Below are 101,095 nucleotides of genomic sequence, written 5' to 3' on the forward strand. Positions count from 1 at the left end.
TGAGCTACTCTGCCAGTCTTATTTGTGTGTGTGTGTGTGTGTGTGTGTTGGGTATTTTCGAGATAGGGTCTCTCAAACTGTTTGCCCGGGCTGGGTTTGAACCTCGATCCTCCTGATCTCTGCCTCCTGAGTAGCAAGGATTACAGTTGTGGCCACCAGCATCAGCCTCCCTGGTGTCTTTTACTAGACAGAAGGGTCCTTGGTGTTCCTTTAGTGACAGTGCCAGCGGGAATGGCATGCACCTCAGGCCACAGACCCCTCCCACTGGACACTTGAGTGTCCACAGGTGGAGACCTTGCAGAAGGGATTTATTGTGGTGCTCTCTCTCTCTCTCTCTAAATTCTTGTGAGAACATGGGGTGGCCATTCACCGCCATGCCTTGGCAGCTGGGGCTGGATGCCCAGCTTGGAAAAGGAGATCTGGGTGAGCACCAGCATCACACACTGCTCCATTTGTGGGTCAGCACTGGGGTTGCCTGGAGGGCTCCCCAAAACCTGCAGGTCCCTGGATGTGCCCTGCGTGTCCCTGAAGCAGCAGGAAACACCATGGAGTCCACAAAGCCTCAGCAGCCCCTCTGACAAGCTTGGGTGAATCCAGAAAAGCAACTGGACAGCAGGTGGCTGGCGTCTTGGAAGTCGGCCTTGGCAATGAGTCACCAAGGGAGTGATGTGTGCAGACCTCCCAGCAAGGGTTGGCCTCTTTTCACAGGACTTCTGGGATCCCACAGCTTGGAGGCAGCAGGGACTCTGTCTCCAAGATGACGTACACAGCCACCGAGAAGCAGCAGCCTGTGTGCGCCCCGAGCTCCCTGGGTGGATGTCTACCTGGGAGCTTCCTCCCGGCCCCCATGGTCCAATGGAAGCCCCTCATCCGAATCTGATTTGGTCATTTTCCTCCTGGGCTTTGTGCCCATCCAAACACACTCCAGGCAAGACCCTGCAGGCTCCTTCCATGAGAAGAACGTGGTATTCTTCTTTGGGTTCAGAAAATGCAAATAAAAAGCTTGCTGTATTTGCACAGACCAAGGCTGACCCTCCCTTGGCAGGTGTCGTCCAGCTTCCCCTGCAGGGGTCCTGGGAGGAAAACATGTGTATGGGGGGCGGATTAGGAGGTGGCAGGGAGACTCATAAGGGCTCAGTGTGGGCACAGCTCTTTCTCCAATGGCTAAAATGAATGAACAGACACCTTTTGCCACCTCCAAGATTGACAACACTTATGTTCAAGGAGCCAGAGAAGAAACTGTGAGAACTAGAAATAGAGACCACCACCAGTTGGCTTTCTCTTTATGGAGCTCTCTTTTCTGGATAGTTCCCGTCATGTGGGATCACAGGCCATGGAGTCTTTTGTGGCTTCATGGAATAACTTCCAGGTTCGTTCCCACCTTTTTAATGGCTAAATCATATTCCATTATATGTGTACACCACAATTTGTTTCTCCAGTCATCAGGCAGTGATGTTGTGTTGTTTCAACTGTTGTGAATAGTGTGTTGTAGACAGGTATGGATGGTATTTTACCAACAATGCAGCTAGAGACAGAACTGCAGAGCAATCCTGTGGTTCCCATTCAGTGGAAGAGAGGAGGAAGCCAGGGTGAGTTAGAGTGACATCCCTACTTCCGGCCCTCCTTTTGCCACCATCAGTGCAGAAAGAGGGCAGGGACTGGCCAACAGGGCTGTCACATAGAGGTGTCGTATGGACAGGCAGGGGGTTTGGGTAAAGACTGAAATGCCTCAGGACTTCTAGGCTCTGAACATATAACGTTAAGAATTAAAATCACTCATGAACTGGGTGTAGTGGTGTTCATCTGTAATCCCTGTGCTTGGGAGGCTGAGGCAGGAGGATAACAAGGTTTGAGACCAGCCTGGGCTACATAAAGAGACTCTGTCTCAAAACAGTAATGGAAACATTTGAGAATCACTCGTGAGGACTTGCTGTCCTGAGTATCAGTCTAATTTTTTGCAGGTACAGTGGATCCTTGTCACCCGTGGATACCGTGTTCCAAGGAGACCGTCCTTGAGGACAAACTGCATGCTCAGAATGCACGGATTTTAACTTCTGTTAAAGACATGCCGCCTTTCAGCAAATCTCAAAGTTTCACTTTATCACTTCTATTAAACACATTCACTTTTACTTTGCTTTTTGGTCACCATTTGCTTTCTGGGAGGCATACCGTATTTTCACAAAATTAAGGGAAGGGAAACACTGAGCAGATCAGACAATGATTTAAACACAACTGATGATAACTCGAGACTGACTGACAGCTTCCCTGTATCCACTGAACTGTGGGATGCATGTGTGAGAACTTATAATATTTATCTTTGAAATGTCTTTATTTGTTATAAGTTTTGACCGCACTTGGTCAAAACTGTGCATAATAAATCTGGAGTGAGGTGGGCTTAGTGTATCTGTGGACCCTCGGTTTGCTCATCTGTAAAATGGGCATAACAGTATTATCTCATGAAGTTGTTGTTAAGACTAAATGACTTAGTACCTGAAAAGCAGCGAGGAGAGTAGCTAGCATTCTAAGTGCTTCATAAGTGTGAGCTCTCATTAGGCATGGGATCGTTAATGTATGAATTCAAAGAAGTAAAGACCACAGAGACTTCTTCCCTCCTAATTTATTTCGGGATGTGCTGTAAACAGTTTGAAATGTGCCTTTGATAGCTCTCTGACGTCACCAGTCTTGGATGACGTGACAAATTCTCCTTCACAGAAGGTACAAATGGGACAGAACCAGAGGGGCATCTTGGACCCTTGCCTCTTCAGGAAGGGTGATGGTGTCCCACGCACGTGGCTCAGTAGAAATGGCCCATGTCTCTCGGGAGCGAGGTGTCCAGGCCACTGTTCATCCATATTTCCTGAATGATTTGCTCCCTGCGCTCAATCCTCTCGGCCAGCTCCGCGGCCTCGACGGAGCTGTAGGCTGGATACGAAGTCCTACAAACCTCCAGCGACTCCCTGGGGAGCTCAGCGTCAGAGGAGTCCTCCTCCACGTCCTCCTCGCTGTCCTCCGCGGCCTCCTCACTTCCTGGCACCAGCTGCTCCCTTCCCCGCTGCAGCTCCTGGAAGTCTTTGGTGCAGGACACTCTGATGACCAGGGCACACAGTGTGAGGACCAGGCCAACGCAGACGCTGGACACGAACAGCAGGGCAGCTCTCTCGGGGTGGGCTGAGGGAGCAAGAGAACACGTCAGGAGCTGGGGGACTGTCACTCTCCCCCAGTGCCAGTCCCACAGGACCAGATGTCTGTCCAGTCCTGGACAGCATCATCGGACCATCCACACCTAACTGATCCTATTCCCGTGGTTAACAAAGACAGTTTTTGCAGACAGGTGACACATGTACCTACAGGAGAGGACGCATGGCAAAAGGACTCAGGAGCCAGATCCCCTGGTTTAAATTCAGACCCGCCACTCACTAGTGGTGTGAGCGCCTCAGTTGCTGCATCTGTGCAATGGGGCTAATAGTACCTGCTTATTACAGAGTTGTATAGTGAAATGAAATGAGCTCGTTCCGGTAAACCTCTTTGGATACTCATCGACTCGTAGGAAATGCTCAATAAAGTAAGTTATGAAGAATTAATTTATGTACAAAGTACATACATGAACATAAGTTATACTGTGATACAGGCTATCAGAACTTTTTCTTTAGGTTAAAAAAAAGTTTCAGTAACTTTGCGTGCACCCCCAAGGATTTTTTTTTTTTTTGGCAGGATGGGGTTTTGAACTCAGGACCTCCTGCTTGCTAGGCAGGTACTCTACCACTTAAGCCACTCCACCAGCTCTTTTTTATGTTTGGGCGGGACTGGCTTCAAGCCATGATCCTCCTGATCTCTGCCTCCTGAGTAGCTGGAATTACAGGCATGAGCCACTGGCTCCCGGCCCACAAGGATTTTCTATCTAGTAATAGAAATAAAAAGAATGCCACTATGAACTACGTGCCACAGTCTCACATTTGCTTAGTCTTCACATTAGCCTGGTGGGCAGAGCTATTTTACTTTTTTTAACTCTCATTATCTCTGCTTTATGGCACCACTTGGGATCCTGGCACTTCTGTTCTGGGAAATGACCCAGTAAACTCTCTCATACCATGCATCAGGACCTGGCAAACCCCTCCAGCAAATGACCAGACAGTCAATATTTTAGGCTTTCTGGGCTAGATGGTCTCTGTTACAAACAGCAGGCTGTGCTGGTGAAGAACAAAGGCAGCCATAGAAATGCGTAAGGCACAAGGCATGACTGAGTCTCAATAAAACTTTATTTGTAGATTTGGGCCCCAGGCCTTAGCTTGCCACCCACCCCCATATAGATCCTCAAGCTGAGGACCCCCGGGAGCAGCTGCTGCTGGAGGTTGGCAGCCTCTTCAGGCAGAGCCAGGACTGGAACCCAGATCTTGAGCAGAGAGTGCCTGTGGGGTGCACACGGCACACCTGGTATTTCCTCAGTGCCTCACCCGAGTGGACACCCTCTCTAGGCACATCGGCGCTCCTTTATCCAGGTGAATGATGCAGACTGTTGTCCCAGCACTGTCCTTCCCCAGAGGTCAGACAGACTTTCAAACTCCAGGCCTGCTAAGTTTCACAGACAGTCTGACCAGAGAAGAAACTGGGACGCCTTATCTTCTTGAAACTCTATACCTCCCCAGTCCCCTTCCTTCCGTGTGCTCAGGCCAACTCAGGAGTCGCTGGGCCCTGCTTGTGGCTCTTTGTGGCCACCGGGACCATCTCCTCACGCTCTTAAAGACACAGATGTCAGAATACAACGTTAATTTTGGCCAGGGACAGGACACAGGGTGTGTCAGCAGTGCTATTAGGAAAAATTCCCTTCCAACTTCCCCCCAAGAGTCAAGAAGTGTAGACCTCAAATAGAGCTGTGTGTCCTGTGTGCAAGAAAGGTTTCTTCATTTCTGGGAGTGGTGCCAGACTGGACAAGTGGAGACCCTGTCACGTGGGGCAAAGTCATTGACAGTAATCCAAAAAAGATGTCTGATGGAGAGCCAATCTTTTCTCCTTCTGTCCTGCAGATCAGAGCCTGTCTGTCCCAGTCTCACTCTCACCATCTGCTATGGTTGGATAGAGTTCGAGTCTCCCCACAGTGTCTTCCTTAATCCAGCTATGGTGTTTGGAGGTGGGGCCTTTGGGATGTGATTAGGTTTTGACAAGATCATTGGGGTGAGCCTCACGATTGAATCCTGGTGGCTTTATTAGCAGGAGGAGGGAGACCAGACACACACATGCATGCACAGGCACTCCTGTCTCTCCTTGCTGCCTTGGGACTGTACCAGCAAGAAAGCCATCATCAAATGCAGACCTTTGACCTTGAATCTCTTAGGACCTTGAGCCAAAACAAACCTCTTCCTTTATAACTCTCCCAGTCTGGGGCGTTGGTAATAGGAAATGAACTAAAACTCTCTCCTTCCCTTAGAATCCTCCTGCCTTCCTCTTCTGGCTCCCCACCTCAAACCTTTGAGGCCCTGTCCTCCCCAGTCCCTTCCCTTCTGTGGTGCTTGACACTGGCATTCCATGCAGCCATGGCTCAGCTCCTCCTCCTTGGAAAATGCAACCCATGAGCCCTGACATCAGCAACACTGCTGCTGAGTGGGACGAAGACTGACTCCAGCCACTGGTGTCCTTTTTGAGGCGCCCACGGTTAGGATGTGGCTAGTTCTGGGCAAAGGAAATTCCATCTGGTCTAGCTTTTAGGGAACAGTGAGCATTTGGCTCCCCTACTGTCCAAGGAGTGGCACAGTGAGGGACCAGCTCCTTGGGGCGAAGTCAGGTTCAAGAACTGGCTGTGTCACAAAATGGACTTGCTACTGTACCTCTTTATTTGTTTTTAAGGATTTTTAGATCAATGAATTAAATTAGGCGTAATCCTTAGGACACAATGTATTCTACTTATTGGTCCTCCTTGATATTTATTTACTTAATTACTTTCATTATTTGTGCAATGAATAATTTTCCTGCATGGGACTGATGGGCTCGGTACAACCTATGTCTAACCATGGTACTCTATCTTCCTCTCCTCCTTCTCTCAGTAGGGGATCACAACATGACGGTAGTCGTTACTACTCTTCTTGCCTTTTTATATAATTTGTTTGTACCTTTATATGTTCCTCAAAGCTTTATTATAAGGGCATAATGTTACAGATAGTGTTTGGGGCTTGGTGTTTTCATCTTTTTCCCTTATGGCTGTATTGTATTCCACAGCCTGGAGTGTTGGGGAGTTTGCTCATTCTCCTGATGACAGGCAGCTTGGTTATTGCCAGGTTTTGGCTAGTGTGAACAGTCTTATAGACAACTGCAAGAGTGTACCTGCCCTAGGAGGTAACTGGATGGGCTTAGGGTGTTGGATTTTAATTTTAGGAAATACTGTTTTTCAAAATGGTGATGTGTAAAAAGTCCCACGAGCCCTTGCCTTCTCCAGCCTTGCTCTGGACAGACTTTTTAAATTTTTCCAGTGACATGGTACAGAATTGGATCTTATCGTGGTCCTGATTTGTCCTTCCCTGATTACAAATTATGCATATGTTTCTTCACACGCTTAGACATCTTCTTTTCTCCAAATGCTGGCTCGTGTCTTTGTCCTTTTGTTTTTCTATCGACTTCTTTGCATTTCCCTTCAACGTATGACTAACATGTATGTGTTCTATACATCCTTGATGATAATCCCTTGACAGCATGTATTCTGTGACTGTATCCTGGAGAGTGACCACAACCTCCAAAGCTTGCCACCTTCCCTAAGCTCAGATCCCAGGAGTCTTTCCCTTCACTTTCTGCTCTTTTGCAGTGGCCTTTCCATTCTGCAGATGTGTCAGGTGGCTTCCTAGCTCAGCGTCTTTGGCCTTCCTTCCTTTCCCTTTTTTCCCCTTCCTTCCTTCCTTCTTTCCTTCCTTCCTTCCTTCTTTCTTCCTTCCTCCCTCCTCCCTTTCTCCTTCCCTCCTCATCCTGCACTTGTCTAGGGTAGAGGATAATGGACTGAGCACTAGGCTTGGTGCCTTGTGGATGGGGCTCCATGAAGTCAGCTCCCCTCTCCCTCATCTCCTGAGAGTGGTTTGTGTTCTACTGCCAGGAGAGCTCCCTCAAAAGATCCTAAGTGCCTTTTGGTTCGGGCCCACCTCCTGCCACAGGACCACTCTCTAGGGCAATTCTACTTCAACTCCACTTTGCCACTCCAGTGGCCAAAGAAGGAAAAGGTGAGCAACTCTTGGCAAGGCCATGGGAGTGAGGCTTCCAAGTCAACTGAACTGACCAGCTTAAAGTCATACGATCATTGGGTAACACAGGCGGAACCTTACAGACAAGCTAACCTAATCCCTCCTGTTGTAGCCTGACACACTTGTCCAAGGCTACCATTGGCATGAACATCAGGCTCAGGCTAGGGCTCTCTATGCAGCCCCAGGCTTTATATAAAAAGCACTTCATCTTTCTCCTAGAAGCAATCAGACTACTTTAGGTTTCTGTGGTCCCTTTCCTTTTTATTTTTTCTGCGGTACTGGGGTTTGAACTCAGAGCCTACACACCTTCAGCCACTCCACCAACCCTTCTTTTTTTTTGTGATGGGATCTTTCCAAGATAGGGTCTCATGAACTATTTGCCTAGCTGGCTTCAAACTGTGATCCTCCTGATCTTTGCTTCCTAAGTATCTAGGATTACAGGTGTGAGCCACTGGCACCCAGTCTGTGACCCCTTTTCTATCACATCCTTTGTAAAAATCAAGGCTTTCTTCTTGTTGGGTTGAAAAGTCTTCATACTGTGTTTTTGTTGGTATTGGTCTAAGTTTAGCCTTAGTTCATCACAGGCAAGAGTGAATGACTTTCATTTTACCACCTGTATTGTACTCATGGGAGCCTAAGAATGGTGGCCAATGGCCTTTAAGGACCCATTCACTCTTTAGATTCTGGTCCAGGGCCAATATAAACTCCAGCTCAAATTTATCATGTCTAGATAAGATACCAGGAGCCATGGTGAAGGTCCCATTTCCTGGGGACATGCTGCTTTCAGGAAGAGTCAGGCAACAGACAGAGCCAGGGTCCTCCAGGAGGAAGCTCAAAGTGTCCCAAGCCTGGTCTGACAGCACTTATGCATGTGACAGCAGCTTTCTATCATGGAACTGAAGGTTAGAGACCATGGGAACACATCAGTGCCCATACCTATGTGACAAATCAGTGCTGATTTCTGATTGACCTCCCCGGCAGGGGAGCACAGAACTGTGACTCTGGAATGTGTTATATTAAACTTCCACTTCACATGGGATTGTCTGATATCCTAGGGTCCCTTTCATAGGGAACAATGCCACCTCCTCAGCTCAGGAGAGGCAGTGAGCCTGTCCCTTCTGGCTCGCCTTCCTCTCCTGTGATCCAGTTGCCCCGTGTGCCCCCAAAGTCCACGGCAGGGTCTGCCAGAGGGCTGAAGTCACACACTTGCCGCAGTCCCAAGAGATAAGAGCAGAGACGGAAATATTGGGCCACAAAAAGCATGTCTGCGGACACAGATGAGGTAAGCACCACAACGCCAGATGCCAATAAAACACTAATTAGGCAGACTGAGAGGGGTCATGCTCTGAGGCCAGACTGTCTAAATAAATAAGTCCCTTCAGGCACAATCTGCCAGGGGACAATGGCTCATGCTGAGCCTGCTAGCAAACTGCCTTCCCCCCCCCCCCCCCTCTCTCTCTCTCTCTCTCTCTCTCTCACACACACACACACACACACACACACACACACACACACACACACACACACACACCCTTCCCTGTGTTGGGAAAAACCACCTCACAGGTCTCTCACTCAAATGGCCACAGGAGAAACAGTTTGTTGGGGAACCTGAACCTTCTGCTGCCCTTCCACCAACCTCTATGCTTTCCTAGCCGAGGACAAGTTCCTTGTTTTGGCCTCCTGTTCACTTGTCCCCATGGATACCTGATTGAATAAGGCGTGCACCTGCAGCCCGAACTTCAGGATTCACTCAGTGCACCAACTATTTGGCTGGTTTGGGCAAGAACCTTCCCTGGTTGCTCTTGGTTCCTAGCTACTCCCATGAGTGGCCTCTCCTTCAGGTGGTGTCCAGGGACCTCTGTGCAGCCCTTGGGCCACACCCCCACAGTAGGGCCAGGGATGTACCTGAAAGTTGGCTGATCACCTCTTCCCAGCATCGGTGAGGATGGCACTCAGCTCTGTGTGATGCTTGCTGTTGGCCCATTGTCTGCTTAGGTTCACTTGATCTTAGGTGACTTGATCTGATGTACCACAGGGCATGGTCTATGGGCCAGGACCACTACTGCCCACACCTAGGGTGGCCAGTTGAAGAGTGACATAGGCAAGCACAGTGGCACCTGTCCCACTAGGACCCTCACAAGCCTCTGTGATTTGGGCCATGAGTATCTTGTGATGACTTCATTTGACCAACGTCCAATGCCATGCATTCGTAACTGTTTTTGACTTGGACGTTACAGCTAGGCTTTGCTGGGGTTTGCTGAATGTGCCTCAACGTCCCTCCATAAAGCCAAATAACAGCCCAGCAAGCCCTCCCATTAATAAAGTATCTATAAATAGCAAATCCTGGGTGATATCAAGGCACAGGACAGCCATAAAATCAGCTCAGGGCTCAGAATGTGATCATCTGTGCTCCTATTCTGCATCGGCGTTGTCCTACACACAGGGAAAGCACAGTGAACGTGGTAACAAACGCCTGCCCTTAGGAGTTTAGTCTCCTTGTGCTTAGATCAGCACGGTGCAAATAAACTCATCCAGTGATTTCTGGGAGTGGTGTAAGGACAGACAACTGCCTCCAAATCCCAAACGACAAACTTCTTGCTCACAGAAGCCAGTGACATCCTTGTTGGCAGTGTGAGTCCTGGCCCTGCCACTGTCCATGGTGTCCTTGGCAAATGGCTCCGTTCTTTTATCCCTGAGCATCTTCAAGTACAGATTAGGCATCAGTGTCAGGGCTGGCCTGAACTGTGTGTTTCCAAATTATGCAGTGACGTCCTAACCCACAGTGCGCCTGTATGTGGAGGTGGGCTTTTGGGAGCTGAATAAGGTAGAACAAGGTCAATCTGATAGGATTGTTGGCTTTATGAGAAGAGGTTCTCTCTCTCTCTCTCTCTCCTGTCATCCCTCTTTTTTTTGTCTTTCTCCCTTTCTTTGTCATGTGAGGACACAGCAAGAAGGCAGCTGTCTGCAAGACAGGAAGACAGCCCTCATGGGAAACAGAATCAGCTGGCAGCTTGCTCATGGACTTCCAGCCTCCAGAACCGCGAGAAAATAGATGTTTGTTGTCTGATCCCCAGTCTGCGGTATTTTGTTCAGAAGCCCAAGCCAACCAAGGCGACTGTGGAGAGATTACGATCAGGCCCTGCAGCAGAGCGCACAGCATGGATGCAGCTCAGCAAGTGATGTCACAGCTTCTCTTCCATAGCTACCTTCTGTTTGAAGGAACTTCATGCTGCCCTTTCTCCAAGGGGCTGTCTGGGGACTTTGAGAATATGGGACTCTTTCTGACAATAAAAATCTTTACATTTCTTGACCTTGACAGTTACCAGGAGCAGCAAGGCACAGAAATGGGAGGGTAGTTATAAAATAACCCCCGGCCACATGACAATCCACAGGAGAAATACTGATGTGGTGAGATGAGGCAACCACAGAGTGTCAGGGCCAAGTTCTTGTCACCACAGATGCTTCCTTAGGCCTCTATTTCCCTCGGGGGGATACAGTCCTAGCATCGGCAGGCCTTGAATATATACTCTTATGAATTATATTAATGTATATTTTGTCAAAGGTTTTGGACTCTGCTATAGTTTAGATGAGTGTCCCCTTTGATATGTAAAAGTTTAGTCCTCAGTGTAGCACATTTGGGAGGTGCTGTGAACCTTTAAGAGGTGGGGCCTAGGGGAAGGTCTTTAGGTCATTGGAACATCTCCTTCCAGGGGATTATGGAATCCTAGTCTTTCTTCTTGTCTCGCTGCTCTGCCTCAAGTGACTACTCACTCTGACAGGTGCTCCTGCCACAATTTGCCTCCCTTATCAGAGGCCCAAACTGGTGTGGCCACCCAATCTTAAACTTGACCGTACAGAACCATCCAGAGCCAAACTCACCTCTCCCTATTTCATAAGTAGCCTGTGTCAGATATTGGTGATGGGGATGGAGGGCCAAGGTACACAGCCTTCTTGAACAGGCAGGCCAGAGGGCACTGTGGAAACCTGCAGTCAACCTTCCAAGATAGATAAGCAGAGAAGATGGCAGGGGAGATTGATGGTCCCTCCCCAAAGAGGAGCTGCGACATGGCCAGCTCTGTGAAAGCCTTTGGCCCTGCCAGTTCAGGAAGACTGAGTCTGATCAATCCTTACAGGGAAGATTAACAAGGGAAGGCTTTTGACAACCATGAGAGGTAACAATTGAGACTCCAAAAGCGACTCTGCCTTCTTAGAACATGACTTATTTTATTTACTATGTGACCTGCCTCATTTTCCTTCCAGCCGGGGGTGGAATTCAGTAATACCGGGCCTTTCTCAAATTATTGGGCCTAGGAAATGCATTCCTACTTTTCAAGGGGGTAAAAATACCTGTGGAGCCCAACCCAAATAGTGTGACTTTATGTTTGAGGCTCACTTGTGTGGGTTGCCTGGTTGCTGTTGTACTTGAACTTGAGCTTCTGTGTTTCTGGGTCTTGGAACACCACAGTTGTCAGGCCAAATCAAAAGTCATTTTTCTTTAGTTATCTGAGTGGCATAATTGAACAATGCATTTGTTAATAAGGCTTTATGAATCTGTTAGTTAGCATTCTGGAAACTTCAGTTCATGGACGTACCTCTAATGTAAGCGAATGCTGCCAGAGAGTTGCTAACAATAACCCCGTCTTTCTGCAGAACCCTCGATCCGCTTGGGTCAGAGTTTATACCTGTTTCATAAAATATGCAAAAGCAATTCATCAGAGCTATTGACAGTATGTCTGAACTAAGATACCCCTGCTGGTCCCTGCCCAGGACTGCCACAATAAATAAAAGTCACAGACACCAAACAAATGGGCCTCTGACTAAACTATGGAAGGCTAAGCCAGGAATAGTGCTTAGTAAGCAGTTACTAAATGATAAAAGTTACTAAATGATAAAAGGGATTGAGATTTCAAATTTTAACGTGTTGGTTCCTACATCAGTGTGGCTGCAGAAGGAACAAACTTACTTTCCCATCCCAAAGGCGATGACACTCATCCTGCCTCTTGGAGGCTTCACAAACACCATTGTCATTTTACCCACACAGCTGCTGCCTACTCTGTGGGCCAGAGATAAGACAAACCTTGGAGTATAGAGGGAGGCAGTGCAGGTCTGCTTTTGTGGATGTGACAGAAACATGTGATCTACTTTCTGATGCTGGTGACCTGTTGGATGGAGTGAGTAAGTGATGATGGGGCAGTTTGGGAGCCTGGGACCTCTGGGAATGTCAGATAGGGCAGATGCCTCTGGGAAAGATGGCACAGAACTCTCAGGACCCCACTGCAGGGGGACCAGAATATTCATGGGGTCACATGGGAGCCAGGTCAGAAAGAGAAGTGGGACTGAGATGCAGACTCAGGCAGAAAGCCAGGGGGTAAACTAGAATGATACCAGTAGTTATCTAGCTTGGGACTAGAGGTGATTTAATTTCTTAGTGGTTTCCAAATCAAGCAATAAATACAAAAGTATGGAGTCGTCACTCTGTATCTCTTTATCTCAGGGCTCTACATCCATAGATTCAATCAACCACAGGTCAGAAACACTCAAAAAATATGTCTGTATTGGACACGTATGGAGTTTTTTCTCTGCCATATTCCCTAGGCAATACAGTGATAATACAAGGTGTTGACATTGTATTAGATCTTATAAGCCACCTAGACATGCTCTACCGGGTACAGGAACACGAGTGTGGATTCTATGCATTACTACACCAGTTACTATAAGAGATTTGGGCATCTGTTGATTTTAGTATTTGTGGGGACTCCTGGAACCACTTTCCCACAGATACAGAGGGATACCCACACTTTGCTTTTGTAATTAGCTTCATAAGTACAATAAAAGTAATATAAGACAAAGCTCTTGCTACCAAAAGCCATTTCTATCAGGCTTTCCACGAGGCTGAATTCCATTCCAGATTTGGTAAGAAAATGATCATTCCTGTATTTGAGAAAGTCAAATGAAAGCCAGAGGAAGAAGATGGCACATGTATGGGGGACTGCAGACTCCACTGGCTCTGGTCCAACCAGATTCCTGACGGGACCACCTTTGCAAAAAGCTCATTGTGCAAACCAGGAACTCAATTGATTTCTGAACAGAGCAAACCAATTTTTTTCTCTTAGGAAGTAAAAGAAGAATAGAGGACAATGGAAGGGAAGTTTATTCTACTTAAATTTAGAAAAATCATAACAAAATAAAATGTTGGCTGCCATTTGCAATCAATGGTTAGCTACAGTACTGTCATTACTAGAACAAGTAGCTTACACACCCATCCTGATGTCCCTTTGCCTCTGGGCAGTGTGTGCTTGACCACGCCCATGGGGATAGTTACCTCTACAAGAAAGAGAAATTCTGAAATCAGCCATAAAAATTACCATATTCACCATCTTTCTGCGTCACAGAAGGGTTTAGATTAGCAATGGCTGGATCGATTGCTGTGAGAATGTTCTTGGGAACTGAAAAACAAAAAGAAATATTTTAAATACTTAGTATATTGAAGGTTTTTTACATTTAATTATTTGAAGGTACGATGTAGATAAGATTTAAAAGTCACTTTTCAGATCACTTACTGCATGTCAGATACACACATGAACAAGGACACACATACACACACACACACACACACACCCATGGTACATGCATCACCACCAAATATTCCCAAAAGGTGAGAATTTAGACCTATTTTTGTAATACTAAAAAACATGGAAAAGAAACAAAATATGGTATACCCATCCAATGGAATATGATTTAATAATAAAAAGAATTTTTATTAAAAAAATTTTATTTAAAAAATTTTATTAATTTATTAATTTAATAAATTAAAATTTATTATTTTTTATTAATAAAAATTTATTAATTTTTATTAATAAAAAGTATCTTACATGCAGTAAGGGTGAATCTTAAAACATCACGCTTAGGGCTGGGAATGTAGATCAGTGGTAAAGCACTTCCCTAGGAACTGATCCCCAGTACTGCCCAAAACTTAAAAAACAAAAACCTCATGGTTAGTAGACGTGACCATATATTGCATGAAAAGGTAAAACTAGAGACAGAAGTTAGATTCGTGGCTCACTGGTACCAGGGATGGGAATGGGGAGTGACTGCAAGTGGGTATGAGGACTATTGGATGATCAAGGGAATGTTTTAAAATTACTGCCAAAAATAAGAATAAAATAAAAAATAATGGTATCTTAACATTCACAAAAAAATTGGAGTATGGTGATGGTTACATGTCTCTAATTTTCTAAAAATCATCAAGTTGTGTTCAGTGGGTGAATATTAAGGTATATAAAGAATGCCACAATATAGCTGTTAACTCTGAACAGCTTTCCTCAGACATAGCAAAGCAAAATGACCATGACAACTAAAAACCGGCCTGTGACCCCTCCCCTGCTCCAACTGCTTTTCCCTGAGCTCTCTGCCTCTTCACTTCCATAATAAACCTAGAGAATTCTAGGAATCCGTGCCACCCTGATTTGCTATGATAAGAAAGGACCGACAGATGAAAGGCAGGCATAGTGGAGACTCTGGAAGGTGGTTGAATATTCTGCTGTACTGACCCTAAGAATAAGCCATTGGATGTCAGGATCCCCGGGCAAAGCAGCCGACCGATGACAGCAGCAGCTAAAACAGCAAAGCAAGAATTCTGAAGGCCAAGCACACCGCCTGCTGCAGCTGGGAGAGGGGAGAAGAAACTGAATATTCTTTTTTTTTTTTAACACTTCCAACGGCTTTTATTGATCACCTGTAGTTACATTGTGTATATCAGATACAGCATTAGAAAAAGTTTCTTTTCAGAACTTTATGTTTTCCACAACTTGTCTTTGAAACCTAATGTTCTTGCTGCAGAAAATTGCTTGTTTTTGCTTGCCCTTCAGCCTGGCTGATACCTGGAAGTGGCAACAGGAAGTAGAAGTGAAGCCAACACAAACTGGACAAGTTCACTGCTCTGCTTTCAAAGAGAACTGGTTAGCCTTCCCCAGAAGTGAGCAACTCTCATTTCCTTTCCTGGAGTGCTGAACTAAACTTTTTTGGGGATGTCCCAGGATCAACAACCAGAGAATATTTCTAAATTGTGACTTTGCCTTGTACAGGAGGCCCTGGTACCCATGTGCCCATTGGTAGTGAGGGTCGCTGTCTGGAGATGCACAGTGAAGTTGTGGAAGGAATGCCTTTGGCTGGCCACAGGGCACACTACTGATTCCAGAGGTGTGGCAGCATGCGGACAGCAGAACTATCACAAGATGCTTTTTAATTAAATAACCTCTTACTCATTCCTGAGTTCTGAGAGTGATGTGCCTCACTCCCTGGCAGCAGTAACCCCTGGGCATGTCATCTCTCGCTACCAGGAGTGACACTTCTTACTCACGCCTGTCTCTTGGCTCATTCTCAGAATGAGACCCAAGGATGGCTTTGGCTTTCTGCAAATGGCAGAGACTTTACAGTAGGGACAGATTTGGAATTTGACAGAGGCGCTCAGAGAGGAATTCTAAGATGAGCTTTGCAGAATAGCCGGGAGCTGAAAAGACTGCGCTGTGTGTATAATACAAGTCACAGAGGAAAACTTGCCTATTTACTATGTGGAAATAGCTCTGACATTAGAAGAATCTTTTAGTACATTTAAAATAGCAGGTATCAACACACCTGTCAGATTCTTCAAACTGGTTCAGAACAGGAGTAGAGACCAGGGTGTGATTTGTTATCATCCTCGAACTTGTTCCTCATGAGAACACTAGCACTGCTTGTGGAGCTAGACCCTGTTTCTGGGTAGTCTTGCATTCTCCTCCTATTGGCCTGGCAAAAATGTCTACCATCTGCCTGGGAGGAGGCAGAGTCAACTGGTGTGGTTTGCACTGTCCCTGGCACATTCAGCCTTCAGCAATTGGATCAAAGACTATTTTAAAGGATTACAAAGATGGGAAAGTGATTGCCACGTAGGCAGTCCCTTACTGATCTGTGTAGCAAAAACCAGATGACAATTCCAATGAACTCAAATGACTTGCTAAACTTGTGCACAGCCCTCACCTTGATTGGCTGAACAGATCAACCATTGATTGACCAAATAAATCTTCGTCAAGCCTGGGTCAGTGTAGATTTTAAAGAAGCAAGCTGCCAGTTGGGTGCTGGTGGCTCACACCTGTAATCCCAGCTACTCAGAAGGCAGAGATCAGGAGGATCATGGTTCAAAGCCAGCCCCGCAAATAGTTTGAGAGACCCTATATATAAAAAAAAAAGAATCACAAAAAAAGGGCTGGTGGAGTGGCTTAAGTGGTAAGAGTGTCTGCTAGCAAGCAGCATGAGGCCCTGAGTCAAACCTTAGTGCTGCCACAAAAAAAAAAAAAAAAAAAAAAGAGGTCGACAAAGCTTGAACATAGGGCCCCCAATAAAAATGACCTCTGTGTAACTGTTCCTTCCTCACAGTAGGTACCAGGATGACATGAGCACCTCCAAACCCTGCATCCTATCTAACACCACCCCTCACCTGTCCCCCATGTGCTGACCTCTGGGAAGAGCTGAGGGCCCCAATATGTTGTCAGGCTGGAGATGCTGGCTGTGCTTTGGCCAGGTTCACCTTCAAGGACAGAGGAGCAGGGAGAATTGGGGGCAGTGGGGATAGGGAGCAGCCATCTTTGCAGAGAAGAGGGAGAGGTAGCTGAGTTCTGTAGCTGTGCCTTTCCTTGTTAGGAGAGCCTAAACCCCAACATTTCCAAGATGTCTAGCTAATGGTAAAAACAGAGAGAGTGAAGACCTCATTTTCCAGTACATAACGACAGGACTCGAATGCCGCATCTCCAAATCCAATCAATGACCACTTGCTCTGAGCTCTAAGTTCCCTGACAGTGGCCAGACCTGCTGCCTGCAGATGGAAACGCAGAAAGCCCCAGAGTCCCAAGCTCTCTCCCGAGGGTATACAGTGATGCCCAATCTGCCAGCCAGCCTAAAGCAGTGTGGGAGAAGGAAATACAGAGCCATGATCAAGGGATGTCTTATAAAATGAGGAGTGCTCCTTTAAAATGAAAATTAATTAAGTCCCCTGAGAAAGCTTTTAAAAGGCTCCCTACTTTCCTGAAGTCCTCCTGGTCCCTAGAGTCTCCCCAAGTCCCCTTTATGGCATCATAACATGGAATTTCCTGCATTCTATCCAATAGCCTGCAAGAGCAGGGGCCATATGGTTTTTGCCACAATTTCCCTAGCCTCACCTCTGTGCCTGGCCTGCAACTCATGCAATAAATATATGAAGCATGAATTAAGGCAAGAACAAAACAGCAATCCTGTGTCCCATTATGGTAAAAAAAAAAATAGTCTGAAGGTTCAGCCACAGAGCAGCGGTTCATGCCTGAGGAAGGCCAGCAAACTCTGACCTAGGTGCTCATTCCTGGCTCCCCTCTGGAGTATCCTCGTTGGCTATAGAACAAAGGCAAGTCGAGGATGAGGCACCTGCTCCCCAGCCAGCCCAGCCTGGGTCATTTTGGAGATGGGTGGCATGTGTTTCCGGAGAGAAGAAGGCCTCCACAATAGGGCCTTCTTGATGTGGTTCAGCTCTTCAGACATGTCCCCATGGGGTGGAATATCCCCTAGTCAGCAGAGCAAGACTGGTGGTAGAACAGCAGAGCCTGGTTGGATGTCAAGGTCAGAATCATGGTAATAAAATACAAACCTACCAGAGTAGATCTTCCCTGACTTTTTCATTTAAAAACATCTTGACTTGGGTGAGGGTGCTGGGGTGACAGTGACTTGGGTGAAGGTGACTTGGATCTGGTAGCCATGTTTATAAATATATCCCTCAGGATTTTTGGCCAGAGCTGATCAAAACAGGCAGTCACCTGACTCTGTCCCAGTTAATTAATTAATTTATTTATTTTTCTGGTAAAATTTTGGAATTAAGATTATAAATCCTTCTATCAACAGAACTGAACAGCTGTCTGCAGTGGGGTAGTGAGAGGTGAAGAGAGAGACATGGAGGGAGGGATGCAGGGAAGGAAGAGAGATGGGGAAAGAGGAGAAGGAGGGAGGGAGAGAGGGATTGAGGGAGGGCGGGGGAGAGAGAGAAGGAGGAGGAGAGGGAGAGGGAGGGGAAGAAAGAGCTTGAGAGAGAATAAGGAATTTAGGGCACTTGAGATCCTGCTCTAGCCTGGTTGGCTCTGTGATGAGGAACTTCCAACCTACAGAACCACACCACCTGTATCACAGAAACCTCTGAGAATCAAATGAGAGAGTCTTGAGGATCAGTATGGTCCTGCCACTAGCCACAACAGCCTCTTAGAAATTACTGTGCAGTCCTAAGCAGCATGACCACAGAGATAGCCAGCAAACCAGAGTGCAGCACAGCAGTCTCTGACTGGGAATAGAACTGTCTGCCTAGAGAGCAGTCTGTGTGCTGGTGAGTGTGGGGGAGGCCACAGGCCAAGTGGGGAATGTCTGGTGTCTGGGACGCCAGGAACCTGGCTGAGGAAGCTAGCCAAGGAACTTGCAGATTAGAATTTTAAGTCCAGTTTTCAGTGTTCTGCAGGGGCTTTAGCTCAAGGCTCTAAGCAGCACTTTCCTAAATCTCCAAATCAGACAGCTCACAGTTACCTAAATGGTTCAGACTTTAAAAAAACAAGCAAGCAAACAAACAAAAACCAGCTGCTCAGAAGAGCAGCAAAGAAAATATTGACTTTTTTGGTTTTTATCTCTTGGATTTTTTGTTGGGGGTATTTTTGTTCTCTTTCTTGCTTTCTTTTTGTTGTTTCTCCCTTCCTTTTCTTATTTTTGCAGTCAGTATATGTGAGCTGCAATACCCACTTTTTAATATTTAACCATATCTTCTCCCTCCCTCTCCTATTGCCTTCTTGCATTTCCACTCTGTTTTTGTCCATAACTAGAACAGTTCTCTCTCTTATTTTCCTTCTCTTTCTATTCCACTGTTCAAAATTTTTCTTTGTTGTCTTTGTTTTTAGCAAGTAGTTAGATCACCAGATTGGATTTTTTTTCCTTTCTTCTTTCCTTCTCAGTATACCTTTTAGCTGGATTCTTTCTATCTATTACTTTCCTCTTTCTCATTACCCCCTCTATTATCTTTAGCCTCTTCCACTTTCATCCTCATTACACCTTGTACATCTTGTACTATTCACCACTACTATCCTTTCTATCTTCTTTCCATTAATACCCTTATTAACTAATGTCTACCTAGTTCACAAAGCATTATCTTGGCTCCTACATTCCTAAAGATACTGGTCATAGTTCTTAACTAGGGATTGTCGTACTCTCACAGTGGTTGTGCCTGTCAACTGTGATTGCTTCTGCAGCTTCTCTCTCAGTGGTGTAAGGGGTTGAACCTGGTGGCCTGAGCACTGTGGGAAAGTGTTTGATTACTGAGCCACACACCTGGCCCAGTGACAAGAAAGCATATCACAACCTGGCCACTATTCAATTTTGCCTAAACACTGTGGATACTTCAAATGAAAGTACATGGGAAATTAAAACCTACAACCAAAAACTTGCCCTCAGATGCAAAATCCCAGTGAAGAAACATAGGTAATATGAAAAAATGAGGCAACATGACTCCTCCAAAAGTCAACAATTCCATAATAAAGGTCTTCAATGATAGTGAAGTGGATAAAATCCCAAACAATAAACTCACCAGAATGATAAGAATGATAAATGAAATCAAAAGGATATAAATGTATCAACACCTGAATGAATTAAAAGAGAATACAAATAAACAGCTGCAAGAACTCAAAGAGAATAAACAGGTAAATGAAATAAAGGAGAAAATTCAGGATATAAAAAAGGAACTCAATAAAGATAGAAAATCATGAAAAAAATCAAATTGAAATTCTAGAAATGAAATGCTCAAAAACCCAAATAAAGGACTGGAGGTGTGACTCGAGGTGTAGTGTCCTACCAAAAGAAAAAAAAAAGCAAATAAAATTTAAAAACTCAGTTGAAAGCCAGGCTATTAGAATGGAACACTGGGGATTGAAGATAAAGTACCGGAATTAGAAGACCCAGACAAAGACAAAGAAAAATACTATGAAGTATGGATGAAACATGCAAGATCTCTGGAACACTGTTAAAAGACCAAACCTATGAATCATGAGCATAAAAGGAGGAGAGACACAAGCTAAATGCATAGATAACATATTCAATAAAATAGTAGCAGAAAAATGTCCTCAATCTTGACAGGGAGTTATCTAAGTATAGGTGACCTCTAGAACCACCAAATAGATCAAAAAAGAAAGTCCTAAGACATATTATTATTAAGCCATTAAATTTAGTCAGGTTCCAGAGGCTCATGCCTGTGATCCTAGCTACTTAGGAGGCAGAGATCAGGAGGACTGCAGTTTGAAGCCAGTCTGGGCAAACAGTTCTCAAGACCTTATCTCGAAAAGGTCCAACATAGGTCTGGCAGAGTGGCTTAATTGGTAGAGTGCCCGCCTAGCAAGTAGAAGACTTTGAGTTCAAGCCCCAGTACAGTAAAAAAAAATTAAGTTTATATAACAAAGAAAGAATATTGAAAACTGCAAGAGAGCAGTGATAGAATAACAGCAAATTTCTCAACAGAAACTCCAAAAGCAAGGATAATGGAATGATATTTTCCAAACCCTGAAAGAAAATAACTGTCAACCTAGATTACTCTCTCCAGTAAAGGTATCCTTCATAATTGAAGGAGAAATAAAAAACTTGCACAATAAACAAAAACTAAATGAATTCATGACCACTAAACCAACACATCAGAAAATACTTAAAGGACTCCTGTACCAAGAAGAGTAAGATAAATGCAACTAGGAGAGTATGGAAAAGAATAAACTCCACTAGATTAGTCAATTAGCAAATGAGAATTAGGAAAGAAGCAAACATCATAACAACAAAATGTCAGGAAATACTACATACATTTCAATAATAATGCTAAATATTAATTATCACCATTCTCCAACTACAAAAGATAGAATGGTGTGTTGGATTAAAAAGCAAGATCCCACCACTGGTTGCCTATAAGAAACACTCCTAGGGTGAAAGGATAGAAAAAGATTTTCCAAACAGATGGACTCCAAAAGCATGCAAGAGTATCTATACTTATATCTGATAAAAACAGCCTTCAAATCAAAATTAGAAGAAACAAAGAGGGCCACTTTAATAAGGAAAGGAAAAATAAAGGGACACAAATAGGAAAGGAAGAAGTCAAATTGTCCCTATTTGGGAATGATATGAACCTATACTTAAAAAAACTCTAAAGATTTCACCAAAAAACTCCTAGATGTGATAAACTCTTTCAGCAAAGCAGAAGGATACAAAGTCAATATACAAAAACAGTAGCTTTTTTGCATACCACAATGAATAGATTAAGAAAGAAATCAGGAACATAATCTCACAAAAGCGTCAAAAAATGCCTAGGAAAAGACTGCTACAATAAAGACTATAAAATCTTGAAGAAAGAAATTTTTTAAAAAATTTAAATTAAAAGAACGACCTCCTATGTTCATGGATTGGCAAAATGAATATTGTGAAAATGGCCATACCACTGAAAGAAACCTACATATTCCATGCAATTCCCATCAAAATTCCAATGTCATTCATCAAAGAAATAGAAAAATCAACCCTGAAATTCATCTGAAAACATGCGAACAGCAAATCTGAGCAAAAAAGAGCAGGAATCACAATACTAGATTTTCAAATTATACTGCAGAGCCATAGTAAGAAAAAAACACTATAGTACTGGCACGAAAACAGACACAAAAGGAATAGAAGATCCAGAAATAAACTCATACAGCTACAGCCATCTTATTTTTGACAAATGTGCAAAAAATATGTTGGAGAAGCCTCTTCAACATATGGTGCTGAGAAAACTCAGTATCTATGTAAGACTGAACTAGACCACTGTCTCTCGCCCTGTACAAAAATCAATTCAAAATGGATCAAATATCTTAATTGTAAGACTGGAAACTTTGAAACTTCTACAAGAAAACATAGGAAAAATACTTGAAGATAAAGGCATGAGCAATTATTTCATGAACATGACTTTAATCAATCCAGGAAATAGGAGCAAGAATTGACAAATGGGATTGTATCAAATTTAAAAGCTTCTGCACATCAAAGGAATTACCAGAACGAAGAGACAACCCACAGAGTGGAAGAAAATCTTTGCAAGCTATTCATCAGATAAAGGGTTAAAATCCAGAATATATAATGAACACAAAAATTCAACACCAAATGAACAAATAAACCAATTACTAAATAGCCAAATGAATTGAACAGATAGTTCTCAGAAGTACAAATGGCTAATAAATACATTAAAAATGTTCGACTTCCTTAGCCATAAAGGAAATGCAAATCAAAACAACATTGAAATTCTGTCTCACCCTGTCAAAATGTGTATCATCAAAAAAAAAAAAGAATGATGGAAAGGATGCAGGGGTAAAAGAGATCCTTATACATTGTTGTCGGAAATGTTAATTAGTGCAACCACTATGGAAATCAGTATGGAGGTTCATCAAAAACCTAAAAATAGACTATCTTATGACTCTCCTATAACACTCTTGAACATATATCCAAAGGAGAGTAAGTCAATGCACAAGAGAGGCACTTGCACACGCATGTTTAATGGCAGCACTATTCACAATAGCCAAGCTCTGGAATCAGCCTACGTGCCCAACAACCAATGAGTGGATAAAGAAAATGTGGTATCTACACAATGGAGTATTATTCAGCCATAGAGAAGAAGGAAATATTATCATTTGCAGGAAAATGGATGGAACTGGAGATCATAATGTTGAGTGAGATAAATCAGATTCAAAAAGTCAAATATTGCATGTTTTCACTCATATGTGGAATCCAAACATAAAATAATAATAATAACAATAACAACAATAATAATAATGGGACACGTGTGTAAAAGGGGGGCTGTTTGGGGGAATCAGCAGGAGAGGGAGAAAGGAAAAGAGAGAGTACTGAAGGGTGACCATGACCGGAGTATGTTATGTTTCTACATATGAAGATAGCATGAGGAAACCCACTAAATATACTGTTTGAAAAAGCGAGGAGGAGAGAAGGAGTTAAAGGAGTGTAACAGAGGGGGCAAATTTGATCAAAGTACATTGTATGCATCTGTGGAAGTGTCACAATTAAACCATTTTGTACAATTAATGTATGCTAATAAAAAAAAAAGAAAATATGATTGCCATGACCTTGATGTTTCTTGCTTCAGCACCTGCTTTCTCTCCCTGGCCTCTGAAGATGTCCTTCTTGCCATGTGATGTCCCCCTCCCCACACCCACATTTTTGGCGAAAGTCTTGCCATCTCGAAGCCCCTCGTTTTCAGTTCTCTCTTTGTCCAGCTTAGATTCTACTGGTCACCACTATGATCACTTGCTTGGAAACCCTTCAATTCTAGCTCTCTCTCCCTCCTTTGTTGTTGTCTGATGAACTTGAGGAACCTTCTTCACACCTAGTTTAGGCAGCTAAAATCTGCTGGAGGGAACTACACAACTGGGTAGACCAGTTGTCCCTAAGAAATTTGCCTACTAATCTTAACATAGATTTCCAATATATTGTGCCTTGCCCCTGCAGTTTCTCAAGTCACCCTGCTCTCCCACCTCCATGACATCTACTCCAAACCTTCTCTCGTCTCCTCAAACCCTTTTCCTCTCCCCCACTGTCTACAGCTGATGACCTAATCTCACACTTTTTTTTTTTAGATGACAGAGACCAGGTAATGGGAGCTCCACAACCAACCTTCTTCCTTCCTGCTACAAGAGACACACCTCCCCTGGTGTTAATGCCTTGCTCTCATCTGCTACCAGACTCCAACCCTTCCAATACATGAGTCTCTTCAGCTTCTCTATTTCTATTTCTAAATCATTCTCAGATCCATCCAATTATTACTGTGACTAATAGTACAGCTCTAGTCCAAGTTTTTTGCCTGTGGCTTTCCACGCTTCTGCTCTTTTCCAGTCTGTTGTCTACCCCACCAGAGAGACATTTCCATCCATCACAGACATGCAGAGCACACAAAGAGGTCACACATTTTCTCTTATGCTTGCCTAGAAATGATACCATCAGTAACATGTGGTCACACATTCACTCCTAAAATCAAGGAGGTGGAGAAACACAGTCCTCCATGTATCTCCGTACCCCTCCACACACAACTCCACCCTGTAAAACCTTCCACAACATCCTCTACCTGAGGACCTCCCCCTCACCAGCTCTTCGCCTCTCTCCCACTCATGGTTGTTCCCCTACTCACCCATTACCCAGAGCACACCTGAAGGTTCACCTGCAGAGGAAGCTTCTGTTTTGGAAGATTTCACCATCCTCTCTCAGTTCCTGTCTTTTTCCCAAGTAGCATTTGTCACAAGTAGTGACAGTTTATCTGGTTTCTTGCTGACCGCTTACCCCTCCCTGACTGTTAATCTCATGGGTCACGAATTATGTGGCTGTGTTTACAACTAAATCCTTAGCACCCGCCATGGCTCCTGCCACACAGAATGTGCACATGGTGTGTTGAATGACCGAATTAAAGCTTGAACTGGGTCACGTGACACACACCTCCCTCCCCCCAAGAGCCCATAAGACCCAGCCCTAATCATGGCACTTGCTTCATCCTTGAATCACAATGGAAAATTCACCTTATTGTCAGGCTCACGTCCTGCTCCTCATCCAACACTCAGCTGAAGAGGCCTGAATGTAACCTCAGAGTGGCCTATTTTGGCTTCTAGGGCACCTCAACCAGAATGGACTCAGTGTTACCCAGAGCTCTTAGACATGGTAGCAGGAATAAAGACTGAGCAAGCAGAATCAGACTTCCTGTACTCTAAGGGTGGTTCCTATTATTTTAGGAATAATTTATGTAGTCATATCCTTATTCCTATGACAGCATTGATACTGCAGAGAACAAAATTTTTAGTTCAGGATATAAACGTGTGAGGATGTAATGAAGTGTTAGCAGGCCATGAGAAAGGAATAGAGTACTGACATATGCTACAACATCCATGAGCTCTGAGAACATATCGTACTGCCACACTTACAGGAAATGCCCAGAAGAAGCAAGTCTACAGAAACAGAAAGCCTGGAGTGGGGGATGGGGTAGGATGGGTGGACTGGGTGGGGAGTGCTAAAGGATTTCTTTGACAGTGTGATGACAATGTACTTAAGCTGATTGTGGTGATGGCTGCACAATTCCATGAATACACTAAAAGCTATAGCTTTGTATATTTTAGTGGGAAAATTGTACGGCCTGTGAATTATATCTCAGTAACAACAACCAAAGGCTAGAGATATCTGGCATGGAAAAGGGATCGAGTTGTACAGCTCTTGCTTTACCTTTGTTTTTGTGCTCATTAAAAAGACAAAAAGCCCTACTCAACACATTAGAATTACAAACTGGAAATCTATAGTATTCTCCAAAAATAATTAATTGCTGATTGTTTTCTAGGTAGCTTTATGAAATTGAAATCTAAACAAAACAGGCATTTTGTTTTATTATTTAGAGACACTACAAAAACAAGATATTGCTGCCATGTAACATTTTTAATTGTCTTCATGTAAGCATTTGATCTGTTGTCTCATTGCTGTGGGTATGTAGATAAAATAACTGTTGGCAGCACAGCAAGTGAGTCATTTAGGGCCCAAAAATGGTACTGGAAGGTTAAATGGGAGCCAAACAATACTTCTGTGAACTTGCATGACACACCAATAAATTCAAGAGCTTCCTAAAAATCCTGTTCTCAGTGACCTCAACTTTATCCCTGTACGCTTGTTCTGTTCTTACCCTCCCTGTCCACTGCCAATCTGATTGCTAGACGGGCTCTTAAAACAAATTTCGACCAAAGAAAATTCTATTCCTTATCTGATGTGAATGTCATAAACAAGAATAAAGGCTAGAAAAAGGGGATGGAATGCCTGAATGACTCAGCAGTTCAGAAGGATTGCTGCTTGGCTCGGTCCACACATACTCCCAAAGAGTGGGGGTCTGCACAGAGCTGGTTGGGGGTTTATTCTTACCACAAGCGTAGGTAACAGTGAGGTATTTTTTCACTCCTGGCAGACAGGGGCTTCCAAAATGGTAATTGTTGACAATGACCGTGCATCTCTGCTTCCCGTAGCACCTTCTGGACAGGACTTGTAAAGCTGAGTAGGACACACAGTCTGGAAGGGAAACAGAAAGAACAATGTTAGCTACATTCTACCATTGGCCTCCACACAGCTTAGAGAGATGTAGCACCAGCTTCATGGTCATGTCCTAAAAAGCCTCGAGCTTGGCTTAAGGCTCTGTTAGCACCATATTGATTTGTTTTTGGATATTTATAATTTGGATATTTGTTTTGCACTGTGTTCTGAAAATTACATAACTGGGTCTGCATATGGAACAGGTAAAATGTGCAGCACATTGAGCGAGACGGTTTTATGAGCCTTGCCATTTTTCGAAACATTTAAGACTCTACCTTACATGAACACAGCGAGACAGTACGTCCTCTTGGTCATCATCTAATTTCCACTGTCTGGAAACGTAACTGATGCACGAGTGAGTGAATGAATGAATGAAGTGAACTAATAACCATGAGGACCCGGTTGTTAGCACCCTGACACAATGCCCTTGGAATTATCAATTGGAACACCTACTGCCATGCTTTGAATGTAGTCCCCCAAAGTTCTCATACTGGAAACATAACCCTCAAGTCATATGCTAATGATATTGGAAGGTGGAGTTTTGGGGAGACAATTGACATTAGATGAGGTCATAAGGGTGGGACGCCCCCCCCCATGATGGCATTAATAGCTTTAAAGAAAAGAAGAGTGACAAGCTAGCCCCTTGCTCTGTCTTACTATGTGATGCCTCTGCCATGTTAGATGCTTTATAAAGGCTCTTCCTGCCAGATGCTGGCACAATGCTTTTGTATTTCTCAACCTCTAAAACCATGACCCAAATAAACCTCTATTCTTTATGAATCACCCAGTCTCAGCTATTTTGTTATAGCAACAGAAAGTGGACTAAGACACTTGTGGAGAATGAGGCACCATGGTATGTATATCAGAAAAAACAGAAAGAAGACCTTATCTTGTATTGGTAGCCTATGCAGTTGCAAGGGTTGATCTTGACTGCAACTTGACTGGATTGAGAAGGGCCTAGAAGCTTAGTAAAACATACCTCTGGGTGTGTCTGAGCAGGTGTTTCCAGAGAGGATTAACTAAGGGGCAAAGACCAGCTGTGGATATGGGCAGCAGCTTCCATAGGCTGGGGGTCTGGATAGAATAAAAGGGAAAAATGGGGCTGGAGGTGTGGCTCAAGTGGTAGAGCACCTGCCTAGCAAGCGTGAGGCCCTGGGTTCAAATCTCAGTACCCCTATACACACGCACACACACACACACATGGAGAGAGCCTATGAGTGCAGGCATTCTCTCTCCGCTTCCTAGCGGCCATAGTGTGAGCTGCTCTGCTCCACCAGGCCCTCCCCTCCATGACACACTACAACCTTAGCAACCATGAGTCAAAATAAATTCTTCCTTTATTTAAGTTGTTTATGTCAGGTATTCTGTCATAGTCACACACACACACACACACACACACACACACACACACAAACTAATTAACCCAGCAGTGGAGCTAGAGAGACAAACCAATATATGAGACAGGTATGTCATAGTGCTCCACAGTGACTGAGGGTCAGCAAGGAGTGGTCCTGACAACAGGAGTGGTTTTACGCCTGGAATTGTCAAGACTGGCTTTACGGAGGAGAGCCCTGGGTCATGGAAGAAAGAATATGAATTGGAAAGAGGTAGGCAAGAGAGAAATGTATGAACACAAGGCAAGGGGCTCAGGAGAACCTGAGGGGACTGACCATGACCTGAAAAGGGGGCAGCTAGAGTAGCCACAGTGAGCAAGGTGGGAAAACTGGAGCAATACTGAGACTTCCTTTGAGTGCCTAGCTACAGCCTTCTGCAAGCAACAGAGAGCCTAAAGAAATGGTTTCACACTATTGACTTTTGGGGACAGCGGACAGGATACCTTGGAGAAAAATGGAACCCAAGGCAGAGAGAGCAGTTGGAAGCAATTTTAACAAAACACATTGGGGAGAATTAAAGAGTTGAAGAGCAGGGAATGGAGAAAGAGAACTTTTGAGACTGTAAAATTCAATTTACATGTGACAACAGCCAACATTGTGCTAGGCACTGCTCCTTACATTGCATATCAATGGATTTAATGTTCCCAATTGCCCTATTACATAGGGTGTTTGTAACACACCTGCACATATGCATTTGGGGGAAGAAGGGGCAGACCCAGGGAGATTTTGGAACCTCACACAACTGGAGAATTCTGGGATTTGGATGTGAACATAACAGGGGTCTCCAGAGTTTGCAGGTTTGAGCTCTGAGCTCTGCTCCCTAGGTGTCTGGTGGATGGTGGGCAAGGGAGGTGTCCAGGATGGTTTCAGATCTTAGGCCGTGGGACTGAAGAAAGAGTGGTACTATAGACCATGATGGGGGAATCAGTAGGAGTAGGGAGTTGGTAGAACAAGACGATATATTCAAGGAAACTACTGTCCTGCATTTGAGTTGGGGGGGTGTTCAAGAGAGTGTGGAAATGTGCGGAGCCCAAGGGCATGGGCACAGAGATAAGGACCCCAGGCACAGAAGTCTCCTGTGTATCTGTTCGTGTCTTAAAGATGAGAAACTTCTCACCCTCCAGCAACAAAAACTCTGACTCCTGTATCCCAGGACCCATCCCCTGCATGATCTGTTTCCTGAACAACTGGGCTTCTAGAAAGGTTCTCTCCATCCTCCCCCCACCAACACACACACACACACACACACACACACACACACACACACACACACGCAACACAATTCTCAATGTGCTCTTCCCCACATATACCCTGAAACTGATCCCTTTTCAAGATGACAGGGACCTGTCACAGCCCAATCCAAGAGATGGGAACCTGTCCTAATTCTTCCCTTTCTCTGGAACTTCTTGTTTAATCACTCTCACTGAAGGATTCCCCTGGTGCCCTTCACCCTGATTTTTCTGACTCGTATATCCCAGAGTCCTTTGGGATGCTCACCCAAAGTCAGCTCCTGAGTGCCCTGATCTGGGCATCTCCCATCTATACCTCCATATAGGACACAATTCCATCCCCATCTCTGCCAAACCACTGGGATGCTACTTTTAACCTGGGCCAATTTTCAGAACCCTACCCCATGTAACAATTGCTTGAGCAACCTTTCCAGAAACTTCTCCCTCCAGCATCTAGACCAAATTCATCCATTATCTTATCTTATCCCCCCGCAAACATCCAAGTAACACAACCCACCCTTGCCTGCTCTCCTACACTCCCTTCCTAGATTCCTGTTCTCCATCTCCGTGGCTGGTTCTGACATTGTCATAGGAACCAGAAGAAGAGGCCCCAGATCCCCCCTCCTTCCTCCCTCCCATGTGACCAGCTGGCTCTAGGACATGAAGAGCCAGAACAGGGGGGTGAGAGAGAAGTGAAAAATGGAAATTGGGAGAGATAAGTGATTAATTGAAGGTAAGTTTCAGGTGTGAAAGTACAGTCTCAACCAAGTGCCAGCAGCTCACATCTATAATCCTAGCTACTCAGGAGGCAGAGATCAGGAGGATCAAAGTTCAAAGTCAGCCCAGGAAAATAGTTTGTGTGAGACCTTATCTCACAAAAAGCCATTGCAAAGAAGGGCTGGTCAAGTGGCTCAAGATGTAGGCCCTGAGTTCAAACCCCAGAACTGCAAAACAAAACAAAACAAAAAGAACAGTCTCAGCCTCAGAAAGCTCTGGCTGAGCTGGAGGACAACCCAAGGTGGACATTCAGGGCAGTAGAAAGACAACAGCTGGGGAAGAAGTGTGCATCTGATGTGTTTGGTGCTTTCAGAATGGGCCATGGAGAATGTAGAGTGGGTTTTGGAATGTTCTGAAGGGAGAAGGCAGTGCCCATAAGGCTTGTGGAGTGAACAAATTGTGGTTTAGCACTGAGATGAGTGAGACAGTAACAGTCTGGATGGGGAGGGGACATGAGTTCCTCCAGCAGGGAGGAGAGAAGCACATGTATAGGTGGTGGTGAGTCAGGCCGATGTTCTGCGGTCTTACAGAAGCCATTGGTGCCTGCATGGAAGACAGGTCAGGGTTGTGCTATGGTGTGAATGATATTCTCCAAAGTTCATCTGTGAGACACTTGGTCCTCAAAGTCATATGTGGTGGTACTTGGAAGTGGGACATTAGGAAGTGATTAGGAGTAGCTGAAGTCAGTAGGATGGGGTCCCCATGATGAGGACCTTTATAGGAAAAGGAAGACAGACTGAGCTAGGATACCCACTCTGTCTCTGTCTCACCACGTGATGCTCACACACGCTATAATGCACCTTGGGCTTCCCAGGTTCCAGACCTGTGAGCCACAGAGTCTGCTATAGAAGTTTTTACCCGATTCCATGTCGTGGCCATGAGGTGAGCAGCTTTTACTCTACCACCTGCTCCCCACCATGGCATGTTGCCTCATGACAGGCCCAAAAGCAATGGGACAACTCATCAGGGACTAAAACCTATGAAAATTGAGTCAAAATAAAGACGAAACTCTTTATAAGTTGATTGTCTCCAACATTTTGTTACAGTAACAAAAAGCTGACTAACACAGACGGGAAAGCAATGTTTGTGTAAAAGGCCTACAGGGCTTTGACAACTTCTACTGTAAATGATATGCCTTCCTTGGTCCCATAAAGTCAGACAAGCATGAGCAGTTTTTGAGTAGTGAGAGGCTTTGGAGACAAATTTTTTCAGAAATGCAAAATTTTTTCATAAATATTGTATTCAGCCATTCTCGGCAGCTGTGAAAAGTTTGTCTTAAAGATGCACCTTTCAGTGTTCTCCTTGTTTGTTTTCTTATTGCTCTGGGATGCACACGCTTGACTGAGGACATTTTTATTGTCTTCAGGAGCCTCATTTTTATTTAAGGTGTTTAGTTGAGCACACTTACCAGTTGGAGGGAAAAAAGGGTTCTGTTTCTTCTAAACTACAATCCTTAGGTGTAAGTTGGCCTAAACCCAGCCCTTTCTCCTCTAAATTCCTCTCCCTACATAGGATAAACCTCAACTCTGCAGAGAAAATGGATGGGACATGTGACTGCTGCACAAACCGCCTACTTGCCGAAGTAACTGAACCATGAAAGTTAGATCTGATGTTCTAAAACAGGACTCTGGTTGGTTTTTTTCTGTACAAAATAAACACATGTTCACATTTTAAAAGCACAGATAAATCCAAACTGGGAGATAGGGGAGGGATCCCCAGTGAATCTCATTATCAAAAATAGAAAAAACCCTGTAATGCCATCCCATCTACTTCTGAGAGTCGGAAGCAGAAGGATGTCAAGTTGAAGACCAGCATGGATAATACAGTGAGATCCTGTCCCAAGAAGAAAAGAAAAACAACAGGACAGGAGGTGGAGCTCCGTGGTAGCGCGCTTGCCTAGCATGTGTGAGGCCCTGGGTTCACACAAAGCCATATTGATCTTGAAGAACATCCAGCCACCTTTCTGTGTGTAAATGTCCTCGCCCCTCAATGGCTCACAGACAAAGTACTTAGTATGCTATTCTTCCCCATTTGTTAATATTTTGTGAACATTTTAACATAAACATTATTTGAAAGAGCTAGTTTTTCACTTTGTGGATGTGCCATCGCTGTGCACAATATCTTATTGGTGAAGGTTCAGATGATTTGCATTTTTGAATTTTATAGGCATTTTTACGTAGAATATCCTTAGAGCTAGTTATTTACACACAAGCACAATGGAGCGTCTACATAGAAATTCTGGTCATTGATTGTATTGTCAAAGGACAAAGCGTTAAGGCTCGTGACACACTCTGTCATGCTATTATACAGAAAGAGAACGCCCATGCAATTTACTGCCAGAATTGTATGAGTGTCCTAGAATTTTTCTCTTTCTTAGAGATTTTTTTTTTTTTTTTTTGGTGGCACTTGGGTTTGAACTCAGGGCTTCACGCTTGCTTCTCGCTTCTCTACCACTTGAGCTACACCTCCAGCCCTTTTCTCTCTGGTTGTTTTGAAGATAAGATCTCACTCTTTGCTCATACTGGCAGAGGCTATGATCCTCCTCATCTCAGCCTCCCAACTAGCTTGGATTACAGGCACGAACACTGGCACCCAGCCTGACTCTATTTTTTAAGGCTAAAGAGAAGAAGGAAAACCAAAAAGACTTCCAATTATAAGATCACAGGAGGTCCAGGGGCTCGTGGTCACGTACTTGGGACACGATTCTGCACTTTTACATTCCCTTGGGTGTGAAGTAACTCATCTTAGTGAGAGTGGAAGAACCCATGGTACGGTTTCAGGAAATGGCCCAAGGTAATTCCAGTCTGATTCAGGTTCAACCACATCCTTGTTGACACTGAGTACTGAACCACTTGCAGGATTTTGTTGTTGTTTTGTTAAAGTGGTTTTTTTCCCTCCCACACAAATTCTGTTTGCACCTTCTGTTGCTGGCCAACTGCCTGCCACCTCTGATACATGTGATAACAAGATATTCAACCATTTTAATTTTAATTTTTTTGGCATTTGTTTAATGCTGAGACTGAAGTTAATCACTTTTTATAGGCTGTGTTTATTTAGATAATTGGGCTGGCTGTTCTTAAGTGGCTCTGTCTTGGCAGTGGGCACTCCTGGCACCTTGATCTTGGCTGAAAAGTCCAGGCCTGCCCACACTTGGCCCTGGGATAGCCTTAGCCCAGCCTTTGTGGCCCATTGTGTGGTTTTCTCAGTCTCTTATTACGGAAACAGCAGAATCCCTGGAGCCCACCCAGAAAATATGACCATAGCAGGAAATTACGCACTGAAGTGAATGGCCAGCCAGGGGGACTTTTTGAAGCCCATGTCCTTGTGCCCAGCTCTTGGAAAGGCTCCCTCCCTTCTCACTAGCTGCTTTGCTGCTACTCATGGGGACCTGCGATGACCTATCACTTCCATGCCTTCCTTTGTTGCCCTCACTGGGTGAGGTCCAAGCTAATGGGTCTGACTTGCTCTAAGGTCTTTCAGAAATGGTTCTGGGTGAGTCACTTGGATAGTTTGGAGAAAGTCTCACAGCTGGATCTATCCATCTTGCCTCCTCCCTTTCGCTAAGGTGTGGCTATCCACTTCTGTATTAGTTTGCTAGGGCGTTGTAACATATATCACAGACTAGGTAAATTTGTTTCATTATGGTTCTGCAAGCCGGAAGTCCAAGACAAAGATGTCAACAGGGCTGGCTTCCCCTGAGGTCTCTCCCATTGACTTGTGTCCTGATTTCCTTGCCTTAGAAGGACACTAGTCAGATTGGGTTAGGCCCCACCCATGGGACCTCAATTGAACTTAATTATCTCTTTAAAGACTGTATTCCCAAATAAGATCACATGATGCACTGGGGGGTTAAGACGTCAACATGTGAGTTTTGTTAGCCACAAACAGCCTTCAAGTTGGTTCCCAGTGAACATCACCTCCTAGAATTCATGGCACTGTGTTGCCTCTTCTCACAGTGCATAAAAGCTGGCCTGTGTAACCAACAGAGCATGCAGAGGTGAGCATGCATGGCTTCCATTTGTCCTTTTTTCTTGGGAGAAGCCAGTTACCACATCCTACACTTGGGGGAGCCAAGAGGGGAGGAACTGAAGCCTCTACCAACATCCAGTGCCAGCTTCAAGTCCTATGAGTCAGCCACCTTGGAATTCCAGCCCTCAGGTGACAGCAGCCTCAGCCAACCTTGAGCGACTCCATGGGACCCTAACCCAGAACTGCTGGACTAAGCCATTCCTGAGATCCTGTTCCACAGAACTATGAGATTACACATGCTTTTCTTAGACCATCAAATTTTAGAGTATTTTGTTACATAACAATAAAAAACAAATACACATTTTATTACTTGGAAGTGTATGGCTGGGGTAACCGAGTCCTAAAACTCGGAGTGGCTTTGGGACTGGGCAGCGGGCATGAGCTGAGAAGACCTTCAGAGGATTTTGGGGAAAGTCTAGGGTTGTATCCCGAAACTTTATACCCTGAGGTCAAGTGCAACTTCAGGGCAGAGCTTTCCAACCTACCGTGAATGGGAACAGACATGCTGGGATGCTCCTTGGAGATGCACCCCCCCCAATTGTTTTTGGCCTTGAGCAACTGCCTCTTTACTCTTCACCCAGCTGTGCTATCTGCATGTGATTGTCTATGTGTGGATGATAGAGAAAGTTGGGAAGCACTGCCCAAGACAAAGGGCTGACGCATGACCAGTGCTGACCTCTCTAGCGTCTGCCTCACCATGCCCGGCCTGCCCCAGTGCACTTCAAATGGGACCAGCTTAGGATGCTGGGCAGAACACTGGGCATTGGCCTCCTCCCTCTGTCCCAGAATGCAGAAGCTTTGAGGCAGGTGAGTGAGCACACTCACATCTTTGGAAATGCTCAGTAGGTGTGAGTGTCCCACTAGGAGGGGACTGTGGCCAGGCCTTGGGCAGCCCTGGAGGGACTTATTTGGTGACATCACTCTGGTAACTTCTACCTGCATGGTGGCGGGAAGGGGGAGAGGGCTCTCACAGTCACTCCATCCCTTCCTCTTGAACTTACTCCACTTATGACATACCATGTAATCAAAAAAATATTAACCAGGGCTGGTTAATACTGGGGGTGTAGCTCAGTGGTAGACCCTTGCCTACCATGAGGAAGGCCCTGGGTTCAATCCCCAGCACTTCATAAAACAAGAAAAAAAAACATATAAAAAGTTACTCTCTCTACTCTGTCAAGAGCTCATAAAAATGTGTGAAATAATTAAATAAATATCACAAGCAGGGGGAAATAAAGGGAAAAATCTAGAGAGATAATATGTAGACATAAAATACAATAACCACAAAAACATGGGGGAACTGTTTAAGGTCATTCATAATCCAAGAAAGGTAACATTTTATACATCTTAAACTGGACACAGTCAGAAAAATCATACAAAAAAGGCTGCCAGTTCCAGCCACTTTCAGTGTACCTCACTGCTTACACATATTCATTGGTACAAAAAGTTTCTGGAAAAAACCTCTGATGATATTTCTGAAGAATTATAAACATGCCTGTGCCCTGTTTGGGTATGAAATGCCTGGGAATGTTTCCCAAGGAAATAATCCAGAAGAAAGAAAAAGCAACAAGGAAAGTTCATCTTACATTATTCATAGTATCTTGAAAGTCAGAAACAACAATGAAGTATCCAGCCACTGGGGATGGTTAATGATTGCACAGGATCCCTTTCCACCAGATGCAGAAAGTGGCCAACGTTGTTAGGACCTTTTGGTCACATGAAAAAACACCCATGAGATAAAGTTAAAGGAAAAAAAAAAATTGTCATTATGTGAAACTTTTCTGCCAGGACTTGGAAGAAATCCAGAAAAGTAAATGTCTTGTTGTTTGATGGGTAAAATGGTTAGCTAAATTTTTCTCTTATTTCTGTTAAATGTTATTATGGTGTTTGTGCAGAAGAAAGACGACAATGATGGTAATACTTTAGAAAGACATGTAGAATGCTCTCTCTCTCTCTCTCACTTGCATTCTCTCTCTCTCTCTCCTCTCTCTGTCTGAAGTGACACTGAGCCGATGGGTAAAACAGAGTGATCCGGCCACAGGGTGCTTTAGTGAGGCCCAGCCAGTGTTCACTGTGTGCCTCCAATGGAACCCTAGGAGTCTGGAGCTCATTGGAGTTGCCAGACTTTAGCTTCTATGCAAGAGGAAAAGTACACATGGCTCCCTCTCAAACCAGATGTTCTGGGACGCTTTTGCAGAACGTCCTCACAGAGTCCATGATGAGAACCAGCCCTGGCTCCCACACGCTCGTTCTATGGAACTCAAGCCAGTTCCAGGGTGACGCATGAGTGGCCTTTCCCCTTCTTCAAAGCCATGTGGCTGAGCGGCAGTAAGTGCTGGGAACCAAGAGCAGAGATCACACACACACATGGGCCTGTGGCCCGGATGTGGCCTGTAGGCATGTTTTGGTTGGCTCACTCAGTGTTTTAAAAGTTGGAACATGTCACATTTTTTCAAAAGCCCGGATTTCCAGCATCTCACGAGCAGTTGGAAGCTATGACAACACCAGGCCTACATTCCCAGCCTGCAACCAGACAACCAGCTCTCCACAGGAGGCAAGTGTGGGCACCATGACGTGCTTAGAAGGGGCTCTGGTTCACACAGGTTCCCATGCTGTGCCAGATGCTGTTCTAGTTACTGAGCATTGCACAGACACAGCCCTGCTCAGCTTCTGCAGGGCTGGATACATACACACAGCGTGGATTCTTTCCATGCTAGGAAAAAACTCAATCAGAGTACAGCTCGAGAGGAACAGCAGAAAAGAGGCACTGTGCCTGGGAAACCACCCTGAGGTGACATCAAGTGAATTCCCTAATCAGGAGTCAGAGACCACATACACAAAGGTATGAGGTCAGAACAGTCCAGGCCTAAAGAACAGCTTGTGCAAAGGCACAGGGGCTGTGAATAAGCTTGGAATTCTCCAGAGGTAGTGGAGGAAGGGGATAGCTTTAAACCTTCATGCAGTGTTGCCAAGAGCAAACAATACTTAGCACTTAGTTAGATAGATGAAGAGAGCGTGCCAGTGCACAGGTCTGTACAGAAGCACGTGCAGTTCTGCTTGTTAGCACTGACCTGAGTACTAAGAACAGACCTGAAGTTTCCCTGCGGATGGTAAGGATGAGCTGAGCTCCCTCAAGGGCTACCCTTGACTTCTCCTTTGCACTGCAGAGCACAGGGTGGCAGAGGCTCTGGTACTTGGGCTGTGGCTCACAGATGCTCACAGAAGACTTTGGTTGTCATCCTTGCATGCATGCTGGGAGGTGAGGGGCAGGAGGGAGAGGCTCAGCAGCTCATTGTATCAGAGCTCGAGCTGTGTAACCCCAACAGCTCAGCAAGGGGTACAGCCTTCCCTTCACAGACCTTCCTGTATGTACAAGGTTATCCGTGACCTGAGGGTCCCTCCAGCTCTCTGAGGAAACCTGTCTGTGTGCTTGGTGTCTGTCAACATTTTAGTTAGCTGATTATGTTTCTATTCAACTTAAATCCAGCACTCTTGGAATGAAAGGCAGCAGCCTAGCCAGCAGATCTACCAACATGGCCAAATGAAGTTTGCTCAAAAGAACAGTTAGAATAATTGCTTCTTGCTGTTGCCCAGAACACACGCAACCCTGTTAAGATTTAGTGAGTCTGAGAAATGGGCTACTCTTCTCCTATATTAAGAAATGGTACTCAGGAGACAGAGATCAGGAGAAAAAGCGGTTCAAGGCCAGCCTGTGCAGAAAACAAGACCCTACCTCAAAAATATCCAACACTAAAAAGGGCTGGTGGAGCCTGGCACCAGTGGCTTATGCCTATAATCCTAGCTACTTGGGAGGTAGAGATCGGGAGGATCATGGTTCAAGGCTAGTCTAGGCAAATAGTTCATGAGACCCCATCTTCAAAGTAACCAGAGAAAAATGGGCTGGAAGTGTGGCTAAAGCATTAGAGCACCTGCTTTGCAAAGTGTGAAGTCCTGAGTTCAAACCCCAGTCCCAACCAAAAAAAAGGGAGGAGGGTGGGGGGACTGATGAAATGGCTCAAGTAGCAGGGCACCTGCTTAGCAAGTGTGAGGCCCTAAATTCAAACCCCAGTACCGACAAAAGAGAAGAAAAGGAAAGAAAAGCAGCAGTGTAGGGGTTATGGCAGAATGCATAAAGAAGAAACAGAGCTGGTGATCTCCTGCATAATCCCCATGAATGCCTTCTAGAAAAATCTCTTGAATAATAAAAAGGCTGAGTTATTAAAAATGAAGTAATTTTTGTAAAAGGGAGTTAGGTCTCCCTTCTACCAGGAGAGAAGGATGACTCTGGCTTCCCTGGGCATTGGGACGATCCTCCAGTGGCTCAGCCTCCACTCCCTCTACCTAAGGCAGTAGCAGGGAGAAGGCAGGAGGGTGGAGACATTGAAGAGAGAAGCCTACAGCTTCTATCCAACACACTCAGGAGTTATTTGAGAGGGGGATGGAGTTCCAAGAACTCAGATCAATGGAACAGAGCGTAGAACCATTAACAGACAATGGAGCCCCAAGTCAAAAGGGCCTCCCTCTCTCCCTAATCTCTGAAGCATCTGACCCTCTGTGACAGGAGCCCTATCCCCTATCTCCTACTAAAGAGCCACTGGACGCCATGCCAGCCTGCCTTTGGGGTTTGCCAGGGTTGCCCTTTGTAGCTCTCAACATCTACCAAACCTTCTCAACAGAGCAGAACACTAGCTATGGGACTGCATTTGTCTATTTTAGTTGCTATAATGAAATGCCTGAGGCTGGATAACCATATAAAGAAAACATGCTTATGATAATTCTGTACAAGGTCTGGTGATGGCCTAGTTTCTGGCAGAGTCCTGGGACAGCACAGGGCACCATGTGGCAAGAGACAGGGAGCATGCATGTGTGTTTCTCTTCTGGTCTTTCAATGTCTTCTTTAAAAGCCACCAGTGTTCAATCACGGGGACACCCAGGGGATGACTTTATCTAATCCAAATCACCTCCCAAAGGCCCCACCTCTAAAAGCCACAGTCAAATTAAGATTCCACTCTCTTAGTACCTCCTAGTGGGGATTAGAGTTCAGCATGTGAACCTTGGGGACACACTCAAATCATATTCAAACAACAGTATTCTGTCCCTATCCCCAAGGACACTTTTCATCACACAAAAAGGACACTTTCACCTTCTCATAATGTAAAACACAGTCATTCCATCTCCAATAGTCTGACAGTCTGAGCTCGGCCCAGCATTAATTCAAAGGTCCAAAGTCTCAGCTGACTCTCGCAAACTCCTTGCAGTTGTCAGCCTGTAAAAGCAAATCAGGTTATCTATTTCCAAGATACCACGGCAGGGCAGGCACAGGGCAAACATTCCTGATCCGAAAGGAATAGGGAAATAGAAAGGAATAATTAGCCCAAAGCAAGACTGAAACCCAGTAGGGACGATTAAACCCTAATGCTCCAAGTCTGGCATCTTGTCCACACTGCAGTGAAGACTGGGCTCCCCAGGCCTTGGTAAGGCTTTACTGGCCACAGGTCACATGGCGTCTGTCTCCTGCAGCTCTCCTCAGTGGGAACTGCATGTCCACTCCTATGGCTCCACTAGCCATGGCCTCATTGGGGGCTTTCTGCAGGGCTCCCGCCCAGTGGCTAATTCTGCCTGGCCTCCCAGACTTCCTTTGAAATCTCAGTGGAAGCCACCATGCTGCCAGAACTTGCCTTGTACACACCTGCAAATTCAGCACAGCACAGATGCCAAGGTCTAGCACAGGCACAAGCTGCACCCGGACAGGCTTGCTTGACTGGAGGCCTTTTTCCAACTGTCCTGATGTAAAGCAATTGGCTGGCTTTTCGACACACTAATCTCTTTAGCCAGGGTATTTCTCAGCCACACCCTTATGAGTCTTTTCTTAGCTCCTTCCTTGGCCAGGCTGTGAATTTTCCACTCGGCTTCCTTGCTCTTGAGTCTTACTGTAAATCTGTCTAAAAGCATCCAATAATGCCCAGGCTGGACACTTTGTTGGTTTGAAATCTTCGCTACCAAATGAACTGGTATATCACTTTTAAGTTTGGCCTCCCATAAAGTTTTGGGGGCATGGACACAATGCATCCAGGTGATTTGCTCTCAAAATAAGCACAACTTTCTCCTCTATTTCCAGTGGGGCCCTCATTTCCATCCAAGACTAATTCCCTGGTGATTCTTCTGGCATCACCAATAATGCTCCACTTATAGCAATACAGGCCTTTTCCAGCCCAGCCCTCCAAACGCTTCCAACCTCTGTCAGTCACCCAATCCAAAGCCACTTCCACATATGCAGATGTAGTCACAGCAACAACCTCATGTTCCCAGTACCAATTTTCTGTATTAGGTTTTTTAAAAAGCTATAATGAAATGCCTGTGCTGGGTAACATCATAAAGAAAAGAGGTTTATTTTGGCTCATGGTTCTGGTCCAAGGTCAAGAACCCGCATCTAGTGATGGCCTTCTTGCTGGCAGAGTCCCAAGGCATCACATGGCAAGAGACAGAGAGCATGTGTTTGTCTCTTCTGGTCTCCCTTCTTCTGTTAAAGCCGTCATCATTGGGTCTCCACCCCTACGACATCATCTAATTCTAATCACCTCCCAAGGCTTCACCTCCAAACACCACAGTTTGATTAAGTTTCCACCTTCTTAATTCCTCTCAGGGGGGATTAAATTTCATCCTCAGAGGACACTCAACCCACACTGGAACCATCACAAGGCCTTAGGAGGCATGGGCCACAGGCTGTGTTTCTACACAGCCTATAGTTCTGTTTCTTTGGAGCCATCCTACTGGATGTTTTTGATGGGTGGAGCTATCAGGCTTATTTCATGGTGTGGTCTCTTTGCTCCAAACTGCAGACTTCTAAGAATGACTAGCTGAGCTTTTTTTGATGACCACTCAAGATCCAGTCCAGGTTCAAGCCCTCCATCTGCTCTTTGCTCTATGTGGACACTCATTCCCAGGTGTCTGCAGGCCCAGTTCCTCGCCTCCTCCAGGTGTACGCTCAGCAAACCTCTCACTCTATAAGCAAATCCTCGTGGGAGCCCACTCCCTCGTTCCCCTGCTCCCTTCCTGTGCACTTTTCTCTGTAGACTTATCCCCACCTGACATACGGCCTTGACATACAGTCATCCCTTAGTGTCATTGTGGGATGGATTCCAGGCCCCTCTGCTAATACCACAAGCTGTGTGTCCTCAAGTCCCTTACAGAAGATGGTGTAATATTTTCATAGAACCTACACACATCCTCTGATATTCTTTAAATCATCTCCAGATTATTTATAGTACTTAATACTAATAGTGAAAGCTACTAGTGCCTCTCTTATCTGCTCTCTCGTGCCTTCCTGTCCACTGCTGGAGGTCAGATGCATGTTGGTTGTGAATGGCCCAATGACTAGAACAGGGCCCTGCATACAGCAGGCACTCAAATAGCTACTGGCAGATTCAGGAATGTAGAGGAGAAGTAATCCACCATGATGACATGGATCCTCCCTCTAATCCAGGTCTGGCTACTGGAGTGGCTCCCTTCTTTGGGGACTCAAAACTCTAATTTGCTCAGACAGCACCCTAAGTATAGCCAAATAAAGTCACATACCAAAGGGGGGGAGCCGCTCTGCTTCTGAGGTGCAGATGTCTCTTTCCTGGGTCCTCCTGCCATAGGTTGCAGAGTAGATGTTGAGGAACTTGGATTGATGGCAGTGCAGCTTCAGCTGCTGGTCTTCACACACAGTTTTGTTTTTCAATTCATCTGAAGTAGAAACAAAAATCACCGGCACCATCAGCTTCCCTCAGGAGGAATCTGTGAACACCATCCAAACCCTGCCCCCCACATCCCCCTGGAGCTGCGCTGTGTGAAGGGACATCAGGATGGCCCTGCTTGCTCAAGCCATCCCAGGCCTTGAAAAACAAGCCCTGTGCAGGAAGCAGACGGGGATCTGTGCACAGGACAAAGATCCCAGGACTCATGCTAAGGTGCCGATGGAGGAGCGAGCCAGGGGAAAGAGGCCGGGCTGATGAGACCCTGGGAAGAAACTGCTGATGCAGGTTCTTCCCCACTTAAGGTCATAGACTCCTTAACTGTGACCTTCCTTACACGGACAAAGACCAGGAATTACCTGAGAGAAGCACCCAGTGAACCTTGCACCCAGCTCCACAATCAGCTTTCCCTTTTCCGGTTTGAAAAGAGAGGTGATATGAAAGCAGATTATGTTCTTTGCTAGGAAATGGGCAAGAAGAAAGGGCTGTGTCTGTACAAATTCCTCTTTAGGGAAGTATGAAAAGTCTCCCATATCTAGTAATCCAGGAATAATTGCCCCCCCACGGCTGACAGTGCATTCGAGGCTAGGATCTAACCCAGTGTCCCCTGTTCACAAAGAACACAGGGAAAAGTCTTCCTGTTAATCAAACCGTTCTCCACTGTGCCATACAGAACTATTGCATCCTCTTAACATCCAATTAATAGGACTTTTTAATAATGATTTTAGTTTTCAAAGTAATAATTGCACTTCAAGCACAAAACACTACTTATCCCATAATTCCCCACCTTATCTCAGGTTTCAGTTTCCAAATTTTCAGTTACTTGTAGTCAACCATGGTCTGAACATATTACATGGAAAATTCCAGAGATATAGACGACATTCATATAACTTTTATTACAGTGGCTGTAATTTCTGTTCTATTTATTACTATGGTTGCTAATCTCTTACTGTGCCTAATTTATAAATTAAACTTCACCATAGTAAAAATGTCTCCCCCACAGAAAAGGGGAATATTATACAGTCATGTGTGCCTTAACAATGGGGATATGTTCTGAGAAATGTGTCACTAGGGAATGGTGTCATTGTGTGAATGTCACATTGGGTGTACTTACACAGTTAGAGCCGACTTCATACCCATGCTGTAGGGCACAGCCTACCACTCCCAGCTACAACCTGCATAGCATGTTACCATACTGACTGCCACAGCAATCGTAGCACAATATTAAGTACTTCTGTACCTAAACATACCTAAACGCAAACAAGGTACAGAGAAACACTAGGTCACAGGTAGTTTTCAGCTCTGTTCTACTCTATGGGACCACTGTCATACATGTGGCCTGTCGTTGACTGATACGTCATTATGTGGCATGTGACTGCATGGAAAATATCCAGAAAAGGCAAATGCTTAAGAAAGAAAGTGCATTTATGGTTTCCTGAGAGTGGGGGTGAGACCAAGGAGGGACAGGAAATGGTCACTGGAAACTGTATGAGAAGACGAGAATGTTCTTTAGATGGCCAGTGGTCAGGGGTACACGGCTTGAGTAAATTTATAAAGGTCATCAAATTATACAGTTAAAATGGATGAATCTGATGCTATCTAAGTTATACCTCAATTAAGATATTTTAAAAATAAAAATAACTAATACTCATTGAGCATGTCCACTCCTGTTCTAAGAAAGAAGTTTGGTCATATTAATGAATTTAGCACTCAAAACAGCCCTTCTGTGAACAATCTACCTCTTCATACCCCAGGCATATCACATGTTGGAGTGTCAGGAGCTGTTTGAGAAGTGAGGCACATATTCTGGATCCTAACTTATGTCACTTGTGTGTTAAAAAAATATTCTTTCAGCCTGTCACTTACAAACTTTGTGAAACAAAAGCAAAGCAAAACATGTTTATTTGCATATGTGGTTATTTTCTGCATTTTGTGAACAAAGTCAAGAAAAACACTTGCTGTAGTCTATCACCATCCCCTCTGGTTGTTTTCTTTGAAGTGGCAGCCACAGAGCAGACAGGGACAATAGAGTCACAGCCAGCAATAGCTGAGTGACAGGAGCTGCTCTGGTTGTCCTGGGATGGTGGTGGTGGCGGGAGACTACCCAGAGGGAAAGAAAACTAGCCCCCAGCACCTGTCTTTGTCTTTCAGGCATTCCTTCCTCTTTGCTCTTCTGGATTGAGAGCAGACTGGTTCTCGTCCCTGACATACCACAAGTCTGTGTTCTCCAAACTGTGATCTGAGGCTCATGGATGTCTCTTGAAATCAAGTTAGTGTTTTGTGACCAGCAATTAAAACAAAACAAAACAAAACAAAGAATAGTTTAGAAAACATCAAAGGATACCCCACAAAGAAAGGATGAACAGTCTATGGCCACACCACCCTGAACACGCCCGATCTCGTCTGATCTCGGAAGCTAAGCAAGGTCGGGCCTGGTTAGTACTTGGATGGGAGAAAGGATGAACATTGTTTGTAATATTAAAAAATTGTCTTCCAGTTACTTGTATGTGTTATGTTGAGCTAATATATAAAATATTTTTCTAACTTTGAGTTTCAATCAAAATAATTTGAAAGCTCCCACCACACGCCTTCCAGAAATATGTTAGGAGAATGGCATCTGGCTGCTTCATTGTATCCTAGAAATTTGGAGCTGTTTAAGCTTCAAATTTAAAACACAAAAGAAAACAATTTCCAAATATAAACCCACCTTTCCAATTCTTATACATTCCCATGACTTCCTACCAAAAACAGAAAACTAGCAGCGAGCCCAAATTTCTGGACCACAGGAAGGAAAACCTTTTAGGACTTTAAGATGCCCTCTGGCTTTAGTGCTGATAAAAATTTTCCCCCTTATTCACAGTTCTGCTTTCCAAAGTTTTAGCTACCTACAGTCAGCCAGAGTCCAAAATTATTACCTGGAGAATTCTAGAAGTGAAAAAACTCGTAAGTTTTAAGTTGTGCACTGTTCTGAGTAGTGTGATGAAATCCTTTTCCAAGTGGCTGTCCCACACAAGACCTGAATCATTCCTTTGTCCACTGTGTCCACACTTTATACGCTGCCCGCCTGTTAGTCACCCAGCAGCTGTTTTGGTTATCAGATCCATTGCTTTGTTATCACAGTGCTTGTGTTCAAACCACCCTCATTGTACTTCACAAAGGCCCCAGAGCACAAAAGTATTGAGGCTAGCAATTTCATGAAAGTATATTGTCATAATTGTTCTATTTTATCATTCATTATTGTTAATCGCTTGCTGTGCCTAAAAATAAACTAGACTTTATCATGGATGTGTACGTGTAGGAAAAACATTGTATATACAGGGTTTGGTGCTATCTATGCACAGGGGTCTTGGACTGTATTCCTCAAGGATGGGGGGAGCGACTGTACATGAAATGGGAACATTCAAGATTAACCAAAGACCAGGCTGGCAGAGTGGCTCAAGAGGTAGAGCACCTGCCTAGCAAGTGTGAGTCCCTGCGTTCAAACCCCAATACCATCAAAACAAAAGATTAACCAAAGACCCAGAGCAGAAACAGGCTGCCATGCGCTAATCTGACACCAGGAAGTAGGGAAGAGAAAACTGGTGACTTTGTGAATGTTTCTAGGGTCCTGTTCCCACTCTCTGGACACTCAGCACAACTGCTTGAAATTGGAGTCAAGGAAAAGTTTGTTTTCTTTTTCTAAATAAGAACACTAAATCTGACTGTAATTTCAGAGGGTTTGAGTCTTTTTGGTGACTCACGTCTGCAATGGCTGGAGGTTTTAAGTAAGCACTGTTTTTGATTACATGCTAAATCCCACCAACATGGACATCTTGCCTGACTTCAAAGGCCTGGGTGAGCACTGGTGTTTGATACAGAAAAGAGGGCTGGGGGTACTGAAATGGGTAGAGAGGTTTTTTTTAAAGACAGGGTCTCGCTATGTTGCTCAGGCTAGGCTCGAACTTTTGACCTTCCTGCTTCAGCCTCCCCAGTGCTAGGATTACAGGTATGTGCCACTGTTGACTTCTAGAAAGTTTTTTTAACAGGACTAGTTTTTTTTTTCTTTCTTTCTTTTTTAATCAGAAATTTTTAAACTTATAAGAGTTTTGTTTTGTTGCAATATAGGGCCTCATGCTAACTAGACAAGCGCTCTACCACTTGAGCCACCCCACCAGCCTGTTTTGTTGTTTTTTAAGGCACACCATGAAATGAATTTATTAGCCATGTCTTTTGGATTTATTAAAGCTCACTCATTAAGCTTTGATACCTGCAAAGTGCACCCAAGGAATGAGGCCTCCAGAACTTTGTCCCCAGGTTACAAATAAATCACTCTCTGGAGCAGAGGCGTCTGTGTGTGTCACATTCGTCTTAGGGTGACTGTTGTGCTATGTTGAGGGGCTTGGTTCCCAGGAATGTCACCTAGGAGTGACATTTCTGGGCTCTGAAAGACCAGGGACTACAACTGACATAATTGCTATCTCCCAAAAGAACCAAGACCGGGTTTGGTGCTGGGTTCAAGTTCTCATTTGGCCTTAGATTAGAGTTTTGGGCAGCCCTTCAGAAGCAGGTTGCCCATGTTTCTGGGGTTTTAGGTGAAAGAACAACAGGTGGCTGGGGGGGGAGAACCACAATGCTATTGATGAAACTGACAATGGCAATGACATTCTTCCTAGTAATTGTACTTATTAGAGGACTACGCAGGCCATCCCACTTCTCTCTCTCTCTCTCTCTCTCTCTCTCTCTCTCTCTCTCTCTCTGTCTTTCTCTTTTTGGTGGTACTGAGATTTGAACTCAGTGCTCTAAGCTCCCATCCATTTTTTCTTTATTTATTTTTCTGATAGGGTCTCATATTTTTGCCCAGGACCAGCGTCAGACTGTGATCCTCCTACCTGTGGCCTCCCATGTGGCTAGATGACAGGCATATGCCATCATGCCTAGCTTATCGACTGAGATGGGGTCTTGCTAACTTTTCGCTCAGGCTAGTCTTGAATCTCAATCCTCCCAATCTCTGTGTATTGAGTATCTGGGATTACAGGCACACTCCATTGCTTCTGACCACATTTCTTATGAATAACATGCGTACAGAAGCTCCTCCACTTGCAGAGAGGTTATGTCTGGATAATCCCATTTCCAGTTAAAAATATTGGTTAGTCTTTTTTAACAGAAATAGTTCTTTCCAACTGGCCAGGGTGGCTCATGCCTGTAACCTCAGAGCTCAGGAGGCAGGGACAGAAGGTTCACAGTTTGAGCCTGGCCTAGGCAAAAAAAAGTTGGTGAGGGTCCTATTTCGAAAAACAAGTTTGGGGGAGGGGAAGATGATCCAAACATGTGTACACGTGTGAGTAAATGTAAAAACGATAAAACGAAGAAGAAGAAGAATCATGTTATAATACATGGTTATATATAATCTATAATAATATATACTGATTAAAAAGAAAAAAGAAAAACTAGCTGGGCTTGCTTGTCACATCCATACCCCAGCTATTGGGGAGCTGGAGGTAGGATCAGGAGCCAGAGACCAGCCTGGACCACACCGGGAGTTCCAGGCCAACTTAGGCTACATAGCAAAACCCTGTCTCAAAAAAAATCAAAACCAACTTTCTTATTTATCTAAAAGAAATCAGAGTTTTATGCATTTAATACACATAACCTAGTGAACACCCTCCCTTAACAGCACAATGCACATTTGTTCCCCCTCGCGATCGAATGACCGATGGGAGCCGTGGCTCATGGCCACTGTCCAGCATTGGAGAAGGGATCATGCTACACATAGCTAGCTTGGGAAAAATCAAAATTCACAGCACCTAAAGAAAAAAAAAAATCGAAGTGTGGCTTCTACTGAATGTATAGTATATGGCTTTCACCCCTTCATAAAGATGAAAAATCATTAAGTCCAGTCATCGTAAGCCAGGCGCCGTCTGTACACATCTGTGAATCAGCAGTGGCTTTCTGAAGTTGGGCAGCATGACAGGAGGGTGTTATTTCTGGCATTGCTTACAAGTGCAGGTGCATGGCGAAATTATTATTATTTTTTTTTTATTTTACAATTATTTATTTATTTTATTTATTTATTTATTTATTTTTTCTCAAAATGGTGGGGGTTTTTTGTTGTTTTTTTTTCATTTTTCTTTTATTATTCATATGTGCATACAAGGCTTGGTTCATTTCTCCCCCCTGCCCCCACCCCCTCCCTTACCATCCACTCCCCCCCTCCCTCTCCCCCCCCCACTCAATACCCAGCAGAAACTATTTTGCGTGGCAAAATTAAATGCAAACAGACATTTGGTCACTTGTGCTGTGCTTTTAAACTCTGCACAGTGGATGGAGCAGGGCCTTTGCCTGCACCTAGGGCAGACCACACCAGTCCCTGCTCCATCCACACCAGTCCCTGCCCCATTCCACCTTGGAAAAGGGTTCTTTAGCCTGAACCAGCTATGTGAAATCTCAGAAAATGCTTGTGAGTAAAGAAAGTTTAAAAAGTGCCTTGGAGGACATCTTTTGCAGGAATTACTTCCATCCGCTTCTTGGAATCATAGTTACAAGTGACTGAGCTCAACTCCATGGCGGGACCTGAGCTAAGCATTTTACACACCGCATTGCAGATTTTAGGGTCTTCCCCACAGCCCCAAAGACTCCAAAATTGTCCATACACTGCCCAAGATCACACGATTGCCCTAAGAGGAAACAGATAGTGATCCAGAACTGCCTGGATCCAATGCCTCACAGAACCAAAATCCCTTGCAGGGATGAGAAGGACTGGGGGAAGAACATGAGGTGCACTAGGGGACAGAAGGTTGTGATGAGGTTTACTGGTGAAACAGCTCTGCACAAAAACCAACCAAGCGCCCCAGTCTGTAGCCCTTGCCAATTTCTCTGGTGTCAACGCTGCCATCGTGGTGGATTTCACAGCACACAGGCAAAGCCGGGAAGAGTTGTACAGAATGGTTCTGCACATCATAGGACAGGGGGCTGTCCAAGTGTCACACAAGGACTGGAAATAGGGAAAATGGGGAGAAGAGCCTCAGAAGAAAGAGACACAGGAAGATGTGAAGAAGGCTTCCAAAGACGGGGTTACTCTGCCCCAATCTGTTCTCCCTGGGACAGCCAGAGAGGGCTCTATGACCTCGTCACACCCTGTGCAAATGCCAGCTCACAGACATACTCCAAGACCCTTCCTTGGCCATGTGGCCCTGGCTCCTGCCGCAGTGTTCCAACCCATGCTCCTCTCACTCCCTGGGCTCCAGGACTGGACTGGGCTCCAGTCCTCCCATCTCCTGAACTGGCTGTACCTATGTACCTGTGGCCTCCAGCTGTAGGACCAGTATGGTCTCTGCTTCCTGGGCCCTCCACCTCCATCACTGTAGCTCTCAGCTCCATCACACTTGCTCAGAAAAGCCTTTGCTGAATGCTCTGAGGTCATTTCCTCCTGCAAGCTACTTGCACTGTCCCTTGAGCCTCTGTGTGGAAGCCCTGACCTCACTTGGAGTCTTGCACGTATTTCTGTGATTCTGCAAGGGATGTCAGTCCTGTTCCCACTGGATTGTAAGATCTGGTGACCCGGCACAGTACCTGGTTCTATAAGCACATTGAACACCCGCTATTTGGGGGTTTGCAATGGTATATGACAGTCCTTGCTCTGGTGCTCACATTTTGATGGTGTGTGTGTGTGTGTGATTTTAATACGCAAGTCACAGTTGAACAAGGGGAATCCAAATGGTGATATTGCTGTGAAGAAAATAAGATAGTCTGCTGGCAGGGTCTCTCTCTCTCTTGAAGATGGGCTCTCCAATAGATCTATGTGGATCTTGGACATAGAAGATCACCTTGGAAAAGAGTTCTTTAGCCTGAACCAGCTATGTGAAATCTCAGAAAATGCTTGTGAGTAAAAAAAGTTTAAAAAGTGCCCTGGAGGACTGGAGGTGTGGCTCAAGCAGTAGAGTGTCTGCTTTGTAAGTGCAAAGCCCTGAGTTCAAACCCCAGTTCCACCAAAAAAAAAAAAAAAACCCATAAAAAAGTACCCTGGAAGGAGTGTGGGAGGCCCCAAGATACACCCATCACTCAGGAAGCCTCTCAGGGGTGTGAATTTCTTATCCAATACAGTAGGTGCTTAATAAATGTTTGCTGAGTGAAATTATAAACAGACGAAATTGCACATGGTGTAATGGTGGCCTGGCCCTGAAGTACACAAGTGCTATGGTTTGTCCCCTCTGAAATTCACACTGGGATCTAAGCCCCTCTGCAAAAATACTAAGAGGATGAAACCTTAATCCAACTGTGTTGTTGAGAGGTGGGGCCTTTGAGAGGTGGGGTGGGAGAGAGTGAGATGGAGACACACATGCTCCCTATCTCCGTCCATGCAATGCCCTGTGCTACCTCAGGACTTTGCCAACAGGAAGGCCACCACCAGACGTAGACCCTAGATCTGGGACCGGAACTCGGAGCAAAAATAAACCTCTTTTCTCTATAGCTTACCCAGCCTTAGGTATTTCATTATAGTAACAGAAAACAGATTAATACACAATAGTCTGCCAATTTTACAAGGGCCATTTGACTTCTCAAAGAGGTTGGCTTTTCCCAACATTTTACCATAAAAAATTTTTAAATTTCAAATAAGAGAAGGTGAAAGAACATCACAATATACCAAGATATTCCCACCTCCTAGATTTTCTGTTAACATTTTGAACAAGTGCTGCTTTTCAAGTGGTATTTGTTTTCACTGTGGAAAGGAGGGAACTGGGAGAGAAAAAGGAAAAAGAACGCAAAGGTAATGGCAGTCACGACACAGTCAAGGGTGTCACGTTTTTGAGATTCAGCCAGCTGCAGGAGGGCCACAAAGAGCACAGACATCTTGGGGTGATTTTCCTGGGTCTGCCAACTGAGGCAGGAGTTGCAGGGGTACCTGGGAACTCACAAAGGGAGGTTCAGCTGTTCTGAAATGTTCTGGTCCATTCTTGGGTGTTTGTGATTGTGTGAACATGGGATTGTGTATAAGTATGCATGACTATGTGCGTGTGCGTGTGCAAGTGAAGGTGTGTGGTGGCGTGTGTGGGCATTTGTGAGTGTGTGCAATGCGGTACAAGAGTGTGGTGGCATGTGTGTGATGAGGTGTCTGTGAGTGACTGCGTGAGTGTGTTTGCAGGCACGGTACTGGGCCAGCACTTCAGTGGCAGCTCTAAGGTATCTGGGCCCTAGCAGGGGAGGATGGGGAGAGGGGAGAGGTCTGGATATTTGCTGAGAGGATCCAGGACTTCTCCCCAGATGTGCCATAGAGACCAGGGCCCACAGCTGCCCAGTGTCTCTCCACGTCCAGTGCTTAGGCCACCAGTGTATAGAGGAATGCTGGGCTCCCGAGAAGGAACCAACAGAGAACAAAATGTGAAAAGTAGGAAAGGTGGTGTAAAACTACCACTTCTTACATTTTGGTTAAACAGTGTTCATGTCCTTTCTTTTTGGCTATACCGGGGATTGAACACAGGATGTAGGGTCCAGCACACGCTAGGTAAACACTCCACCACCTGAGCCACACTCCCAGCACTTAAGTTTGTATTTTGTTTTGAGATAGGGTCTCGCTAATTTTGCCAGGGCTGGCCTGGAACTCTCAATCCTCCTATCTCTGCTTCTTGTGTAGCTGGAATTACAGGCATGAGTCACCGCACCCAGCCCTGGTTAAATTTCTTACTAGTCCAACCACGGAATGACTTGTTAGATATAATTTATCCAATAACCAACTTCAGTTGCTTTTTGACTACGGTAAGTCCACTTTATTCATGGATTTCTTACATGCAGTTTTGACCAAACACAGCAAATACATAAATAAAAGAAATTTCAAAAATAAAAGTTTTAAATTCCCATGCATACTTCACACAGCTCAGCTGATATGAGGAAGCTCTCAGTCATTTATTATGGCCAGTTGTATTTAAATCATTTGATCTGCTGAGTGTTTCCCTGCCTTTCATTTTGGAAAAATCAGCCTCTCAAAGAGCAAATGGTGCCCCAAAAGCAAGGTAAAATTATGGTAATCCTCCCAAGCCCCAAAAGGCAAGTAATGTGCTTCACTGAAGTGATAAAGTGAAAATGTGAGCTGTGTTGAAAGACAACATGCCTTTGGTGGGAACTGGGCAGCGTTATATGGGACAATGAATCCAACATCTGCAGTGTTGCATTGGACTCTATCCATCCTGAGCACGCGTGCTTTTTCTCAACAGTGGCCTCCTTGGAACCAGATGCCCACAGATACCCGGGGTCTACTGTGCTTTTCGGGGGGAATTGAACCCAGTGCCTCTCACATAGTGCTGTATCACTTGGACCACACCCCAGCTGTGTTGCTATCATTTCAACAAGGTTACTACTGTCTTACACTGTAGTTCCCTTGGGTTTCTCTTGGGCAGACCCTCTATGCCTGGATGTGTGACTCACTCATGGACAAGAGATTACTTTTGGTGAGAGGTCAATCACAAAACCAGGGTGCACTAGACATGGCAAAGGTCACTGGGGAAAATCCAAGGATGAACTTAGGAGAGGTTGCTCCAGCGGCCTCACTCTCCATGGGGTCGAACAAGGCTAATGAGCCCCTCTGAGGCCATGGGTTCTGGTGGCAACTGTGCTGTGGTCCTCAAGGAAAATCAAGCCCCATAAAAAGCAGAATCCATTCCTCGTTTTGAAGAAAGATAATTGCCATTGCTCCCCATCCAGCTGTTTTCAACAACCGTGCAATTGAGTTTTACATGTAGGAAAGATTTTTCAGTTCATGGATTTGTAAAAACATACGTGCACGTGTGTTCTCTATCTCTCTGTCTTCCCATCTGTCTGTCTGTCTCTCTCCAATCACACTCTGATTCCCCACTCCCCCACAATGTTCCTATTTAAAAAGAGATTCAAAGTTGGCTGAACACTATGGAGTGTCAATGAACCCTGGAACCGACCCCAAACACACTGCCCCCCTCAGATGTTACTTACTAGGTTGACATTTAAAGGAGACCAGGAGGTATTTACTGCTTCCTGGACAAAGGTCTGGTCCAAAGACACGGCTATTGACCAGGAGGTGGCAGGCCCGCTGGTTCTGGCATTCGTCCAGCACCTTCTAGAAGGAGAGGTAGAAAAGGGACAGGCTTGTAAACCACACACAGAGTCTGCTAGACCCCGAACGTGGGCTGCTATGGGCTCTGAGGAGCAAGGGAGGTCTCTCCACCTGGCCTGGGCCATATCTGGGATGGAAGCACATGATGGGTGCTTCCCCTGGGTGATGGGTGGCTCCCTGCCTCTCTTGTTCCTTCCCAAAGGGAGAACCTTATCCAGCAGATCAGACCTCACTGGAGAACCAACCAACCCCCAGCCAGCCACAGCTGATGCTGTGGCTGAGTCTTTTGGCAAAGGTGCTGCACTGCAAAGGCTCCAAGGGACAGTGACAAAAGCAGTGCCACCTTTGAGTGTCAACTGGATGGCACTTCAAGGAGGGGCTCTTACCTTTAAAACAGAGAGTCAGGAATTATAGCCATGGCTCCTAACCCTTAGAAATGGCCCCACACAGGCCCCAGGAGAGCCTCTGTCCAGCCTGTGAGCCAGCACACTGGCAAACAAATAAAAATTTAAAAGCTGGTTCCAATTTTCACCAAACTTAAGGGTATGGGGTCCACATCTTCCCTGTGGAAAAATTTCCTTCATGGGATACTCAGACACTCTGTTGAGCATTTGATCTACAAGCTTTCCCTCAAATTCCTCTCTCTCTCTCTCTCCCCTACTGATTTTTTCCCAACTCATTTGTCAACAAATCAGCTCAGTGGAAGCTCATGGAACACCCTACACCATGTCAAGGTAAAGTCCAGCATTTTGTTGTTTTTCCTTCAGGTCCTGGTTTCCAAATAGAGCAAAGCCTGTCTGGGATAAACTCAGAGGTCTTGAACTTGGTTCTGATTAAAGGACTCCAAGTACAGTAGAAAAAGATTCCCAAGAATCTACTTAATATTTCAGGACCGAATCAAGGGCAGATTTATGACACTTGCTACACTGTCCCGTGTCACATTCTCATAGCTGCTCATGGAATATTTCCATGAAGGATGCTGGCCCTTCCAGCTATCCCCTGTCACCTCAGGAGCCCAGCAGATGTGTACCTATCAATCAGAAAGAATGCCTGGGCAATCCCTTTTAGCTCCCAGAATGACACAGTCCTTAGATGTCCCTGGAGGTATTCTCCACTACAACCATGGAGCAGGCTGGGTCTAAACTGGAAAAGGCAGTGAGGGGGACTTCCTGTTGACATCAGTCATGAGCCAGGGTGGTCACCTGTATGGAGTCAGCCAGCCCTCTCTCTACAGTAAGCCACCTGATTCGAGGAATCACATTACCTTGGTTCCATGAAGTTTAAAGTCACAACGGAGGAAAGGTTTGGATGTAAGTGCAAGGGGATGTTTCTGGATAACAAAGCCATGAGCAACACCAGAACTGTGTACACAAACGCTAACTTGTCGGCCTAATGGAACATCCTCTGCCCTCAGGGGTAACTGGCTGAGGTAGGGACTCCTGCGTGCCAGGAGTTCAGACTTTCACAAAGTAGGCATTTCCGTCCTTTGGGCACTGGCCCAAACTCTCTTTTCATTCAACTAAGGGCAGCAGGCAGTCTGGGCCCTTGGGATGGGTGGGCAGGGCAGTTGGGGAAGGGATGGGGACAAGCCAACAGGGCTATGGATCCAGAGGGGGAGAGGGGATTGGGGCACGTAATCCCACAAGAAACATGTCACTCATCAGCGTACGGGAACCATGTCAAGGAAACTCATTCAGACACATTCTTTCTAGCAACTCAGTGGGGTTGTTTTTATCAATCACATGACTATCCAGATACAACCACTCTTTTTTTTTTTTGCTGTACCGGGGCTTGAACTCAGTGACTACACCTTGAGCCATTCCACTGGCCCTTTATGTATTTTTGAGATAGGGTCTCACAAACTATTTGCCCAGGCTGGCTTCAAACCTCAAGCCTCCTGATCGCTGCCTCCTGAATAGCTAGGATTATAGGCGTGAGCCACTGGTACCCGGCTTCTACCATTCTTGAGATGGAAGCAATAAATGGTGTGAGAAATAGAAAAATCTTTATATCAATACATTAGTTTTGATGTCCTCTTTGGACATTAAGAATGACACAGCGCCAGAGCTAATTCTATCTTTCCTTAGTCTTCCTAGTGAATCTACTTTCCTATGGCTGACAAAGTCTAGCCAACTTCTAACTTGCCGCCTCCTCTAAACACCCTGCCTCTAATGTTTACATATGGAACCTGGAGGCATTAAAAAATAAATCCAAGGCCAATGGCTCAGTTATCTTGATCAACTAGTTACCAATGTTGAAAGGTCAGGGATGGTGGAATAGAAGTTGCCTCAATAATTGAAATCCATAAATAGTGTAAAGCCATAGTTGAAATGGTTTGACCCCCACCTGTAACAAATCTTTCTCCAAATAGCCCTCCCCCAAAACAAACAAACAAAAAGAATGACTTAAGATCCCTTCTCTCAATTCCTAGTACTATCTAGAAGGGAAAATTCAGCAGAAGCTGGTCAAAATAGCTCCAAACAAGGAAAATGTGGTGGCCTACAAGTGGGGAAGCAAACCATAAAAAACAAGACCGTTGTCAACATTTCTCTCACTGTGGTCCACTCTCTAAGAAGCTCAAAATGACCATGTCTATTTCCTGGAGATCCACGTGGTTTTCACCAAAGAATCCCTTTCCTCTGGGAGTTTATGGGAGACGTGGGCCTGGGGGCTGAAGCCCAACTTGGCTGTGCTCCACTTCACTGCAGTAAGCAGTGTGTTATGAGTAAATTCACACTGCGAGTGTACTAAGGGAGTTCTCCATTGGGTAGGGATTCTATTTGGACTTCTTTAGTAAAAACAGCTCACCTGTAGCTCTGGTGATGTATATGAATCATGAATTTCATAGATCAGGTTTGCTTTGAGTGAACTATATAACACAAATATATGGGGAGAGAGAGAGAGAGAGATGAAAGCATTTTTATCATCTTAACACATCTACAAAAGGCAATACCTGCAGGGTGGTGGGTGCCACGCAGGTTAAGCTGTCTTCCCTCTGGGAGGCAGGTTGCTGGGAACTACACATTTGGTAATCTTGCCCATAAAATGCCGATTGGACACTTATCGTAGAATGCCGAGGGCACTGGAGATTCAAGTGGTCCCCATCACAGGCATAGGCGGTGTGGTTTTGCAGGAGTTTGGTTAGGTAACCTGGAAAATATTCAGCCAGTTATAGGAGGCCCAGGAACCCACCACTGCTTCCTAGGTTATGGAGCAGGAGAACATTGGTTCTCTTGGGGCCGGGCTGCTGGTCAGGAAGACTTGGATTGCAGCCTTGATAGCAGCTCTGGAGGTGAAGTCACCAAATGAGGCCACATTGGGGCTGCAGGAGCAGATCCCTCTTTCATGCCAGGTCCAGAAACCTTGATCTGGGGTGGCCCACTGTGACTCGAGGAGGGCTCTTTCCCTTCTGGAAGCACTAAAGGATTGGCCAGGAGCCATGGAGTCTGGAAGCACCTCTACAAAGCAGGAAAATATGCTGAGTGGGTGTCCCCAGGCATGTGGCCGCCTGTCCTGAGGGAGCCTTGCGTTCTCTCTTTTCCAGGCCTTCCTGGAGTGTGGAGGATGCAGTTCTACTTTAGAAAACCACTCCTGGCCTGTCTACCATGGAGAGGAAAGGCAGGCAAGGCTCTCTGCTCTGTGTGGGGCCTGCTAGGAAGAAGGTCAGGGGACAGGAGGAAGGTATTTGTGGCCTTTGTTATAGATTGACTAGTGTGTCCACCAGGAACCTTAGAACACAACCTGCTTAGGAAATTGGATCATTGCAGACTAATGAGTTAAAATAAGGTCATACTGGAGTAAGAGGACTTCGTACTATATGCCTGATGTCCCTATAAGAGAAGATACCCAGAAGGAAGACAGCTGGGTAAAGACTAGGGGAATGCAGCAGCAAATCAGAAAAAGCTAAAGATGGCCAGCCACCACCAGAAGCTGGAAGAGGCAAGGAGGATCCCTCCTCAGAGCCTTCAGAGAGAGAACTCAGCCCTGCTGCCACCTTGATTTCAGACTTCTGGCCTCTAGAACCGAGAGAGAATGAACTGATGTGCTCAGTCACCCAAGTTTTTGAAATTGGTTGCAACTGCCACAGGAATCTAGAATAGGTGCCCAATCTTGGCCTCCTTGGTTAGTTCTTAAGGAAGATGGAGGATAGGCCTCAATTCTGACGTGCTCAGAAGATGTCTGGGCAGTCCAGAGGGCCCAGGGTGGTTCTCAGAAAGAAGGAAGGAAGGTTCATGCAAAATGGAGATTCTCTTCCTCTCTCTTATACCTCATGAGGTCAACGACAAGGCTACCGGGAGCACAGCCAGGGACTTTCTGCTGAGGTGTGTGTGGGACGCGCTTGGCAGCCTTGGCCTCTGAGAGGGAGGTGTTAGGAAAGGAAGGGTACTTTCAGAAGTCCCGGATTCCCACACAGATGACCTGTGCCTATGTTACTGACGCTCAGGTTTCAAAATCCTCTCAGAAACATAGTTCTTGGCAAAAGGCACCACTCCCAGGCTTCCCAGAAATTACAGTCAAAGGGACTGAGACATCTTGCCTGCTGTTGCCTTGTTTGCTCATCTAGAATGTTCTAAACAAGGCTTCAAAAACCCACTGGCATGCTTAACCTAGGCCTGGGCTCATTTTCACCCTTGAAAACCACTGGACGCTACCTCACTTGGAGAAGCAGTCTTACATGAGCTGCAAAAGGACGTGGACCATCAGTGTGAGTTCGTCTTGCTCCCACCCAGCCAGGCACAAGAGAGGCCAGACTGAGGCCTCCCAGGTCCTGGGCTTCTGGTCGGTGTCCCCCAGCAGGGACCCCAGGCAAGCTCTGATTGAGTGACAAGTACCTACAGTTCTGGCCTCCTTTATGAGGGCTCAGAACCCAGTGATGAGCCATACTCTGCCTCTAGGTACCCAGAGGCCACTCTCAAGCAGTCCCACCCCAAAGTGTCCCCAGCTGGTCCCTCTACTTAGATCTCTTCAGACCCCTCATTAAAACTTTCCTGACCATCACCCTGTCATCACCCTGTCAGGGTCCCTCAGCAGGGACCAGTTGACTACAACATCAAAGTCATTCTCAGAGTTTGACTTTGGCTTAAAGTTCATAGTTCAACCAAAAATCACCATATCCTTTATCTAGCTTCAGGGAGGATGGAGACATGAGACAGAGGGGGCCTGGGTCCCAGATTCCTGGACTGAAGAGCCCCCCGCTTCACAGACCCTCACATGAGAAAGAAACTTTGTGTTGGATCATTGCTTTTCTTCATTGTGTCACCTAGTCTATCCCCCACTAAATAGAACTGGAACTTTGTGGAACCATTTATAGCAACACAGGGTGCGATGGCCTGAACACCCTGCCTCCACACCTGTTCTGAGAAAGGGACTCTGTAGGCAAAAGCTTATAGCTCAATGCACAGAACTGACTAATGGTAGCTCATTGAGGCCCTCTGCACTCTGAGGGATGGGGAGCCCCCATCTGTGGGTACATCAGTCCTAACGCTATGTTGGTACAAAGAAAATACTTCCTAAGTAAAACTTGTGTTAGATTCAGTCCAATTCCACCTTCCAAAACCTAGGCCTACATCCAGTGCTAAAATTAAATGAGCTATCAAACCACAAAAAGACATGGAAGAACTTTAAATTCTTATTACTAAATGAAAGGAGTCACTCTGGGCTTGGTGGTACACATCTGTAATACCAGCTACTCAGGAGATAAGGAGGATGGAGGTTTGAGGCCATCCTGGGCAAAAAGTTAGCAAGACCCTGTCTGAACAAACAAGCTGTAATCCCAGCTACTTGGGAGATGTAGATAGGAGGACCGTCGGCTGAGGCCAGCCCTCAGGGAAAGTTAGGGTGAGACCCTATGTGAAAAAAGAGAGAGAGAAAAAAAAAGAAGATAAAAGAACTGAGGGTGTGACTCAGGTGTAAAGCCCTTGTCTGGCAATGACTCTGCCAGTCCTTTTGCTTTGGTTATTTTTGAGACAGGGTCTCTCTTTATGCCCTGGCCAGCCTGGACCTTGTGCTCCTCTGCATAACTGAAATGACAGGCACTCACCACAGTGCCCAGCCAAAGGTTGAGATGGAGGCTCACCAATTTTTCATGAGGCTGACTTCAAACCTTGGTCTTCCTGATCGCTGCTTCCCTAGTAGCTAGGATAACAGGCTTGAACCGTTGCACCTGGCTTAAATTATCTTTATTAATGTGTGGTTGTGGTCCCACAAGTTCAGAAGTAGATATGGGTAAGAGAGCGCTTGAAATGATAGCTCGTGTGGGTTCTGATCTAAACACGATCTAAATGGGCACAGAAGAAGGGTGAGGCCCAGGTGAACGGAGGTCCTGCTGAGGGCCAGCATGATCAGGAGGGGAGGGTGTCCCAAAAGTGCTTCGAAGGTAGAGCAGCTGCAGGTGGTGTAAATACCACAGCACAGCCATAGACGACAGCATAGGTGAGGAGGTTGCTGAGAGTGTATACGGCAGGAACAAGAGTGAAGACGCCCAGATCGAGCATCCCAGGAGGAAGTGGGGGAGCTGAACCCGCTGCCAAGGCTTTCCTTGAACAAAGAGCAGATGATAGACAGCTGCTCCCCATCCCACACCCTCTCCAGAGCACATCCGCTTCTCCAGTCTCCGAGCCCACGCTCTCCAGCGTGCCATGCAGTCAACACGGCACTTAGCTCCCCCACACCTTGCATTCTTGGCTGATTCAGAAGAAAAACTTTAAAGAAAAAAAAAAAACAGCTACTAATGCAGCTTTTTTGTTAATAGTTCTCTGTGGATCAAATTCTCCATCATGTCAGATGAGTCGAAAATGTTTTATATCTTAATCGTCTCAGCCAGAAAGTATTTACTATCCTGAAGGAAAATGGAAGTACATACTCTTTAAAAATCAGTCCTTAGAGACCAGAGTAACCCCAAGACACTGTGTTGATCCTGGTTAAACTAGTAGGCAGGGGTTAATTATGAAGACAGAGTCACCTCTCCCCATCAGGTTAGGGACCTGGGAACAGCCTATGATTAAGTCCAAGATTCTCTCATCCCTGGCAAACTGCCCCACTGTAAAGTAACAGAAACTCTTACAGCTATAAAGCCGGGCATGGTGGTACATGCCTATAATCCCAGCTACTCTGTAGGCAAAGGCAGGAGGATCGTGAGTTCAAGGCCAGCCTGGGCAACATTAGGGAGACCAGAACAAAGTAAAAACCAAAGGGCTAAGAATGTAGCTCAAGTGGCATGCTTAGCAAGCCTGAGGCTCTGGGTTCAATTCCCAGTCCAGAAAAATTAATTAATTTAAAGACTGCTACCGCTGCAGCTAGAACCTTCCTGAAATGTTTGGGTGGGACAAATCTTAGTCTTAGAGTAGTTTTATGTTTTCCTTTTTTTTTTTTTTTTTTTTGGTGCTGGTTGGGGTTTGAACTCTGAAAGCCTCGTGCTTGTTGGGAAGGCACACTACCACTTGAGCTGCGCCCTCAGACCTATATTGTCCTTTTTGAAGGAAAGAGTGTTTGGGGTTATCACTCCCATCAAATTGCCAGTGAAAAGTCCTTTGCATATAAACACTCCTGTGGCTAGAGAATGACCAGAAGGATGGAAACGACTGATTTTCAGAGAATCATGGCAAGTGCCCTCAAGTGTTCCGTGAGAGTAACAGGTGCTAAGCAGGGTGGGGGAAGGAGGTTCTATGGCAAAAAATAAGCTTGGGATGTCATGAGTTAAACCAAGATCACTGCAGTTCTCCACAGGACTTGTCAGAGCCAGGCCCACCTACTGAGCAGCCCCCTACTTTTTTTGCATGAAGCAGTTGAGGGTTCCCATTAAACAAATTGTTCTTAAGCAAACATTCATATGAACTTTGTATATTCCAAGATCTAAGATCTACTTCTAAACAAATGACTTCAGAGTCCCCTGTGGCTGCGGAGTCCTCAAGCCATGGAGTGGGGGGTAGCAGTAGATTAACTCTCACACTCAAGAGCAGTAATAGCAACCACTGTCATTGTCAACCCTGTCCCTTGAGAGTCCCTCTCAGATATCTAAGAAACAGGTTCTCTTCACAGTCATCCTCCAGGTTCAACTTAGCCCAAACTGGGTCTAGAGAAAGGTTTAACCTCAGGTCCATCTCTTTTTTTTGAAGGGAGAAGGTAAATGTGGGTCTGGACAAGGTAGAGGCAATTCGTTCTTTCTTCACAGGAGAGTGGGTCAGTAGAAGGCTCTGGAAAGATGGCCGAAACGATGTTTGTCACTTTCAGGTCTGGCCTTTGAGACCTTCAGTGACCATTTAACTTCTCACAGACAGGTTGACACCCCCAGAAGATGGGAGAGGCACAAGATGGAAGGAGCCTGGGCTTTAATGACTATATAGAGAAGAGCACCACCCTTTTCCAATTGCACTGGACAATGGCATAAATAATCCTTTGTTCTGTTATGCCACAAAGGTTGTTTGTTTCAGCAGTTAGTCTACCCTGACTAATATTCCTGCCAACAGATGCTTGTGTTTAGAAAGATTTTGAAGACAGGCATTGGTGGTACACACCTGTAATCCCAGCTAATGGAGAGACAGAGATAGGAGGATCCCAATTTGAGGCCCACCCCAGACCAAAAAAAGTTGGTGAGACTCTCTCAAAAAATCAGCTGGGCATGGTGGTTCTCATCTGTAATCCCAGCTACTAAGGAGGTAGCAGTAGGAAGATCAGGGGTCTAAAACTGACTCTGGGTAAAAGGGCAAGGTCCTAACTAAAAAATAAAAGCAAAAAGGAGTGGAGGCATGGCTCACGTGGTACAGTGCTTGCCTAACAAGTACTCAGGCCCTAAGTTTAAGCACTAGTACTGAAAAAAAAAAAAAAGATGGTAAGACTTTGAGAAGTACCAAAAGCTTTACTAATCCCATTCTGTGTGATGTCCAATCCTCTTTGGTGAACCATTTCTTTGAGTTAAGATCTTGCTACCAAAAAGCTACACTTGAAGTAAGTTAACTTATTGAGAAGACAGAAGGGATTGGAGGTCTCATTAATTAGCCACCAAGTCATATTCTTTACCATACTACCATAGAAAGCAGAAGCCAGTGGTCCCCAGTGGTGTACTCATAGGACACCTACTATGCCGGTAAAGAGGAGGTGGGGACTGAAGATGGGCTCGGGTGGGGCTCTGGTTAGTCCCCGCCCTGGATAAGAAGTGCTAGAGCATGAGGGGGCAGCTGTGAACAACATGGAAGGAGTACAGGCTGTACAGTCTCTCAGATGGGCTCTTATTAGGACACGCTCCTTGTTATCCCTCTGGCTGTCCATTTCCTCCTTTATAAGATGGGAGATTTATGTCTGCTTCAGAACCAATGTGCAGGTGATAAGAAAGCTGAAACAGAGCACCTTATACAGCAGCTGAACGTGTCCATTTCATTCCCTAGAGAGAACATGAGTGCTATGGTTTGCAGATGACTTGAGTGTCTTCCCCAAGGGTTCGCGTGTTGAAATTTCATTCCCATTGTGAGGGATTAACAGGGTAGGGACTTAATGATTCAATATTGGCAGCTTTATAAGAAGAGGGAGAGAGACCAGAGGAAGTAGACACACATGTACACTCTTGCTTCTCGCCATGTGATGACTTGCAATGCCTCAAGACTGTCAGCAAGAAGGTCATTGCCAGATGCCAGCCTTGACCTTGGAATACAACTGTGAGCCATCATAAAGTTCTTTTCTTTATAAGGTTATCCAGGCTGAGGTATTTTGGTTATAGTAGTGAATAACAGATCGATAGAATAAGGATATGACAAGGAAAAGAGTGGGCTCCCAATCTTCATGGAAAAGGGGCCCAAAGGAGGGAAGGGAGAGCAACACCCCAAATTCACTGCTTTCCAGTTTCGCTGAGGTTTGATTTAGAACTAAGAAATCTGGGAAAAGAGTAGATGGATGTTTGTTCTCATAGTTGGAACTACCCCAGGCTGGCAGAGTGGCTCAATTGCTAGAGCTCCTGTCTATCAAGCATGAAGCCCCGAGTTCAAACCCTAGTGCCACAGAAAAGAAAGGAAGGAAGAAACTACCCGAGCAAAGAGGCTGAACTTCAGGAGCGGGGTTACACCCCCAGGTTGAGGATGCTATGGAAACATTTCTTTAAAAATACAAATAAGTGCAATCCTCCCCAAAGAACCTGCGAGGTGATCGTTTGGGTGAATTTCTGGTTTCTACTGTGCTACTTTTGAGCCTGAAATGTCCTAAAATCCATTTTCCAAGCAGTCTTCCTCAACAGAACACAGCTATTTTCTTTTGACAATAAACTGCTTGGATGTCTTAAAGCTAGATCATTCTATTTCCAAAGGCATCAAACAAAATAAAACATGTAGACTTTCCATGCATGCCGTTGACTCAAAAGCATTTAAAGGAACCCCAAAGCATATGGGATTAAAATATTCCGAAATATCAAAGTGGAAAAAATAGCCTTGGAAATTGCTAACATTTGCTAATAAATCTTGGTTCTGTGAAGAAATAGAGTTCTACACTTTTGGGCGTGCCATTTGGTACCCGTCTGCCATTTTCTACCCATGCAGAGCCGTCTTTTCATTTCTCTTGGACTTTCAGTTCTTGCACTTAATGTTGGTTTTTGGTCATCACTTCCCCAATTGTCCCTTATCTTGTTACTTTTTCTCCCATCATGTCCTTCTTTTGTACACTGACCCACTGATTCCTGGAGCTCTGTACTTTTCCTATATAGCCATATACATTTTTTAACATGTACAACCATTCATCACTTAAAAACAGGAATCTGTTCCAAGAATTGTATTTCTAGTTGATTCTGTAGTTGGATGAACATCAGAGAAGGTACACACACAAACCTAGATGGGACAGCCTGTGACACAAGTGGGTAATATAATAATCTTATGCAATATGAAGTCTATTGTGGGCTGAAATGTCACTATGGGTGTGAGACTATATTTACATGTGGAGTTTAGATTCTTGTGGCTGTCATCTACTACCCCAACTTGATGCACTTTCTATGTGGAAACATGTGGTCAGTTTTTTCCTGTGGGATGTATGTAAGACTTTGTTTTACTTATGGCTCTATAGCCAGCTCCCAGAAAGAGTCTGGTGTGTAGAGGGCAATTTGTTTCAAATGGATGACTGAAGGAGAGAGAAAGTAAGGAGCACTACAAAAGTCAGAGCCGGTCAAAGGGGACCGAGAGAGCAGTGGGCCCTGTTTAATCTTCATGTGACCAGCATCACCCAGGACTTAAAGATCTAGCTATATATGCAACCTGTGTGTGCATGTGTGTGTACAGCCATCCCTGGATATCCCCAGGGAATTGGTTCCCACCCAGTACTTACAAATCTCCCAATATAATATACTGGGAGTGTGCACGCACCTGTGTGTACAGTCATCCCTGGGTATTCCCAGGGCATTGGTTACAGGAACCCTGGCAGATACCAAAATCCTCGGATGCACAAGACCCTTATACAAAATGGTACAAACCCAGGTGGACTACCTGTAATCCAAGCACCTGAGAGTTTGAGGTCAGCCTGGGCTATATAGCAAGACACTGTCTCAAAAAGAAAAAAGGGTAATACTTGCATATACTTTCAATTACTCATAATACCTAATACAATATAAATTCTAGGTAAATAATTATTATACTATAGTATTTAGGAAATACTGACAAAAAGTCTATACATGTTCAATGCACATGCAATTTTTTTTCACAATATCTTTAATCTACTGAATCCAAAGATGTAGAAACCATAGATACAGATGGATGATTCTCTTTCTTTCTGGAAACAATTGGATGTGGGTGTAGGACAGGATTGCTAGAGAGAGAGAGAGAGAGAGAGAGAGAGAGAGAGAGAGAGAGAGAGAGAACTCAATCAAAATTTAAATTAGAGTAGTTAAAAATTACTCTAAACATAACATACTGGTCTTGAATTGCAATCTTTAGATTACATTCATTATTTGATTCCAAACAGGTCTGGTGGGAGCTCCCCAGTGCTTTTCCAACCAAATGCTTCAAATCCTATAAAATGAACACCTTGTTCAGTGACCAGTTACTAACCCCAGAAAGTTATTCAACGACACCATCTGGAATAGATTAGCTTAAAAGAAACTGGATCAACCCACAGTTTCCCCAGCATCTAAACAAAACACTTTTTCTTTTCTTTGAGACTCAGAGCAATCCCCAAACTACAGAACTACTCAGCGACGAAGCCCGGTTCACAGTGCATTTGATAACTTAATGCAACTTTCACCTGCACTTAAAACTCGGATATGAAATCTATACTTGATCTTTCCTGCTTGGAACTGGCCAAATTGGTGGCTCTCTCCCTGGGTATAACAAAAAGCTCTCAGAAATGCTAAGGATTGCTGACAACCAGGAGGACCAACAGAGTCCAACACCCAGGCGTGGTGGCAGAAGGTGCGTCTCCCCCTACATCCTTGAAACAACTCTGGATGGTTCATTCCACCTCTGCCCACTTTCAGAATGTGTAGGATGATCAAGGCAGGCAGGCCATGTTCAAGGTAGAAGTTAAAACTTGAGGGCATGTACTTTTGTGCTTTATTCAGTTAATTAGAAAATTATATAGTAATTTCACTGCTCATAATAATGAAACCATTTTTTTAAATTTTACAGATGATGATGTTTAAAAAGTATTATTCTAAACCTCAAAAAAGTATTTTGAAGGTGGATGTGGGTGCAGGGTGGGTTTGGTAGACTCCCAACAGAAACACTTTGTTCTCTAAGGAACCACCGCCTGAAGCTCCTAAGGCTTGAACCAGAGTAAGCAGCACCATGGGGAAGGCTGTGCCAAGAATACAGACAGGTTGGGTAACCAGCTGTATTGGCTGTAACCTCCTTCTAGGTTCTATAGAGATTTGGGCAGGTTGCTTGGCCTTTCCTTCTTTGGTTTCGCCTTCAAATCAGGGATTCCTCCCTTTGCATTTCTCGGAGGTTTTTTGCCTGGTTGACAGTCGGCAACTGTAAAGAAATACGGGCGCCTGCTCTGTAATTAGGCTGGGCTGGCCTCAAACTCTGTTCATCCTTAATTGATTCCCTGGCACACTCACCCCAGGGCTGGTTTTCAACTCCTTCCAACAGGCTCAGCTTTGCTGAATGGCCCTGGGGACCTACACTTTGTTCAGACCCTGGTGAGCTTTCTTCTCTCTTCCTCATCCTTCCTTTGCTGACCCCCGTCCTCCAACTGCCCTCATCTTCTGCCCACTGTGCTCCATCCACTGCCTGCTTTTATGCTCCACCATGTAGAGCTGAGTGTTCCTCTTCTCTGAGCCTCAGGACAGCCACTCTTTTCACCACCATCCAGGAATTTTCTTTGTTTTTTAGTCTTGATTCCTGGCCATTGTCTGGATGATACATTAAAAATCAGACTCCAGTTCACTGACATCTACACAGTCAGTCCTCCCTATTAGGTAGCTTGTACAACCACCTCAGCCATATGTACTTCCAGGGCTTTCCTGACACGCAGAGTGGTGAAATTTTGAGTCTCCTGAGGCACAGGGTCCCAGACGAGATCAACAAGTGTGTGATGTGCCTTATTTCAGCTATCATAAGCAAGTGTGCTTGTCATGGTCTATTTAGTGCCATCTTTTCCGTGTTTTTGCTTTATTGTTGTTGTTGGTGGTGGTGCTAGTGATGATTTTGTGGTTTAAAATGACACCTAAGTATGGTTCTAAAATGCTGTCTGCTGTTCTTAAGCACAAAATAAGAGGAATGTGTCTAACAGAATACGTTTACAGAAGCCATGTTCAGGCAAAAGTTCTAATGAACTCTGACTTCCTTGGACTTCTAGTCCAGCCTCTTCCCAAGTTTAATGAGCTTCTCATAAGCCTGAAGGGTGGGATTTCCCAGTAGGAGGAAGTGCTCACTACCTCTCACTCCCTTTTTACAATTTGTTACAAGATTATCTTGAATGTAACAGAAAGAAACTTAGGGAGAGAGACAGAGAGCAACAGAGAGAGTAGGGACCGGGCATGAATTAGTAAAGTCGAGCTGAAAAGAAACTGCATTTGTAGGAAGTCAAGCCTCTGAGTTTGGCGGCCAGGCAGGGTGGAGGTGAGGGAAGCCGTGGGAAGGAAAGCCAGGCCTTAAAAACTAGCCATTCCTTCTTGATAGACTTGAAGAGGAAACAGGAAAGGCTGAAGGCCACACGTATTATTTCTAGCATTTGAATAGCTTGGCTCTTAGAGTCCTGAGGGCTCCAGACTAGTGATTCGCAAATACCACTGGAGAGCAAGAGTGCTGGCTTGTTCTCTGTTATCACTAAAGACCCGGATGTGACCCTGGTCTTAAGGACGAGACACACTAATAGCTTATTGCACTGTACTAGGTTGTAATAGAGGAAGCACAGAGCACATGGGGGAAGAGGGGCCAAAAACAACAGGTCTCTGACCCTTCTGAGAGGTGAGGGGCCCTCTTTCAGGTGGGAGGTGATGGCCGGAAAGAGCAGAGGGTGACCAGGTAAAAATGACCCTCGGGCAGCTGGGACAGGTAGGCAAAAGCTCAGAGGGATCTTCTTCATGTCCAGCTCAGCCAGGTTATAGGGCATAGGTTGAGCAGAGGCTAGGAAATAAGCAGTGTCTTGCTAAGGAACCTGACCTTGAACCTGAAGGCAGATGGGAGCTACTGAGGACTGGTATGCACAGAGGTGGTGCTGCTCGGATTTTCAAGGCAGAAAAATCCCACTTTGCTCGTGTTGCAGAAACCCAGGAAGAAAGAAGAAATGAGGATGGCTCTTACCAGGACAGCACAGTGAGGACTGGGGTGAGAGGGGCTGAAATCAAGGTCAAATTCATGGGTGTTGGTAGCTGGACAACCACACGGGACCCCACACACTCTCAAGGGCCTTATGCTTGGTTTAATGCCCTGCTGTCATCGTCTTGATATTCATTATCATTTTATCTTTGAACTTGTGTTTTATAGGGAAATTCAAGGGAACAGTGGGCCAAAGAGACACCCGCAAAGTGAGTTACTGCTATTCCTGGCCACCTCATTCCTATGGAGGGTTCATAATGCCCTGAACATGGAATCCCAAGGAGTCTGGTGAACAGAGTCCAGCAAATCCTAAAGCAAGCATAGGACAGCCAAGCCCATTTTGTCTATGAGGATGTCTATGAGAGATGCTGATGGCACCAAAACCATTCTAACTTCCTGTTAGAATTAGTGGTACAAATACTATGTACACATGTATGTAAATGGAAAAGTGAGACCTGTTGAAACTATTCCAGGAATGGAGAGAGGGAGGATAAAGGAGCGGAGTGGAGGGGATGAATTCAAGTATGATATGTTTGATTTATTGTAAGAACTTTTGTAATTGCTACAATGTATCCCCAGCACAAATAAAGAAAAAAAGAAAAGGAAGGAAGGAAGGAAGGAAGGAGGAAAGGAAGGAAGGAAACTACTTTAAATATGTGTGGGCGGGGAGGTTATTGTGTGCTAAGAAACAGGGACAAACCACCAGGGACCACTGTCCTATTCACTCTTGTTCCAATCACTTATGCTGGAAATGATGGCACAGAAGAAGAGGGGAAATAAGGAACCATAACTCTCGGTTCTTTGGTCTTTCCTGACCCGTCAGTGAGTCAAAGGCAGAGAGCTGTGGGAGAATATGCAACAATAAGAAAGTGAAATAAAGCATATATGAATAAAATAAAAATTTTTAAAAAAGAAAGTGAAATAAAAACAGATGAATTTGTTTCCTGCAGCAAAAAAACTACCTGCAAAATATAAATTATGTCATTTCTTTAGTTTCACATGAGTTAAATGCTCTTACAGATGGCCTTTGTACAATGTAAAGATGAACAGTAATACTAATAATTTGAAAGGTTAAATTCTTTTTACTCAAAATGACATTAAGTAGCAAATGAAAGCATCATGACAAGTTGAGAGACAAAACCATAGAAGAAAGGATTATACAAAGAGTGCCTTTAATGTCATCTTTCCTCTGATTTTGGAATAAGAGACCTACATTTTCATTTTGCATTGAACCTTGCAAGTTATACAGCTGGTCCTGGCTAGAAAGATGCCAGTTTAGCCCTTGAAGCAGTAGGGGAGTGGTGGGGACCTGGGGATAAGGGAGAGGGAGGACTTAGGGACGGTCGCCTAAGTCATTGAGCTTGGAGAGGGAGACCAGCAAGTCACTGACAAGCAGGTGGTAGCTGAGCCCTGGGGAATGGCTACTGTGAGAACCATGGGCAGGGACACTGGGGATGCAGACATTTAAGAGATGTAACAACAAAGAAGCTTCCATGAAGGAGACAGGAAAAACGTTGAGGAGGAATGGGGAGAAATAAGATGACAGGGCCAGGTGTTGGTGGTGCACACCTGTAATCCCAGCTATTCTGGAGACAAAGGTAGGAGGATTGAGGTCTGAGGCTGGCCCCTACCTGAAAAGCAAATTAAAAGGAAAAGGACTTGGAGGTGTGGCTCAAGTGGTAGAATGCTTGCCTCTCGAGCAGGAGCCCTGAGTTCAATCCCCAGTACCACCAAAAAAAGAGAAAAGAAAAGAAAGAGAGAAAGAGAAAAAGCAGAGGCAGGTATCAGGGCGTTAAACAGAATGGGGTTTTATTATTTGCTTTTTATTTTTTTTTTTATTTGCTTATTTTATGAGCAAGTTGTCAACCTTTGTGCCACGGATGGTCATTTATAAAATAACAGCAGCACTCCTATCAAGGATCATGAAAAGTGAAGTGCTGAGACCTCTACAGTACCAAGTTCATAGGGCTGCTGTAGCCAGGAACCACAAATGGGTGGCCTAGAACACCGGGAATTGATGGCTTCACACTTCTGGAGGCCATAAGTCTGAGATGAAGGTGTGGCTGGGCCACACCCTTTGTGGATTCTAGGGAAGGATCAGCTCCAGGTGTCTGACCCAGCTTCTGAAAGTTCCTTGGCTTATGGCAGCACAGCACCAGTCTTCACATGGTGTTCTCCCTGGGTGGATGCCTTGTCTCCATGTCCAATTTTCCCTTGTCTGTAAGGACATTGGTCATGTTGGATCAGGGCCCACAATGACCTCATTATAACTTCCAAGACTCTGGTTCCAAATAAGACCACATTCTGCAGATTCTGCAGGGATTAGGACTCCAACACTACTTTCTTGAGGAGACACAATTCAACCTATAACTGCTCTGCCCTGCGTGATCTCTGTATGTGATCATCTTCTGTTGGTTGTTCTTACCCCTGTCACTTGTTTTCTTCAAAGGTATGTGGGAGAGGTCAGCACAGGGCAGCCTGAGGCTGGGGATCCCAAATCTGTTGTGGCCACAGTCTCCACAGCAACTGTTATCTCCCCAGCAGTTCTCAAAGCTCAGGTGAAAGTAAACAGGTGAAGTAAGAAGAGGGAACAAGGAAAAGGGAATGAGGTGTTCTGATAAGGAGCCAAAGACAACCAGAGGCAGAAATAGCAACAGCAACACAGAGGAGGGAATTGCTCATGGCCTTCTCTTCCTCTGCTGTGCAGGTGGCAGCAGAAGGCCTGAGGTGTCAGGTGGTCAAAAATCAACAGCACCTGTCCTAACCTGGACCAACACATGGCTCCCTACACACATGCAGAAGGAAAGCCAAGTTTTGATGGGTTATTGCATCAGTCAAGTTAGTCTCTGGAGGGAGATCTTAGCCAGTAGCAAAGGGGATGCCTTCAGCTGACAAGTCCAAGAGCTCTTGGAAATGTAAGAATTGCATCTGAGCTGAAGATGAGCAGTAGGTAGTAAACAAGGTGACTTACCAGAAGGGCCAAGTGCACATCACCTGAGTAGAAACTATTCCTGGGGCTAACCTGGAAGCCATCAATCCCAGAGGAAAAGATAGAGGGAGCTGCCAGGTGATCCGAAGCGTAGAAAGAGGGAATTGATGGAGGACTGAAAAGAAAATGCTAAAAGCACAGCAAAGAGCTCTGTGGGGACAAGGACAGCCCTTGGCCAAGTCACAAGTAAGTAAAAGCCGACTCCCTTCCAGACTTCCTTCCTAACCCGATGCTCTCTTGACACTCCCTCCGGACACCAGAGTGACTTTAGTGCTGTCTCCCCCAACCACATCCCTTGATAAAGCTTACTTATCCTAAGTTTAAGAACCTTCTAGCCTTGCTAGATAAATGGCTAAGAGGATCAATTAATTAGAGTGAGTATGACTGATGATGGATTCCTCAACTTATAGGAGCCCTATGCCAAATCAAACAATTAATATTCCCTTCAGGGTGATAGGTGAACCAACAGCATTTTCCACCTGATATCATGCACTGAGAGCACAAGACCACGGCCGTGACAGTCCTGTCATGCCACAGATGGATAAGATACAATCAGGAAGAAATATCAGGTGGAGTGGCTCAAGTGGTAGAGAGCCTGCCTAGAAGTGTGAAACCCTGAGTCCAAACCCTAGTACCAGAAAAAAGAAAGGAGGAGAAACATCAGACAAACACAAACTAACGTGCATTCTACAAAATAACCACCTTGTATTCTTCAAGAATGCTGTTACCAGTTTTATTATCAGTTTTTCATTACTATAACAAAATGCCTGAGGTAATCAACTTATAAAGAGAAATTATTTATGTAGTTCATGGTGCTGGAGGTTGCAGTCCAAGATCAGGCAGCCCCATTGCTTTGAGCCTCTGTGAGGGAATAGGATGGCAATGGCAGGGAGCACATGATAGAGTACATGTCACTAGCCAGGAAAGAGAGAGAGAGAGAGAGCAGGGTCCCACAATCACCTTCCAGGGCACACCCCAATGACCTAAGGACTTCCTGCTAGGTCCCCTCTTAAACATTCCATCACTTCCCAATACCATCACCCTAGAGAACAAGCCTTTAACATGGGCCTTTGGAGGACGTTCAATATCCAAGCCATAGCTAATACCAATATCATGCAAGATTAAGACTGAAGAAGTGTTCCGGGTGAAAGGGAAGCTAAAGAGACAACAACTGAAATAATGTGCTATTTGAGATCTTCCTTTGTTCTAAAGTAGTCAGCCCTCCCTATCTGTGGGCTTTGCATCCGTGGATTCGACCAACCACAGATCAAAAATATTCTGGGGCTGGTGGTGGAGCAGGACTGGTCCTGTACTGAACTCGGGTAGATTTTCTCCTTGTCATTATTCCCTAAACAGTACAGTATGGCAACTGTTTGCAAAGCATATATGTTGTATTAGGTGGTATAAGTTACCTAGAGATGGTTTAAGGTAGACAGCTATTCATTAGTTCTATGCAAATATTGCACCATATCATATCATGGACTTGGAAAGCCCAAGGACATGAGCATCCATGGGGATCCTAGAACCACTGCCCCCACCCATACTGAAGGCTGACTTCACATTTTCATGACAACTGGCGAAATCTGAATGAGGTTTGTAGACTGGAAAATGTTATTGTGGCAGGGTTCATTTCCTGATTTTGGCAATTGTTTTGGTGATGTAAGAGACTGCCCTGTTCTTAGGGTGCATGTGGGGCTATCTAGTAAAAGAGATCTTGTCTGCAATTTAAAGAGAAAAGAATCTAGCCAATGGTAGCCTTGGGAGATCTGAGTGAAGGATACAAAGGATGTCTTTGTACTGTTCTTGTAACTTTTGTGTGTCTGGAAAAATAATAATATATATTAAATATTGAACAAATAGATAGATTAAAAACATGCAGTGTTTTCCAGCTGGTCTCAGTCTTGGCTGTAAGTAGAATCATCTCAGGGGTGTTTAGAAATATCGGTGCCCAGGCTCCAACCCACAGATTCGGATCTGATTCATGGGGATGAAACCCCACACATTAGTATATGTGGAACACACGGTACATCTGAACACAAGGTGGTTCTAGTGTGAGCCAGAATAAGAAGAACCTGCCACTTCAGCATTTGATATCATCAGGTGAGAGAGCTCCAGGCTGGGAAATTTCTGTGCTCTTGCATCTGACAACTGGCCATTGGGGCAGACCGGCAACTCACAATATGAGCACAGCTGAGGGTCCAGTCTTGGTCCTGCCACTAATCAGCTGGGAGAATTTTGGTCAAATCCCTCACCTGTGTCAAGCCTGGGCTGTGTAGAATGGGGCTCATCAAGAGCTGCCCCTGAGGTTGATGGGTGTCTAGGAGGATACTCAGCTCAGTAACTCTTACATCTCTAGTCCTGGTGTGGGGGTTACTCAGGGTAGCAGCCTGAAGTCCCAGTGATGACCAGGTGGTGGTACTTAAAATGACTTCCTGCAGTCTTCACCCTTCACAAGGACTGACATATGGGAAGCTGTTGGACAAGGGGCTGGAGGAGGCAGGAGGACACTAATCTTCCACAGGGAGGTAAGCTGGAGAGGCCAAGCTCCTTTGGATAGACTAAGGCACCCACCACTGGCCTCTTTATGAGGCAAGCCTGGCCTAGTATCTGTAGTCTGTTGCTAATAACAAAATATCACAGACTGGTGAGTTATAAAGAACATAGAACATTTGGGCTTATGATTCTGTTCCAAGGTCAAGGGCCTCCCCTCTTCTTGGCAGAGTCCCAAGACAGCACAGACCATCACATGGGAAAGGCCAGGTGTCACACAAGACCTAGCCAAACTAGCAGCCCCACTCTCCAAATAACCCATGAATCCATTGACTGAATGCATGAATTAATCCATTCACGAGGGCAGAACCCTAATAACCTCCTGAAGGTTACACCTGACCTCATCTCATGTCTTAACGGGGATTAAACTTTAACCTGAGTTTTGGAGGAATCAAACCATATTCAAGTCATGGCCCCCAGTTCTGTGGAGAAGGTGCTACCACCAAGAGGTGCTAAGTAAGTAAGGCCTGAAACTCTGCTCTAATACCCGACACTCACTAAAGCTGCATTGCCCAGAGTGGTGGCCATAATTGCAGTCAATCCACTCTTCCTTGTCATGCAGATTTTGTCAGAAAATGTTCATTTCTCATAGTTTACTTAAATAATAATAATAATGACAATTATTCTAGTTTATAACCTAACCTCCAGCACTGCAATGTTAACCCACTCTATGAGACTGAATCACAAGCATTTGACATGCTTTCAAGTGAAGCTCTCAATTAATACATCAGACCTAATAATTTATCTTCCCACAGAAAGAGAAGATAATGACGATAAATGTACAGTGGAGATTTTCATCACAATCTTTGGCAAGAATAAGTCACATTCTAGAAGGTTCTGTAAGGTTCCATGGGAGACTATAGTTTGGGGTTGTTTGTAGGTCATTATTCACTGCCTTCCACACACAGGAGCAATGAACTGAAATGCTTGGTCAAACCTTCCTCACGGTAAATGGCCTGGCATGGAGGTCCAGGTGGGTTTATTTTCATTTCCAGAGACTGATCTTCTTTTCCACAGACAGGTTTTAATTGGAATTAATCCAGTATAATTCACATTGTGTGGGGTCTCTATGCTTAATTTCTTGTTGTGGAAAGACAACAACAAAAACTCTTTAGTTCCCCTAAGGGAACTTTCTGAAAACCAGAAAGAAAGGATTAGAAATTGTTTTGCTAAGGATAGGTGACTCTGGACTTAGGACTCAAATGAATGGTTTGAGTAGAAAGTCTCCCCTTCACGTGGACAGGTGCTTCCCAGCACAGTAAGACTGGCCCAGAACCATCTACTCGTGGTTCAGAGAGGTAAGGAGTGTGATACTCTGTTTCTTTCTTTTTAAAAATATAGTACATATATAATCTTTATTAATAACAGAAGACTGAGCCAGGGAGAACCAAATGTGAACCTTACAACACATATATATGATGAAATGAATCAGTGTTCACTGTTCAATATCCAGGGAAGAAAACTAAGAACATCTTCATAAGCCAATTTTTCCTGGTTATTTTTGATAACATACTGAATATACAAGGTATTGGGGAGGATCAATCTTGTCTCTAGGCCTTCACTTTCAAAATTGTTGAGTAAGAATAGTATGATCTTACAAGGATGCTCTGAAAATATACAGCTAGTCAGCCTTCTGCAGGCACAGATTCTACACGTATGGTTCACCACACATTGAAAACACTTGGGAAAAAACTTGTTCCATACTGAGATGTGCAAACTCTTTCTTGCCCCGAGTCTCCAAACAGTGCAGCTAGTTCTACAGCATTTGCATTGTAGATGCATATGATACGTAACCTAGAGGTGGGTGCCAGTGGTTCACACTATGATCCTAACTACTCAGGAGGGCAGAGGCCAGGAGGATCGAGGTTCAAAGCCAGCCAGGGCAAATAGTTCGAGAGACCCTACCTCGAAAATACCCAACACAAAAAAAGGGCTGGTGGGGTGGCTCAAGGTGTAGGCTCTGAGTTCAAACCCCAGAACCACAAATGCTACACCATGTTATATAAGGGACCTGAGCACCTGCAGGTCTTGCTGTGTAAGGGGGACCTGGAAACAGAATTCTTCTGTGTATACCGAGGAAAGACTGTGATATGTGCTATGATTGCATGATACATATTGTATATGTAATCAAATACACATCTACTTTTACTGTGGGAAGCCATGCTCGTTTAAAAGGCATCCTAGTCTTTGCTTAAGAACATGATACCTTTTCAGCTAGAGAATATCTGGGGAAAAAAAAAAGTTTCTTCTTTGCCTTAATATGAACTCACTGAAAACTGAACTTGTACAGTTCCAAAATGAACAGGGACAAGAAAACGAGCAAAGTCCCCCCAACCCCCCACTCAACAAGCATTCTTACATCACCCACTTGAAAATTAAATCTGAAACAGAGTTCTGACAGGCCTGCTATCTCCTTCAGTGCCAAGAGCCATACAATAGACCCTTTTTTTTTTTTTTTTGGACAAAGCTATTAAAATGCTGGGGAATTCAGATGGACTGAGTCACGAAGCTGTACAAATATTGCACACCCGTTCCTGCTGGTGCCCCTGCTCGCTCTGTTGGAAACAATACTGGATTTTCTGCATTTGGCAGAAGGAAAGAAATATTTTGAGTAGAGTTGTGACTTGTCTGTAAGAGGGGTGGAGGAAGAGGCACAGTGGGAGAATGGGAGCTATCCTGAGGCCTTGCAGCCTCTGGGCAGTGGTGGTGGCTCCCACCTCTGGGTGGTGGGGTCTCAAGTGACCCTACAGGGGTGCTCAGCCCCAAGACACATGAACTTCATTCATCCTAATAAGTGTACGATATGCAGCACAGACAGAGTGCACTATTACATGGCAATCACACCTGTGGGCTGTGTGTGCCATGGCTGTTTGGACATGGGTGGGGTGGTAGGCAGAGGAGCAGAAGGATTGAGTACAAGAAAAGAGAGAGGGAACACCACAGGGAGACACCAGGGGAAAACAGATCTCAGCACTGTCTCTATGACTTTCTCTCCCTCCCTTTTTATAATGCAGATCAATTTCTCCCCCAACCCCCTCCCACATGCAATTGTTTCACTGAGATTTTGAGATAATTGAGATGTCGCAAACTCATCATCTCTCATGCTGCAAATGAGCAGACAAATTCAAGCCTGAACACTTCTCCAGAGCTGCATTCTAGTTTGATACTAATGATAGCAAATAATCTATCTTGAAGTGAGGAAGCCCAAAGCATAGGCAAGTTCCTTAGAGGAAAGAAAGAAGGAAAATAAACCTGAATTAAGTCTCTTTGGGACAGAGAGTGTGGAGAGGTGCCCAGCAGCTGGATTTTCCTTTCTCTCCCTGGAGGAACTGAAGGTTCCCCTCAGGTGCAGAAGGCAAGCTGGGCTCAAGAATGAAAGCTATAGCTCTGGCTTGGGACGCCTGATTCAACTCTTCCTTCTAAAAAGTTTTGCACTTTCAGGGCCAGGCCTAGTAGCTCACACCTGTAATCTCAGCTTGCTTTGGAAGTGGAGCTAAGAAGGTCACAGTTTGAGGCTAGACTGGGCAAACAGTTAGTGAGATCCTATCTCAAAAAACAAGATAAGGGTGGTGGTTTGTGTTTGTAATCCCAGCTACTCAGGAGGCAGTGGTAGGAGGATCCTTGTCAGAAGCCAGCTGGACAGAAACATAAGACCCTATTTGAAAAACGAAATGAAGCAAAAAGAGCTGGGGGTGTGACTCATGTATTAGAGCACTTGTCTAGCAAGAGGGAGGCTTTTGCTAGTTCAAACGCCAGTACTGCCAAAAAAAAAAAAAAAAAGTTGCACTTTCTTCAGGTTCCAAAAGTATAGGAAACAAAACAGGGACACGTCTGCCAGCCAGGCTAGGCTTCCCCAACTTTAGCACAAGGACCAGATGATTGTCACAGGTACTGCCCTGTGTATTATAAGATACAGTGCCACACACTAGGCTCCAGGAGCAACCCCCAAGCTGTGGCAAATAAAACTACCTTCAGATGTTGCCATTCTTCCTGAGGGGGGTTGGAAACCCACTGGATTGAGAGTCACTGGTTTCAAGTAAACATGCAGAAAAGCTACATTTCCATTGTACAGCAGTCATTGACTATACTGACCGTCTGGCACTTTTGGGGAACTTTGACCTGTACAGATAACCTGATGTAAATAGCCAGGGAGGAACACATGTCCCAGATGAGGGGGTGGGGGGCCTTTTGCCTCCTAGGGCTGGTGTACAGCTATTAAGGATCCATAACATTAATTAAAAATAATCTTGGAGTCCCCAACTTAAAAGGAAAAAAGAAAAATCCGAACAGAGGGAACTTTGAACTTGATCCCTGGGACAGGGAAGGAGGAAGAACAGGGAAAAACCACAAGATCAGCTTTGCTCACAAGATCTCTAGCTGCACACAGTGGAACCTGAAGCACTAGGGACTTTGGGGAGATCCCTTCTCATTCCGAGACCTCTAGTGATCTGTCACAAAACATCTCACATTGTTTGCTTTGGAAGGTGTGTTTAGTCATTCAAGTCTCAGAAAATTGATAGCGGTATTACAAATGACTGACCCTTCATTTCACAACCAAGTAGACAAACAGAGGCGGTGTTAGCCTGAACTTGGACTCAGTATGCATTTTTTTTTTAATGGAAAAAGACTGTAACATTGTATACATTCCTTCAGGCAAATCCCTCAAAGGCTGTACAAATTGGCTTTCCAGATAAGATCACACGTTCTTATTTCACCTGTCTCCTGTCCAACGGCAGAGAGGGAAAGGGGCTCAGTGACCTGGGTGTCTCTTATCCCTCAGGACAGTACAGTGATTTATGATTCCTAAAGCCTGAGAATTTCAGAAGCTGCCAGAACATGAAAAGAATGAAAAATCTTCTAAGTCAAGAAAAGAAAGGAGATGACTCGATGCATTTCTCAGATGCTGAAACACTACTCTGAAAGCTGTCACGAGTACGCATCACATGGGTTCTTGAAGACAAAAAGGGTTATTTTATCCAGATTATTCCCCCACATTGCTGGGGAAAAAGGGGCTCATTTGTAATCATCAAAGGAATGTTGACAGACTTGAAATGGGATTACACTCTATTATACTCATCCGAATTAAAGATTTGTTTTGGAGATCTTTCTTAGATTTCTTCCTCCCTGCTCTTCTAAGCCCAAATGAGGCCATTTGTATTCACAGGACATCGGAGGCAGACATGAACCAGACTGTTCGCAAACACACATTTCAGGCTCAGTGGCCCAAGCTTCGAATTTGAATGTTGCCTGGCTTTCTGTATATGCAAAACTTGGTTCTCAGGGAAGAGCTATCCCCAAGAATCACCTCAACTGTCAACGTGTTAATGCAGGAGAAGTGCAATGTCAGGGGTCTGCATGAGCTGGTGATACAGGTGTGTCACCATGGAGGTGTAACTGCCCGTGGGCAAGGATTTTTGGAGTGTCTGTGGACACAGTGTTAAAGCCCTCAGTTCAGGCTCTGTGGGTTGGTTATTACTTTGGAAATACAACCTATCAAGTCTGTCATCTATCCTTCAGACTCCTTTGTTATTATTTGTGTGTCCATGAACCCACCAAAAAGCAAGTGTCCCCAGGACAGGAATGACTCTTCGGAGTAGCCTTGAATCATACCTGGCATTTGATACCTGAGAGACTTTAGGACACTTTCATTCTTTCTGACAGAATCACCATTGTGTAGTTAACCTGGAATAGATGCCCACCTAGGGAAGAGGCTGGAAGTCCTAAAAACATGGAAGAGCTCAAGTGGATCCAGGAAGAATCCATGGCCAGGTGCTGGTGACTCACGCCTGTAATCCTAGCTACACCTGAGGCAGAGATCAGGAGGTTCATGATTCAACCCAGGCAAGTGGCTGATGAGACCCTATTTCGAAAATACCCAATACAAAAATGGGCTGGTGGAGTGGCTCAAGTGGTAAAGCATCTGCCTAGCAAGTGTGAGACCCTGAGTTCAAAACCCCAGTACTGCCAAAAAAAAAAGTATCTCATGATTTTAGCTACCAAAAATATCTGAAAGAACATCTTTCTCAAGATAAGTATATGTCACTCCACTTGGGGGGGCAATACTAGAGCTTGAACTTGGGGTCTCACAGTTGCTAGGCAGGTGTTGTACCACTTGAATCACTCCACCAGCCGTATATGTGAGTCTTAAGTAGGAAGACAAAGCAAGGACTGTGGAGAAAGTACTTTAGGAGTTGTGCTATGTCCTTATCCATCATTCTTTTCTTCCTCATGCATTGTTTTTAGACTTAGTCTCCTTCTTTGTGAAGTACATCCTTTAGTAGTTCTTTTGGTAAAGATCACTGGTAAATTTGTCTTTACTTCACATTCATTCTTGGAAACAGTTTGACTGAGTAAGGTAGTTCTGGGTTGACAGTTGTTGGTTTTCTTCTTCTTTTTTTTTCTCAGAACTTGGAAAATAGTATTTAATGTCTCTTTGGTCTCCCTGTTGTTGAAAAGACTTTATAGATCTGTGACTGATTTTAAGACTATCATTTCATCATCGGTATTTTATACTTTTGATGTATCTATAGATATGCTTGCTTAGTAGAATCCTTAAATCTTAAGTTTTCATCAATTTTTGAAAATTAATTCAGGATAATATCACTTGGAGTGTGCCTCTTGACCATTTTCTCTGCTTTCTCTTCTTGAAATACTCATCCATGTACAGTGCACTTACCATTATGTCTTCTGTGTCTTATAAATTTTCTCCAGAGCTTCCATGTCTTTATTTCTTTTGCTTCATCCTGGATAATTTCTTTATCTTTATTTTCCAGCTCACAGTTTCTCTCTTCAGCTATGTCTAATCTTCACTTTAACCTAACTATCAAGACATTTCAATCAATATATTTTTCATGTTAGTAGATACATTTAGATTTTCTTCAAATATGCCTACTGTTTCTTGATAGCCTTTTGTGTCTGTTTTCACTTGGGGGATTCCCTCTTTTATTTCTTATGAACTCTGTTGTTGCTGTCAACTATTACTTGTATAATATAATTTTGACTTGTATGTTCAATCAGCAGGATTTCACCTGTTCGAATCATGAAGGACATGGTTGCCAATGTTTCCATTCAGGGAGCATCTGTGTGCTTTTTTTAGCTTCTCAGCTTGGGTTTCAAATAAAGGTAATATGAACTCAAAGCCCAGACTCTCAGAAAAGCAGGCATCCTCAAGGGATATTCCTTTTTTCCTCCAATCCCGAGCTCAAGCTGAGACAAGTTTCCCTGTAATCTTTTTTTACAAGAATGTGAATTTGTTCCTCATTCACATTGTTAGGAAGGTTTAGCCTTCCTAAAATATAAGGTCATGGCTTTCTATAGAGATTATTAGTCCAACTCACTTATTAGACCAACTCATTAGCCTAATGGCCTAATGGTCACTTGTTCTCACATGCCTGTTAAATACTGAAAGTCCAAACCACTGCGTGACCACAGTGTAGCCAGAGGGTCCTCACTAGCTCACTTCTCTAGGTTTCTGCTCTCTCCTCATTTTTGTCCCCTGGATATTACTTATGCATTTAATGGATGTTTGTTATATTTGATTCAGAGGCCCTAGGTGTTTGGTTGGGGAAATAATTTCAGAATAATTACAGCTCTTGATCTATAATCAGTTCTTGGGGCTGGGAGGTGCTATCTTTGCCAGGACATAGAATGAGCAATATCTGTAAGTCCTGGGGAAGACATGGCTCTGGTAGATTAAGGGATAAACACTACAGTTGTGGCACTGCTTTAAATTACTTGTAATTTAATATTAGAAAAACTGGATGGATTCAGACCCCTAAAAGTTACTTTATTTAACCTTTCATTGTCTCAGTTTCTTAATTTTTAAATATTTGTGGGGATTAAATCAGTTGATGAGTGTCAAGTTCTTAGAGTGGTGTCTGCCATAAAGTGACTTGTGTCTGATAAACCAAGGGCATTTTTAACTCACCAATTTCCCTAACTTGCACCAAGGGAAACCAAGTGAGGCAGTTACTGCCTGGATGGGCCAGAGTTTTAAGTGGTGCACACATAGGAACTAGCGAAGGGGTGGCAGAACAAGATAAGTCTCCTTTTTAGGGAGGGAAACTTAGGGAGGACAAACTAGAGTCACTTGGCCAACCACCCTTCCAATCTGAGATTCTCCTTATAGTACTAAAATCTTGGTGACTCTAGGATTTATGTTCTTAAGAGAAGCTATTTCCCTACAGAGTGATACAAATACACCAGCCTCACTGAAGGAGTGATAGAACATCATAAATCCTCAAAGCACCCTTGCCTGCCTTCTTGATCTATTATTCAGTTTGAATTATGAGTGCATAGACTTTTGAATCCAGGCAGGTACTGGATTCAGATCTTGTCTCTGCCTTTTACTAGCAGCTGTGGAGCTGAGGAGAGAGCAGACAAAGCAGGTGGTAGGGTGGTAATAAGGTGGAGGCAGTTGTTCTCTTGGCATCTGTTTTCATCAAACTGGTGCCTTTTCAACTAAAGTACACAGCTGACACGGTGGCATGAAGACCTCTGACCTCCACATTTTCATAATAAATGACCATGAGTAAAAGCAAGTTGAGAACATATCTCTAATATATATGTATTCATTTATAAATGGCATCATTCCCTACCATTAATTGATATGTCAATTATAAGCAAAACTTAACTTCTTTTTTTCAAGATGGAAGAACAAATACAGTCAGCCCCCTAGATCACAACTCTAGCCTGAGGGTGATTAAGTATAAGTAATATCCAGGGGACAAGTCTAAAATTTATTTTTAAAAACTATAAGAAACCTGAATGTCTGAGGATTTTTATATGCCTGGGGGCTCTGGAACCCTTCCCCACAGATACTGAGGGACACTACAGACCAGCACAGAAGTTCTATCATTCTCTTCCCTTCCAGTGCTTCACTGGGATTGCACCCACTTTGAAATGTCTCAGATGGGAAGATGCTGAAGGAAGGGTGGGAAACTCAGTCTCCTCATTGGGCACCTGAAGTATCAGTGGTCACCCCAAGAACTATCTAGAAAGGCTAGGCAAACTGTGATAGCTTTTTTTTTTCTTCTGTTTTTGCTCCTTCAACCCCAGCCCCCTCCCTCCCAGCCTGGTCCCTAGCTGGTGTTGGAGGCTGCGTCTACTCTGCTTCCCAGCTAGGTGGTCTTGAGCATCTAAGCTTCCCTCTCTTAGACTGAATTCTCATCGGTAAAAGAGACTAATACCTCGCAGTTGCTATGAGGGCAAAATCAAATACAATGGAGCTCAATTAATTTTTACTGACTTGCTTTCTGTTTCTACTGTGAAATTACTGCTAGGCTGTCCTCTCCAGGAAAGCCCCTGGGAGACCAAGGCCATCAATAACAGAACCACTCTCGAGCCGAGACACCTCTCCTCTGCTACAGAAAGAGCTGGCAGGACATTTTTCAGATGGAGTTGCTCTCCATGGAAACAAATAAGCTGTTTCAGATGCTCGCTCTTCAACTCTCTTCTTCCACAGCAGCTGGACAACTCCTTCAGACATTTGGATAAAAGGGCAATGTGACTGAGGCATAATAAAATGCAGAGATGCATGTGTACACATGCATGTGTGCACATGTGTTTGTATTGGGAGGTAGTGACAAGCTGGGAGAATACAGTCCCCTCAGTCTCCCTGGTGGTAAGCCTTGGGGTGGGGGAGGAAGGAGATGCTCAGTCAGTCATGCTTGTATATCTCTGGATAGACTGATGCACAGGCAGGAGTCCTCCACTCTGCACACCAGGCAGCAGCATTCTCAAGCCTGATTAGAGCTTTAAAAAAGAGACCTATGGCTAGGTGTAGTGGTGCACACCTATAATCTCAGCTGCTCAAGAGGCAGACACAGAAATCAGGTCTGAGGCTGGCATGGGCAAAAGTGGGAGACCCTAAATAGTTAGAGGTCTGTGGGTGTGGCTCAAGTGATAGAATGCTTGTCTAGCAAGCACAAGGCCTTGAGTTCAATCCCTAATATACCAGGAGACACTAATGTCTGGCTCTTCTTGGGTTACTTAAATCAGAATTCCTGGGGTATTGCTAGACATCCATGCATTTAATCTCATCAGCTCATCCCAAGTGCTTCCAGGGATGCACAATGACAGCAGAATTGGAAAGTTTGACCCCTTAAAACTGGACAACTATGCCCCTTTTCAATCAGGACCTAGTCCCACCCTGGGGCTCCCAAGATCCATTGAATTTCTACATCCTGAAATTCCTAGCCAATGAAATAAGAAGCTACCAGTTGGGTTTATTTGTTGGACTTCAGATGATCTGTGTTATAGACTCGATTGTGCACCCCATGCCCCCCAATCCACACGTTGAAGCCCTAACCTCCAGTTACATGCAAAATGACTGTATGTAGAAGTCTGGTCTTTGAACAGGTGATGGAGTTAAAATGAGGTCATTAGTGTGGGTGCTGATCCAATCAGACTGGTGTCTTATACAGGGAGATTAGGACACAGACTCACAGAGGGAAGACCATGTGAGGACACAGAGATGACAGCCAAGTACAAGTCAAGGAAAGAGGCCTTGGGAGAAACTAACCCTGGCACATGTTGACATTACACTCCTAGTCTCCATACCTGTGAGAATGTAAGTTTCTGTTGGAGAAGCCACCCACTCTGAGCTGTTTTGTTATGGCCACCTGAGCAGATGGTACCAACATCTGGTACCAAGTACTGCCTATTGCTATTGGGCTACCAATGGCAGATAGCAGAACCCTGGCCTAAGGAACCACTCCATCAGCCATTTAGTGACAGGAAGGCCTTACAGGATGTCCTCACTATGATTGTATCCCATCCCCTCTCCCTTCCTCTAGCACTCTCCACTGTGTACCAAAACCAGATCGTGAACACATGGTCAAGATTGCTTTGTCCAAAGTCAGGAGCTCTCTAAGAATTCAAGTGGAACTAGAACCAGGTTCCACCCTTTCCTTCCCTCCCCCACCATAAGTCCATCCCTTTGAACAGAAAGGGAAGAAATAGGAGGAAAGAGAAGATCCAGCTTGCCTTCAGAGAAATAGCAAGAGTAAACTCCTCACCCAACATTAACAAGTACAGAAGGTCCATCACAAACTAAGTCCATGAGACACACTAAAACAGGACACTGGTGGCTCATGCCTGTAATCCTAGCTACTCAGGAGACAGAGATCAGGAGGATCATGGTTAGAAGACAGCCTGGGCAAATACTATGAGAGACCCTATCTCCAAAATACTCAACACAAAGTCGGGCTGGCAGAGTGACTCAAGTGGTAAAGTGCCTGCCTGGCAAATGTGAGGCCCTGAGTTCAAAGCCCAGTACTGAGAGAAAGAGAGAGAGAGAGAGAGAGAGAGAGAGAGAGAGAGAGAGAGAGAGAGAGAGAGAGATGCTGAAGTCTCACTTTTTAAAAAGTTAATCAAATAGGAAGGATCCCTTACCTTTGATGGCTAGGACCCTAAAGGGCACCCCACCCTCCTCTCAGCTCTTGCCCTCCACATTCCAGCTTCCTGCCTTGTTCTCTGAACAATGACAATGATAAAAATGACATTTTACTTCTGTTTGCTTTCTTAAAAAAAAAAAATCAGTGATCAGTTTGGGCACCTCAGGCCAAATCCTCTATATGGAAATGCAGTCAAAAGAACAGAACTCCATCCCAAGGAGGAAAATGGATAAAAGCCAAGCACATTTAAGGATGAGCTTAAGGATCAGAGGCGCTAATTTTGCACGCACCCTCCTGGCCTTCCCTGGGATACATTCTTAATGCAGTGATGATGGCCTTTCAGTGACTGGCAGCATCTCAAAATCTTCAGGGAAGAGTGAGAAGGGGGTGTTTAGGGAACCCTTCTCCCAGCAGACCTGGAGGTGATTTGCACAAGTCATGAGGTTGGAAGGGGAGGAGGGGCTGTGATGCAGCCTCTGAGTTATTAAAAGATCTGCCGCTGGAATCCCCAGGGCAAAAAAATCAATGACCCAGGAAAATGACACCAGCTGACAGCCACAGGCAAAGGCTTAGGGAAGAGTTGCATGGAAGAAAAAGGCTTCAGTAACTTTTTCAAACTGTATAGCTGCTCTCCAGGGAGGCCCTGCAGCATACAGGCTGCAGCTAGGACCCCCTGACACTCTGGCACTTTCTTTCGCACGGATACACTATCTTCCCTTCTTCACAGGGCAAATGGGTCCCAGGTTCCCTCCATCCTCCACCCATTTTTGATGTTTTCCTCATTTAGAAAACAAGCAAGCGTCTGTATTATCAAACACGCTCTGTAGCCCTTGGCTATTGTTGCACGGCTCTGCGGGGGAGGGTCTGCTATCTCTGTGTAGGCCTCTGTTCCATTTCTACACACTCCGCCAAGTTCATAAAAAGGAACAGAACTGCCTGTCCCCAGGAAAGCAGGCAGTAAGCTTTGGGACCACAGGGAATCATGTGGTCAGGATCCACTCTTTCAACCTACACTGGACATTCAGACGGTCAGTTTCAGAGCTAAAGAATTTCCCTCCCTGCTGTTGATCACATGGCTGGGGTCCTTAAAGGGTTAAGTTTCAAGTCATATTAGCCAACTTTGGAAGACTTCATCTTTGTTTCTTCCTGAGACTTAGAAATGTTTCCCGATTGCATACTAGATAGAACTTGGATTTAAACTTGAGGTTCTGTAATTTGGGGGCCCTTCTCTTTCTTTTTGTCTCCTAAAAGGCTCCCTGACATGTTCTCCCAGCTCTTCCAGTCCCTGGAGAGCAATACCAATTAGAGGAAAGATAGATAGATCCGGTAACACTACCACCTGTTGCTGTTGGTCCAGGGAGTTTGAAACCTGGAATTCAGTTTTGCCTGAGAGGCAGAAGGAAAAGCCTTTTGTCAATCTTATTACCTTAAGAACCCTTCCCAAAGCATCCACTTCTTTCAAGTTAATGTAGCTTTCTTAGATCTACTATGTATAACAGTTTCTACACACAGACACTTCCTGATTTGGATGGTAAAGTACAGAATGGTACTAGCATTGCAACTGCTCTCCTAAAGATACAAACTCTCATTGTCTACAATCTGCAGAAAAACAATCTAATGGTTACACCCCAATTTGCCTAAAGCAATATTTGTTCAGTTGCAACAATGTCACCCAAAAAAGGGCCTGTCAGCTTTTAATTCTTCCTTTAAATAATCAGAACAAGACAGTAGCTAACTCAGAACTGCTCACTTTAGCTTAAATCTGCAAATACAGAGCCTTTCCAGCAGCCAAGAGAGTTATATCACAAAGACAGAGAATGAGAGAAAGAGAAAGAAAGAAGGAAAGACAGAAGAAAGAAAGAAAAAGAATCAATAGAGGTTGAAAAAAGCATTTCTCCAGCACATTTACCACAGTTTTGATCCTCTGGGGCTTGATTTTAAGGGTTATGGTTTGCTTGCCAAATAGGCATATCTTGGCTCCCTTTGCCAGGCAGGAACACTGCCTTGATATTAAATATTCAAAGCAAAGAACCTCTGACCTAAGGGCTCTCCGCTAACAATGACATTCTCTGTAAGCAAACCAGAAACCCAACTCAGCGTCTCCTTTGCAGTGTTCTTTGCCATGAAGTAGCCTACTGCACAAATAGGACTGAGGAGTGACTCTGTTTACCACAATTATACTAGGAAAAAAACCCACAAAACTACGGCAGGGGCCTCTCGGGGTCTAAGCAAAGCCTGCCTTGGAAGGAGAGCCCTGGAGAAAGGATAATGTGGGGCTCCCAGTTCCTCCTAGGCTGGGCTGGGGAAGGGTGCTGGCCTCCAGCCTTGCCAGAAGGAGACCGGGTGGTAAGGACATGTGTTGTCTTAAGCAGCATGTGTTCTATAGCCATCATCAATCCAGAAACTTCTTTCATCTTGCGGAACCTCATCTGCGTCCTGGGAACTTGCCATGATTTCTTGAGGGAAGCCGAATCAGAGGTCCGCATAAGAAAAGCATCACTGTAGCTTACTGGGGGACGGGGAGGAAGTCGATGTGTGCCTATGTGCAGGAAAGTGGGATTGGAGAAGGGGGGATGCTGGCTCCTTTTGGCAGTAAAGTCATGCACCTGAGTGTTCTTTCTGTTCTGTACGCTTCGCCCCATCTCTGACCACATCTCCTCCAGACCTCCAGTCCGTGCGGTTTCCCTCTCTGGCTGCAGGTCCAGTGTACCCTGAGCTAGTCTCCTTACCTGGAGGCTGGCTGGGACGCACCCTTACTATGTGGGTGGCAAACCAAGTGCGACAACTTCAACCACAACACGTGTATCTCGCAGCGCCGGGCGCTCACAGGGCTCTGTTTAGGGAGCCACCAGGGCTGGGGCGCTGATACGGGGAAACTGACGAGGTCAACAGCATGGCAAGAAACTCTAAATGCATCACACATCCTTCCTTGGGGAGGGAGGCTCCTCTGCCGCCACCCCACAGGCAGCCAACTATCTGCCAAAGGCCCTCACGGGGCAACAAGAGTAGTTAAGAGTAAGGCTCAATTTTAATCCAACCCTGTTGTGACCGCTGGGGCGACTGTCCCCAGCGGAGGGCTCACCTGGGCTCACCGCGGGACCCGGGGCGCACGGCGAAGGAAGAGGGAGCGCTTACCGGAGAAATCCGTGAGCGCGGCGATTTCTTTGGAGCAGACCAGGACGGTGCAGTAGAAGAGGCGCAGGAACTGCCCGGGCGGCTCTACCTGCCTGCGGAGGCCGGGATGCTGCGCGGGCTGGAGCGCGGGTGGCGGGCGCGCGTATCCGGGCAGGAGCATGGTGCGCGGCGCGGGCCGGGGACGCGCGGGAGATCTCAGAGAGGAGGATGGCGTCACATGGCAGGGCGAGTCAGTGACTGGTGGCTCAGCGGCCCCCCGCAGCCTCCTGGCTGCCAGAGCCTCCTGCCCGACACGGGCCCGGCCCGGGATCCCTGGCAAAAGGGGACCGAGGGGGGCGGAGAACCGGGGCGGGGCAAGGAGCCCCAGGAAGGATCCACGTAGTTTCCCTGATCGGAAATCTCAGCGGCCGCGACTCTGGAAGAAGCGAAGGGGACCTTCGAGAAAGTGTACCCCGCGTCCCTGGGGAGCCTTCGAAGGTCGGTCGCTGGCGCGCAGCGGGTCGCGGAGGGCGCCCCTATGAGCGCTCCCCGGTCTGCGCAACTTGAGCGCCTTCCACGCCCGGGTCCCGGGCAGGAGAGGGCCCAGCCTGCGCTGGCCGGGTGCCAGCCTCACCCTGGCCCGCCGAGCAGCAAGGCCGATGCCCGTGACGCACTTTAGAGCCAGGGCAGCGCGTGCAGCCCGAGCGCCGACCGCGGGAAGGCGGGGTCCTGGAGGCGTGGGATCATCGCTCCACGGTCCCCGCCACCCGCTGCGCTCCATTTGCAGCCACCAAGCACGCAGCATTCCTCACCCCATGTCACAGAATAGGAGGCTGAGCCCCAGCAATTTGCCTAAACTGTTGCGGCAAGGACAGGAATAATTTAACCTTCAAAACCGGTCAGATCGCTCCAGAGCCGGTTTCTTTTTAAAAGGCGCGGTCTGCGCTTCCTTTGGGTGCTGGTTGTCACAGTACTTGGGGATGTTACGCTGATCTGGAACAAACTGCCTCTGAGCGTTAATTAGGTTTGTTTTAAAATACGCCACAGCATCTGTTTACGGATCCTTCATAATGAGCGGTGTCACCCACATTTGAATGCTCAGCCAGCTGGCGAAGAGGTCCAGGGAACCAAGGACAAGTGCGTGACAGTGCCGGGCCGCGCGCGGGATCCGGCACCTGGGGACCATGCCACCCCAGCCCGGCGCTGCTGTCCCCGCCGGGCGGCGCGGGCGGGAGGGCTCTCGGCCCCAGTGTTCCCGATCACCGCCCGCAGGGCCTGCCAAGTTCACCGCGAGCCTGACGCGGAAACCAAGATAGAGGCCCAAGGGCGAGGCCGCAGCACTGCCTCCTCGGCTTCAGAACCGCAAACTCCGCGGCGTGCGGAGGGGAGGCCTGCAGGAAGCACCCGGGAGCTGTGGCCTCCCAGTGGCACCCTCTCAGAGGTGGGTCACAGAGATGGGGGAGGCAGGTGACATTGGGTTCCACACGGTGCTAGCACAGGGGCTGCGCTGACCAGCCTCTTACCTGAGGCTGGGGCGGCTAAAGTTTGTCTAGCGGGACCCAGTCCAAGTTTAAAATTTTTTTGTTGTTGTTGCTATGTTTCTTTTTCTTTCTTTCTTTCTTTCTTTCTTTCTTTCTTTCTTTCTTTCTTCCTTCCTTCCTTCCTTCCTTCCTTCCTTCCTTCCTTCCTTCCTTCCTTTCTCTCTCTCTCTCTCTCTCTCTCTCTCTCTCTCTCTCTCTCTCTCTCTCCCTCTCTTCTTCTTTTTTTTTTCAGAGTCTTGCTGTTGTAGTCCAGTCTGGCTTCCAGCTCACGATCTTCCTGCCACAGCCATCTGAGTGCTAGGATTACAGGTGTGCACCACCACACTTGGCTCACAGAGATTTTTGTTTGTAAATCTACATTAAAATAAAATCGTCACTTTCTCAGTGACCTGGAGACATAGACATGAATGCACTTCGTAGACTGGGAGAGCAGGTAAGGACGCTCAACAAGTGGCAACCACCTGGTAAAGTTTGCCCGACACTCAGACCTTCTTTTCTGTCTGCATTCACCCAGTTTAGGTATGGACTGGGTTCCAATGTGTAGTGGATTCTGCACTGGGTGCTGTGGATGCTGACACAGTCATCATACAGCAAGGAAGGCAGACATTGGCCAGTCAATGCCAGTGAACGGACAGTCATGAAAGGCCAGGGACCATGGGAGCAAAAGAAAACAGGGGTAGCTCAGAAGAGAGGGAGGGAGGTGTTAGGGAATTTTTCTAAGGCACTATGGATAAGGAGAATGGGAAGAACTGGCTAGGTAAGAGCTAGCAAAAGCTAGGAGTTTGGGGAGGGTGACCATTTTAGGAAAAGGACCAGTGTGTTGAAATCTGAAAGGCACATGGCTCCGCAGAAGGATCTTCTGCAAAGCAAAAGGCTGGGTGTGGTGATCTGGAGAGGCTGGCAGGGCCCTGAGGCTTCTGTGAGTACTTCCATCTGGATCTGGTGTCTTTTGTCATTGTTATTGTTGTATCTGGTGTCTTTATGTGAAACTGGCAAAGGGTTGTAAGCAGAGGAGTGGTGTGGTTAGACTTGTACTGGCCAAAGATTACTGTGGTTAGGGCTGGGGGTGGGGGTGGGGGGGGTTAGATCACGATTTGATCCTCAGCACTGCAAAAAAAAAAAAAAGTTGTTGAATGCAAGTGGCCTGGAGATATCAAAAGTGGGTCCAAGCTGGGCACAGGTGGCTGGTGCCGGTAATCCTTGCTACTTGGGAGGCTGAGATCTGGAGGATCAGGGTTCGAGGCCAGCCCTGTCAAATAGTTCATGAGACTCCATCTCCAAAAAAACAACCAGAGAGAAATGGACTGGAGATGTGACTCAAGTGGTAGAGCACCTGCTTTGAGTACCTGTTTTGCAAGTGTGAAACCCAGTTCAAACCCCAGGCCCACCAAAAACACCAAAGAAAAACAAAAAGTGGGTCCAGCCATGCGTGGTGGTATAAATCAATAATTCCAGCACTCAGGAGACCGAGGCAGGAGGATGGTGAATTCCAGGCCAGGCTGGACTGACCATGTAATGAGACACTTGTCTCAAAAAGGAGGGACTCAAAACCAGGGACTCAAACAGATACTTGTACATCAGCATTCATCACAGCACTAGTCACAGTAGCCAAAAGGTGAAAGTAACCTAAGTGTCCATCAGTGGATGCGTGGATTAAGAAAATGTGGAATACTACTCAGCAATAAAAAGGAATGAAGTTCCAATATAGACTACAACATGGACAACCCTTGAAGACATTATGCTAAGAGAAATAAACCAGACACAAAAGGACAGAGCGTGAGTCCACTTACATGAGACATTTAGAGTTGGCGAGTTCATAGAGACAGAATATAGAACAGAGGTAACCAGGAGCTGGTAATGGGGGCAGAGAGTTATAGCTTAATGCGTACTGATGATGAGTACTGAGTTTCTCTTTGGGATGATAAAAAAAGAAGTTCTAGAAATGCACAGTGGTAATGCACATTTGGGATGTAATTACAGCTACTGAATTGTTCAATCAAAAAAGGTTAAAGCAGCAAATTTCACGTTATATAAATATATCACAGCCTTAAAAATTAATAATGTAACAGACTCTAAACCACTGAATTGTACATTTTAAATGAGTGAGCTATATGGTATGTGAAATATATCTCAATAAAGCTGTTTTAAAAATCAAACAGTAACACACTGGGTCTGCAGGGATGTCTGGGAGTGCGATCAGGAGGTAGGGCTGCATTGGGCCATATGCTACAGGCCCAGGGGGAAGGGGGAAGGGGGAAGGGGCTAAGCTGGAAAGATGTTTAGAAGAAGGATAAATGGGGCAGTGGGACTGGGTGGTGGGGGGGCATGAGATAGAGGAACCTGAAGGATGACTCCCTGACTTCCTCTACATTGCCCCTCAGCTTTTGCTGTTAAATCAGAAGACCTTAGCCCTAAGCTATTCCCTTTAAGAATTTTTAATCTTGCAAGAAAACTGAGTAACTCCATCTTCGTCTCTGCCTCCCACTCTTCCCAGTGGTTCCAACTAAGTAGTAACTCCATCCTCTCTCTCTCTCTCTCTCTCTCTCTCTCTCTCTCTCTCTCTCTCTCTCTCCTCTCTCTCTCTCCTCTCTCTCTCTTTCTCCTCTCTCTCTCTCACCATATATATATATATATATATATATATATATATATATATATATATATATATATAGTAAAATCAAGTACGGAAGTCTGAGTCTGTCAGAACTCATGGGGAAGAGAGGGTAAGCGTCAGGGAGAAACTTTGCAGCAAAGTCCCTGTAAGCCACTCTGAGTCATAAACATAAACAACCTTTTTCCCTCAGATCTTTCTTCAATGATGCAATTTAAAAAATAAAAAGCAGCTCTAGCCCCTTGGTTATTCAAAATAATAAAAGGAACAGGAATTAAAGTGAATTCAGCCAAGGAATACTTAATAAAATATTAATACTCAGAATCCTTTGAGATCTGCACTAACCAATGCATGGCATCATTTATCCACCCATTACAAGAGGAAAATGTGGGGCCCCTTGTTAAAGAAATATTAAGAATTCTAAGATGGCAATAGCTGTGCCTTAAATCAAGCCGGGTCTCTCTGAGCACAGGGACAGGTCGCATGAAGCTGGCCTCACTACTACCAGTATCTCCAATTCTCAGTTGGGGACACTGAGGACACAGTCACAGAAGCTCACACAGAGCTAGGGATTGAAGCATCAAGGACACAGTCAGAGATGGGCTGGATGCTAAAATAAAAGTGCTGCTCTCTGCGAGGCACGGCTGGGCAATCTTGCCTCTTCTGGCGAGAGTTTGAGATGCGCTCTGTATCCACAATGTCCGCTCTGTCGTGAGAGACACCCTTATGGCGCATTGTACTGATGTCTCACTGTCTTTTGCTTTTTTTTTTTTTTTGGTGGTACTATGGTTTCATGTCAGGCCCATGTGCTTGCGGCAGGCATTCTACCACTTGAGCCACACCCTCAGCCCATTTTTTTTGTTTTTTTTTTTTGCTTTCAGTTATATTTCAGGCCAGGTTTCCTGTTTTTGCCTGGGGCTGGCCTGGTGGGACCTGCCCAGATGATCTTCCTACCTATGACTTCCCACATAGCTGGGATGACAGGCACACACCTCCATATCAGGCTTGTTTGTTGAGATAGGGTCTCCATAACTTTTTGTCCCACCTGCCCTTGAACCTGGAGCCTAGGTCTTCTTGAGTACCTGGGATTACACATGTGAGCCACCATGCCTGGCCCTCCTTTTTCCCTTTAAAGCAATCTCTATCCCATCTTTCCGGTTCCAAGTTGCATCCCTGTTTTCCTTCTTCTTTGAGATCTTGATTGCTCTCCACACGCATCTCAATCTCTTTTGGAAGATGTTTGTGGGCTTTGCACTCAACCTTCAAGTCTATTTCTTCTCACCTGGACCATCCAGATAAGACTTTTGGCTTCCAACAAAGATGGGCTGTGGCCGTTCTTTGAGAATACATAAACCACCATTTGTCAGCCTCAAATAAACCAACCTTTCAGCTCAGGAGAAGGAGGCCAAATGTCATACAAAGCTAAAAGGACTCATTTCTAGAAAGCAACAAATGGTGGTTTGTTTATAGAGCTGGTACCACAGGGCCACACCAGTAGGAAAAAGCCTTCCCAGTGAGGACTACAGAACCAAGGTGCACTATAAAAATTGTGTGAGGAACGTTTGGCCCAAAAGCCTACTAAGGAGGCCTTTCAGAACAAATGTGCAGTGGCTAACCGATGTCTGTGCCTACAGGTCATCCAGGGTCAAAGGCATCTGGTCCGGTTATTCACATAACCATCCAGGAGACCTCAGGTCTAGTCCTGGTTGTGCCATGGAGAGACAGCCACCCCCAGAGGCATCTGATCTTCTGGCTTCTCATGCTTTTACCTCTGCAGAAGGAGAAGATTTTGGAAAGAGGCTGCATCTCTACCTCAATGTTTTCTTAAATATGTGTTTTCACTCGTTGTTTTATATGCTATCCATCTGCTTAGGTGTGAATCAGGTTTTCCTCTGTAAAAGAAGAATGCACCATGGGCACACTTTAGGGGTTCACAGTGAACATTTTTGGATTCTGACTCATGGGAATTTTTCTGTGTGGGAACTCACAGACATTCAAAGTGGTAAAGCCCATTTCTGGAAGCCAGCAGGGCTCCATTGTGGAGGGAGTAGATGCTCTTCTTCCCATTTTTGGCCAAGACTGGAAGATGCTGGGTTTCAATGGAAGCTCTGAGGCTCCTACTGGTGACTTGCTGGAAAGCTGGGCCAACCTGGGCCCCCTCCTCACCCTCCTTTCTTCACCCTTCCATTTGGAGACAGAGACCCTTCTGACCCAGTTCTCTGTCATCAGAAAGGAAAGTGAACTGCTGGAAGGAAGCTCCAGCATGGTGGAAAGAAGCAGCTCTGGTTCTAGGCACTGGGGTGGAGGGCAGTGATTAGTGATCTGGGTTCTGTGGTCAGTGTACAAAGGTTTAAATCCAGGTTCCACCAGGACTGGCACTTGTGCCGTGGGTTGTGGTAGAGTTCAGAGCTAAGAGCTAGTCAGAGAAGAAGGAAGCTTCATATGTGGGTAGCCATGAAGATAGTCACAATCAGTTTTTGAACTTGGCATGTTACTGTTTATTGAGCATAGTATGATATTCGATCTTTCTTGTGGCACTGGGGTTTGAACTCAAGGTCTATACCTTGAGACACTCCACCAGCCTTTTTATGTGTGCATGCATGTTGGGTTTTTTTTGAGACAGGGTCCTGAGAACTATTTGCCTGGACTGGCTTCAAACAGCAATCCTCCTGATCTCTGCCTTCTGAGTAGCTGGGATTACAGGCGTGAGCCATGGCATGTGGCCATGTATTTGGTCTTAATTTGAATCCCTAGGGATGTCTCTGTGATCAACTGGTACTTTGCCTTCTCAGGTAATAATGGAAACAGCTTCCAACTGACTCTTCTGCACTATAACCCCTATCCTCTGTGAGGACACTGGGATGGGCTTCTCCACCATAATTTTGTTGCCTTCCTTCTATGAACTGGCTGACATAATCTCTCTTATCCCCAGTTCTGAACACTCCTTTCCACCCTCTGTTCTATCCCAGCTCTCAGCCTCTGTAGGCCCTGCTCATTCCTCACCCTCTCTTCTGCCCAGCAGTGACCCTGTTCCCCCAGCCCTCTGTAACATACCTCAGTTTCTAGACCCTAGTTTTCCTCTGAAATATCAGGCAAATCTGATTTCAGTTTTTCATGTTCTCAAAGACCTGAGGAAAATACATGTATGTGGACAGGCAAGGTGACTCATGCCTGTAATCTCAGTTACTTGAGGGGCAGAGATAGATCACAGTTGGAGGGCAGCCCAGGAAAAAAGTTAGTGAGAGCCTATTTCAAAGAACAAGCTTGGTGCAGAGGCACAGGCCTGTGATCCTAGCTACAGGAAGCAGAGGTAGGAGGGTTGTCATCCAAGGTGAGCCTCAGGCAAAAGAGAGAGACCCTGTCTGAAAAAAATAACTAAATTAAAAAGGGTTAGCACTGTAGCTCAGATGGTAGCTCACCTAGCAAGCATAAGGCTTTGAGTTCAAATCCCAGTGCTACAAAAAATTTTATATGTGTGCACATATAAAATACATCCTTAATCTTCCTTTCAAAGTCATTTTTATTGTGGTAAACATACATAAAATTTGTGCTCTTAACCATTTTTAACATACAGTGTCATAACCATTTTTAACATATGGTGTCATTAAATGCATTCCCAGTGTTGTGAGTTATGACCACCATCTACCTCCAGAGCTCTTTTTATCTTGCAAAACTGAACAACTCCTGATTGCTCTCCCCCCAGGCCCTGGCAGCCACCATTCTACCTTCTATCTCCATACATTGGACTGGTCCAGGGACCTCATTTAAGTGGAATCACACAGTCTTTGCCCTTTTGTGACTGGTTTATTTTCCTTAGAATAATATCCTCAAAGTCCATTTATGCTGCGATGTGAGCCAGCCTTTCTAGTGGTAAATAGTGTTCTGATTATTATTCATAGTATTTGTAATATGTATGCTTGTGCCACATTCGGCCCTCCAGAGACTTTGCTTCTCCCGGAAGGAAGAAAACAGAAGGGTAATCACATAGTGTACATGCCCTTCAGTTTCCCCCAGTGATCAGCTGCAAAAACTTCTCCTACACAGAGGGGTAAGGAGAGGCGGGGAAGCCAGGCCAGGTGCACTGGCAGGCGCAGGAAGAAGCCTGAGCTTCAGGAGTCCTGCATGCACCACAGCTAAATGGCCCCTGCCAATGGCGCCCTCTATAGGTGGGAATCTTAATTTCTGCTTTAGGAATGGTAACAGTGGCCCATGAAATAAAAAAAGTCTACTTTTTAATGTGGCAAAATATACATAAAACTAGCACCATTGTACAGTTCAACGACACTGAGTTCATTCGCATTGTCGTGAACTGTCACCAACGTCCATCCCAGAACTCATCATCCAAAACCAAAACTCTGTGTCCATATTAACACTGACCCTCCCCCCTCAGTCCCTTCAGTCATCTTTCTACTTCTGTCTCTATAAATTTCTGATTATTTTCTGGACTTACATAAGTGGAATTATGCAGTATGTGTTCTCTTGTGACTCATTTCACCTATGTGCTGCCTTTGAAATTCATTCACGTATAGCGTAGGTCAGAATTCCCTTCCTTTTTAAGACTGAAAAGCATGCATAGTCTGAAAAAGAGTCTACTGTGTGTATTTGACACATTTTGTTGATCCATTCATCCCTCTATGTCACTTGGGTTGCTTCCACCTTTTGACCAGAGTGAATAATGCTGTTATGAAACTGAGTGTTCAAAAGATAAATAAAAAATGACCATTTTCAAGGGAAAACTTGAAATTACCAAAAAGAAAGTGAACCAAAGTCCACTTTCTTTAAAGGGAATAAAGAATCAACCAAAGGTGACTCTGGTTAAGGATACAGAGCAGAGGTGCACAAAATTTCTCAGTTCCTGGTGGCCTTAGTGTCTTGATAATTCTTCATGGTAGCCCTAGAGCAATAGATTTCTGCCCGGCAAACTGGACTTTTACATTTACTAACTGGCCAGATCCAAGCACATTAAGTATTTGTGTTCTACTAATTAAGTTGCAGTTTGGAAAATTACCATACATAAAGTTGAAAGAAGAGATATTTTATTCCATTCTTAAATAATCACAGTTATTTACTGGTGGGGTGTGTAAACCTGTTACTGGTGGGGTGTGTAAACCTGTTGTGCAGTCACCCTTTCTCCACCCCACTCATTTCCTTGCATGTTGGCTTTTGCTTAGTTCTTGCTTTTCATCACAGTAACCACTGAAACACAGCTTTGTGAAGCTGTGACATCATCAAAAGGAAAGTAGTACAATTTAATGTTACCTTGGACTACTAGTTTGCCTAATGAACGGTGTCAAGAATTGTTTGCATTTCATTCAATGGATGCCTATATTCCAAGACCAACTGTAAGTTTCTTCCTGTGCTCTTGGCCCCTTGGTGCCAGTTTGGGAACTGGAAATCCAAATAGTTCAATGCTACCAAGACCATACTTGTCCAACAAGATGCTGCATGAGCTGTTCCCTGGTGGACTCTCTCACCAACCTCGTGTTACCACTCTGCATGTCTTCCACTCCAGATCATAATGGTTCGATATGGTTAAAGCACATATCCAAAGTTTCAGGTATGAGAAGGTTGGTCCTCAGTGTGGTGATGTTGGGGGAGATGGAACCTTTAAGAAGTGTGGCTCATGCCTGTAACTCTAGCTACTCTGGACGCAGAGATCAGGAGGATTGAGGTTCAAAGCCAGCCCAGGCAAATAGTTTGTGAGATAAATGAGGAAGAGGTTTTTAGGCTCATGATTTTGGAGGTTTCAGTCCTGTTGCTTGGGGCTTGGGGTGGCACAGTACATCATGGTGAAAGCACCTAGCAGAGGAAGCTGATTCATATCGTGGTATCCAGGAAGTATACCCCCATGACCTAAAATCTGCCACTGGGCCCCACCTCTTAAGGTTTTCTCTACCTCCTAATAGCACTATGGAGTGGGAACCAAGACTTTGACTCATGAGCTTCTTAGAGATACTCCAGATCCAAACTATAGCAGGTATCTCAAGTGTTTGTTATAAAAAAGCAAGACTGGCCCCTCTTCATGCTCTGACTTCCTGTCTCACCACGGGATCTCTCCTTCTTACTGCACTCCTACCACAGTGCTACCACCCGCCATGATGTGGTGGCGTCAGGGAGCTCTTGACATTCTGTGCCATGCTGTTTGGACTTTCAGCCTCTAAAACTGTCAACTAAATAAACCTCTTCTCTTTATAAGTTACCCAGTCTCAATCATTGTCATATAGTAATTGAAAGCATACTATTACACAGACAGACTGGCCTTTTCGTGTGCCTTGACAGCTGTGACCTTGTTCCATCTCAGTGCCTTTGCATTTGCTACAGTTTCTACTTAGAATGAAAGCACTTCCCTGCTGAGCTGCTGTGACCTTCCTGCCTAATTTATTCAGATTATCTGCCACCCCCTGTCAATCCCAGTCACCTTCACCCACTTTCTCATCATAGAGTTTTCACAGTGACCTGCCTGCCAGTCTATTGGTCTTCCTGTACCTTAGGGGGGCGATTTGCTTTTTTAAAACAAACCTCTCTGAAAACATAATTACATTTGAATTTCGTAGTCTAGGATTACTTCAATAGCAACAAAGCAAAATTGTAGTTCAATGTAATTAAAATGCTACTGCACAAAAGATAGCAAACTGAATAGTACAGACAAAACAAAGTAAAGAATGCAAATGCATGGGATTGTCACAATTTACACAAGCAAGCCAGGAATAGCAAAAGGAAAAGTTAAATGACATGATGGTGATGCTGTGGCACTGGCACTCAGCTGCTCTGGAGACTTGCAAATCCAAGTTGTTCCTCTACTAGTTAAGAAACAGCTCCACATCCTGATGGAAAACTTCAAGGTCAAACTGCAAAGGCGTATGCATACCAGCATGGGAGGAATCTATGACAATGTACCACATTATCTTTTCCCATCAGCACTGGGTGCCATCTTTATCATCTATCAAATTCTTTTAATGTCCTCTAGGGTCTTCCGTGTTGTTAAATATGGCAGGATTTCCTCCTCCTCCTCCTTCTTCTTTTAAAAAAACTGAGTAACATTCAATTGAATACATATATCCTATTTTCTTTCTCCATCTATCTGTCCATGAATATTTGGGTCGTTTCTCACTATTGTGAATAATGCTACAACGAACACAGAAGGGCAAATATCACTTCAACATCCTGATTTTGGTTCTTTTGGGTATATGATAAGTGCAATAAGCCAGTCAGAGAAGGGCAAGTACCGCATGATTTCATATACATTCATATAAGTATTTGACCGAAAATACTGAAACCATTTTCAACCACAGAACCAAGAATAGATTAGTGGTTACCAGAAGCCAAGGTGATGGAGAATGGGAAGTTGCTGTTCAATTAGTACAAAGGTGTAATTATGCAACACAAATTAGTTCTAGAATCTGTAGGACAGTACAGTATTTATACTCAATAATGCTGTATTATTCTTAAGAGGGTAGACTAATGTTAAGTGTTCTTACCACACACACATATCACACCCTACAAAACACCCTCAAGGGACATGAGGAAACTGGGGAAATTATGGTTACGTCTGCTAACTTGATGGTGGTAATGGTTTTACAGGTGTATGCATTTTCCCATAATCATCAAATTGTACACAGTAAGTGTGCAGTTTACTGCATATCATTGTATCTCAATAAAGGTGTTTAAAATAAAAATAACTTAAAAGTTCCTATCTATGCATAAATCTTTATTTTGTGTGGATTACATTTTTATTTTGGAATAATTCTAGATTTATGGAAAAGCTGGTAAAAGAGTGATTCAATGTGCTCTTACCCCATTTCATCTAATATTTATATTTTTGTGTTAGATTGTACATTTGTTAAAACTAAAAAGCCAGTCTTGCTAGATTACTATTAACTAAACCCCAGACTTTATTTGTATCTCAGTTTTTCCCCTAATGGTCTTCTACTCAAGAATCCAGGCTAGGGTACCACCTGCCTTGTCTCTCCAGTCCCATCTGGTCCGTCAGTTTTTCAGTCCTACCTTGTTTCAGACTTTGACAGTCTTAGAGTACTGGTCATGTATTTTCAGACTGTCCTTCAATTTAGGTCATTCTGGTGTTTTTTCGCATTATAATGTTGGAGTTGTGGATTTGGGGAAGGATTTACAAAGGACGTATCCTCACATGACATCAGGATACATGACAGTGAGTTTACTTATCACTGGTGCTGTGATTTGAATATATCCCCTGTGCCAGTCAGTTTACGATTGCTGTGACAAAACACCTGTAATACACAAATGGAAGGAGGAAATTTTTATTTGGCTCCATGTTCATTTGGTTCCATTACTTTGGGCTGTGGCAGGGCAGAAAAAGTACTTCTTACTTTATAGTAAATACAAGGTGCTCCAGGTCATCTTATGTGTTCCCCGTCCCAGCCTTAGAATCAGCCTTTTCTCTATGTTTACTGGTTCTTTCTTATTTAATAATGGTATCAGAATCCAAGGTCTGCTACTGGGAGTTACTGTTTCTAGGCTCTGTCAATCAACAGAGCCAGGAAACACATGCACATTTACAAACCCAGGTAGAACCATACCAATACTTTTTCTGTGTCTATCTCTATGTTAAGCTAAATATGGGATCACACTGATGTCTCCAAACCTAATTCAGTACTACAGGGCTTATTCTAGCCTTACTCTCCTGCTTATAAATAACTTCCTTCTCCAACAATGAGAAATGGCTCTCACCATCCCCCAAACATTGCCTTACTTGTTCAATCCCAGGATACATGACACGTTTCTGAGTTATTAACCCCACACTTCCATGACGCAGTCCGGTGTTGAGTCTGTATTCTCTTCTTCTGGGCTATTTTCTCCTGCATTACCACTACCATTCTAGTGACTAGTTGACTAGTACAATTTTGAGATATGTCTCCATGCATAAGGTAAGATTCCTTTTTCTCTTTTTAAGCTGGTGGTCATTCTTTGAACTTTATTTTTCCACACAAATTTATCACCATGTTTTGTTTCTTAATTTCGGTATGATTTATAGTGATTTTATAGCTTAATTTAGGCATAATTAACAAAGTTACATGAACATAGTATATTTAGTCATTTTCTTTTACAATTTTCTAAAGGTGTTGTGCAGTCTTTTTTTAATTCTGAGGTAATTTACAAGTTGTATTTTTTATCTTTTATAAATGATATCTTGCTATTATACATTAAAATTAACCATTGTTAGCCTAGAGGCAATTCAACTGATTTTGTAACTTGACATTATATGTAACAACTTTGCTCAGCTCTTACTAGTTTGTGTTTCTGGTGAATTTTTCTCTTCTAATTCTGAGTTCTTCTTCTAATTTCATCTCTTCTAATTCTGAGTTCTTTCCGTTTTATTTTTGTCTCTTTTTTGTGATACTGGGATTTGAACTCAGGGTCTATACCTTGAGCCACTCCATCAGCCCTTTTCGTGATGGGTTTTTTTGAGATAGGGTCTTTTGAACTACTTGCCTGGGCTGACTTTGAACTGCGATCCTCCTGATCCCCCTGAGTAGCTAGGATTACAGGCATCAGTCATGAGCACCTGGCTTTTATTTCTTGTCTTGACTTATTTCATTAGCCAGGACCTTGAGTAATAGGTAGCA

The 101,095-nt window shown here is 44.9% G+C and overlaps 1 protein-coding gene and 1 long non-coding RNA gene across 5 annotated transcripts; one reads left to right on the forward strand and one right to left on the reverse strand.

The window, feature by feature from the left end:
* Positions 1-2,602: 2,602 nt before the first annotated feature.
* Positions 2,603-87,952, reverse strand: Eva1c (eva-1 homolog C). Of its 4 annotated transcripts, none has more exons than XM_020165694.2 (8): positions 87,363-87,952; positions 55,523-55,719; positions 52,449-52,572; positions 41,353-41,505; positions 26,187-26,330; positions 13,589-13,660; positions 11,807-11,896; positions 2,603-3,168 (listed from the first exon to the last, which is right to left on the reverse strand). In XM_020165694.2, the coding sequence occupies exons 1-8, from the start codon at positions 87,520-87,522 to the stop codon at positions 2,795-2,797; spliced, it is 1,314 nt and encodes a 437-aa protein (XP_020021283.1). In that variant the 5' UTR covers positions 87,523-87,952; the 3' UTR covers positions 2,603-2,794. The 4 variants fall into 4 exon arrangements, with proteins under 4 accessions (XP_020021283.1, XP_073928906.1, XP_020021282.1 ...); XM_074072805.1 differs by having other exon boundaries at positions 13,580-13,660; positions 52,449-52,569; positions 87,363-87,948; XM_020165693.2 differs by having other exon boundaries at positions 13,580-13,660; positions 87,363-87,946.
* Positions 87,953-88,212: 260 nt separating this feature from the next.
* Positions 88,213-91,038, forward strand: LOC141423201 (uncharacterized). Its single transcript, XR_012447875.1, has 2 exons — positions 88,213-88,782; positions 89,115-91,038. It is a non-coding gene; the product is annotated as an uncharacterized lncRNA (long non-coding RNA).
* The last annotated feature ends 10,057 nt before the right edge of the window (positions 91,039-101,095 follow it).

This window comes from Castor canadensis, chromosome 5 (assembly GCF_047511655.1).
Source record: "Castor canadensis chromosome 5, mCasCan1.hap1v2, whole genome shotgun sequence".
NCBI classification, from domain to species: Eukaryota; Metazoa; Chordata; class Mammalia; order Rodentia; family Castoridae; genus Castor; species Castor canadensis.

Bases quoted from the DNA above. Each gene is read 5' to 3' on its own strand.
- Eva1c (XM_020165693.2), bottom strand. From the start codon at position 87,522: ATGCTCCTGCCCGGATACGCGCGCCCGCCACCCGCGCTCCAGCCCGCG. The intron at 52,573-55,522 runs GTATTGCCTTTT...CTCTCCTTCTAG, and splicing joins TGGCACCCACCACCCTGCAG to AAGGTGCTGGACGAATGCCA. The intron at 13,661-26,186 runs GTAAGAATAAAC...TTTGTTTTTCAG, and splicing joins CACTGTTACCTACGCTTGTG to TTCCCAAGAACATTCTCACA.